Source organism: Squalius cephalus (genome assembly GCF_949319135.1).
Source record: "Squalius cephalus genome assembly, chromosome: 3".
In the NCBI taxonomy this organism is placed as follows: Eukaryota; Metazoa; Chordata; class Actinopteri; order Cypriniformes; family Leuciscidae; genus Squalius; species Squalius cephalus.
Window position 1 is genome coordinate 51,826,802 of NC_137124.1, and position 112,268 is coordinate 51,939,069.

The 112,268-nt window shown below is 37.7% G+C and overlaps 4 protein-coding genes and 1 long non-coding RNA gene across 6 annotated transcripts; 4 read left to right on the forward strand and 1 right to left on the reverse strand.

Moving 5' to 3' along the window:
- The first annotated feature begins 24,078 nt into the window (after positions 1 to 24,078).
- LOC307156164 lies at positions 24,079 to 26,888 on the forward strand. Its single transcript, XR_013820668.1, has 3 exons — positions 24,079 to 24,323; positions 26,016 to 26,069; positions 26,861 to 26,888. It is a non-coding gene; the product is annotated as an uncharacterized lncRNA (long non-coding RNA).
- A 15,122-nt stretch (positions 26,889 to 42,010) lies between these two features.
- On the forward strand, positions 42,011 to 59,639 carry acer2 (alkaline ceramidase 2). Its single transcript, XM_079866612.1, has 6 exons — positions 42,011 to 42,365; positions 42,522 to 42,636; positions 45,519 to 45,660; positions 45,786 to 45,923; positions 54,355 to 54,492; positions 55,751 to 59,639. The coding sequence occupies exons 1-6, from the start codon at positions 42,261 to 42,263 to the stop codon at positions 55,935 to 55,937; spliced, it is 825 nt and encodes a 274-aa protein (XP_079722738.1). The 5' UTR covers positions 42,011 to 42,260; the 3' UTR covers positions 55,938 to 59,639.
- A 3,550-nt stretch (positions 59,640 to 63,189) lies between these two features.
- On the reverse strand, positions 63,190 to 66,083 carry ppp1r15a (protein phosphatase 1, regulatory subunit 15A). The gene is made up of 3 exons (XM_079866613.1): positions 65,832 to 66,083; positions 64,675 to 65,490; positions 63,190 to 63,701 (listed from the first exon to the last, which is right to left on the reverse strand). The coding sequence occupies exons 2-3, from the start codon at positions 65,470 to 65,472 to the stop codon at positions 63,486 to 63,488; spliced, it is 1,014 nt and encodes a 337-aa protein (XP_079722739.1). The 5' UTR covers positions 65,473 to 65,490; positions 65,832 to 66,083; the 3' UTR covers positions 63,190 to 63,485.
- A 1,849-nt stretch (positions 66,084 to 67,932) lies between these two features.
- On the forward strand, positions 67,933 to 75,242 carry LOC307156141 (leucine-rich melanocyte differentiation-associated protein). The gene is made up of 5 exons (XM_079867361.1): positions 67,933 to 68,008; positions 71,173 to 71,424; positions 73,242 to 73,424; positions 73,523 to 73,600; positions 74,433 to 75,242. Exons 2-5 carry the CDS (start codon positions 71,207 to 71,209, stop codon positions 74,575 to 74,577), a joined length of 624 nt encoding a protein of 207 aa, XP_079723487.1. The 5' UTR covers positions 67,933 to 68,008; positions 71,173 to 71,206; the 3' UTR covers positions 74,578 to 75,242.
- Positions 75,243 to 76,942: 1,700 nt separating this feature from the next.
- aco1 (aconitase 1, soluble) lies at positions 76,943 to 102,687 on the forward strand. Of its 2 annotated transcripts, none has more exons than XM_079866267.1 (21): positions 76,943 to 77,042; positions 85,515 to 85,649; positions 85,982 to 86,150; positions 86,897 to 87,034; positions 88,168 to 88,237; positions 88,337 to 88,520; positions 90,192 to 90,331; positions 90,466 to 90,637; positions 91,771 to 91,871; positions 91,983 to 92,099; positions 93,285 to 93,444; positions 94,846 to 94,981; positions 95,074 to 95,158; positions 95,248 to 95,404; positions 95,512 to 95,636; positions 95,743 to 95,847; positions 96,404 to 96,546; positions 96,711 to 96,858; positions 97,582 to 97,704; positions 99,330 to 99,515; positions 100,877 to 102,687. In XM_079866267.1, the coding sequence occupies exons 2-21, from the start codon at positions 85,553 to 85,555 to the stop codon at positions 100,991 to 100,993; spliced, it is 2,673 nt and encodes an 890-aa protein (XP_079722393.1). In that variant the 5' UTR covers positions 76,943 to 77,042; positions 85,515 to 85,552; the 3' UTR covers positions 100,994 to 102,687. The 2 variants fall into 2 exon arrangements, with proteins under 2 accessions (XP_079722393.1, XP_079722394.1); XM_079866268.1 differs by lacking the exon at positions 76,943 to 77,042 and adding an exon at positions 84,538 to 84,616 and having other exon boundaries at positions 100,877 to 102,681.
- The last annotated feature ends 9,581 nt before the right edge of the window (positions 102,688 to 112,268 follow it).

Sequence of the window (112,268 nt, forward strand, 5' to 3'; positions counted from 1 at the left end):
TCAGGGTCACTCTGAGCAGGAATCAAGTGAGAGAATGAGCAAACCTATGAAGGAACACTTTTTATAAGTGTTTGAAAATGGGACATGGTGTAAGCGCTAGAATGCACTTTGATGTTTGGGGTGAGTTTGTCTTTAATTTTCTCCAAAACTATACAGTAAAATTATTTGAACATAAACACAGAAATAGTCAGGGTCACTCTGAACAGGAATCAAGTGACAGAATGAGCAAACCTATGAAAGAACACTTTTTATAAGTGTTTAAAATGGGACATGGTGTAAGTGCTAGAATCCACTTTGATGTTTGGGGTGAATTGGCCTTTAGTTTTCTCCAAAACTATACAGTAAAATTACATGAAAATAAATACAGTAATAGCCAGGGTCACTCTGAACAGGAATCAAATGACAGAATGAGCAAACCTATGAAGGAACACTTTTTATGAGTGTTTGAAAATGGGACATGGTGTAAGCGCTAGAATGCACTTTGATGATTGGGGTGAGTTTGTCTTTAATTTTCTCCAAAACTCTACAGTACAATTATTTGAAAATAAATACAGTAATAGTCAGGGTCACTCTGAACAGGAATCAAGTGACAGAATGAGCAAACCTATGATAGAACACTTTTTATAAGTGTTTAAAAAAATGGGACATGGTGTAAGTGCTAGAATGCACTTTGATGTTTGGGGTGAATTGGCCTTTAGTTTTCTCCAAAACTATACAGTAAAATTACATGAAAATAAATACAGTAATAGCCAGTGTCACTCTGAACAGAAATCAAGTGACAGAATGAGCAAACCTATGAAGGAACACTTTTTATGAGTGTTTGAAAATGGGACATGGTTTAAGTGCTAGAATGCACTTTGATGTTTGGGGTGAATTGGCCTTTAGTTTTCTCCAAAACTATACAGTAAAATTACATGAAAATAAATACAGTAATAGCCAGGGTCACTCTGAACAGGAATCAAATGAAAGAATGAGCAAACCTATGAAGGAACACTTTTTATGAGTGTTTGAAAATGGGACATGGTTTAAGTGCTAGAATGCACTTTGATGTTTGGGGTGAGTTTGTCTTTAATTTTCTCCAAAACTATACAGTAAAATTATTTGAAAATAAATACAGTAATAGTCAGGGTCACTCTGAACATGAATCAAGTGACAGAATGAGCAAACCTATGAAAGAATGCTTTTTATAAGTGTTTAAACAAATGGGACATGGTGTAATCGCTAGAATGCACTGATGATTGGGGTGTTTGTCTTTAATTTTCTCCAAAACTATACAGTAAAATTACTTATAAATAAATACAGTAATAGTCAAGGTCACTCTCAAAAGGAATCAAGTGACAGAATGAGCAAACCTATGAAGGAACACTTTTTATAAGGGTTTGAAAATGGGACATGGTGTAAATGCTAGAATGCACTTTGATGTTTGGGGTGAGTTTGTCTTTAATTTTCTCCAAAACTATACAGTAAAATTACTTATAAATAAATACAGTAATAGCCAGGGTCACTCTGAACAGGAATCAAATGAAAGAATGAGCAAACCTATGAAGGAACACTTTTTATAAGTGTTTGAAAATGGGACATGGTGCAAGCGCTTGAATGCACTTTGATGATTGGGGTGAGTTTGTCTTCATTTTCTCCAAAACTATACAGTAAAATTACTTATAAATAAATACAGTAATAGCCAGGGTCACTCTGAACAGGAATCAAATGAAAGAATGAGCAAACCTATGAAGGAACACTTTTTATAAGTGTTTGAAAATGGGACATGGTGTAAGTGCTAGAATGCACTTTGATGATGGAGGGAATTGGCCTTTTCTCCAAAAAATATACAGTAAAATGGCATGAAAATAAATACAGTAATAGACAGGTTCACTCATATGAGTGTTTGAAAATGGGACATTATGTAAGTGCTAGAACGTAAAATAAAATGGCAAAACTGTGACCTTTTATATATAAAATGCCTGTGTGTGTGTGTGTGTGTGTGTGTGTGTGTGTGTGTGTGTGTGTGTGTGTGTGTTGAGTATCATATTTAATACATCAGGTATGAATGTATATTTCATAGATCAGGTTTTTAGGCAATTCAATGGGAATTAACAGATTAAAAGGGACCAAAAGCCTGTTGTGTCATATTTGTCATTTACTTTAAAATGTAAGTAAATAAATAAATAAACAAACAAACAAACATTAATACATGATGTATAATAATTAATGAATACTTTATATACAAACATTAAAATCAGCAATAAAAATGCAAAACAATTAATGTATGATAATTAACATTAATAATTTAATTTACATAATTTAAATTAAATTTAATTCACATTAATTAATAAAGTATAATAATTAATGTATCGTATATTAAACATTAAAATTGACAATAAAAAATGAATGATATATAATAATTAACATTAATATGAACATGAATAAATTATGTAATAATTAATGTAAATCATATATAGGCCCACAATTATTAAAATAATAAAAAATAAACAAATATAAAAGTAATATCTTTAAAAAATCATGAAAATGTAAAAAAAAAAGAATGATGTATAATAATTAACATTAATATGAACATGAATTATGTAATAATTAATGTAAATCATATATAGGCCTACAAACATTAAAATAATGAAGATTAAACACAATTAAAAGTCGTATTTAATACAAAAATCATGAAATTTAATTATTTATGTCCTCATAAGATGGAAAATAGCAGAAAATGTGTCTTAAAATCAATTTTGGCCTCTTCCAGCACCCATACCGTAAGTACACAAATAGACGCGCATACTAAAAAAAATGTGCGGCTGGCTTGACCGTGTATTTTCAACGCGCGGCCCACTTGACTGCAGTGGTCCACTGGAGCCAGGAATTTCCTCAGACGCAGTGCTCGTGCACGTCCTCAATGAAGAGGAGCGCGCGCCGCGGGATTTTCAACAGAGTCTTTTCCTTTGAGTTGAAGTTGTCGGCTGAAGTTCGAAGACGAAACAATACTAAAAGACTTAAATAAAATAAAATATAAAGCCCCCTAAACGGGAGCCATTGATGGTCTCCCTGATGAGGAGGGTTCGAACAAGCAGGAACAAACAAGACGAAAGAAAATACCGAACTCAACTGAACGGAACGCGGAGTGTTCCGCTTTTCTAGGGTAGCGAAAAATTCCTCCTCCCTGGCGCTTGGGCCAATTGGAACGCGAAATTCCAGGCGGGAGAAATTTCCTTTGTCTCACTTAGGAGTTCGATTTGCATGTTTTATGACAGTCTTAGGATCATGCCATTTCTACTTTAAACAATTATAACTGCAGTAAAATGCATTTTATCATAATTTGGTACCCATATCTTTCCTACGGGTATATGGAGGTTCAATTCAAGACCACATTTGGTATGTTTAAACGCTACGGCATAGAAATGACTTCTTATTCTGTAAAATAAGCATTAAGAGTTCTACTAACAATCTAGGAATAAGATTAACCCAAAATGTGATGTACATTTACAAATGGAAATGAAAATTGGACTTTTAAAAAGATCCACATGGCATATCTATGATTGCAACAGGGTGCACATCTGAAACATTATTCCTTTAAGGTTTACAAGAATACAAAAACCCATCACAGAGAAGAACAATCGTGGAAAAGAGAAATTACATTCAGGTTTACATATTTCTTCAATGGTTATACCTATAGAAAATGTAGGATTTAAGTAGGGTTAAAGATTAACACTAACTCTGCTCCACTCCTAAAATGTCTGTTGCTGGGCATTCCATTAGGCAATAAAACACAGTTCAACACATGGGGGAAGGGATTGCCAGAGAATGTTAGTGAACCTTCTCTAACTAAAACACTATTGATTAAAGAATACATTTCAAAACCACACCTCTAGAAAATCATAATTATATGATCAAACAAATTACTAAAACATGCATACAGGAAGGTCAAACCCAAATCTGAGTTACATACATTAAAACTATATTTCTATAGGAGGATGTTTGTGTGTGTGTGTGTGTCTGTGTGTAGAAAGTTTCAAGTTTCGTTATCTCTCGGTGGTCCAGAGAGGGGAAAGGGGGGGTTCGAATGTCTCTGAGGTGAAATTAGTGTCGTAAAAGTCAATTGGTCGCCGACTAGCTGGAGCCAAAGCCTGATTTGCACTCACGAGTTCAAAGTGCACCAGCTTTTGTATTCAGGAAGAAATGTTTTTAGCAACACAGAGTATTTGAATTTGTTAATTCAAACCAACGACGAATGATTCGATAGCCAATGTTGTTACAAACACTACACAAATATTAATTTTATTTTTTAAATTTAGGCGATCAAGTAGCTAATCAGTGTCTGCTCGTAAGTTGTCCTATAACAGTTGCCCCCCCCCCACCCCCGACGGCGACGGTTATGTTACGAACTGTCGCATTTGACTCACGTCATAACCGTCATCACCAATTCTGAAACCGGCACACCCCTAGGTAGAAGCAATTTTTCTTTAGATTTTCTTAAAGAATAATTAATTAAATCTGGTCAGCGTTACATGATTATGTCTGTTCCTTCAACAGGACAGTGCAGGAGTGGACTGGTCACCCCCACAAAAAAAGCAGCGGATGGAAATCAAAGTCAACAGCCAACAGTCGGATCCAGGCAGCTTAGACCAAATTGACGATTTATGTAGCATATTTGCAAAATGTTGTGTAATTTCAGATATTACCATGCCTGACAACATCTCAAAGAGGCAAAAACAAATGATCCCTGAGCCTGAGATAGCGCCTGTGTGTTGCGCACAGGGAGCACCTGTTATTAACAAGATCTCAGAGAGGAGCACAGAAGCTTCTGTAAGTCCCTTATATCTCCTGTTTTTACTTATTTTAAAATGTATTCAAACAAGTAAACATTGCCTTTAACTATGCTACTATGTTTTCTAGGTCCTCAATTTAAAATCCTTTTATATTTCAAAATGATAAAAAAAAAAGATACGCCTTTAGATTTAGTCTAAGAAGCAGCCATTAAACCTGCCCTGCATTGCACGATGCAGTTTAAACGATGCAGTTGCACTTTAAACGAAATACTTTAATAATTTAATCTGGGATGCAAATCATATCCTTTTCAATTCAGACACCTCATATCGAAATGGTAGAAGCAATTTTTCTTTAGATTTTCTTAAAGAATCATTTATTAAATCTGGGATGCAAATCATATCCTTTTCAATTCAGACACCTCATATCGAAATGGTAGAAGCAATTTTTCTTTAGATTTTCTTAAAGAATCATTTATTAAATCTGGTCAGCGTTACATGATTATGTCTGTTCCTTCAACAGGACAGTGCAGGAGTGGACTGGTCACCCCCACAAAAAAAGCAGCGGATGGAAATCAAAGTCAACAGCCAACAGTTGGATCCAGGCAGCTTAGACCAAATTGACGATTTATGTAGCATGTTTGCAAAATGTTGTGTTATTTCAGATATAACCATGCCTGACAACATCTCAAAGAGGCAAAAACGTCTCCGGTTACTATCGTAATCTTGGTTCCCTGAGAGGCGGGAACGAGACATTACGTCAGCTATGACGTACTTTCATACCCTTCTCCACTTTCGCTGAAATCTTATGGGCTAACGCCAGCTGGGGACAGCTGGCCAATTGACGCGAAGCATGCAAATACTGACAGGTTAGTGGGCAGTATAAAATGCATGGGCACAAAAATTACATCAGAATCTCTTTCTTCACGCTATAAGTCTTATCTAAGTCATCGTGGAAGTTGCAATAGAGGACTACTCACCCCTGTTTTTCCTCTCCGCATCCGATGGCTGCTGCATTCCCTGATATGTGCGGGTCCCATTGACCCGCCCGACCTTCACCAGTTCTGTGTCACCTGCCTGGGCCTCGCTCACGCCGAGGCGGCACTCAAGGACGACACGTGCGCCCACTGCACCGAGCTGCCAGTGCGCACCCTCAGAGCCAGAAGAGAAGTGACTCGGGCAACAGCGGGGATGAGGCCCACTGCCGCCAGCGAGCCGCTGGTGGGCCCTCCCCCGCCCAAAGACGAGTATGACACTGTCAACTTTGCAGACGATAGCTTCCACCCCCCCACCCCCCCCCACGCGCCGTTGCGAACTTCGTCTCCTTCTGAGCTGGCGAGGAAGACGACTCCATGTCGCTCTCGGCGTCGGAAAAGGATTGGGCGTCTCAGTTGGACCGCCCCGACCAAGAGGGCCCTGCAGACCTCCCAGGAGGAGCTAGTCAGGGTCCTCGGCAAGGCCGTCACGGAGCTGGACCTCGCTTGGAACGCACCGGACGAGCCTGTGAAAAGTAAGTTGGACTCGTGGTTCCTCCAGTCGAGCCGCCGCCAGGCCGCATCGAAGAGAAGAACCCTGTTCTTTCCAGACGTGCATGAGCACTTGGTGAAGTCGTGGGCTGCACCCCAATCGGCGCGCACCCACTCTGCCACGCAGGCCATGTTCGCGCACGTGGACGGGACGGAAGCCCAGGGGTTTGTGCGCATGCCCCTCGTCGAGGAGACTGTTGCCGTCCACCTGTGCTCGTCTTCCTCTGCATTGGGTTCGGACCGCAGCCTGCCTTTCAAGCTGTGCAGGTTCACGGCCCACCAGGCGGACAAAGCTGGCCAATTGACGCGAAGCATGCAAATACTGAGCGGGCAGTATAAAATGCATGGACATGAAAATTACGTCAGAATCACGACTGAATGCTAGCACAGCTGATCAAACAGCAACCACGGCGGCTAACATAATGTCTCGTTCCCGCCTCTCAGGGAACCGAGGTTACGATAGTATCCGGAGACGTTCCCTTTCAAGGCGGTAACTCAACATTACGTCAGCTATGAATCCCACCGTGAGAGCAGTGAAGATAAGCCCAGAACGGGGTCAACCACACCCACACGTAAGCAAGACAGTTCTAGCCAATAGCCGCGTCGCTAAGAGTACTCGCATCTGATAGGCGGAACTAGACCAATGAGACATCTGCTCTGACCCTAAACAAAATTGCAATGTTAATGCAATGAACGCGAAGGCTATACTGAATAGGGCAGACACAGCACAATAAGCACTCAAGCACGAGAGTTAAACACAGAGTCGACGGCGTTTGCGGTGACAACTGCATAAACCTTATAAACCATAACACAGAGTTAGCAGCCATGGTAACTACTGTATAGCTGGTTATAACAGTTCACAACACATGAATAAAACTTAACTCACCGAAAGTACTTGTGACGCTACAGAGGGTACATCCAGCTTGTAAAACCTGGCGAATGTGTTCTGGGAAGACCAGCCAGCAGCAAGACATAAATCCTGGATAGACATAACTCTAGACCAGGCCCATGAGGAAGCAATTGCCCTCGTAGAATGAGCTCTGATGCTCTGACAATCTTTCCCCTGGCATTCGTAAGCCAACGCAATAGCTTCCACAATCCAGTGAGAAAGTCTCTGTTTTGAAACAGCACGTCCCTTATTACATCCACCAAAGCACACGAACAGCTGGTCCGACTGACGAAAGGCGGCCGAGCGATCCACATACATCCGCAAAGCCCTAACAGGGCAAACAGTGCTCTGAGCATCAGCGTCACGCGAAGCTGACGGCTCAGCAGATAAGGCGGGCAGGGAAACGACCTGTGCTCTAAATGGTGTATTGAGTGACTTCGGAACGTAACCTGGTCTCGTAAACCATTCTGTGCTGTAGAAAGTGCAAAACATCCGACACGGAACAGGTCCCCGGGTCAATACCGATGTCCTGGCACCATTTTGTGAAAACTCCCCACTTCAGAGCGTAGAGTCGCCTGGTAGAAGGCGCGTGCCTCCGTAAGTGTGCTCAGCACTTGTGAGTGCAGAGTGCCCCGCTCATTTAGGATCCCCGCAGCAGCCACACATGAAGGTTCCACAGCACGGGGCTGGGGTGCCATATCGTGCCGTTCGCCTGAGACAGCAGGTCCTTCCTGAGGGGGATTTGCCATGGGCGAGCCACCATTAACTCTCTCAGGTCCGCGAACCAGGGATGATTCGGCCAGCTCAGGGCCACGAGTATCACTGACGCTCTCTCCCCCCTGATTTTGCACAACACCATAGGCAGAATCTTCACCGGAGGGAACGCGTAAAGCCTGGCTTCCGGCCAACGCGATGTCAGAGCATCTCCCGGCAGCGGGGAGTGAGATAGCGAGAAGAATGTCTGACAGTGCGTGTTCTCGCTTGTGGCAAACAGATCCACTTCCGCCCTCCCGAATCAATCCCAAATCATTTGAACTGATCCTGGGTGAAGCCTCCACTCTCCTAGAGGAATCCCGTTCCTCGAAAGCATGTCCACTCCACGGTTCAGGATACCGAGGATGTGCACCACTCTTTTGGAGAGAAAGTGTCGGTCCGCCCACAACAGGAGACTCGCTGCCTGTTTGAATAGAGCTCTGGAGCGCACGCCACCCTGGCAATTTATGTACGAGACCACAGACGTGTTGTCGGTTCAAATCAGTACATGTTGCCGCTACAATTTCGACCGAAAGGCTTGTAGGGCTAAGGACACCGCTTCCAATTCCAAACAGTTTATGTGCCACCTTCTCTGTGACTCCGACCACAGGCCTGAGGCAGGTACGCCCAGACACACTGCTCCCCAGCCCGAAGTTGACGCGTTTGTCAAGACCACGGTGCGCTGCATTACTATACCCAAAGGAACTCCTGGGCTGAACATATCCGGTCTCAGAGTGCTGACGCAACTGTGAGTGACCGTAATGCGCTTGTGGCCCGAAGACCACGCCCTCGGCAGAACTCGAGTTTTCAGCCAAAACTGCAGCGGCCGCATATGCAGCAGACCCAGATGGCACACTGAAGAAGCTGCTGCCATCAGTCCCAGAAGCCTCTGAAATTCCCCCAGTGAAACAGACCTGCCCGGTCTGTTGATGGGCTTGCATCACCATTGAGTCCAAACATACTCCCAGATATGTTATAGTCCGACTCTGTAAAAACACGCTCTTCTGCATATTCACACGCAGTCCCAGCGTATCCAAATGGCGAAGCAGTGTTTCCACTTGACTGATTAGCAAATCTCTTGAGTGAGCTAAAATCAGCCAATCGTCCAGATAATTCAAGATGCGCATTCCGCTCGATCTGAGGGGAGAAAGCGCTGCGTCCACACACTTTGAAAAGGTGCGGGGGGCCAGGGCCAGGCCGAACGGAAGCACTGAATACTGATAAGCCGTGCCTTCGAAAGCAAATCTCAGGAAGCGCCTGTGGCGCGTCGCTATTTGACAATGAAAGTACGCGTATTTTAGATCCACTGAGGCGAATCAGTCCCCGGGCCGTATCTGTGCCAAGATCTGTTTCAGTGTTGTCATTCTGAACACGCGCTTGTGAAGTGCTCAGTTGATGGGTCTCAGGTCCAGAATCGGACGGAGTCCTCCATCCTTCTTTGGCACCACGAAGTTGCAGCTGTAAAACCCGCTCTCCTGCTCGCTCGGAGGGACACGCTCTATCGCTCCTTTCTCGAGCAGACTGAGAACTTCCTGTCTCAGAACGGGAAAGTTTTGGGGCAAAGTCAGTGACGGGACCATGCCATTGAAGCGGGGAGGTCTGCGTTTGAACTGGAGAGAATATCCGTGCTGAATTATTTCCAGTATCCACAATGAAAGACCTCCACTCGTCCAGGAAGTGACACCGTGGACGTGTTAGCTCTACGGCCACCGTAGCCACTGATGGCGTGTTTTGACCGGTGTGGTGAACAAATGAGTCCTATTGAAGAGATGAGTCCGAGCTTAGGACCCCATTAGAATGCCTGATCTAAATCTGTTCTCGCGACAAGTTGTAGCTAACGTGAGCTGTTTTAGTGTTATTATGTGGTAGCTTTATGTAGAATGCTAAATCCCGCTGCTATATGCAAGGTAAGATTAAATTAAATTGTGTATTGTATATGTAAATTGTATATATTCTATAGCTAATATCCACGGAGGAGAAAGTAAAATTTAAAAATACTAGTGTTATTGTGTCACGAAATGTAGTTTTAAGAGTTTCTCAGTCGAGAATGTAGTTGTTTGAAGCTCAAATATGTTGTTTAATTATAAATAAAAAGAACACACTAACAACGAGAAATGTTTAATTTCACAATCTATATGTAGCCATGTCAATAGGGGGCGCTGCTGAGGGTTATCTGCAGAGGGTGTAATTTCCCTTTAAATATGCCACTTCCTATGAGTGGAATGGTTGCAGTGCCTGAATTGTTTGGCATTGTCGCTTGAAGAACAAGCTCTGTTGATTTGTTTTAGACGTGTGGTCTAAATGCCATAATGCTGGTAAGGTTTGACTGGATGAGTGGTGGACACTGAGTTACCATTGCAGCACATTGCACAGAAGTTGCTTTACAGGCCCTTACGTTGGCTATGTTGAGCAGGATGAGCGATGGATACGAAAGACTCTTGTACTTCCTGTGGCTTTTGAAATCAGCCAAAAGGCAACTAAGAGTTTGATTTGCCTTGTGCAACTGATCACTGTTTTCCCTGCCTTTATTTTTATTTTATTTTTATTTATTTATTTTTTTTGTGTGTGATTTATTTGTTTGTTGGCCCAGACATTAATCGGTTTATATTTTGTGAATTAAAGCTAGGTCATTATTTACATGTTCCATTATTGTAACTAAGGGGGGAATTTGCTCACTTTGATTCACCAAGTGTAGTGTGGAAAGAGTTTTTGTGTGCATTAAGTTTGCTGTGTAGGAAATTTGATTTCTTTTGGGGTTATTGTATTTGTTTATTGGTTGTGTAAATTTTCTTTTTGATGTGTTGTTACCCTCCACAGTTACTTGTATTGCCATCCTGTGCTAGGTAAGTTTGGCCAGCTTTTGATTTGATCGTCACTTTTGCCTTAAGTTTATTCAGTTAATTGGATAGTCAAGTCAAGTCAAGTATATTTGTATAGCGCTTTTCACAATACAGATTGTATCAAAGCAGCTTCACAGTATTAAATTAAAATAATACAACAAGGTTTGTTTCTAGTGGAATTTATTGATTGATAAAATCAAATTAAATATCCCCAAAATATCCCCAACTGAGCAAGCCAAAGGCAACAGTGGCAAGGAACCGAAAAACTCCATCAAGTGACCTAATGGTGTCCTAAAACTCCATCAGGTGACCCAATGGAGAAAAAAAAACCTTGGGAGAACCCAGGCTCAGTCGGGGGCCAGTTCTCCTCTGGCGTTTATGAACTTGAGGCCGGATTGTAGCTTGAACTGTAAGATTAAAAATATTATATGAATGCCTGGCTGAAGAGATGCGACTTTAATCTAGTTTTAAACTGGGAGAGCGAGTCTGAGCAACGAACAGTATCAGGAAGGCTATTCCAGAGTTTTGGGGCTAAATGTGAAAATGCTCTCCCTCCTTTGGTGGTTCTGGATATCCTAGGTATGACCAAAAGCCTTGAATTTAGTGATCTTAAAGAGCGCGATGGATTATAGGGCGATAGAAGATCCGTTAAATAGACTGGAGCTAAGCCGTTTAGGGCTTTATAAGTCAGTAGCAATACCTTGTAATTAATACGGAACTTTATAGGTAACCAATGCAGTGATGATAAAATCGGTGTTATATGATCATATTTTCTTGATCTAGTAAGAACTCTAGCGGCGGCATTTTGGACTAACTGTAGCTTGTTTATTGAGGATGCAGGACAACCAGCTAATAAAGCATTACAGTAATCTAGTCTCAAGGTCATGAATGCATGAACTAACTTTTCTGCATCAGAAACTGATAGCATATTACGTAGCTTAGCAATGTTTCTAAGGTGGAAAAAGGCTGTTTTTGTAACATACGAAATATGATTTTCGAAAGACAGGTTGCAATCGAGTATAACACCCAGGTCTTTTACTGTAGAGGATAAAGTAACAGGACATCCTACGATGTTAAAGTTGTATTGTGAGAGGTTTTGTGGGCGGTTTTTTGAACCGATAAGTAATACCTCTGTTTTGTCTGGATTTAATAAAAGAAAATTACGCATCATCCAATCTTTTATATCTTTAACACACTCTGTCAATTTGGATAATTTAGCGTTTTCATCTGGCCGTGATGAAATATATATTTGAGTGTCATCAGCATAACAATGGAAACTAATTCCATGTTTCCTTATAATATTTCCAAGTGGCATCATATATACTGAGAATAATAGAGGGCCTAACACAGATCCCTGCGGCACTCCATAGTTTACTGGAGTTATGATCGATTTTTCTCCTTTTAAATAGACAAAATGGTAGCGGTCAGATAAGTATGATTTGCTTGTCCTTGAACACCAGTATAATTTTGTAGTCGATCTAAGAGTATTGTGTGATCTATAGTATCGAACGCAGCACTAAGATCAAGTAAAACTAGTATTGAGATACAGCCTTGGTCAGAAGCTAAAAGTAAATCATTTGTGATTTTAACGAGCGCAGTTTCAGTGCTATGGTGCGGCCTGAATCCAGACTGAAACTTCTCATAGATATCATTTTCTTGAAAGAAAACAACTGGGCAAGAAAGAGCCCAGTTGAGCGGACACCACTTTTTCTAATATTTTAGACATAAATGGAAGATTTGAAATGGGTCTATAATTTGCTTGGTTATTATGATCTAATTGTGGTTTCTTAATGAGTGGTTTTATAACTGCCAGTTTAAATGTTCTTGGAACATGACCTAAAGATAAAGACGAGTTAATAATATTAAGGAGAGGCTCTTCCACTACAGGTAACACTTCTTTCAGTAGTTTAGTTGGTATAGGATCTAATAAACATGTTGTTGTTTTAGATGAAGTGATAAGTTTATTTAACTCTTTTTGTTCTATAGTTGTAAAGCACTGTAATTGTTCTTGCGGGGTGATAATCCTCTGTTATTGCATCACAGTGTGGTACTCCAGCTGCACTGCAGAAAACCGCCGAGCTTTGACCCAGACCGTCAAAACTGCTCAGAGGATCATAGGAATCAAACTCCCGAACCTTGACATGATCTATGATAGTCGCCTACGAAAGCGAGCTAGCAACATCATCAAGGATTCAACTCATCCAGGACATAGTTTTTTTGCACCCCTCCCATCAGGGAAAAGATATAGAACACTCAGAACCCGTACAAACAGACTTAAGAACAGCTTTTTCCCCAGAGCTGTAGCCTGTGCCACCCCCCCAACACATAAATAGTTAACCCTTTCTCATGTTTGCTGCTAATGCACAAAAATACTCATTGGACATTAATGTTTGCACTAAATACAATATGTGTAATTACAATACACACATATTGTAAATAGGGTCATATTTTATTATTTACACACTCTATGGGACATTCATGTCTGTATTCAACCACTACTATACTGTAAATACTGTTACATTTCTATCCTTAATTTTATCTTGTTTATTTATTATACTAAGTGCCTTTTTAATTATTTATTTTTATACTTATACTTTATATTTTATACTTTTATTACATTTATTATGTTAATGTAGCTGCTTTCTTGTTTCATGGCTGCTGACCTCTGTGAGCTACCAAACAAATTTTGTTGTATAACTACAGGGTGGGCCATTTATATGGATACACCGTAATAACATGGGAATGGTTGGTGATATTAAAGTCCTGTTTGTGGACTTCTAAATGGCCACCATGGTCACCACCCATCTTGAGGAGTTTGCCCCCTCACATATACTAATGTGACACAAACAGGACTTTAATATCACCAACCATTCCCATGTTATTACGGTGTATCCATATAAATGGCCCACCCTGTACAATGACAATAAAGTTTCTCTCTCTAAATTGAGACTGAATTATAAGGCGCAATTGAAGATTGAACGTTTACAATTGTGGTTCTGATGCTTTCTATTTTCTCAGTGAAGAACTTCATGAAATCATTACTACTGAACTGTAACGGGATATTTTGTTCGGGTGACGTCTGTTTATTTGTTAGTCTAGCCACGGTGTTAAATAAAAACCTTGGATTATTTTGGTTATTTTCTATTAGTTTGCGGAGGTGCTCAGCCCTGGCTGCTTTTAGGGCCTTTTTATAATGTGACATACTGTCTTTCCACGCGATTCTAAAGACCTCTAAATTAGTTTGTTTCTATTTACGGTCTAAAATACGGGTTTCTCTCTTTAGAACATGCGTAGTATTGTTGTACCACGGTGCTTTACTTTTTTCTCTGACCTTTTTTAATTTAATGGGTGCAACAACATCCAATGTTCTAGAGAGAATGGTGCTCATAGTGCTAGTTAGTTCTTCTAGTTCATCTGTTTGTTTGGGTTCACTGAGCAGCTGAGACAGATCACATAAGCAATTTGAGAAATTATCTATGGTGGATGGAAGGATTGTTCTGCCTAGTTGATAACGCGGCGCCGCATGACATATTACAGCAGTACGTAATATGCAAGTTACCATGTAATGGTCAGTGACATCATCACTTTGTGGAATGATATCTATATCGGTTGGATCGGTTCCATGTGAAATAATTAAATCGAGTGTATGATTAAGACGATGAGTTGGTCCGGTGACGTTTTGCTTGACCCCAAATTAATTTAATAAATCTGTAAACGCAGCCCCTAACGCATCATTTGGATTATCTACGTGTATGTTAAAATCTCCAACAATGAATGCTTTATCGACATTGACTAATAGGTCTGACAGAAAATCTGCAAACTCTTTTAGGAAATCAGCGTAAGGCCCAGGCGGTCTATATACGGTAGCCAAGGCTAGAGATAATAGGGATGTTTTTCTAACATCTAAGAGCATAACATTTAGTACAAGTACTTCAAACGTAATAAACTTATAACCCGTTTTCTGAGTAACATTGAGAATATCTCTATAGATTGTTGCAACACCGCCGCCACAACCAATCAGACGGGGCTCATGCTTATAGGAGTATCCTGCTGGAGTAGACTCATTTAGACCGAAATAATCATTTGGTTTAAGCCAGGTTTCAGTAAGGCAAAGTACATCGAAGCTATTATCTTTGACTATTTCATTTACAATAACTGCCTTAGGTGTGAGTGATCTAATGTTTAGAAGACCTAGCTTTAGAAATTGTTTTTGTTTACTAATAGCAACATTTTCTGTTTTAATAACAATTAGATTTTTCCTAGATCCTGCAGTAGATTTATTATTTGATCTCACTAAACGAGGAATAGACACGGTTTCTATGCAATGTTCTACACTAGTATTTATATCAGTTAAATTGGTGCAGCAGAGACTATGATTTGGACTTTTGGTTACTAGTCAAAAGGTATTTAACATTTTGGAGATGTTATCCGACAGAAGATCTGCTCCGAATCTGCTTGGGTGTAAGCCATCAGCACGGAAAAGCCTAGGACGCTCCCAAAACAGATTCCAATTATTTACAAAGAGCAGTTTCTGCTCATTGCACCATGACATTAACCATTCATTTAGCGCAAATAATCTGCTGAACTTTTCATGCCCTAGTCGGTACGTGGGAAGCGGTCCTGACACTATGATCGTTGTTTCAGGCGATGTGCTGCGTACCGTATCGATCAGATTCCTAAAGTCTTTCTTCAGAACCTCCGTCTGGCGCAACGACATCACTCCCGCGTGCAGGACCACAGTTCCGACGCGCTCGTCACTGTTCAGAATCTCGGGAACGTGAGTAGCGATTTCAGAAACACGAGCACCAGGAAAGCAGTGACTGTGCACCTTACTTTTACCTAACGTAGCGTGTATGTGCCGAACGATGGAATCGCCGATGATCACAGCATCGCGTTCTGTTTCGCGAAGAGGGGAGAAGCGGTTTTGTGTGGATAACTCGAAAACCGGGAGGGTCGGAGAGAGTCTTGGTCTAGACCTGACTCGCGTCTTCCGCTGCGGAACCACCCAGGCTTCGTGGTGGCGTGTTGGAGCCGGAGTGAACAAGACCATGGCTGATCGCGACCTCGGCTCTCGGGACCGATGCTGAGAAGCGCACGGAGTAGACGAGGTCGGAGTCAGCGGGTTAGTAACGTTAATCACTGATTTGTGTGCATCGGCGCGTGATGTTTCAAGAGCTAAACGCCGGTCTATCAGCTCGGCTTGTCTCAATAAAAGGTTGTGGATCTGTTTCTCAACAGCTTCCAGTTCAGACTGCAGTGTGTGCAGCTCAAATGTGTCCTCACCTGCACCAAAAGGTAGACTACTTACATCTGATATATTCGCCATTTTAACAGATGGACAGTAAGTTAGCAACGAAGCTACCAGTGATGCTATCAATATTAATACTAATTTATGACTGAAGTCTTGGATATAATCCGTCTTTTTAGTGGTAAGGGTGTAGAGTAGACGCACGATAGGCGAAAAAAAAAAAAAATGTTTGTTTGTAAGAGTGTGGAGAAGACGCGTTCAGCCGTGATCCCCAGGAGTAACCTATAAGAGTATCCACGCGTTGGATAGCCTAGCGGGGAACCCCGTAGTGATTTGGGATCTCCTACCCAACCAAAAATTGTGTGGCGTAGTCAAGAGCAGTTACAAGCACCCCTATTGCCCCATCACATATAGCTTCGGTTAAATACTAGTATATGAAACATAAGTTAAAAATACATTAATGACTTGTTATAACGTAGTACAAATGTCTTCTATAATAAAGTGATTTTGTATGATTTGTAACCAGGCACTAAAGCGATTACCCATAAAACGTACTTTGAACCAATCGGATTGCTTGGGTCCTAAGCTCGGGCTCATCTCTTCAGTAGGACTCATTTGTTCACCACACCGGAGCCCCGTCCCCGCGAGGCTAGAAGCACTGGCGGGATGGCAGCTCGCGACGGGCATTGTGTGGTGTTGGCACTCTCACACCCTCGAGAGGCCATTATAATCATGGGTTGTGGCTCTGCGCTGCTCTGAGACAGGGCGAGTGACACAGTGTTGGGTGCAAGAGGAAGAAAAAGCTCTTTTTGTGAATGGATACATGTTTTTATTGTGGAACTCACACAAACAGCATTTAAACACACATAGCAATCGTCGCCCGTAGGAACATGGGGGACATGATGCATTTGAACATGGCGCTTGGGGCCGGGGCCTCCAGCGCACTCTCTCTTCCTCTTGATCGCTCCGTCAGGAAGACGGCTTGGTAGGCGAGGATGGCACGCTGGCTCTCTCGCAATGCGGGCTCCTCCTCCAACCCTGACGTTTCCTTCCATGCCATGACCACTGCTTGTTTCGGCTGAAACAAGCGTCCGGTTCAGGGCGGGGCGCCACATCGGGCTGTCTAGCCGGTCCTTGAGCCTGGTGAGGTGCCGAAGAAGAGCGGGACCTCGCAGATGACTGGAGTGAACGACGGGGCATCACGTGGCTCATCGCCTTTTGCGTCTCGGAAAAACGCTCCGTGACCGACTCCACGGCGTCACGAAAGAGGCCGGAGGGAGTGACTGGAGCGTTTAAGAGCGTCTTGCGTTCCGCGTCCTTCAGGTCAGCTAGGGTAAGCCATAACGTCTGATAACATCTGCGTCAGCTGCGCCGCTGTCGAGGGATTGAAGCAGTTTTGCCTGGAACACCTGGAGTATTGCTGGAAGCTATCGTCCGCAAAGTTGACAGCGTCAAACTCGTCTTTGGGCAGGGGACGGCATTGGCCTCATCCCCGCTGTTGCCCGAGCCACTTCTCTTCTGGCTCTGAGGGCGCGCACTGGCAGCTCGGTGCAGTGGGCGCACGTGTCATCCTTGAGTGCCGCCTCGGCGTGGGTGAGGCCCAGGCAGGTGACACAGAACTGGTGAAGGTCGGGCGGGTCAATGGGACCCGCACATATCTGGAATGCAGCAGCCATCGGATGCGGAGAGGAAAAACAGGGGTGAGTAGTCCTCTATTGCAACTTCCACGACAACATCATATTCCACGATGACTTAGATAAGACTTCTAGCATGAAGAAAGAGATTCTGACGTCATTTTCGCGCCCATGCATTTTATACTGGTTCGCGTCAATTGGACAGCTGTCCCCAGCTGGGATTAGCCCATAAGATTTCATCGAAAGTGGAGAAGGGAGGAGTTCCCATATACATCATGTTGAGTTACCGCCTTGAAAGGGAACAAAAGATCCCTGAGCCTGAGATAGCGCCTGTGTGTTGCGCACAGGGAGCACCTGTTATTAACAAGATCTCAGAGAGGAGCACAGAAGCTTCTGTAAGTCCCTTATATCTCTTGTTTTTACTTATTTTAAAATGTATTCAAACAAGTAAACATTGCCTTTAACTATGCTACTATGTTTTCTAGGTCCTCAATTTAAAATCCTTTTATATTTCAAAATGATAAAATAAAGATACGCCTTTAGATTTAGTCTAAAGCCCCTTTCACACAGCGCGATGATCTCGGCAAATTGCCGGGAAATTGCCAGAAAACCTTTTGTGTGAATGCAAACACGACCCGGGATTGATGCCGGCATCGTTGCCGGGTTGGGGAGTAGTAACATTGCCGTGTTCAGTCCCGGAACGCGCACTGTGTGAACAAAAGCCATAATAATGCCGTGTCGTAGTGATGACACTGAAGCCGGGATCGTTCGCCAGCTGTGAAACGGTACGTAATGCGCAAGTTTATGATCGAATCAGAGAAAAAAATGCACAAGCGAGGTTTCTCGAGAGAGAAATCGCAGCTCATAAGCAAACTTAAGACGCTGCTGAGACATTACTGAGTCACATCGATGTCACGTGTCTTTACCGGATTTTTATGGGTTGTGTGTGAACGCACTCTCTGATTCTGGAAAATCACTAGCAGTGTGAATGAACCAAAATCAAACGAACCCGGGTCAAATCCCGGGTCACTTTATCTGTGTATTTTCTGGAATCTCTGTGTGAAAGGGGCTTAAGAAGCAGCCATTAAACCTGCCCAGCATTGCACGATTATATCTGTTCTCTCAACAGGACAACGCAGGTCTGTGTCAGGCACCTCCACAAAAACTGTGTTTGGAACTGAGGCGCAACCAGCCCCTCAGATAACCACTTCACAACCGAACCCGGGAACTCCGAACAGACTTCAGTCCAGGTCCCAGCCGACCTGGAAAAGAGCATTGGTTAGACCCTCCTCCTCTCTCTCAATTTTACTAAGATTTAGAAACAAAATACTTTAATAATTTAATCTGGGATGCAAATCATATCCTTTTCAATTCAGACACCTCATATCGAAATGGTAGAAGCAATTTTTCTTTAGATTTTCTTTAAGAATCATTTATTAAATCTGGTCAGCGTTACATGATTATGTCTGTTCCTTCAACAGGACAGTGCAGGAGTGGACTGGTCACCCCACGAAAAAAGCAGCAGATGGAAATCAAAGTCAACAGCCAACAGTCGGATCCAGGCAGCTTAGACCAAATTGACGATTTATGTAGCATGTTTGCAAAATGTTGTGTAATTTCAAATATTTAATATTTATTTTGTAATTGTACATGCCTTATATGAATGCATGTACACTTAAAAAAGGTTTTTAAGCAGTAAGTCATCCAATTAATAATTTGTCTTTCAATTCATTTTACCATTATTTGTTTTATTTTTCAGGTAATATTTTTTTCGTTCAAAACATTGTTCAATATAAATATTTTTCATTAAGAGCTGAACTAAGAAATATTTGTTTCGACCAATGTACATTTTCAAGGTTACACACAGGCCAGCGCATGGGCATTTACACAAATCTCAACCAGTCACCAGACCGCTCTTCAAGTCTACGTTCCGTGGATCACTTTCCTGCACCAGAGAGAATCATTGGATGCATCGCAGATAAACTGAAGTAAGTGAAACAAACAACCATTTAAATGTGCTGCTGTATTAAGTAGCCTGTAAATTTTATGCCAGACATGTTGCTCTACTGACTTTCTCTAGTAGATAAGTACATGTAACGTTACGTTAGTTTGAAAATGTTAACTTGGTGTTAGCTAGCTTAGTTTGCACTAGGTAAGTTAACGTTAATATGTCGACGTTAATCAATTCCTGACCGATTGCAAAAGGGAACATAAGTTTACCCGTTGCTTATTTTGATTTTACATTGGTAACCCTGCTGAAAAAAACAATAGAAACCATTACAGAATTGCTAATGGTTTTAATGGTTATAAAGAGAACTGTATTGGTTTTAATGGAAACTGTAATGGTCCTAGTGGGTCTCTATTGGTAATTTACTTTCTTCTATTGGTGGCATGTTTTGTCTATTTGTCTGTATTGGTTTTAATGGAAACTGTAATGGTCCTAGTGGGTCTCTATATTGGTGATTTGCTTTCTTCTATTGGTGGCATGTTTTTTCTATTGGATACCATTAAGGACCAATAGAACACCTTTGGCAACTTATAGGTTACATGTTGGTATCTACTGGACACCATTATGAACCATTAAGTCTCCAACAAATTTAGTGTTTTCTTTGGTTTGATGATATTAATATATAATTTGTTTGTCACTGATTTCCTGGACTGATCCTATGTTTAAGTGACAACTTTCACAGTAGAACTGAAATTCTACTTTCTCACAACTGTTTATAAACACTCTGTTAAAAAGATACTTGGATCGAGGTACAACCTCTTGCCAAAACAATTTATTTATCAACTGCATTAAATCATGTAACTGGCAACCAGTTATTTTATGCTTTCCTCGTCAACATCAACACCTGGCCTCCCTGCTGAAAAATCGAGAAATCCAGCTAAAACCAAGCTAAAAAGCTGGTTGGCTGGTTTAAGATGGAAGTAGCTGGTTTTAGCTGGTCTCCCAGCCTGGCGTGTATGATCAAGCTCGTTTCCCAGCCTGGACAATTTGGTGGTCAGCTGGTTTTAGCTGGTCTCCCATTCTGGCCAAGCTGATGAACATCATATTATTATTATTATTATTTAGTATAATAATAATAATAATTCATACACACAAACAATAAGTTAATATAGATGAAGTTGATTATAATACACTAGTTAATTGGAACCCAGAATTTTTTTTTTTTTTTTTTGCCATTTAGTTATTCTTGTATTAGCTATTTATTAGCTATTCGTTAGTATTGTAACGCAAGGTATCATTAAATGTAAATTGAATTTTTCAAAAATAAAATAAAAAACTTTTAATAGGCTACTTCTTGCACATGAATGGGCCATAGAACTACACAATGAGTTTAAAATTCATGATTTAATATTAATGGTATTTTAAATGATGTTATGTTTTAATTCTAGACGTTTATTTAAATGCTGCGTGACTTTGAAGTGTTTTAATCCGCGTGCGCGTGAACATTCGAGTCGCATTCAAAGATTCAAACACTGGAGCGAGCGCGCTGCGCGAGAGCAGATGGAAACGAGGAAACGTCATCATCATCAACTGACAAACAGCAGAACTCCCGTCTCTCGCTGTTGTTTTCACTGCTTTCAGGTGAGTTTAGTCAACAAATTCACACAAATAATACATACAAACGTCCCTGACACCTTTATTGCGTGTAATTGACAAGCTTCCGTTGAATATTTACTTTATAGAATAAGAAATGGCTTTGTGTCTTCAAAAAAGTCCGTTAGCATCTCAACCATTTTCACTTAACGTTACGTTAAGCTAAGGCTAACTAACGTTATAGACTGGAGCTCTTGTTTATGAAAGTTTGGGGTTTTAACCACATCTTTGTGTACATAACAGTTTTTGATAGTTATTGAGCGTCAGCGTCAGTTCTGGCAGGCCAGGTAGTCAAGATGCTGCTAATGCTATTTGCTAACAACACTGTCCTGTCAGCTGATTTGCTCCAGCTGAGCTGCATTAGCTCGTTAACTCCCCTCGCTGCTCAATGGCCAAGCTCAAACAAGGCGCCCTATTTAAAGCACATTCAGTTTGATCATACATGCTTGCTGCTCGCTTCTGCTGATCTGTACGCTGGTAAAAAGCTGTTTAATTCCTTCATCTAGCTTGTTTCTCAGTCATCTCTTCATAGCGCTTACACTGTAGACTGTCAAAACAGTTCAAAGACAGATAATTCTAGGTAACAGCATGTTTTAGCAATTGCAGTCTTGAATAGTCATTTCAGTAATTAATCATTTTTACCATAATATAAATTGCTAAGTTAGGGTGGCTCAGACGACACCGTTTGAGACACTCAATTTCTGTTTTGGGGGGATAGCTCATCTAGTCAAATAACGTGAGCTTGCTGCTGCTGCTTCCCCTCATGCTGATAATGCTGTCCCTATATGCGGCTGCTATCTCCTCATACTGCTGCTGTCCCCTGACTTCTGCTAATTCATGAATGGTCAGGGGACTCATCTGATCAGAAACAGACTGCTGCTGCTGTCCCCTGATTCTGCTAACTCATGGGTGGTCAGGACTCATCTGATTATAACATATTGCAAATTATCCGTATATATTCGTAGATTAATAAGCATATAAATTGTTAAAATAAAATCATCCTCTGTTCTCAGAGGATTGCCAGGTGTGGTTTTGTTTGGGGGGATATTTTAGCTCTCACAGTCCTAAACTGTGAGCGTTCCCTATGCTGCTGCTGTCCTCTGACTCTCTGCTATTTCATGGTGCTCATGAAAGGTCAGAGGACTCCCTGAACAGAGCCATACCGCCAAATTTCAATTCAGGAACATCAACTTGTTTGCAATCTATTCAATAAAAATTCTTAAATTATTTTTATTGTCTGTGTGTTCTTGACTTAATGGACCTGACAGAAATTGAGCGTCAGCGTCAGTTCTGGCAGGCCAGGTAGTCAAGATGCTGCTAATGCTATTTGCTAACAACACTGTCCTGTCAGCTGATTTGCTCCAGCTGAGCTGCATTAGCTCGTTAACTCCCCTCGCTGCTCAATGGCCAAGCTCAAACAAGGCGCCCTATTTAAAGCACATTCAGTTTGATCATACATGCTTGCTGCTCGCTTCTGCTGCCCGCCACCTCCCCAGCTCCTCCTTATGCATAATGTGGCATTTGCTTTATGTCATTTTGCCTGCTCTGTTCACAGGGGGATATTTTAGCTCTCACAGTCCTAAACTGTGAGCGTTCCCTATGCTGCTGCTGTCCTCTGACTCTCTGCTATTTCATGGTGCTCATGAAAGGTCAGAGGACTCCCTGAACAGAGCCATACCGCCAAATTTCAATTCAGGAACATCAACTTGTTTGCAATCTATTCAATAAAAATTCTTAAATTATTTTTATTGTCTGTGTGTTCTTGACTTAATGGACCTGACAGAATTGTTTTGCTGGTCATTTGTCAATGGGTGATTGGAAGTAAGCTAATTTATTTAACCTAAAAGAATGCACTGTACTGTTAATCAGTGACGTCACTTACAAATAGTGATAAAAAAAGGTGATTTCAGGAGCAACAGAAAAAAAACCCTCTATTGATTAATCATGATACTAATTTCATATGCATTTATTTCACAATACATTATCTTAAGAATTATATATATATATATATATATATATATATATATATATATATATATATATATAATAAAATAAGTTCTGCTCTAGCTTGTAAATGTTCTATTGTAAATCCTATGTAACATTGTTGGCTCTGTGACAAATTGCATGTTATGTTCTAGATCAGTGGTTCCCAAACCTGTCCTGGAGGACCACCAACACTGCACGTTTTCTTTTTCTCCCTAGTCAAACACACCTGATGCAACTCATCAGCTCATTATCACATGGGTTAATGAGCTGATGAGTTGAATCAGGTGTGTTTGACTAGGGAGAAAAAGAAAACGTGCAGTGTTGGTGGTCCTCCAGGACAGGTTTGGGAACCACTGTTCTAGATCATCATGCTGAAGGCCTGCTGCACCCCCGTCCAAGAGAATCTCCTCGGCAACCATATGACTAGTAAGCAAAACCACCTCAAACATAGTGCACTACTGTTCAAAGGTTTGGGGTCTGTAAGATTTATGCTTTTGAAAGAAGTCTCACATTTTAAAATCATTAACCCCAGGTTTTTTCATTGAGATTGTCCTTGAGAAGCATGTAAGCTAAATAATCAGATAAATAATAGGCGACAAATATAATGTTATAATGGTTGTAGTTATAATAATTAATTTAACTATTATGATAACAGGATATCATGGTTATTGGTATATTTTATTTTATTTCTCTAGGTCTGGTTTGAATTATGTTGGCCAATGAGACAGACACCATACTGTCCAACTCAGGGTTATTTATTTTGTATGCATTTTTTTTTACTGATAAATACTGAAATTCTTTTTACTTTTAAATGCTAAATGTGGTTCAGGCACGCAAGTTATTTTTCACAGATATCGGGCCAGCTTATAAGTATGAGTATACTCATAGCTCATACTCTTAGCCTTTAAAATGTTTGAATTGATATCCTCAATGCAATATCAGGGGGTAAAGATATCATTAGAGTTCTTAAACTTATGGCTATGCTCTTGTTATCAGATGAGATACAATCCCTAGCGTTTGGCCCTGTATTCTTCAGGACAAGACCTTGATGCCATCCACACTCAGTAGATGAAGAAGGTGAGTTTCACAATAGCTGCCACTATCACAAATCAAGAGACTGAACACAACAGGCTTTCATCCATATGAACACACCCATATGTAGGCATGGGTACTGAAACAATACTAATACTTATATTCACTTAAACACAGTTTATGTCTTAAAGGTATAGTGGAGGATCTTTCCGAATTTTAGATAAGAACCGCCCTCTCCACTTTTTAAAAAAATGCACATGCGCAACACTCTGCTCCCGAGAGGGAACGGCTATTAAACGTGTGCGAGGTTCTCCTCGTGCACGCTCTGTTAACAAGTTGCTGTCGGCATCGCTCATACAACATTACTTTCCAAAAGAAGATTTGCACTTTTTCTCCAAATAGCATGCCAAACTTTACCTGTCGAGTAGAAACCTTGCGACTGAGGCATCAGTGGAAAGCCCAACCTGTGTTTTCAGTGCACGCCATCGTGTGAAACAATCTCCCAAAAACACTGGTCTTGTTTCTCTCTTCTGAGGCCTTTCTCTTCTTCTCATACACTTCGTACAAACTTTTTCTCTTGCGACCCTCAGACATTTTCAAACGACCCGGTGAAACGGCGAGCTGACCAGGAGCTATGAGGTTGTGAAACGAAGGTTTTTGCTCCTGTAGAAGCTATAAGTTAGTATGAAATCAACCTTGTTTTAAGAAAAACATGTTTTATCCGCGATCTTATGAAAAAAAACTACACTACCCACAATCCTAAGCATAGCAGCAACGTCTGCTGATTGGTCCAACTCGCTGTTACCATAGAAACGTTTACCTAACTGGCAAACGGCCCGCCGCTGTTGTTGTAGTTTACCGGGTTGCTCTGCGTCAGGACGTAGACAGCCATACCTCAGCTTTCACGCTTTTCCACTTGAGAGTTTTCATTTACCATCCGAACCACATCGTCATATGTGACTTCAGGCAGGTTGCGGAGAGATTTGGTCCAGCGGTATCTATCGGACTCCGCCATTGTAAAGAGCTAACCGGAAGAGCCGTATCCCTACTAAAAGACGTACTTCCGGTCTTCAATTTTTTCGTGATATAGGCCTATTGCAAGCATAGGTAAAAAAATGTAACAAAGATGTAAAATAAAAATATTCCACGTAAGTCTAATTTAGGTACAGAAATTGAGTAATCAACTGTAAAATAACATGGCATAGTCTTTACATAGCCTGACTTCACAGAGGCCTATACTGCAATATCACTACCACAGATAGGTATGAATGATAAAACAATATGTTCATGGCTTTAATGCATCACATAACATGCGTGTTTATCACAGTGTGTCAGGATGTGTGTGTCTTGCACCTGTTTTATGAGGACACCGTTTTATGAGGACATCATAAGTACATGTTCCTGATGTTTAACTTGACTAGAGAATCTCAGTGTGTTGTGTTAGTTTGACAGAATCCTGGTCTATGAGGACACTAGTTTTACCGGGACACACATAATGGAATATTAGGATCGATACTGATAACCCATAATTCACAGCTCATTGTGGCTAATACCAATATCGAAAACTATTTGTGCTTGTTAGATTAAATATAATATATTATATTAAATTAAATATAATCATTGAAGAAGTTGGTAAAAATAGCAACCTCTGTTGAAATTGGCTTTCAATAAGTAATACTAAAATTAGTATTTATTTGTCTTTTATATTTTTTATTTGCTCTTCTTTCCTTTTTTCAGATGATAACTGAGAATAATCAGATGAAACCTGAACAAGATAGAGCAACTCTAAAGGTATCTAAGAATTTTATAATATAAATGTCTTACTGTGTTTCCCAACGTTTTGATTGTTAACAGCCTAGTGTCTTATTCTAATTGAATGTATTGATAATTGAATATTTTGAAATGAAAGATGGAGCATAGGCCTACATTTAATAAAATTCAGGAAAAAATATCCTTTATAAAGGTAAAAAGGTTTTCCAACAGTGATGCAATGAAACATTGATAATTTAAGTTCTAAGGGAGTAAAGCCTCTGTTTAGGTTATTTAGGAAATGTAATTTTGCCAAAAGAAGAATTTCTTTTAATTTAAATAAATGTTAATTTTAAAGCAGCCTACTTCAGTGCGATATGTTAATGTAATAGTAATGTTTTCTTATAATATCTTTGTACTTTTACATTTCATCATATCATTGGGTAACTGTTGAGCAGCTTTTTTTGCTCGAGACCCAGCTTTCTTTCCCATTCAATAGTGCTGTGGCTCTGCAGTTTGATACTATTATGGGCGTCTGTTTTTAAGAGCAAAAACGCTAACTTGACTAAATTTCGGTGCATCCCTAACCTGAACTATGTTTTATAATTTAAAACCTACACCTGGAGAAGGTTAAATAACAGATGACTGTAATGCTATGAACATTACATGACTAGTGGACAAAGTTCACAGCTGGCAAGATCTTGAATCTGCTCAAAGTACGCCCAAAGATGTTGGATGAATATATTTAAAAATATAGTGTATGGATAATCTTATGCACTGGTAATGTGGTTTAAGAGGTACATTGTCCTAATGAATTCTCCTTCTTTTTGCAGGTCTAATCATTCAGCCCCAGTGAAGCCATACAATGTAAAAGAATAAATGTGAATCAAATAATAAAAACGTAATATTAATGTTTTGTGTCAGATGTTTATTTCCATATGGGTTGAGTAAAAAAAAACGGTCTTAATACTGTATATCATTTTTATTTCAGGTGCATGTTCTTCATTCTTTGCTAAACAAAACCTGAGCTGTAAGCTATTGAAAAGTTGGTGTGCAGCTTATATCAGTTGTGTATAATTGTAATAATAATTCAAATTAATTAATTAAAAACTATAATTAATGTCCTAATTATTAACAGCTAAATGCATTAAACCTACAAATCTTAACCAATACAAAAAACTGTAATGGAAACCATTAAATATGTGCAATTCAAGATCAATACAAATTTGTAATGAAACCATCAGAACCAATACAAAACTGTAATGGAAACCATTAAATATGTGCAATTCAAGATCAATACAAATTTGTAATGAAACCATCAGAACCAATACAAAACTGTAATGGAAGCCATTCAAATACATGACCAATACAAATTTGTAATGAAACCATCAGAACCAATACAAAACTGTAATGGAAACCATTAAAATACATGACCAATACAAATTTGTAATGAAACCATCAGAACCAATACAAAACTGTAATGGAAACCATTAAAATACATGACCAATACAAATTTGTAATGGAAACCCTTAAAACCAATAAATCCTAATGGAATATGGCCCAAAACACACTACGTAATGGACTCCACTTGGTAATGGTTTTAATGGTTAACGGCTAATGGTTTGTAATGGTTTTGTAGTGGAAACCATTAGCAATTCTGTAATGGTTTCTATTGTTTTTTTCAGCAGGGAATTAACGTGAACGTTTATTCATTAAACGTATCTCGAGTCAGCGTCATAAGAATAACGTTAAAACCGAAGAAGTTAACCTGATCAACAACAAACTTAAGTGAATGTAAGGTACATGTAAAGGGATTAATGTGATTAATGGTAACGTTAGCTAACAGTTGTGACTGGCGACACAAACCGGGACACTCAGGGGGGGGGGGGGGGGGGTTTGCATGATTTTCCAGCGCTGTTTTTCCTTTATATTTAACTGAAATTTTTAACTCTAAAAAAAAATTATCTTGCAAATAAGTGTATTGTGATTGTCAAAACATTTTAGTAACTAAACTGAATTGTATTAGGTTTAGTGACAACATGTTACAATGTTTATATGGTACAATTTCTGGTAAGATACGTTTTTTATTATTGCTTGAAACAAATTTCAGGATTTCAATTCAGTTCAATTCTTGTGATTTGATTTAATTGACTGATTTGGATAAATATTAGAAGATAGGCATTAATTTTTCTCAAGAAAAAAATCTCACCTAATGCTGTAAACATACAGAGAGCCTTATCAGCGGGTAAAATTATTTAAGGTTAAAATAACTTTATTTAACAAATTAAATATAATGCATTTTTTTATTATAATAACAACTTTATTTAATGATAAGTAAATATAATAAATATGTAATATAGTAGCCTATGTTTAGCAAAATACTCTCTATAGCTCTTTTTTTCTAGCTAACTAACGTGCTATAGCCTATTATGGTCATCAAATGGCTTTCCTGAGGTAAATGTTATGTGACAATTGTTCTCCAGCTGTTTTATTGACCCTTTCCGCGGTTGAAAAACACTGATTGATCGATATTATGTATGATGAATATACATTTCGGTAAGTTGTACGTTTTATTTTAACGTTGTTCATTCGTGTTTATTTACTATTAGCTAGAGGTGATCAGTTCACGTGCCGCTAGGGATCTTTCACGTCACATTTACAAACGCCAAAACGGTGTTTATTGTTTGAATTTCGTAATAAAATTGACAGAATCTGAGAGCTGAGATTTTTTTTATATCATAAGTAACCTGCTCTGACTAGTCTGTCGGTCTCCGTGTCCTCTTTGCTTCGCGATTTTTCAACCGGGACGGGTGGCAACCCTACGACACACACAATGGTCATTTATTTATGGCTAGTATGTATAGTAGTTGCTGCATTGGTGCCAATCGGTTGATGTTGGTTCTTGGTTGGTTTTCAAAAAAGTGTAGTAATAGCCAGAGGACACTGGGGGGCAGTAAAAAAAAAAAAAATTTCGTGGCGTTAAAGGACAAGTTCGGTATTTTACACATAAAGCCCTGTTTACAGATCGTTTCTGATGAAATAGAACGGTTAAGATTAAACTTTTGACAGATGCTGCTGTCGCGAGAATTTTAGGTTTATTTCGCTTCCCACCCCCCCTCAAGAATGGTAGTCTATGTGCACTGGAACAATCCTTCCTAAAACGCATTAAACTTTCATTTAAAAAGAGATGAAACTCACCGAGTGGTCAGGGGTGTTCACTGATATGCTCATACAAAAATCGCTGCAAAAGATGCTTTCCAACAGGTGTTTTACCATTCGTTGTAAAACTGTGGATCTATTTTTCCAAACGTCTCACACCCGTAGATTCTTCCGTTGAGAGCTTGAATAATAGACACTCCAGCCCAGTTGGTGGCGATAATGCGCATTTGCCAATTGCAAGCAAACCACTGGCATTTCACTGAATACACAGAAGAAGCAGAAGAAGAAGCGGCGGAGTAATACCGTACCTCACACAGCACATTCAATGCAAGTCAATGGAGTTGGACAAAAACTATGATAAAACCTGTTGGAAAGCATCTTTTGCAGCGATTTTTGTATGAGCATATCAGTGAACACCCCTGACCACTCGGTGAGTTTCATCTCTTTTTAAATGAAAGTTTTATGCGTTTTAGGAAGGATTGTTCCAGTGCACATAGACTACCATTCTTGAGGGGGGAGGGGAAAGCGAAATAAACCTAAAATTCTCGCGACAGCAGCATCTGTCAAAAGTTTAATCTTAACCGTTCTATTTCATCAGAAACGATCTGTAAACAGGGCTTTATGTGTAAAATACCGAACTTGTCCTTTAATAGTGTTGACACACTATTGAATCATATTGTAATGATTATTATATCAACTGGTAACGTATATTGTGATAAAGATTGTTGACCATAATGTCCGGCCCTACCCTCATGCCAAACCTTGACTCACTCACAGTAAATGAATGGATCGACTTAACCAGTTATATTAATTTGTACTATCTTGATGCAAGATACTGACACCGCTTCAAAGAGGGAGATTGCACTTCAATGTCTCATCCTTTACATGGGAGAAGCAGTGGAGGACCACATCAAATTTCCTGGTAAGACAAGATTACTTCAGAGATGTGAAAATGCTAGCTAAGGCTGTCCATTTCAAAATTAGACATCAGACTATGTTCAGATATGTCTGAAAACAGTCTGAAGGCTGATTTCAAATAGAGATACAATTCCTTTCTGCTAAAATCAGAGTCCCATGCGCTGGTAAGTTTATGCGACTTATATTTATGTTTCAACAACGAATTGGAGTAAAATGTATTATTTATCCTGTTGGTCAACTTTTAAGATCACTTGGTCTCAGTTTTCACTTTTATGCAGATGACACCCAGGTTTATATACATTCAAAACCTGATGTTAATGTGGCTGTGTCCTTTCTTTCTCTATGTATTTCTGAGATTAAAAAATGGATGTCTAGGAATTTTCTATGTCTAAACAGTGACAAGAGGTAATGCTCATTGGTTCACCACACCAGCTACGGAAGGCTGGGTTTCCAACTTTAAGTGTAGATGGTTCTACACTGCAATTTCAAACAAAATTAAAAAATTTGGAGGTGATATTTGATACTAATTTAACATTTGTTCCTCATGTTCAGAGCACTGTCAAGACATAATTTTTTCATCTAAAAAATATTGCCAGATTGCACCCTATGTTGTCACTCCCAGTGGCTGAAAAGTTAATTAACATCTTTGTATTCTCTCGCATTGATTACTGCAATGCTTTGCTGGCCGGGGTCTCAAAAGCTACCCTTAATAAATTACAATTGGTTCGAAAGTCTGCCACTCGAATCCTGTCTGGAAACAGGACAAGGGATCATATCACTCCTGTATTGGAATCTTTACTCTGGCTCCCTGTCAGACTCCGTGTTGATTTTAAAATCCTTATGCTTACTTATAAGGCTTTGCATGGACTGGCACCTCATTATCTCTCTGAGCTTTTAACCCCTTACACACCAGCACATGATCTCCGCTCCTCGGAAACTGGCCTTTTAATTGTTCCGCTTACTCGTTTAAAATCCATGGGTTATACTGTAGGGCTTTTTCTTCAATTGCTCCAAAATTTTGGAATTCCCTGCCAGCTGAGATTAGGCAAGCTAATACCTTTAGGGGCGGTTTCCCGGACAGGGTTTAAATTAAGACAGGAGTAGGCCTTAATCTAGAATAGTGATTAATTAAACTAATTAAACTAATTAATTAGACTAATTAAAAAATGGCTTTCTGTAACACAGATTAAGTACGGATTAGTTACACCTGGACTATGGAGTCCTGAACTAAAATAAACCAGATTAATTTAAAACCAACTGTGCTAATCTGAATTAGCATGATAGAGGTTGCCTATAAAACATGGAATGAACCAAGAAAAGCTTAAAATTGCATGGAACTGAGAAGAAAATCCAAGGAAACAATGGAATCAGAAAAAGACTGCAATCAAAAAAAAAATTTACTAAACAAGAGAAAATTATTTTAAGCAAGCTAAATAAACTGCACACACCAGCTATGGAATAAAAGAGAAGAAATGCTGGAAGTCTGTTCGTAATATACACTCACCTAAAGGATTATTATGAAAACACCTGTTCAATTTCTCATTAATGCAATTATCTAATCAACCAATCACATGGCAGTTGCTTCAATGCATTTAGGGGTGTGGTCCTGGTCAAGACAATCTCCTGAACTCCAAACTGAATGTCAGAATGGGAAAGAAAGGTGATTTAAGCAATTTTGAGCGCGGCATGGTTGTTGGTGCCAGACGGGCCAGTCTGAGTATTTCACAATCTGCTCAGTTACTGGGATTTTCACGCACAACCATTTCTAGGGTTTACAAAGAATGGTGCGAAAAGGGAAAAACATCCAGTATGCGGCAGTCCTGTGGGCGAAAATGCCTTGTTGATGCTAGAGGTCAGAGGAGAATGGGCCGACTGATTCAAGCTGATAGAAGAGCAACTTTGACTGAAATAACCACTCGTTACAACCGAGGTATGCAGCAAAGCATTTGTGAAGCCACAACACGCACAACCTTGAGGCGGATGGGCTACAACAGCAGAAGACCCCACCGGGTACCACTCATCTCCACTACAAATAGGAAAAAGAGGCTACAATTTGCACAAGCTCACCAAAATTGGACAGTTAAAGACTGGAAAAATGTTGCCTGGTCTGATGAGTCTCGATTTCTGTTGAGACGTTCAGATGGTAGAGTCAGAATTTGGCGTAAACAGAATGAGAACATGGATCCATCATGCCTTGTTACCACTGTGCAGGCTGGTGGTGGTGGTGTAATGGTGTGGGGGATGTTTTCTTGGCACACTTTAGGCCCCTTAGTGCCAATTGGGCATCGTTTAAATGCCACGGCCTACCTGAGCATTGTTTCTGACCATGTCCATCCCTTTATGACCACCATGTACCCATCCTCTGATGGCTACTTCCAGCAGGATAATGCACCATGTCACAAAGCTCGAATCATTTCAAATTGGTTTCTTGAACATGACAATGAGTTCACTGTACTAAAATGGCCCCCACAGTCACCAGATCTCAACCCAATAGAGCATCTTTGGGATGTGGTGGAATGGGAGCTTCGTGCCCTGGATGTGCATCCCACAAATCTCCATCAACTGCAAGATGCTATCCTATCAATATGGGCCAACATTTCTAAAGAATGCTTTCAGCACCTTGTTGAATCAATGCCACGTAGAATTAAGGCAGTTCTGAAGGCGAAAGGGGGTCAAACACAGTATTAGTATGGTGTTCCTAATAATCCTTTAGGTGAGTGTATATATGTGTGTGTGTGTGTGTGTGTGTGTGTGTGTATCCAAGTAATACACGTGTCCACTTTGAAACACAATGTTAATCTGAAGTTTAACCTGCCTCCTGGTAGGTTTAATTTAAGCCTCGATTTAGTCCTGGAGTAACTCTAGTCTTCCTCCAGGAAATCATCTTATTAAACTCTGGACTAAACTAAATCTATTTAAAGTAAAGCCTTGACCGAGAAAGCAGATTTCTGTTAATCTGGTTTAAAGGGCAATTTTAGTCTAGGATTAGGCTTAATCTCTGTTCAGGAAACCGCCCCATAGTGTTTTTAAATCATCCCTTCAAACTTATTTTTTTAGGGTAGCTTTTATATTTTTATATTATTATTAATCAGACTTTTGATAGTATGTTTTTATTTGGTATTTTATTTTCATTCTTTTCATTACCCAAGCTGCATCGATTCCATCGATCAGAGATGCACAAGCTGTACCCACAAACATTGGCATCATACTTGAGGGACGAGGTTCTGAGCGACTTGCTGTCTGTCGCAAATGCTGTTGCCATTCTCCTGGGCCTTCTTAATGCCTTCAATCTGGAATATCCCAAGACATTGAAACTGACATTTGAATATATCCAGAAAGTCATCATGGAGCTGGACCCAAAAGGCCTGACCAACAAAGTCAAGAGGCTCTATGACCAGCTCTACAATAAATCTTAATTCAGGGTTCCCACACATCCCAGTTTACTCCTGTCATGGTCAATAAACAGTGGATTAAAATGCAAGTAAAACTCAGTTTATTGAAATATAGTTGATGATAAAGTAGTGAGAGGTCAGAAGCAAGAGTCCAGGAACAATCGCCCTTGGTAGCGCAGGGACGCTGATGGACAACCCAGTCAGTCGCGATGGTGAAAGATGATGGGATACTGATGTGCTGGCTGCCAGGACTTGGGGACCCGAAGAACAAAAACTCTGTGGAAACATGCAGAGTGCAGAGGACAGGAATACTGGATACAGATGCAAACACGGTAGAAACGAGGACAGGCAGGAGACAAACACACCAGGAACATCCAACAACGATCTGACAAAGACAAGACGAACCTGTGAGTATAAATAGGCATTGCTGATCAGCTGCAGCTGCGCCGCTGATCAGATACAGGTGGAGCCGCTGATCAGCGGTACTGATCAGTGACCACGCCCACCCTCACACACAACAACACATAGCGAGAAAAGAGTCAGTGAATTCATGAACCGTGACAACTCCCGTAAATTGTCATGTTTGAGTGGCTGGCTATGGTTTGGCGTTCTACACAATGCTACGTGCTGCAGCGTTCTGAAAGCTGCCAGTTTACACCAATTAGACGAAATGGGACGGTGTATAGCAACAACTCTGTTTTCAACAATGTTTTTTTACAGTTGGATATCATTTGTAGCATCATAAAATACAATGAGGACAGAGATAGTGAGATACTTACTACAACTGCAGTGTTTCCCCTACAATGTATTAAGCAGCGGCGCAGCGCCGCCGCTGGATTTTCAGCGCCGCTGCAAAATCTTCACATGATCAGTATATCACAACATTCACTTACACACCTAAAAACACGTGAAACTTGGCGACCGGCGACGCTGCTAATGCGATGGCTCTGAATCCACTTGTTGACAAGAAAGGAGGAAAGAGCCACAAATGGAAATATTTTATGTCATGTTGCCATAAGGGGCCGTTCACATAGCGCGTTTTTTGCGTTTGCAAATTCGTTATTTCAAATGTGGGCGCGCGGCAAGCGCGCTCATAAGGGCCTGTTCACATATCGTGTCTTTTGCACGCTCAAGTTCGTTATTTCAAATGTAGGCGCGCGGTATGCGCGCTCATAATAGAAGCGACAAGGCGCGCTCGTTTTCTCAGGCGCGCCTCTGTTCATGGTTGCATAGCAATATGTGATGCTATGTGTGATATGTGATGCTCTTTTTTTTGTGCTTATGGTAAATCTTTGATTAATAAAAAGTTAAAAACGAACATCATGTAATAATATTTCACAATATTAGGCTACAAATACAAAAGAAATCCTGTTTCTGACCAGTTCAAGGTACGTGCTGCAATAATCATGCCTTCTGTTGATCGTATGTCAAATTTCTCAAAATGTCCATTTCTATCCACAAAACTTGCCAGAAGTCATGGTTTAAGGGGTTATTTGCAAAAAAAAAATCTTCCGAGGGTGCATGCCCCCGGACCCCCGAGCGCGGCTTGGTAACAACCTCCGGCACGTAACAGCACCGCTGCTGGAAAAATTTATAGGGGAAACACTGAACTGCATTTCTACTACTTCTCTTCGTTCCCTATGGGACATAAGGCTTCAATGAGCACTCCCCACTGCATTCGATCCCTGGCAGCATGTTGGGCCTCCCAGGTTTTCTTTTGCCAGGTGGTGTCCATCTTAGGGCGACTTTTGTGATGCTGTCCTGCTCCATCCTCAACACATGTCCTTGCCATCTCTGACGTCTGTGTGTAATCTCCTTGGTAATGCTTCGGCTTCCCGTTTTCTTGTACAGTTCATTGTTGGAGATCTTAATAGGCCAAAATATCTGGCATATTCGTCGGAGGCATCCATTATGGAACACTTTCATTCTCTTCCAGTTCCAGTTTTGATAACTCGCCAGCTCTCTGAGCCGTACAGCAGAACAGACTTTACATTGCAGTTATATAGGAGCATCTTCATTTTAAGGCTGTATTGTTTTGATCTCCATATAGAACGGAGTTGGGAGAAGGCAGCCTGAGCCTTTCCCAGCCTTGCTTTAATATCTTTAGATGCCCCGTTGTCCTTACTGATAAGACTGCCCAGATAGGTGAAATCTTCCACAAACTAAAGTGGTTCCTGATTAACAAGGATGGGTGCTGTGGGGATGGAGTTAACACACATCACTTGTGTTTTGGAGGTGTTAATACTGAGCCCAACTTGTCTGGCAAAGTTGTTCAGCCTATCAGTTTTAGCCTGTATGTTGTACTGGTTGGTTGATAGGAGAGCAAGATCGTCAGCGAAGTCAAGATCTTCCAGCTGGGAGAACAGAGTCCACTGGATGCCGTCTGGGTCTGTCTGCTATGGTGTTGGTTGTAATCCAGTCTATGGCGACCAGGAAGAGGATAGAGGAGATGATACACTCCAGACTGCACGGAAAACCTTTCAGAGAGGTAATTTCCCATAATGACACTATATTTAAAATGTTCATAGAATGTTTTTATGATTGAATGATCTTTGATGGTATTCCATAGGAGTGCAGTATCTTCCAGAGGGTTTTTTCGGTGAACACTGTCAAAGGCCTTCCTGAAGTCCTAGAAGTTGACGTAGAGGGGTGTATTCCATTCCAAGCACTGTTCTATGATGTTACGCAGAGCAAATATCTGGTCAATACATCCTCTTCCCTTCCTGAACCCTGCTTGCTCCTGTCTAATCCTGGTGTCAATGGCTGTCTCCATCCGGTTGAGAAGGACTCTGCAGAACACCTTGCTTGGGATAGACAGAATGTTGCCTTTCTTGGGGACTTTGACAATAAGACCTTTGGACCAGTTTTCAGGGATGGTGTTACGGTTCCAAATGTTTTGGAATAGGTCTGTCAGCACTCTTGTTGATGTTGGAATGTCGACCTTGTCGACCTTGAGCATCTCACCATGAATAGCATCTATGCCACATGTCTTGCCACTCTTCAGGGCTTGGATGGCAGCTTTAACCTCAGCAGAGTCAGGGGAGTTGGTGTTGATTTCCAGGATATCCTCTGTTGTTGTGATGTTGGCTGGTTGTTCAGGCTCTGGGAGGTTGAGTACTTCCTGGCAGTGTTGAACCCATCTGTCTGCTTGTTCACTCTCTGATGTACGTTGCCATTCTTGTCCCTAACATGGGTAGTTTGGTTTGTACATCTGCCGCAGAGTCACTTTTTGTGATTTTGCACACTGTGCCCAGGTTTCCATAGGCTGCATCTTTCTCAGCTTCACTTGCCAGGTGTTCAACAAAGACCCTTTTGTCTTTTCTAGCACTCCTCTTCACCTCTCTGTCCTTGTTTTTATAGGACATCTTGGTTTTCTTGAGGAGTCATTGGGACTTGGTGTTCAGCATCTTTGCCTTCTGCTGTTTCCTCTCTTCAACTTTCAGCCAAGTGTTAGCGGATATCCATTCTTTGGCCCCTTTCTGCTTGAAGCCCAGGACTTTTTGTGCTGTTTCATGGTTTTGATAGCTTTCCATTTGATGTTTATGGTGGGTTCTTCTTCCATTTCGGAGGAAGCCTCTGGCTTGCTGAAGCGGTTTCTGAGTTCCAACACAAACTCCTTGTTTTTCTTTGGGTACTGGCGTTTTAGTGGTCACTATGGTCCTTCCATCGGGTGACTGCCTTGTGAGTTTATGGATGTTTTTGTGTGGAAAGATGGTGCCGCCGATGACCAGGTTGTTGCTCATGCAGAAATCAACAAGGAAATAGCAGGGTTTTGGCCTTCTCCTTGGAGATAAAAATGGCTACACCATGTGTATGGGTGTTCTTGTGGCCAGAATGGAGGATGACCGACCCTTCATGCAGGACTTGACGACCGGAGCCGATCCAGTGACTCTCACTTATCCCCAAGATGTCCAGGTGGTACCTTTTCATCTCACTGAGGACTTGTGCTGTCTTGGTGGTCTCCAACATGGTTCGGACGTTCCATGCTCCAATGTGGATCTTGGTTTTAGGCCCTAGTAGGCCCTCTTTCGCAATCCTGACTTCCCTTCGGATTTCATCAGGGGTCTGACACTGAAATTGTAGATGTGTGGAAGTAATGTATAATAAGTTAATAAATATCAATTTAATGAAAATTATTTGTTTGTTTGTTTTTTAAATTAGATTTTGGACAAGATTAAATATTAAGTAATGTTCCTTAATTGGAAACATGTTTTATTAATTTTTGTTTGTTTAAAATAAATAATTTCTATTAACTTGTATTTTTAAAAATGAGAAATAATTGTATAATTCAATCTATATATATATATTTGATTGGAGAAAACAAATAATTTCTAATATATATTTCTTAAATGAAAATTTTTGTTTTGATTAAATCTATATATTTTTGTTTAGATCAAAAATAGAATTTCAATTAATTGACTTTCTTCAACAAGAAAAATATACTTTGTGTTTTTTTGTTGTTAAAAACATTGTTAAATATAAATATTTTTCATTAAGAGCTCAACTAAGAAATATTTGTTTCGACGAATGTAAAATTTCAAGGTTACACACAGGCCAGCGCATGGGCATTAAACACAAATCTCAACCAGTCACCAGACCACTCTTCAAGTCTACGTTCCGTGGATCACTTTCCTGCACCGGAGAGAATCATTGGATGCATCGCAGATAAACTGAAGTAAGTGAAACAAACAACCATTTAAATGTGCTGCTGTATTAAGTAGCCTGTAAATTTTGTGCCAGACATGTTGCTCTACTGACTTTCTCTAGTAGATAAGTACATGTACGTTAGTTTGAAAATGTTAACTTGGTGTTAGCTAGCTTAGTTTACACTAGGTAAGTTAACGTTAATATGTCGACGTTAATCGCAGCCGACAGCGAACAAACAGCGCTACAGAGCGCGTTTCGTCACTAACTTGAATGAGAAGCAGCAGAAAAAGACGCAGCAGAATACTCAGGTTGTCCCTGACTCTGCAAACGTGGAGAAAAACATGCTGTCTGAACGACGCCTCGGACATCGTAACGTTAGATATTTCCCCTTACCTAGCTGCTTTGATGCTCTTATCCACAGCTCTTATCTTATACTAACTAGCATGGAAACAAGCTATGGTAAAGTCAGTGAATAAAAGACTAACACAATGATGAACAAGTAAAAATAACAATCGCAATAACATGTGGTTTTACTGAATAATTAAGTAAATATAATTTAATATAAAATATAATATAAAGAAACCATTGCTTGACTTGCTACTCTCTGCTGACTCAGACGACAACATCTTCCGATCCTACGTCGGCCAGCCACTGTAGCTTCTCCTTCGAGTTTGCAAATGGAGGGTTAGGCCGTAAGTGACTGACTGTTTGCAATTCGCAAATCTCACCACTAGATGCCACTAAATATTACACATTGCACCTTTAATATAGGGTTTTTGTTTAGTTTTTTTTTTCGAATGCACTCTGTTATACTCTTATACATTTGATTTTGCTGCAGTAAATTTGCATCAATTTATGGTTATTTGTAAAGCAAAAAGGACTGTGAGAACACCATAAACAAAAAACAAAACAAAAAAAAAAACGATTAAGATTTTCAATTGATATCTTTTACCAGTCTGACATACCTATTATCAGGAAGTGGTGGTGCTATCAGTTAATTCAGACATTTCCTCTGACAAGGTATGATATTGATAACTATACTTTTGATTAAAACTAAAAAAAATAAAGCAGTGCATGCCTAAAAACACTCTAATGTTTGTCACTTCCCACAGTCAAGTCCCACAACCAGTTACCAAGGAACAAATACCACCGAATCCAGATGACATGGAAGTCACTCCATCCGAGTCGGATGTCATGGAGATCACCCCAACACCAGATATCTATGTATGTAGAGGGAATGTTTATGTATTGTGTGATTTGTTTATTTATGTATTTACCTTTCCTGTTTCATAAAAGTTTTTATGAGCAGCACTTCATTAATTACATTATTATTGGAATTCTTATATTGCACACAGGACTCAGCAGTGATGAGAAACATTCAGCTGGCCTGTGAGTGGGTGGAGGAGAACCAACACCACTTTACTGGGAAGATTGCTCTGCCAAAGATCTTAAGGATGAAGAAGGATGATGCCTTGTTGGCTATCACAATGTTGTGATACTTGAACTTGTTTGTAAACTCCATGCGTTATGAAGGTGAAGGGTGTGAAGAAGAAATTTGGGCTCCCTTCCTTTTCACTTTTCAAAGAGTAGAGGACATGGGAGTTTTCTTGCAGGAAGTACGAGACAGAAGAAATATCCGTGTGTCTTGTTTGCACAACCCTCACTTGTGAATCTACCAGTGGGGTACTATAATGTAAATAAATATTGATTGAGTTTTGTAAAATACCATTACAATTTTATGTGAAGTGTGTTCTTGAAATATATTCATAATATTTGTTATTTTATCTTATTATACCATTAAAATGTTGTGTGTAAAAAAGTGTTGTGTTCTTGGAATATATTTATGTTATTTTTATATCTTCTTATAACATTTTATCTAGATTTAAGATTCATTTTATGAAGATGTTTTACATTTTAGATGAACATTTAGCTAATTAAGGCTAATAGAAACAAATAAATCCAACTCAACACTTGTAGGAGAGTGGGGTATGTGACTATTAAATTACATTTATCTTCTCCCAAATGATTTTGAAATGGATGCCTCACTAATCTCAGAGCACATTTGTTATCTTGTTTTTCCTCTAGTGTGGGAAGTCACATGGCTGGTTTTAGACTACTGGACTGCTTGTTTCCATTTCATTAAAATAGCTTAATGCATAGCCTATCACATGAAGGTTGAGTCTATCCAAAATTACAGTAAATATTCCATTTAAATTTACAATACAACAAATGAGAGAGGAAGAGCAGGTATTGCATACTGTGCCCATGAGGTTAACATTATTACAATGCATTCCTATTTAACACATATAAATGTTCTTTGCTAATTACAGTGGAAAATATAAGCTCAATTTAAAAACACAAGCACCTATCAATTATAATGTCATAATAGTAGTATTGTATAAATATTAATAATTGATATCGTCCTTGAATATGTTATATTTCACTAGTATCAGCATTGGGAATGTTTGCGCAACTTGCATCATTAAGCCAGTAGGTGGCGACAAGTGACTGTCTTCATGAGTGAACAATAGAACCATTAAATGAACAGATTGGTCAAAAAACAAGTTGCTGAAACCATTCTTTGATGCTCATATAAATTGCTCATTTGCCTCTGGACACAGAAGTATTGCATTGGCATTTGATTGAAATGTAACATGCAAAATAACTATGCAAAATAATCCTTGAATCATTTCTAATTGAAGGCCATTCCCGTTTCGAATATGTGATCGTGTTTTGTCAACAATAATCATTTCCATTTTGTAGTGTGGATCATTCATTGCAGCATTTAAACCGATTCTCATGTTTAAGAATCTGACAAATAATGTATGCCACTGCTACTGTTTACACTGCTACACCTTAAAATGCACATGAAGCCCTAAAATTACTTTTTTTTAATATTATTTACCTTTAAATTACTAGATTTGATCAATAAATAATAAATAAATAGTAATTTAAGCACATTCCTCACATTGTTTCAACTTAAAATAAATAACTCACAATTTCATGCCTAACCCTTTTAATTCAGCTCAAAATATCTTACATTGGATGTCTTTGCAGAAAAAAATAATATAACATGATATTTTATGACTCTTGCCACTAGATGGCCTTATAGCTCTATTTGGAGCAAATGAGTAAGTTTTTCTTCAGTATGCATTCATATGCACAATGTAGACATTATATAAAATATTTTTTTTGGTAAAGTATATTTTGAATTTTTAGCATTTTTAGGTTTTTCTATGTGTACTGAAGCGTTCCTCGCATTCGATTAATTCCTATGAGGGTCAAATTGACCCGCGAGGAAAGGATTTAATTACTTTTTTAAATTTCAGCCACAAAACTTTTTGTGTATTCGTGCTTCAAGTGCGACAAAAGTCATATAGGGTGTTGGACCCCTCTGCTGAACACTCAATTAATAATGTAGGTGTCTTTTTTTCTTCAGCAGAACAATAAAGATTTTTAGCAGAAACCGTAGTCCTTGATGATTCATATAATGCAAGTCAATGGCTACCGTCACGTTGAGAGTCAAAAAAACATACAGGCAAAACAAAATTAAATAAATGTGGAAATAAATAAAAATGGAAATAAATAAATGTATAGCGTAAATAAATGAAAAAAAAATGTGAAAAAATACAATTATTCATAAATAAGGAGATAAAAGTATACACATTTTCTTATTTATTTATGTGTTTATTTAATTATTATTTCGGCAGCTTTGGCATTCCATAGAAGACCACACAATTACTTGAGCAGCTGGTGAAATGTGACTGAGAAATATTGTAAGTATTATTAAGCAAACTAAAATTAAAAGCGCTGATTTTTGTCCGAGTGCTGGAGTGCAGAGCAGACCGCTCTGCGCATGCGCGAATCACATGTTGCTCTGTTGTTATTGCTAGCGCTTGTACAGTCAGTGAAGGACAGAAAGCGGCACGCGCGCACACAGGCGAGCTGGATTAGACTCGGACTGGATCTGGCAGGATGACATGCTCAGATAAGAAGACTACACACGAGTCACTGATTAAAACAAACTGTCGCCGCATGCGTACGTTACAGCTGTCGACGGCGCTTTGTGTAAAGACATTCAGCCAGTGTCACGATCGCATCTAGTGCACGCGCAGAGATGGACGCGCATCTGTGGGATCAGCTCCAGGCTGGCAGCTCGGAGGTGGATTGGTGCGAAGGGAATTATCTCATATATCCTGGAATAGCGGAATTTTATAACACGGTACGTCGTTCTGCACTCTCTTTGTTTTGTTTCATGTGCCATATTGTGTCATTAACATATGAGCGGCTGGCAGTTCGAAGTCTATAAACTTTAGGACTGCTTTGCCTGTGACTTACATCAAATACGATGTTCAAACATGTTTCTGTCTCTTTTCAGATAAGCAACGTGCTGTTTTTCGTCTTGCCTCCAATCCTCATGTGTCTGTTTCGTCAGTACGCCACACATTTCAACAGTGGCATCTATCTTATATGGACTCTGCTGGTAGTTGTTGGTAAATTTCATCAATCATCATTATTTCCAGCTGTTAAGAGTGACCGTGACCTAAAGTAACTTCTTACACAAGTATGCCCGAGCTCAAGTTTTTCAGCATATAGGAGGTGGCAGTTAGTGAACTCGTTCTTTCTCCTTTTCTGGAATATTGCTAGTATTCAGGAAATAGCTGAGCAGTTCAGGAAGGGCTACTGAGGAAATACGTTATCTCAGTAAAATATTCAGTATTACAGCACAGTTATATATCCGTGGCATGCAGTGGTGTTCTGAAATGTCCTCAGTTAAAAAAAAAAAAAAAAATCAAATGTACATTTATGGCCCAGTTCAGTGCCGGTTCTAGACTTCTGGCGGCTCTAAGCAAAACTTTGTGACCTCCAACCCCTTAATCTGTTATTTCAGAGCAGTTTCACTGTCAACAAACAACAGTGAGTTGAGTTGAAATGTTCAGTAATACAATAAAAAAGAAGAAAATTACCCTACAAAAATAATAAGCTACTATACAGAAATTAAATAATCACATTTAACAAATAAAACACTGCATAGTCTTCACTGAATGAATTCAGTAACCATTTAAACACTATATTTTATTTGTGAACTTATGTTCAGCTGTTCAATAGTCAACTTATTTTCAACTCAGTCATCAAGCTTAGTAAACACTGGTCACTGTGGCTTAAAATTTATTTATTTAGAAAATGACAGATCGTTTCGCTAGATAAGACCCTTATTCCTCGGCTAGGATTGTGTAGAGCCCCTTGAAGCTGCATTGAAACTGCAATTTGGAAATTTTAATTCCGAAGTGAACTAATCCTTTAATTTCACCAAGCTTATTGCTCACTAAAACCTCCCACAGTCATCGTGTTTTCAAGCCATTTCAAGTCTGATTTTGGCATGTCATAAAGTCTGATTTTGACGTGAGCTGTTTACTCACTTTATAATTAGTCTTCCTCATTAACGCAATCAGTTTGTTTATTGAGACCGATTCACGAATGTGTAACATGCACGAAAACAAAAGGTGGGATTTACTGCATGAACCAATCATATCCAATCACAACCAGTCATATCCAATCATTTTTTGAAGTGGCACTGCCTCCCTTGCCTCCTCAGAGGAAACTTGCTCTGCTCTGGATAAGTGTGACACATTTTTGCCTGGTTTCACAGACAGGGTTTAGATTAAGCCAGGATTAGGCCTTAGTTCAATTAAGACATTTAAGTTGCTTTTATCAACGTACCCTAGAAAAAGCATTACTGGTGTGCATCTTGAGAACAAAACAATGACACTGACATTTTAAGATCTAAGTTGGTTTCAGTTAAAACAGCTCAAACATGCATTTTAGTCTGGGACTAGCTTAAGCCTTGTCTGTGAAACCAGGGGTACATTACCCAGGGTTAAAATGACCTCAACCCGGAGTTACAAAGGACATTAATCCTGTGTTAAGGACAGCATGAGTCGATCCCTTGTCATTGGAGCTTTTTGTTCATTTTACAGAAGGCCTCACAGACCACATTTCACTTGGTCTTCTGCAAGATGTGTTAATATTCACATGACCCGAGCGCTTCACAAGTCTGCATTTGTGAAGCGTAACATATTTTAAACAATGAAGCTCTATGTCCCTGTCAGTTTTAGGTTTACAAAAGCTTCCCTTCTCATACTAGTGTCACCCTGACTGCTTACTGACAACCAGAGCTGCAGTTTTATCAAGCTTCTTCCTCTTTACTTACTATTTGGGGCTGCTTTATATTCTGTCCTGTAACCACAAAGGTTAAGACAATCACTTGGGAAATTGGTCTGGGATTTGTGCAGGAGTGTGACTTGTTCCCAACAAACCGCTGGTGTATTTAAAGCTCGCTGGCAGTTCTGTCTGTGGAGCAGCATGGGAAAGAAGCCAGCTCAGCACAAACACTGCTCTGTACAAATGTCTTCAGAGTTTTTCCGCTCTAAAAGAAGCTGCTGACTTAATTAATCCGGGTGGGATTTTGAATCAAAGTCCTCCTTGCCGTCATATAATACAGTGAGTTTAGTCAAAGGATTAGACACAGACATAGCTGAATTCATTCAGGACAGACCTTTAGGTGATTCAGCGCTGTTCACGGCGATGGAGGCATGCTTTAAGAACACTTTGAAGACTTTTAAGTGGGATTTAATTGGCAAAATATTGTGTGCTTTTGGATAAATAGTGGCTGAAATACGAACATCTTCTAAGAATATAATTAAAATCAAGTCACATTGATTTATAGAGCGCTATACAATACAGATTGTTTTAAAACCGCTTCACATTAATAAGCGTGAAAAAAGAAGTACACTTATTTTGATGTGTTGACTAACATAGTAAAGCACATGGAGAGAGTATTTCAAAATTTACTAATACAGTATTTATAACCGTATTGTGTTATTTGAGATTACATTAAAGTTAATATATTTTAAATGCACTAAATTGCAACTTCATCATTACAAATACAAATACATGACACAAGTTTCAATAGATTTGACATTAAAGTATATTTTAGTTTGCCATAAATGCTTGTCAAGATAGTCAGCAGTACATTTTAACCATATTTCAAAGACAATAGAAGCAATTCTGAAAATAATATAAAGATCTACTTAGAGTGGTTAAAAAAAGCATTCTTAAGTTCAGCTAATTGCATTTAATATAAATGTAAGCTATAGTAACATGCATTTAACGGTCTGAAACATTATTATAATATACAGTATTATATATTTAAAATAAACATATCAGTAGTACTCCTATTAATAATATGCTAAAGTGTAGTTCTTTTCAAGAGAAGTCAATGAAACGCAGCGCTTTCCTCCAAAATGTAACATTATTTAATTAAATTCAAAACATTTGTTTGTTCGTAATGTACAATCATACGGCTGTTCTTTAGGTATTGGCTCCACTTATTTCCATGCTACGCTGAGCTTCCTGGGGCAGATGCTGGATGAACTGGCCATTCTGTGGGTGCTCATGTGTGCCATCGGCATGTGGTTTCCCAAGAGATACCTTCCCAGGATATTCCGTAAAGACAGGTGTGCTCTCATATCCACAAGCACACACATCTTGATCTAAATGTACTTGTAGATAGTGATTCTGTACTGCTTTTCTCTTGTTTCTCCATGTTTTATTCCTTTTGTCTTTCCCTGTTTGTCACTAGATCGAGGTTTAAGATGGTCATCGGCATTCTCTCAGGGATCACCACCTGTCTGGCCTTCATCAAGCCAGCGATAAACTCCATCTCTCTCATGACGCTGGGAATCCCGTGCACTGCTCTTCTCATCACTGAGCTAAAGAGGTCAGTGCGCTTGTTGAAACTCAGCATCAGTCCTCTAGTGCTTTCCATATTATCGCATTCCATATTTATTGCTGTGCATGTTCATTTCAAATCACAGTGACAGCTCTCTTTAAATAGCAACTATACTTGCCACTTGTTGGTTCAGAAGGAAAGGTTGTTAGTTTGTTGCTGTTTGCCTGCCATTCTCGGTCTGTCGTTGATGACGTATGACGTCTGCGTGAACAGGCTGCGCAGTGGTATGCAAACACACGTTGACTGATAGCAAACTATCATTAGGGCCCAAGCCCTGAAAGGGCGAAGGCCCTATTGTTTCCGTAAGGATTATTTTTTTTTTTTTTCTTCATTATTTTTTTTTTTGCCTTTTTGACACTTTTGGGGCCCTTAACATGCTCAAAAACTCTTGAAATTTTGCACACACGTCAGAACCCGCGGCCATCAGGGCCGGGCTGAAGCTGGTACCGGGGCGTGGCAGGGGGGCTCGACGGCGCCCCCTGGAATGGGGTCCGAAAACTTGGTCCATAAATCAAACACGCTTGCGTGTAATAATATGAAACTCAGTACACATATAGATCTCATCGGGCCGAACAACTTTCGTGCTCTAAGTTTTACAAAAGCCCAACAGGAAGTCGGTTATTATACGTTGTTTGGAAAACGCATACAATGGAATGTGAAATACTCCTCCTAGGGATTTCATCCGATCGACACCAAACTCGGTGAGAATAAAGTCAAGACATTGAGGATGAATTCTTGCGAACAGATTTTTGATATCTCGAACGGTTTGGCCGTGGCGAGGAAACTAATTTATGGCGAATAATGGGACACAGGAAGTGTGTTATAACTTCTGCATACATTAACTGATCTTGATGAAACTTCAGCAGTGTATTCGTTGTAAGAGGCCGATCACATGGATGTGACTATTGTGAGTCAAAGTTATAGCGCCACCAACTGGCAGCAGGAAGTGTGTCACTTTCAAAATGCTTTGAAGTCACCCTCTTACTTTTACCCGATTTGCTTCAAACTTTATGTGTATAATGTAAACACACGGCAGATGTAGACCTGTGAAAGGATTATTGATATCTTAGATACTGTTGCCGTGGCAACGCATCAAATTTTAATGTTCTTTTCGGATGCGTTTGAGACTCTTAGCATGCTTGAAATTGGATGAAACTCGACAGACACATAACACTTATTAGCCAGTAGACATGTGAAAAGTTTCAGAAACGGGCGTGGCAGGGGGGCTCAACAGCGCCCTCTTGAACAGGGTCTGAAAACTTGGTCCATATATCAAACACGCTTGCATGAATTAATATGAAACTCGGTACACATATAGATTTCATCGGGCTGAACAACTTTCCCTCTGTCAAGTTTCACGCCAGCCCAACAGGAAGTCGGCTATTATGGGTTGTTTGGAAAACGCTTGCTGTGGAATGTGATGTACTCCTCCTAGAGAATTCATTCAATCACCTCCAAACTCAGTGAGCATGAAGTCAAGACATTGAGAATGCTAAATTGCGGACGGATTTTTGATATCTCGAACGGTTTGGCCGTGGCGAGGAAACAAATTTATGGCGAGAAAAGAGAGGAGACGAAGTGTTATAACTTCTGCATACATTAACTGATCTTTATGAAACTTTAGCAGTGTGTTCGTGGTAAGAGGCAGATCAGATGGATGTAACTATCGTGAGTCAAAGTTATAGCGCCACCAACTGGCAGCAGGAAGTGTGTCACTTTCAACATGCGTTTGACAAAAGTGGGTGGGTTAGTTTTACCAACAGTTACAAAAATCAGTATATATATTGGTCTCACCGAGCCGGACAACTTTCTAATTTACAGTTATTAGCTCAGAGCAAAAGGAAGTCAGATATTTTGGTTTGAATGTGGATTTTTTGGATATTTCAGACTCTGAGTTTTTAGCTACTCTTCCTAACTGGTTTATTTTATTCACACCAAACTTTTTCAAAATGATAAAGATACATTAAAGATGCTAAATTGTGAACGGATATTAAACATCTCAAACGGTTTTGCTATAGTGAGGGACTAAAGTAAAGTAACACTTAAAGCCTCATCTTCTAAAAATGTAATTAAACACCATTTATTTCTATATAAAAGTATAAAAATATCACAACTAAACCCATTTTATTCTTTTTTTTTTCAATTTAATAAATATTTATAAGTTTAAAAATAGTAATTGTACTATTTAGTCCCATAAAAGTCAAGTCATACATAGGGCTATACTGCCCTCTTATGTTCAAAATCAGGTAGGCCTATTGTATCTACTTAAAAATATACTAGGTATGTGACGGTGAGAATATTTTACCACCGGTTAATCGACGTGTGACACCGCTGGGGGCTTTTGAATCGCCAACTTAAAAACGAAAGTAAAATATGTTCGTCCACACTGACATTGATAGTGGTTGAGCGAGCGTTTCAAATTAATTCCTATGGAAGTAGGAATTAACTGAAAAACGTTCACTCTGTTCTGCTCGTTCCTCGCCGTGGATGCGCACCGTTATGAATGCCCGTGCAGCCATGAGCATTTTAGTTTCATTTTAAAATTAGCGCCTTTCGGGGGTTGATTGCTTGAAATTATTTTACAAAAGCACAATGTTGTGTTTTATTGCGACTGTACACAAATATAAGTTAACACTTTGCAGTTTGAATGTCGTCCTGTATAATGACGGAGTATGTTTTTATGTGTCCACTGTTCCATCGCGCCCACGCCACACACACACACGCACACACACACACACACACACACACACACGGTTTACTATCTTTGTGGGGACTCTCCATAGACTTAATGGTTTTTATACTTTACAAACTGTATATTTTATCTCCTCACACTAACCCTACCCCTAAACCTACCCATCACAGAAAACTTTCTGCATTTTTACATATCCCAAAAAACTCATTCTGTATGATTTATAAGCTTGTTTACCCATGGGGACCTCTATTTAGGTCCCCACTGTGACACGAGTCCCCATGAGTCTGTGTGAATTCAGGTTGAAGTCCCCACCGGGATAGAAAAACATGAACACACATATACACACACACACACACACATTCCAGCATTGCAATCTTGACATCGCAGCCTGATCATTATAGCCTTAATAAAATATAATAATAAAATAGTCAACCTAACATATAAAAATTACACTGCTCTAAATAGTCAGTAGAACAATTCGTACATTCACAGTAAGCACCGCTCCACTGTGATGTTTCCAAGCACATTTTTGCGCATGTGAAGAGGATGATTTTTTCCATCAATATTGGAACACGAGTGAAGAACAAAGCCTATAATAAAGAATAGTTTAGCATCCAAATACATGGCAAATGTTGAAACATTTTGATTCTAATGAGAGGGTTACGTGAACCCAACACTGCTTACTTTCATTTTTATTTTTACATTAAATTTAAAGGATTTGGTGTGGAATATTTTGAGTGTATCGTAAAATCAGAATAAGGTAAGTCAAGTAATATTTTCTGTCTTTTATATATTTATATATGTGTGTATATATATATATATATATATATATATACTGTATATATATATATATATATATATATATATATATATATATATATATATATATATATATATATATATATATATATATAAATATAGCTGCGAGCAGCGATGAAGGGCCAAAGCCGGCGGTACCGCCACCCCGGTGCCTTTAGGTAAAGGCACCGGGGTTGCGGTGCCACCGGCTTGGGCCCGTAATCGCTGCTCGCAGCTATATTTATATATATTTTCATTTGGACCCGATGCAATGATTAAACGAACATTTTATGGTCCTACGCCTTCCACAGATTATAAAAATCTATAAAAATTATTTTAGACTGCTTAACATAGCGATTGCTAGAATCACCTATTGCACATTTAAAGTAAAACTTTTCATTTGACTTTATTAAGAAATGCTCTTTTTAAAAGTGTACTTAAGTGTGTTAAGAGACATAGTTAATAAAGTGTACTCGCGTTAAATAAATTTAGGTGGCCTTTTATTTAATTAATAGTATAGTATCTGCAAGTACAGGTTTTTTTATATATATAATTTTAAGGTTTCAATTACACTACAAGTGCACATTCAATAGAGTTAAGCACACTTTTTTTCACAATGAGTGAAAGAGGCCTGACTTATGATTTGCACCTGGAAGACCATAAAACAGTAAAAAAATACATTAAACGAGGGACCCATCTTGATGGTGAGCCACTCACATTTTCCTCAGAACATCCAAAATGTAGTTTATTAAAGGGATAGTTCACCCCAAAATGAAAATTCTGTCATCATTTACTCACCCTCAGTTTGTTCCAAACCTGTTTAAATTTCTTTGTTCTGCTAAACACAAAAGAAGATATTTTGAAGACAGTTTGTACCCAGGCTGCTTTGGGGCACCATTGACTACCATAGTAGAAAAAAAAAAAATTGTAAGTCAATGGTGCCCCAGAACTGTACAGTTTTTCCACATTCTTCTAAATATCTTCCTTTGTGTTCAACAGAACAAGGAAATTTATACAGGTTTGGAACAACATGAGGGTGAGTAAATGATTACAGAATTTTCATTTTTGGGTGAACGATCTCTTTAAGTTAAGTTTCAAACTGTCTATTGACCTTTGAACAAAAGTTCAACTAAACAGACAGTGTGGTCATCCTAAAACACAACACCACACTGATACTTTGTTCTTAAAGAGAGTCAGTGTGAAATTTGTACTTTAGCACACATGCTTGAAATCGTCTGGCCTCAGGAAACCCTGTCCAGATATGCATAGAGTTCATTTGCTTTGCTCTGTAGATGAAGAAACAGGCTTATCAGCGGCTTCCTGAAAATGAGATGCACTGCTGTGGTTTTCCTGATAGTGTGTCTCTCTGAGTTCAGACCGGTTAGATGTAGCTTTATCTTACAGCAAACCATGCATGAGTTTGTAGTTTTAGTTAGGCTATGTACAACAGATCACCGTGTGCTTATACATTAGGAACTAACGCATGACAACTTTCCTCTATTTACAAGAATTAAAACTGAATTTTGTTAAATGTTTCTCAGATATATATGTACAATATATATGTGTGTGTGTACAGTATATGTATACTGTACATTAGGGTATGTTTAATTTCTACCGTTCCTGTCTCCTAAAGATCTTGGACTTTGTGTCTCAGTTCCATTGTATCTATCGCTGTTTGTTTTGGCCCTAGTCGTCATGTGTCCTCCTGCTTAATGGACAGTCATAAATTAAAAGGATGCAAAATTCTTTCTAAGGTCAAGATTGTGTTATTAATATCCAGAAAATGTTGTAAAACAAATACAGGAAGTACAACAACAGGGCGTTTTTCATGCAGTAATGGTCTGACATGGAATACTTGATTATCATTTTAACTGTAGTGTGTTATTCGATATTACATTTTAACTAAATATATTGCGACACTTTATTTTAAGGTGATGTAGTTACACATGACTGCATGTACTTACTATAGTAGTAACAGTAAATGATGCATAATTAAAGATAACTAACCCTAAACCAAACCCTAACCATAACTCTATAGTAAGTACATGTAATTCATTAATATTACTCAGTACTTATGAGTAAGTACAATGTTACTACATCACCTTAAAATAAAGTGCAACCTTTAAAGGTACTAAATTGCAACTTCATAGTTACAAGTGTGTGATTTACAAATATTTAAATACATGGCATTCAAGTTTCAATAGAAATGACTTTAAAGTATATTTGTTTTTAGATGCTTGTTAGTACATTCTGCAGTACACTTTAACAATATTTCAAAGACAATAGAAGTAATTATAAAATTATATATAAAGATATGCCTAAGTCCTACTTAAATATGTCTAAAAGCACTCTAATTGCATTTAATATAAATTTAAACTATATTGCACTCAAAGTGTCCGAAATCACTCTATTCAGTTCACACGTAAGTATATGATTTCCGTAATAAGTACCCTTTTTTTAAAAAGCATGCTGAAGTGTACTTCAAGGCTTTGTTTTTCAGTTTGTCTGAGTTACAGTTTGCACTTCCTGTCTCTTTAACTCTCTCTCTCTCTCTCTCTCTCTCTCTCTCTCTCTCTCTCTCTCTCTCTCTCTCTCTCTCTCTCTGCTAGCACACCACCTCACACCACCCCTGCTAGCGCTCTATTTTCATTCTCAACACAGTGCCTTCTGCATTGTTTTCATCACTCAAAAAACATTTTTATTATAGAGCTCTTTTTAAAAATGATTTTTTTCACTGGCCACTGCACTGATCATTTACAATTCAAGTATTTATTAATATTTTGAAGTTTTAAATTTAATTTAAGTTTAAGTAATTTTGTAATTTGCTAGTAAATTTTAAATATTTCTGTTTAGCTTTATTTTTATTACAGTAAGTTGCCATGGAACATTTTAGTTTAAAGGTACTCTATGTAACTTTTTAGCCTGCATGCATTTTGTGAAAGTACATTGTTTTGGTTGTGCTTTGGCTCTGCGCGACTGTGCGGATGATTGTGGTTCTTTCTCATAACTAAAAAAAGAGAGAGAAATTATCATACTTCTCAAATCCAACATTCACCTCAAGGCTAAAGAGATATAACCAGTTTAGATGGAAAGGATCTCAAGCTTACTAGCTGAAGATTTTAATGTAGCTACACCCATTAATAAACAGAACTTCCTTGAAAATAAATTCCAGCACAGCGCTACAACAACGCATATTTAAATGACCCTTCACAATAGATAATGCTTTACAATGAGCTCTGTAATGCCGGGTTCAGACTACACAATATTTTGGTCTGTTATGATAGTCACTGTCAATTCATGCGATTTTGAATCCTAAATTCATGTTGTGTCGTGGACAAGAAACATGTCAGACTACACGTTGCTTCCCGACCAATCATCGCTTGCCGTCTTTGACTACGTTTGTGATGTCATTGAGAAGGCGGAACTAGCGTCTGACTTACGGAAACAAGAACCTAAACAAACTGGCTACCGAAGCAGTGTTGAATGCAACTTGCACTGACAAATTAAAAATATGTCACTGCCATTGTTTTGTCTCGAGATGCACATCAGTAATGTTTTTTTTCTTTTTCTAAGGCACGTTTATAAAAGCTACTTAAATGTCCTAATTGAACCAAGGCCTAATTCTGGCTTAAAAGGCCATAATCTTTCACATTAAACCACTCTTTGGCAATTGCTACTATTAAAACACTGGGAGAGGGAATGAGATAAGCGGCAAAGTCAGCATGCTATGATCAACAAAATGTGGAAAAGATTAAAGAACAGCATACACATGTCAAGAGATGTACAGCATACACACGTCAAAGTGACAACGTTTCTCTATTTACAGATATGACTAGACTAAGGGTGGAAATCACCAGAGGCTCATGATACTATTATCATGATACTATATTATCACGATACTTAATCCACGGTATGATGTTATTGCAATTTCAAACATTTTGTGATATGCTGAGTATTGTGATCATATATAGCAATATATTACGATTTATTATCTGATTTATAACTGCAAACTTTGTCCACATATATTTTTATCTAATACGATAAAGTTATCCATGCCCTTTGTCCCTTCCTTGTTCAATATCCGTCTCTTCCTCGTTTACTTTCGTCAATTCAAATAGTTTTAGTTTTAATAAACAATAACAACACTTCCACGTCTGTCTTAATTATGGCTGTGCAAGAAACATTCATCTGTTAGTCGCCATGTTTGTTTACCGTTATAAGAAGAGAGATTTGGTTGGTTGTGTTTGGGCAGGACTGGGAAAAATCGTGACTTAAGATCACTCTCGAATGAAACAACATCATTTACAGTTATTTAATGTCAAGCAAACAGGCTGTTGGCCATTTTATCCAATGCTAAATCAGATGTACTAGATATAATCGTGAGTGCAATCACTTATAAAAGTAATAGTACACATCTTCCAAAAGCTGCACAATTTGACTGGTTGTGTGGCACATTATATTAGTATCATTGAGTTGCTATTTTCTATTTATATAGGGATTTTTTTCTATTTATTTGAATTTATATCTATTATATCTATTTTATTTCAGTTAACTTTTATTTTATTTCAAGTTAAAAATGGTTTTAGTAATAAGACTTTACAATAAGAATTCATTTGTTGTTAACATTAATTAACTACTTAGTTAACTAATGAAAACTACTTCTAAAGCATGTATTAATCTTAGTTTAAACATTTACTAATACATTATTAAAATCAAAAGTTGTATCTGTTAATATTATTTAATGGACCTGAGCTAACATGAACTAACAATGAATAGTTGTATTTTTATTAACTAATGTTAAGAAAGATGAATAGATACTGTAACATGTATTGCTCATACTATAATAACCCTGTTGTTGAAGGAAGTTTAAGTATGAACAGTAGCACCTGTTAATCAAACACATCCTGCTTGTGTTTATAATGTCTGTAGGTGCGACAACCTGCGTGTGTTCAAGCTGGGTCTGCTCTCGGGTCTGTGGTGGACTCTCGCACTCGTGTGCTGGATTAGTGATCGCATTTTCTGTGAGATGTGGTCATCTGTCAACTTCCCATATCTTCACTGTGCCTGGTAAGTGCACTTGTCACATCATATATAGCACCTAGTGTGCATGCTCAGTGTGCTGCACATACAAGTAAGCCACCGTGAGCATTGTCAGCACATTGCAACATTGCTTTACTCTATGTACTTTTCCTGTAGAGCAGGGTTTCCCAAACTGGTGTTCGTGAGTGAAGTGAGGGGGGTTATGAAATCACAAAAGTGAAAAATTAAAATGAATAAATGAATTTTAAAAAATGCATGTCATATGACCATTAAGAAAGATTTGAGAACCGTGAATGTGTCGTTGAATTATTAAAGTATTAACTCAAAATTTAAATCTTTTTAGTAAAGTTACATTTAGTATACGTCAAAGGGGTTCAGATCAAAAAAAAGTTAGTAAATGTTAATTACCAATCCAGTTGAACATGAATGCAGTTTAGGGTTATTATATTACTAAAATTAAAACTAGAACTGAAACCATGAAAAACATTTTCATTACTGTAACTGAAATAAAAAAATATATAAAAAAAATTTTCAACTAGTTGCCAAGGCGACCTTATTCATTTAGTTGAACTTGATGCACTAAAACAACACATTAAAACTGAAATAAAAAATTATACAGACATATTTTTTAAAACCAAAAAATATTAAGAATGTCAAAACAGAATGACCAAAACATCAACCAAAATGAAAACAGAAAATACAAAAATGAAAACATTCAAAAAAATTATAGAATTATAATATTTTTTATATATTACATAATTAATATAAAATAAAATTGTCTAAATGATATTAAAATAACACTGATGTACTCGGCTATGTAATAAATGTAATACAGAATACCTTATTCAACTTTTAGTTTTTTTCCCAAAGTTTCTATTTTTGTACTTAACATTTTCCACTTACATTTAAACGGATACACTGTAAAAAATATAATTTTTAAATAAAAGATTGTAAGAATGCATTTTACAAGAAAATACGTTTCAGTCTTTCTACTTCAAAATTTCATATTTAATTCAATGTTTTACTTGCATTTTCTTTGTAATTATTACTGAAGTTTCTGAGTGAAAACTGTAAATTCTACACCACTTTTTTTCCCAGCTTAGTTCACCCAAAAGTGAAGATTCTGAAATGTTTGTAAACTGAAAACGTTATGTCTCATATAACTGTACAGATTTGTGGGCTGAGATCCATTGTAAAAAAAAAAACAAGTAAATTAATATTATTTGATTGTTGTTATAATATATAATTTGCTGTACATTTCTCCCCTTTATGCATCCGTTTATAGGCATATCCTCATCTGCTTGGCGTCCTACCTGGGATGTGTTTGTTTTGCTTATTTTGACGCGGCGTCTGAGGCTCCAGAGCAGGGCCCCGTTGTCAAATTCTGGCCCAGCGAGAAATGGGCTTTTATCGGGGTGCCATACGTCACTCTTCTCTGTGTGCACAGGAAGCCCTCTATTAAGGTGACTTAACCTGTGCTTCCTAAGGTGTCCGACTACACTTCAATGCACTTTGTTATAGACATTCACACAAAGGAGAATCTTGTTTTTGCATGTGGATTTGTAAGGTTTTGTTTTTGGGGGAAGATTCAGAGTATTTAGTGTCTTAACAGCACAAATAGAGCTTTAAGTTTACTTTGGGATACATTCTGAGTGATCCAGGATTTCATTTTATAACTATACATGGTGTTATACTACCTGTCTAAAGTTTGGAATAATTAAATATTGTTTTAATGTTTTTGAAAGAAGTCTCTTCTGCTCACAAAGGGTGCATTTATGTGATAACTGAAATAACTGTTTGAATATATTTTACAATGTAATTTATTCCTGTGATGCAAAGCTGAATTTTCAGTGTCACATGATCCTTCATCATTCTAATATGCTGATTTGATGCTCAAGAAACATTTCTTATTATAATCAATGTTGAAACCAGTTTTTGCTGCTTAAAGTCCAACTGAAATCAAAATTGACCCTATTTACTTTGTTAGCGCATATTACTATTCTTGTGGTGAACAATTAATCCTTGCAAGTTAATACACAGAAAAAAATTGTTTGCCGTCGTAATCTTTAATCAAAGTCTGAAAAGTTACTTCCGGTCTGGAATGGCTGATGTAGGTTTGACGGCTTGGGTTGAAAATGCTTAACCGCTCCCCTCAAACCGTTAGTCTGCTATGAGCAGAGATGGAGAGGAGGAGCGCTAGAGTAAAACCCCGCCCTCTGTTCAATATTCCGATTCACTGGGAAATACGTCACAACACTGGAGAAAAGTCGTTTGCAACTTCCGGTTCACGCGGACTTTAAAAGTTTGGGGGGTTATTAGTAAGGTAAAAAAAAACTTTTATTCAGCAAGGATGCATTAAATTGATCAAAAGTGACAAAGTCATTTATAATGTTACAAAAGTGTATTTTTGGTTAAATAACAGCAGCCTTGGAGCAGAAGAGACTTCTTTCAAAAACATTTAAAAAAACTTGATTCTTCCGAACTTTTAGCCTGTAGTTTATGTAAGAAATAAGATGGGGATTTTTAAAACAGATGTGCACACTAGCAATTGAGGCTGAAATTAAATATGATAATAGTAATGTTTTTTGTACATTAACATTGCTAAAATCTTATTTAAACTTCACCTATAAGGCAGCACAGCCATAGATTAATATTATATAACTATGTTAACACAAAGCATGTTTTTTCTCAGTACTTCTGCTAGTTACATTTTTTGACATAAGTGTATACATTTAAAATGAAAAGGTGCACTAAGTGTTTTTTCTTTGTTTTACTGGCTGATATGACAATGGTCTTGGACTTTATACTGAATCTGACATCTAGAGGTGTGGATGGAAAAGAAAAAGTTTTCAGGTTCTGATGTCAATTCTGAAATTCTCTATTCACAAAATTGTTTTCAATAACATTCATTTATTAACAATTCATTTATTTCTATTCAGGAGGAGGTTTTATTTTTTACCGTTGTATTATTCAGCTGGTCATGTGATCCTGCAACCTGCATTATTAACAGCTTTACTAAGCCACTGACAAGACTGGAGTCTTTATCTCATGGTACATCATTTTAAACATATTTGCCAAACGAGCTAATAATACATTTAGGTTTAAAACTTTTAAGTGGAAAAAAATGACTTAGTGCACCTTTATTATGAATTGCTGTAGGACACACAATCATCTTCACCAACAGTCAGAGTTAATACAGGAAAAGGCCTGATACCTCTATGCTGAGTTTATGAAGTTAATGTTTAACGCAGTGTAAACTGGATGTTTTTATCTAGATATTTTAAGCTATGTTGCACTACTGTGAAAATGAATGGAGTGTATTGGACAGAGGACTTTAAAACTGCATGAAAATAGTTTGGTGAACTAAATGTAAAGGAATGTTCTCTTGAGAATGAAAGTTTGTCCTTTACTGAATGTTTTCAGATAGAAATGTATATATTTATATATAGCCTATTGTTAGTATTGCCTTCTCATAGACAAACGTTAATTTGACCTTTTATTTCCTCACTTAGTCTAACCTTACATTTCTGTACAAAGGCCTTTGCAGTTTGTATCTTTATCTGTCAAAGAACAAATTGCCATTGATCGATGGATCATGAATTTGTACTGCAAAATAGAGTGGTGCAGGTCCATAGGCTTTTGGATTATTGCAAAAAACAAGCTTTGTGATCAACAAAACATGTGACTATCATAAACTTTTGTTGATCAAGATAATTATCACAGATGAATACAACTTTAATGAATTTTGAAGCCTAAATGCAGTTTCCAGAAGTTAAAAGCTAAAGGAGGCTATAAACGAACTACAACACGGTCGCTCGACTTCAACGTCACCATCACTAAGCTTCCGACAACTCTTTCAGTATTTATCTAAAAACATTTTCCCAGAACGTTTGCATAAGAGTAGTTTATAAAAGCACAATTATAAGCATACCGATGCTGTAAAAGCAGATTGATCTTAGCTTTTCAGCGTTATGTTGTTTAATCACCTCGACAGCCTCTGTAGTCGCATTTAGCCACTTGTTAGCAACCACCTTTTTCAAGACGCATAACAGCTTAAAAGAATCACGAGTAGCGTAGTACAGATTTTATGTTGTAGAATAAAAAATGAAAGTGTCTTGAGCTCGTGTTCACCACAGACCTTATTTCAGCCATTTAACCAAAACCCCATTCAAAAAACCCGTTGACTTCGGAACGATGGAACCGGAAGTGCTAAAATGCTAACTCGCTTCCATGTTTTGGAACAGCACCACTCTATATAATCTAATTAAATAAGGGGTTTCCAATCCTGCTCCGGGAGGGCCACTGTCCTGCTGAGTTTAGCTCCAACCCCAATTAAACACACCTGGACCAGCTGATCAAGATCTTACTAGGCATACTAGAAACAGAGATGGTTTTATTATTGGAAGATACGAGGCTCTACCATTGGAGAAAGCGTAACGGCTAACTTGGATCACATGTGCCTTGATAACCAATCACATTACAGCCTTGACGTCATTGAATTCCAGGCAACAGTCAATCACTGTTTGCAGATACCATAGAAATGAATGAGAAATGCCGTGAACTGAATCATACCTGTCGTGCAATTGTCCGTAACTTCTCTTATAAAACAGCATTTTTTTTTTTCAGTGTAAACTCTAAAAATATATAAATCGTAAACATTGTTCAACAGCAAATATATTTAAGAATAGCCAATGTGCTGTCGACTCTATTGCTTATTGTTATTAAATAAGCTATTTCCTCACGAAAGCATCTTATTCAGCGTAGTGAAGCCTCTCCTCCATTGTCAACAACGGCCTCTTGTTCTTCCCTGCCTACCGCAGTATTAGCAGGCGTTGCGCTTTTTTCGGCTAAGGTTGCAGGCTTGCCTTCAATTGAATTGCTAGAAACATCCTGGCATGTGTGTTGAGGCACGTTGGAGCTAAACTCTGCAGGACCCGTGGCCCTCCAGGAGCAGATTGGACCCCTGATCTAAATGATTTATTGAAGGATGAAATGCCAAAAACACAGTATGCAATAAAAACACAAATTCAGTTGTGGTTTATACACAATTGACACGTTCTATGACTTCTTGCTGCTTTCTTCCAATGCCACAAAATTGCATCAATATTAAGAGAAACTGAACAGTTTCTTAATGTTTTTGCCACTTATCCAGGGTTTTTTCAAGGAGCAGCAGAGAGATTTTGTATTTTTGTGTAACTTTCTGCTCAAGCAATGCACAATATGTACTGTAAGCCATTCAATGGCTATAACTTGTGTGATTATATATGTGTGTGTGTCTGTCACCCGGACCCAGACGCAACCCAGGGACCAAGTATACAAAGACTATTTATTTTTGCGATAACCAATTAATAATTTTGTAACTACCACTGATTCATGATTTTGTAACCAAATGAGTTTGTATTTTTACACTGATTTAATAAAAACATGCTGCAAATTAACACGTTTGAACAGTGCATGTCTTAATATGTTCATGCTGAAACAAGCAACCTAACCTTATGCACATTCCCTTCTAAAAACACTTTCTAACATGGACATGTACTGACCCTTTGAATAATGTGCCAGCTTATTTTTGAGTAGAAGTATAAAAAGTAATGTTTTACAATATTGAGCTACTCCCTAAAAAAGTAACTTTGCCTTACTAAGTTACTTTTTATGGAAAGTAATGCATTGCATTACATTTTCTCACCTGGGCTGGGCTTGATTTGTTTTATAATAACAAAAAAAGTTCTGTTTATGGCAAATGTAAAGACCCTTTCACACCAAGGGTGCTTTTCAATACTCAAATATATGTTTCCTCGCTCCTCTGTCCTCCAGCCCGTGACCCTGAAACCAATTAAATTCAGCCATCTTGAAGGACATCTCAGTTCTTTTGCACCACGAGGAATGAGGAGCGAGAAAGCTTCCTGAGGAGTGAAACATACAGTACCTCACGAAAGTGACTACACCCCTCACATTTCAGCAAACATTTTAGTATATCTTCTCAAGGGACAACAGTATAGAAATGAAACTTGGATATGTTTTTGAGTAGTCAGTGTGCTGCTTGTATAGCAATATATATTGACTGTCCTCTGAAAATAACTCAACATACAGCCATTATTGTCAAAATAGCTGGCAACAAAAGTGAGTACACCCTAAGTGATAATAGCTGTACGTCGTTTAACCATGCAAAGCCACATGTCCTATTCATCATGTTCATGTTTTTGTCTGCTTGACAGGACCATACAAATTTGTGTATCTTGTATTAGAGCAGTTAAAATTTGTGCTTTGAGTACAATTCTCTCATACTGACCACTGGATGTTCAATATGGCACCTCATGGCAAAGAACTCTCTAAGGATTTGAGAATTAGACTTGTTGCTCTCCACAAAGTTGACCTAGGCTATAAGAAGATTGGTAACACCCTGATACTGAGTTACAGTACAGGCCAGGGTCATACAGAGGTTTTCCAAGATGGGTTCCACTTGGAACAGGCCTCGCAAGGGTCGATCAAAGAAGTTGAGTCCTCGTGCTGTGCGTCAGGTTCAGAAGCTGGCTTCAAAAAACAGACGCATGATCGTGCCAGCATTGCTTCAGAGGTTGCAGAAGCAGAAGGTCAGCTTGTCAGTGCTCAGACCATACGCCACACACTGCAACAAGTCGGTTTGCATGGCCGTCGTCCCAGAAGGACGCCTGTCTGAAGCTGGCTCACAAGAAAGCCGGCAAACAGTTTGCTGAAAGCAACCTGTCCAAGAGCATGAATTACTGGAACCATGTCCTGTGGTCTGATGAGACTAAGATGAACTTGTTTGGCTCAGATGGTGTCCAGAATGTGTGGCGATGCCCTGGTAAGGAGTACCAAGAAAATTGTGTCTTGCCTACAGTCAAGCCTGGTGGTGGTAGCATCATGGTCTGGGGCTGCATGAGTTCTGCTGGTACTGGGAGCTGCCCTTTATTGAGGGAAACATGGATTCCAACATGTACTGTGACATTCAGAAGCAGAACATGATGCCCTCGGCATGATAACGACTCCAAACACACCGCCAAGATGACAACTGCCTTGCTGAGGAAGGTGAAGGTGATGGAGTGGCCAAGTATTTCTCCAGACTTGAACCCTATTGAGCACCTGTGGGGCGTCCTCAGGCGGAAAGTGGAGAAGTGCCACGTGTCTAACATCCATCAGCTACATGATGTCATTATGGAGGAGCAACAACCTGTGCAGCTCTGGTGAACTCCATGCCTAGGAGGATTAAGGCAGTGCTAGATAACAATGGTGCTCACACAAAAAATTTACACTGTTTTGACATGTTCACTTAGGGTGTACTCGCTTTTGTTGCCAGCTATTTTGACAATAATGGCTGTATGTTGAGTTATTTTCAGAGGACAGTGAATATATACTGCTATCGAAGCAGCACATTGACTACTCTAAAATCTATCCAAGTTTCATTTCTATAGTATTGTCCCTTGAGAAGATATACTAAAATGTTTGCTGAAATGTGAGGGGTGTAGTCACTTTTGTGAGATACTGTAGGTGTATCTGTCCCTCGCATACTTAGGGTGTGGAGTTAAGACGCCAGGAATGCACAAAGGCTCAGGATGAAGGAAATGCAAACTCATGCCTGTACAGTAGAGGGAGCATCTCAAATAAACCTTTCAGCTCTGTTGCATTTTGAATCGCAGAAGAATAGGACGCAGGAGAAGAAACTTCAAGGCTGCGTCCGATATCGCATACTTATTAATAATTACTTCACAACAGCTAAAAAGTATGTTCTATATACATATGTGTTTGAATGTAATCTGGACCTACCAGCGTCAGTTACCTCGCTTCACTGCCATTCATAAATCCTCTCCCGTGGCCTCATGGGATAGTAAAGTGTCGATCATATGCACACTTCAGGATCTCGCCAGAAGTAGTAGGTCATCCGGGTACTTTTTGCCAACTCTTTTATGAATTCCATACTTGTTTTTTAACACACTGTTTTTCGCCCACTAGGGAAGTATGCGATTTCTGATGCAGCCTCTTACTTCAGCAATAAAACCAAAAAATGAAACAAAAATGTGATGCCATTTTTGTTTATTAGTATGGTTGAATTGGATTATTGAAGTTCAGCAGCAAAAACATTAGTTAATAATTTATTTGTTATTTAAAATATTTAATTACAGGTTTGTGTAATATTCTGAGTTTGCATTTCAATACAAAATCTGTTTTTGTGCAAGTGAGATGAGTAAATGCATGCTCACATTAGTCTAGAACTGCAATAACATGCTTACAATAACATGTTTACACAGCGCACACAACGCCTCTGCACTTACTCACAATTTTTCTCGACATGGGGACGGGGGAGAGGTGTCAGTCAATAGATGGGAAAAAGTAAATTACTTTTGTACTTGCTTGAAAAAGTAACTTGGTAACTTTGTAAAAGTAACTTAAAGTAATCTGATTACATAACTCACATTACTTGTAATGCATTACCCAAACACTGTTGATACTATGGTGGAAAGGTGACATTGTGAATGGCTGCATGAAATGTTTCTATATTTGTAATAGACTGACATTTTCTAGCAGTGACATCAGTGTAACATTCTGCTTCTCAGCAAAAAAAAACCTTGTGTGTTATATTTGTAGTAGTTCAAGTTCATGAACATTTTATTTGTCAAATTCATGCAAATGTGGATTTGAAATATTTAAGTATTGAAAAAAAAAAAAAACCTATGCATAGAAAAAAAATTCAACTCACAAACAACAGGATAAATGTTGGAAAAGTTTAATATTTTTCAACTGCTACTCTATAAAATATTCAGTGTGTAAAGAATTACAGTGTTTTGTAGAACAACACAATTATACATGTGCAAATATATGAATATAAAATATTATATAAAATGAAACCACAAAAAATTTAATTCACCACAATATTGAAAAAATATAAATAACACAGTAAAAAAACAACAACAACATTCAGTGTTCGGAGATAAAGCACCAAAAATCACAGCATATTTCAAACATCTACTGCTACGTTATGTTAAAAAATACATCAAGCTGGAGTATTACGACAATGTTTTTCTCTGAAGTCTCTCCCACACGCTGGCTCTGTGTTCAGGTGTCAGGCAGGGTTTAATAACATTCTCAATGTTCTCCACCCTTCTTCTGAAACGCTCTCGGTCTCTGGCCATCTGCAGCCAACAAGAGCCGTCCCGTGCCTCCCTGCTAGCAAAACTCCAAGCCACCAGGGGGTGTACAGTCACCTCATCACTGAAACACACCTGAAATAAAACAAAAGACAAAAGCATGTTAACCTTTTTTTTTTTTTTAAGCATGTTAACCTTAAGCCTAGTTAGTCATGCAGCACGAGTCACATGTCACATGACATCCTGACTTACAGGAACTGGTTTGACTACTAGCTGCCGTCAGCTGTTGTCATGGAAGAGGGATGATTTAGTGTTTTCAGCCTTCTTATAGCAACCAATATATGAATCCCTGTTTGTTGACTTTTTCTTAAGGGCATTTTATGTCCGGCATCTTCTTATCTTGCATAACTTCTGCTTTCTTTTAAAATTATCTATAATTTAGAATACCATAAATACAGGTTAATTATTATCTTATTACTGCTCATTTATTAAATGAACACTGTTGTGTATAACAATATTCCTGTATCCGCTTCCAGGTTGTGGAACCAACTTCCAGTCAAAATTCGGGAAGCACAGCCTCTTTGGATTTTTAAAACACATTTTAAAAACTTTTTTTAAGTTGGCTTATAGTTAATTGTGGTAATCATCACTGGTTTCTTGTTTTGTTTGTTTTTAATCCACCTATGGATATGATTTATTTATTACTTTTGTTGATTTAATCTGTATTTTTTTTTTTTTTTTACTTTCCACTGTGAAGCACTTTAAGAAGCTCCTTTAAAGGCGCTATAGAAACTAAAGAAAAAAAAGTTATTTTATTCATTTAAAAGTTTGTTTCCATTGGTGTTATGGTTAATTAAAACTTAAAAACTGCTTTTGTTAGCTGAAATAAAATAAAATATTCAATGAAAAACTTAAAAAAATTTTTTTAGCTTGGCAACTAACTGAAATAAAAACAAGTCTAAAGTTTAACTATTACTATTAAACTAAAACTAACTAAAAATAAATCAAAGCTAAATATAAAAAAAACTGAAAGCACATACAATTACTAAAAATAATTCAACATATGAATAAATACTATAAATAACACCGGTTTCCATGAAATGTTTACCTTCTTCCCTCCCTCCTTTGAGTTTGGTTTTGGATGACACTCTTCTGGCCTTGTAGCTGGTGTAGGTTGAGCTTTATTCTGTGAGCTCAGAGTTAGTTGGTTCTGCTTAGTGTTTGTTCTGGAGCCGGTGGACGAGCAGAAGCTCAGAGGGTTGTAGGGGTCATTGCAGTTGAGGAAGGATTCCCAAAGCTCAAGGCTCTCAGCTGATGCCTCAGAGTCATCATCATCATCATCTGACCATTCAGAATCCACATCCTGTGGCTCACAGTCTTCCTCTTCATTGTCCTCATCATCTTCTTCCTCATCAGTTTCTTCATCAGACTCCCATTCTGAGAGTCTGGCTTCATCATCTTCCTCTTCATCCGAATCAATCACTGAGGATTCCCGCTCAACAGCAGGCTCGATCAACTCATCCTCATCATCTGACTTCATAACAACCTTCATCTCTGGATCCTGCCCATCCCAGATTTCCCTCTCCAGGGCCTCCACACCTCTCTTCTTCAACTCGCCGGTCATGGTCATGTTTTTTCCCACACAAACGAAGAAAAACATCTTGGAGCAGAAAAGCTTTGCTACACTCGTACAGCAGTTCATAACTCTTTGGATGACCTGCCACAGATGGAGTCTGATCTTCATGATGGACGTTTTGCGATTATAATTAAGATGTAGATCTTCATGCGTTCCAGGTTTACTGGACGAAAGCTCAGGACTCATCTTGGATTGCATGAATAGAGCTTCCTGAGGTAGACGGCACTGATATGGCAGTGGACGATGTGGGAAAATGGTGAATGGTGCCATAATCACACTCAACTCAATCTGTAAAAAAAATTAAATAAAAAAAACACCATAAAACAATCAATATTTTTAATTATATAAATGTTAAAACCAGTGAAAGATTTCTCAGTCCTCAAAAGGGTGTTTTTTGCATTGTTGCTACAACATACAGTACTTATGACACACCAATGTGACACAGCCTGCCTTTTACTGCGTGCTGTCTAATACATAACAATAAAGAAATACCCATAATACCATGGAAAAATGATAAACCATTGTAAATATGTTTAACTAAATTACTTCATTTATTGTAGGCTACATCGAATAAAATATTTTCATTTTCTAACATCACGAGCGTTAATAGACATCTACAAGGTTCTTACCTTTGTGAGTTTGTCAGCCTGTCGCTTGGCAATCGCTCCAGCGAAGATTTGGTTCTCCAATGTTCAATGTACTAACGTACCCTAAAACACGGTTTGAGCAATACGACGACTTCAATTTAAACATAAACTCCATGTTCGCTTTGTTCATCAACATCTCGCGCTTGGTTCGTATTTCATGTATGTCATTATTCTTTGCCGTAAATAGAAATGCTGCTGTGAGTGACGGCGAGTGTTTATATAAACCGTGATGACGTTGTCACGCGGAGGCGGGACTTGCGACTGCTGGGAAATCACGTAGCCCACGTTTCGTTACGTTTCGAGAAACTCCTGTGGTGGGCGGGGCTTGGCCAGCAGCGTCTGGTTGAGACTGGATTGCATCATACCCTAATAAGGAAAGTGAAGTCCAGAACAAAACAGTCTGGAGGGTGAAACTGTAAACAAAAACATCTATATCAAGGGGACTTTCTTTAGGGGATGACATTATGATTTTAAAGTAAAATGGAAATGGAAATGGGAAACACCAAAGAAGCCTGCATGGGGTCCATAAACTAACCCTTAATTTTCTTTTATATCGTAAAATGTATTGATAAGCATATAGAGGTAGTAAAACAGATGAGCCACATGATGCGTCAAAGTAACTCAGTGGCCTGTGACTAACAGTACACAGTGCCATATACACACAGACACACACAATAGAATAAAAATGCAATAAACATTAACTCAGCAACATAAAATGTAAGCTAGCATAAAAACATCCTATAATATGGGATACACAACTCATGAAAAAAATAAGAAACAAATAGGGGCTTTTGAAAACAGCTTTTGCACTCTAAATTATAGCCTAATGTGAATTTTTACATGACTAAAATATATATTTTTTTTTTTTTTTGCAAAAGCATATATTATCTTGTTGGGCATAATATAGATTTCAAATGAAAATGATATAACAATTAATACACTAAAAAATTAAACCGTGATTTTTACGGTAAAAAAACAGCAGCTGTGGTTGTCAGTAGCCTACTTTACCGTCAAAAATACGGTAGCAACGTTATTGGTTTTACAGACTTAACTTAAAATTTACAATAATAAACCGTAATTCATTATCTGTTATATTGTGAATTTATCGTCCTATTGAAGTATTAATAGCTGTTTTGTACCATTGTAATACACTGATAACCAACAATCACAGCAGTGATGAGAGTCACATGATCAATCAAAGCTCATCACAAGAAGCAGCTCTTACACAAGCAATGTAATACTAATATAATAGAAGCTGCACAGTCTCATTCACACAAACATTAAACACCATCATGGTAACACACATGAAATTTTAAAAATGCAATAAACATTAATTTAACAACATTAAATGTAACATAAAACCCTAATGCACATAACTGATTAGAACAAACTAGAAAACTATGAAGAAACATAGTTCTTTTAACAAAAATAGATCAAATGTGAAGTGTCACGCAGGGAATTGTGGGAATGTCAATTTACGTTTTTTCACTGTAAATTATACAATGAGTTGTTCTTTTTCACTTTCAAAAACTGTAAATGTAACGGTATTTTACAGTAAAATTACATTAAATGTACTATTAGATCTATCACAGTTATTTACCGTAGGCTATATAGTACGGAAACTTTCTGTTAACCAATTAACAGTTTTTCACTGTAGCATTTTTACCGTTAAAATCACGATAATTCTTTACAGTGTACTTTTTACAAAAAAACAAACAATTTACAGTATTTAACAATACATCGCCATATATTATTTCATAGACTAATATTATTCTGCCAACTTTCTCTCCTAAAACCTGGCACTATCAGATATTTATGATCTGTGCTGTTTCAGATCCATCTAACTGTTTGTAAAAAAAAAAATCCTTGCAGCTCAAACTGTTCAAGAATTAATTCTCAGGAGGCCATGCTACACAAATCATTCATTGTGAAAAGAGTCAGCTATGAGTTAAAAACTGGCACTGTTTTTAGCATCAGCTGCTTCATAAAAGCTGATGACCTATTTTAGACACTTTTGTGACGTTCATGTGAACCCCATAAGGAAAGGGTTAACAGGCAATGTGATTATCCCATCTTGTGATCCCATTTCCAGCCATGAAAGAAGGTATTTTATTTGTGCAGGACGTATCTCACCACTCACTGGAGAGCTGCTAACCCCGGTAAGTGTTAAGATTCTGACTATAGGAATTCCAAATGCGGGATTCTTGTGACTGTATGAAAAAATGTTACTTACCACTCTTTATTGGCATCTCTGGTTCCATGCAGAACCTTTAACATCCATGGAATCTTTCTGTTCCACAAAAGGTTCTTTATAGTGGAAAAAGGTTCTTTACATTTTTTTCAAATGTTCTTTACAAGAAAAAAAAAATCTTTTAAAAACTGTTCACTGAATGGTTCTTTGGGGAACCCAAAATTGTTCTTTTATGGCATCACTGAAAAAAAAAAAATCCTTTTTGAAGTAAATATCACAGGGGTGATTGAAATGACTGCACTTTTTTCTGTAATCCTATATCTTCTTCACAATTGTGGTTGATTCTTAGTAACATAAGGATTTTTGCATCTGTTTTGTGCATGGGGAAATTCTGATGAATGATGTTAGTTTCTGATAATAATATAAAAAATTAAAAAAACTGTAAAAAAATTGCTCCAGATTTTAAGAGCAACTTCACATTCAAATACCATTTAATGTCATTGGTGTTTTCTATGATTAATGAACTTTATTTGGTCATCATGTTGGCCGCTGAATCTTTCCATTTGATTCTATGCATCTAATCATGGATTTGATAGGATTTATTTTTTTATATTTGATGGTGACCTCACATTACATTGCTTTAATTTTCTGGATAATTTCTTTGTTAGAATGTGAATTCACATTTCATATACCCTTTTAATAGCTGATTCTTAGCTAATAATAGCCTATTTGGTTTAGGCAGAATAACTCCATTTTTATAGACCTATTCATGCTATGTCTGGCAGTATTCAGAAAATATTTTGACATTTTTGAGCAAATGAACAATGCAAAACATAACACTGAGATATGATATGTCATCCAGTCTCTAGTCTCATTCACTATAAAACAACTGTTACTTAGAAGAAATTGCTAGTAACTTTCAGTAATAACAAATGAATGGCAAGTACACTCTTAAATAATTCCTAAAGGGGGGTTTCACAGTGATGCAATAGAAGAACCATTTTTGGTTCCCAAAAATTCTTAAAAAAAGAAAAGTTCTTTGTGTGAAGAACATTTTAATGCAAGTGTAATTTTAACTTGGATGCAAGTTTTAGTGCAAGCTCAGGGGGACCGTGCTTTTGTGGCAACTCCTAAACTGTCCGTTAGACAAGCCTTTTCACTGTCTGGTTTTAAAACCCACCTTTTCTCCTTGGCTTTTGACACCTGACATTGACATTTTGTTTATTTATTTTACTTATGTTTATTTTTCATATGTTTTATGTTTCTTGATTTGTTTTATCTGTAGTATATGCTTTACATAAAGTATGTATTTTATGTTTTTTTGTTGTTTATTTGTCCGTACAGCTCTGTACAGTACTGTCAACTTTTTGACCAAAACGGTTGTTTTAAAGTGCTTTATAAATCAAGTTTGATTTGATTTGAATGATCTAAAGGACCTTTTTCCAGTAGAACCTTAAGTGTCCATAGATCTTAAAGTTCTTCATGGAATTCCCAGAGATGCCAAAAAAGACCTTTATTTTCAAGAGCGTAAAACATCAAATTTGGAAATAGAAAGACTTTAACAGTATGTTCTTATAAAATGCACAGTAACTACTCCAATAATCTTTATTTACATTTACAACTTTTTTACAGCGTGGTTACAGCAAATGTGCTGAGACTTTTTGGCAAAAACTACCAAATATCTAACTAAAAATAACTGAAACCTTAACTCTTTCCCCGCCAAACACGGAATTTTCCGGGTTTCTGTGTTTTCACTGTTATACGGTAGGGGGCGCTATGACACATCTCCTGAAAGAGTACTAAATCTCCTGCTCAAAACACATGCAAAGAAGACGCAGAAACAAGGGCTGCGTTCCAGTCCACTTTTAGACACACACTTGCAAACTTCCCTAAGCACTTCCCCTCTGGGGAATCCCTGCCGCCATTTTGAAGTGCATTAAGTGGACAGGGGAAGTTTATATGGACAGACCCTCGCTCCCTTGATTTTGAGTACTTCATATACATTTCGGGCAGCTGCATATACCACAATGCAACACGATTGTGATGTCAACGCATATTGTGTTTAATTTACCCCACCACAAACAAATCTATAGTAATTATTAAAAAATAATAATAATAATAATTAAACAACTCTACACACCTACACGTAGAATGCGGCATTAAACAATTTTGTAAGGGAAAATGTAAATAATAAATCAACCCCATAGTGGATTTCAAGTGATCAAGGGCTTAGCACGTTCCAATTCAGCTTATTGCAAAGGTTCCGCCAGTAGTGGGCACTCATGCAACGTAAGCAATGACGTACATCCGAGTGAACGAGATGGAGGGAAGTTAGCGAGTGAAGGGCATGACAATTTTGGACTGGAACACAGCCAAGCTATTTCATAGTCATATGCATATGTAAAATAACGCGATCATCCAACACTATCTCACGACCAATTCGTACGAATTCGTACGAATGATAAAAAGTTGGCTAATTCGTACGAATTCGTACGACCTCACTCGTACGACCTCACTCGTACGAATTTGTACGATTTGTCTAAACCCACGTGATGGGTAGGTTTAGGGGCGGGGTCAGGGGTAGGTAATTCGTATGAATTCATACGAATTGGGCAATTCGTAAAATATGTACGATTTTGCAAAAATCAATGCAAAAGTGAGGTCGTATGAATTCGTACGAATTAGCCACCTCGTAGAATTTGTACATTTTCCCGTGAGATCAGGTTGGATCATCAACATCAAACAGCATATCAAATTTGCCTAATGTTGCTGAATGAAATGTCGACCCAGGACGAGCTATAGGACTGTGAAGCATTAGGGGTGTTGATGTAGGCCTACTCGTTTTACTCCATCTGTGTTAGATCATTTTTCTGTGTCCGCTCCATTCTTTGAAAAAAAACTTGATTTTCTCAGCTTTTTGCTCAAAATGTTGCTTTTTTAAATGAAACATAGATATATTCAAGTGTTGATTTAAAAAAAATGCATGAAGCTAAAAGCTATCTTTTTTTAATATATTGCATGTTCGGATGTTCATACAACAAAATATTCTGGGGGCCATTTATTTTAAAATGGCACCTTTTTTAAAAACGCTGGCGGCGATAGAGTTAACATTCACAAAACATATTTTTACAGAGTTAAGAGGTCGATCAGCTCATTATGTGTCCTGATGCCGTGGTGGTGGGATGCCGACCGTATTGAAGAGTGTGAGAGCAGTGACATGGAGACCGGGCCCCGGCCCCCGAGCCCTGCTGGTCCTGCTGTGGTGTTGGGTCCCCAGAGGCTCTCTTTTGCCTACCAGGACCTCTTGGAGATTCCCTATGACACCATTCTTCAGCATCAGGACACTCTGGAGGTTCTGGACCTCAGTTACAACTTGCTGGATGAGTATCCTTTTGGGAATCAGATGTCTTGGTCATATGTTCAAAATGTTACTAACATTATAAGGTTTTCTTAACTATGGATAACTATGGTAACTATGGTTACAAGGACATAGAGCTTTTTTTTTTACACAGATTGCAAAAATTGGAATATTAACTGTAAAGCTTGGCATGAAATGGCATTTTTTTTAAATGGAACATTTTGTTGCATTTTCAAACAAAATCAAAAAAAAAAGTTAGCATTTTTGTTGAGTATATTTGATAAATCAGGCTTTTACGGTTCATCTGATATAGTGAGAATATGGAGCTCATACTCGAGGAGGAAACAAACAGCTTCATTTTATTCAGAGGCCCAAAATGTAAAAATTTATAATTTAGTGCAGTTGCCGATATTTATTTGGCCAAAAAGATAAAAGTCTGATTTATGTAAAAAAAAAAGTTGCTACCTTAAATTTTTAAGTACACTCAACTTATGTTTATGTCATTTCAACTTAAATTACATTAAACAGACTTTTTTAGTTCAATCTAATATAACATAAAAAAGTTAAAAATTGCTTAATTTATTTTGATGAGTTAAGCAATGTAAAAACATATGTTGTCATAACTTATTGATCATATCATTTTTTTTACAGTGTGATGTAAATAAATGAGATCATTATAGTGTAGATATCAGTTGTCACTCTATATCACCCAATAATAGGCCTATGTTTTAGGAAGATGATATTTAAATGCTTAGTTTTACGATTAAGCTTTTCTATAGGCTAATGCAACACAATACAATGAAGATTGAGATATGAACAAATAAAGTTCCTCAAAAGCCTGATCATATTTAGGCCAATACTCACATTGTAACATGATTTTTCAACAAAAAAGAAGAAGAAAAAAAGAAAAGAATGATGCATATATGATCAACAAGTAAACCTAAGTTGCCTCTGTCCATAAATGTCCGTAAATGAAATATTTACTTTAAAATCAGTAAGCCTGAAATCACGAGCTGAAAGGGAGATGTTTTTTTTTTTTTTACGATTAGGCCAAAAGGCATTTTATTTGCTTAATAATAATAATAATAATAATTCGTTACATTTATATAGCGCTTTTTCTGAGACCTCAAAGCGCTTTACATAGAAGGGGGGAATCTCCTCAACCACCACCAATGTGCAGCATCCACCTGGATGATGCGACGGCAGCCATATTGCGCCAGAACGCCCACCACACACCAGCTTACTGGTGGAGAGGAGACAGTGATGAAGCCAATCAGTATATGGGGATGATTAGGAGGCCATGATGGACAGGGGCCAAGGGGCAAATTTGGCCAGGATGCCGGGGTTACACCCCTACTCTTTTTCGAAGGACATCCTGGGATTTTTAATGACCACAGAGAGTCAGGACCTCGGTTTAACGTCTCATCCGAAGGACGGATAAGACTTTTTTATACTTAAAAAAGTATAAACTATCAATCAAAGGACAGAAGGCATGTAGAAGATTGTGAACAACAGGTGTTTCAGCAAAGTTTTGATCACATTGATAAATTAGAGGCCTTAGAAATTTGTGTTTCAAATATGATACAGGGTTAAAAACAGATCTCCATAGAACCTCTTCATTGCACAAAAGGTTCTAATAGCAAAAAAATGTACTTCGGATGATTAAAACGGATGATTAAAATGTTCACTGAAAGGTTCTTTGAGGAACCAAAAATTGTTCTTCTATCTATGGCATTGCTGCAAAAAAAACCCGTTTGGAACCTTTATTATTTTAGTAGAAAGGCTTTTAAACAAGAACACACGCAAGCTTATCATGTGATTGCCCTTAACCGAGCTGCTGACGGAACCCTGCTCTTTTGGGGGGTCTGGAGAAGCTCAGCACACTCATCCTGGACTGCAACAACTACAACGCACATGTCAAATTCCCCTACATGCCCAGCCTCACCACCTTGTGGATCAACAAGAACAAAATCAGCAACCTGCCCATTATTGTGGAAGAGATCTCCTGCAAGTTCCCAAATATCAAGTGAGTTCACCCATTCACCCAAGAACATGCTCAGTAGACATGATCATGTTTTCTTTACACGTGACTTCCAGTTATTGACCTGTTTGGTTTCATTGTAGAATTCTTAGTATGATGAACAATGAAGCAGCACCCAGCTACTTTAATGGAGGCAGTCGGACGCAGTATATCGATTACAGGTAAGCGTGAGAAGAACCCAGGTATGAAATCTGATCTGATCAGCCTGTACTTTTTGGTCTGTTTTTAGAACTTCAAAAGAAGTGCACCTTAGCATACTTTAAAAAAAGAATAGTTATTACAGAAATAATAAAAAAGATATTTAAGTGTGAATGTTTTCAGACAAGTAGGATTTAATTACATCTTTATATGTAATTTCATAATTCTGTTTGAAGTTAAAGCGTACTGCTGAATATACTGACAAGCATCTATGGTCAACTATAATATACTTTAATGTCATTTTATTAAAACTTGCATTAAGTATATTTGTAATTACACATTTGTAATAATGAAGTTCCAATTAGTAGATTTAAAATATTAAAACTTTAAATGTAATATTAAATAACACACTACAGTTAAAACGATAATCAAGTACTTTACATGTGCTTTAGTATTTTAGTCAGTACGTCAAAATAAGTGTACTTCTTTACAGCATGACAAAAGATTATTATTAACATATTTAATGTACATTAAAGGGAAACTTTTAATTTGACAGTATGAAGTGCTCTTTTTAAGAAACAGTCATGAAAGTGTACTATCTTTAAGCATACTTCAAGTTTTTGATCATATATTTTAATATTTGAAGTATACTACAAGTGAACATTCTAGACAATTAAGCAGACTTATTTTTCACAAGGGTATACTACCATCTAGTGGTCATGTTTTGCTAAAGCAGATTTCAGTGCAATAACTAACCAAGCTGTGCTGTAGTATTTGTGCCACCAATCTGATTCTGATTCAATCTAATACATAGAGTCCATACTAACTACTAATACGTATATCTCTCTATGACAGGCAGTATGTGATCAGTCAGATATCCAGTCTGGAGGTGCTGGATGACACAGAGGTACAGGTAAAAGAGCGGGAACTGGCCCGAAAGACCTACAGGATGCAGAGAATCAAAGAAGGCCGCAGCAGGAGGAAGGAGCTTCATCGCTAACAGAGAATTGTTCATCATTTCACACGCTTTTCCCGAGATGTATGCCAAGACACTTAGTACTATCCCACAACAATCCAAGCGTTCATTCCAGACTTCATGAGCTTCAAAGCTTGTTGACAGGAAGTGAATTTACTCATGCACCAGATCATATTTCAACTTGGATTTGAAGAATGAAATGGCATTGGAAATATTTTTACTGCTTTTTTTTCCTTTTTAAAACAATGATTTGAACAACAATAATGATCTGCATAACAATGAGGAGTTTTTAAATAAATACTGCATGTAAAACAATTCAAATCAAACTTACTTAAATATTTAAAGTAACTGCCACACACTTTTTATCTAGAGAAATCTTTTAATAGTATAGACTACTAAAACACAAATTTGATTGAATGAGACACATTCAAAGCCACTGTAAATACGGCACACGATTTGAATTCTGTATTATTGTTACAAGCTTATGGTTAGCCTACATGGAAGAATAGAATCTAACTATTAAACTATTAAAGTCAACACAAATTCTTGATTTGTTTTGTTTGTTATGGAAGAATATTCCGTTTCATGCTGACTTTAATGTGACATGTTTTAAAGCAACCGCAAACAGCTTATGTTTAGGATTAATGAACTATGCACGGAGGAATAAAATGTAACAGGCCTAAATTATCAATTGTAGCCTATCTTCATTTGTTGTTGACACTATTTTATAACAGCAATATGCCCTAATCCAATTATATAGGTGCAATCTAGCTTATTGCTTTGATATCACTGCTGCTAAAGCAGATTATTGATAGCAAATAAAAATTACACGAAGGCTCTTGTGAAAAAACAAGTCAGGTTGGCAAAATAATTGCAGCCACCAATTTCGCCAACAGCCATTCTGATAACCGCTCCGTAGAAACCAAAACATGTGCTATATTTATCTCTGTTGTGATGTTTTAGCATCTTCATGTACAGTATGTTCTTAAAAACAATCAGATTACAGTTCCCTCCCCTCATATAGGCCTAATGCACTGCGGGAAGATTTGTTACTGATCATGTTAACAGACCTCAAATTATTTTTGTAGCTATCGAATTCATGCACATCTCCCAGACCACTAAATTATGTAAGTGTGAAAAACTAATGTTAAACACGTGCTTTGTGGTGGTTATTATAGAAGCAATGAACTAAATATGACCTTTAGCACACATTCATAACAGAGCTAAGAAACAGGGCAGAACCGCTGAATCATTACCGTAATACACAGAATAAATACACACAATTGTTGAATGTCTTTAATGACAAAAATTATAGTGTAGAAATGTAAACGTATTTTATGGCCAACCATCTGTTTATAACTAAATGCTATCTTTTTTATTTTTTATTATTAGTAAGAAGTCAGTTTTCCATTTCACTTGTACAACGACGTAAAAAATCAAGAATTTTGAGAATAAAGTAATACAATTTTAAAATTAAGTAAAAATTATTAGAATAAAGCAACACACTGATGATGGCTTAGGCTGAAACGCGTCTGTGTGGACATGGTATAAATACATATATGAGATTTGACTAGAGAGTGCGGTTTTTCATCTTTATTTAATAAAGCAACACGAGAATAAAATCTTAGCAACATGAGAATAAAGTCGTAATATATTGAGAATAAAATAGTATTGTGAGATTAAAATCTTAAAATTTCGAAAATAATGTCAAAATTACAATAACAAAGTCATATGAGAGAATAAAGTCGAGAATAATAAAGTCATAATATTTTAAGAATGAAGTAAAAATTATGAGAAAGTCGTAGCATTGTGAGAATAAAGTCAAAATTACAAATACAAGATTAAAGTCATATTAATAAAGTTGCATTATAGTGAGATTAAGTCAAATTTTTGTGAACAAAGTCGTTGCAATAAGAATAAAGCATTTTATTTCTTTATTATAAAGACTTTTTCTCAGAATTTTGATTGTTTTTTGCACAAAATATAATTTTATTCTCATATATATTTTGTTTTTGTTTTAACATAGCACTAAAAATGCTAATGGATACTGATATCCAAGCGGTAATATCCATTGGTATTAACAAATTGAAAAAAGAAACTTTAGTGATTGTTTTTTATTACTGTACTATTATTTAGTGATTATTTAATATGACAAGTTTAAAAAAGGTAGCCAAGTATAGTGAGATACGAAATATTTAGGAATAACTATTAAGTCACTTGCTACAAATAATTAAAATAAATAGGCTAGTTCGTAGAAAAGCTAGTAAAATAGATTCTAGCTAGTTTTAGGAATAAATGTTCAAACAGCTCGTCACAGATATTAATATTATGTAAATCAACAGGTCTTTAATTGTGTAGATGCAGTATGTGTAGTTAAGCGATGCAGCTCATTTAGAGTAATTACGGTAAAAGCATCAACGGCGGCTCTAGAGTTAAAGAGGCCGAACATCCATTGACAGCAGGACTCAAATCTACTGTAACTCTACGAGGTAAGCTGATTGATCAAACTGTTATTATACAGAGAAATCGTGCTCTATGAGCATAACTGCATGCAACATCTACTTCTCGTCTGCATGTCTCATGTCATTGCTTTCGGAGTTTGAGTTCATAGTGTTTGTACTGTTGTCTGTCGTAATAACAGTGCTGTTGCATAATAAAAGGATGCAATTGGAGTTATTAGCACGAGGATCATGGCAGCTTGAATGTGTGTATGTTAGACCGAGATCGAGTAGGGGATATTTCCTGTTTTGGCTCTTACTTGGATGAGTTAACATTAGCTAACCGGCTATATTCACGTTGACAATGAAATAATTGATATTGCACATGCTAATAGAGTAACCTTAGTTGCAAAATTGGTGCAAATGTAGGTTACACTTGTACATTAATTTTCTTTTCTTTTACGTGTTATGTCAGTCAAAGGCAGAAAACGTGGACTAGCTTTCAGTAAATCATTCTCTAAACAAGTTCCTGGAAGACAGGGAAACACATGAGCCTCCTTTCATAGTCCAGAGTCTAATACACACAACCATAGAAAATGGCATTTGGTCACAAGACTGGGTGGGAATGTACAGATATTACCTCAGATTATGTTTCCTTGAGCCTGTTATGCTTGGCACCAAGTCTCACACTATGAGATGTCAGATAGTGATTCATTGATTGAAGTAACTAAATAAAAGCGGGTTTCTGGTGATTTTGCGTTCAGATAGCCTATGTTTTATTCTTGTTATCCCACCTTTCTAAATCACAGAAACATAATAAAATACTACAGAGGAATTAGGCTACATTTCTTATGACGTGAACTTGGCCAAGTCTAACGGTTTAAATCAGGCGTTTCCAAAACAGGGGCCACAAGGAAGTAATGGGGGCCTGTGGATAAAATAATGAAAAATAAATAAATACATCTTATATATATATAATAGACATATTTATAATATAAAATTTTCACTGTATAAATTGGGTCTTTAAACAAGCAACTATATAGGTGCCTTTTAAATTTTAGGATGGGTGTTCCTCACATGAGAATGTTCATATTCAGAGGTGTGTGCCATCTAAAAGATTGAAAACCCTCGGTTTTAATCATGATAATCGCTTCTATCATTTGTTGTTAATCTACCTCCCCCCTCGGGTTGGCTGAAGAGTTTAGTGGCTCACCCTGTTTAGTTGGTTGTGTCTTTTTGTCTTCTGTTTGATATGTTGCACAATTCTGCTGCCATTATAGTAGGAAAAACCCACTTTACTTGCTGCACAGCTTGTCCTCATTGCTCGCTCATATCCCAGGAGTTAAACTTGTTAACATGATAACGTGAAGCAGCATTCTAGGATAAAGCATGTTGGCCTCCTATGGGCTCTTTTGCCCTCATTTTTCCTCTAAGGTTTAAATCTCTTTGAAATCTTTGGATTTTGAACTGCTGCTTTTTGTTATAGTATAAATTACTGCAAAATCATAAATAGTTAAGTAAGGGATCATGTAGGCTACATCCAGCCGGTTGTTATCTCAGAATAAACCCTTACAGGATGATTAGGTCTTGCATCACCCTGAAGGGGTTTATTCTGCGATAACAACCAGTGTACATTATCCAGCTTACTACACGGCTACTTGCCACATAAGTAAATAATTAGACATGAAATAGGCTATTGATCTGAGTCTAAATATTTTATTAGCTCTTTAAATGCAAAGCTTCCACAGAGAAAACAGTTGCTAGCAAGCTGAAAGTTCAAACTAGCATTTAAGGGATACGGTTCAATCATACCACTTATTACACGGTATTTCACCACATATTTTTATAGGGATATATTTTTATACATATAATTATAGGGATAAGAGATATTGGTTTGAGATTAAACTGTTTTAAATCGTACACAGCAAAATCCCCAGTGTTAAATCAACACCTACAGTGTCAAATTTAACACCAGCAAAGTGTCTATATGTGTCCACACTACACAGTGTTACATTTACACTTTTGAAAGTGTTAATTTTTTAACACTAATTTTCTGTTAATTCAACACTGTATATTGTTAAAAGTTAGCACTATTCAACACTTAACATTGTTGTTTTTACACCACACTAGTGTTAGTGTTAAATTACAGTGTTATTGAGTAATACTTTTAATTTTACACCAACACCAGTGTAGTGTGAATACAACAACATTAAGTGTTAAAATACTATACTGTTCAGCAATAACATTATTGAGTGTCAATACCAATAGGCTACCTCTAGAGCTGCTTCCAATCCTACTAAAGACAAATGGCAGAAAATGGCACAAACACACTTTATTAAGGTACACAGCAAAAAAGCCAGTGTACATTTAACTCAAATTGAGTCAAATTTAACACTCCCGAAATGTATAAATGACTCCGTCCATTTTGGAGTTAATATAATGCTTTTGAAAGTGTGAAATATATACATTACTCATGGAGTACATTTTGTTAAAATGTATTCCGTGAGTAATGTGCATATTTCACACTTTCAAAAGTGTTATTTTAACTCCAAAATGGAGGGAGTCATTTATACATTTTGGGAGTGTTAAATGCTTTTTAACAAAAGGAATCTTTCCAGAAATAAAAGCAAAGTATTTAACCTATTGATAACATTGAATGCACATCAAAACAATCCAGAAAGTTAAAATGTAACCTTAGTCTGGGATCATAGTAGAATTCTGTTCATTGTAAAGTAAACAAAAAGGCAAAATGCAAACAATTGTTTTAACAAACTAGTTTTTATTAACAAACAAGTCCCTTTACATCATAGGTTAACTTAAAATAAATGAAAGCAAAATATAGGCATTTCTGTCAGAATGTGAAAGCTGCTCATCAAATGGTCTGTATCTTTGTAATACTTCAAGTCCTGTAAATGTCAGTGAATATAAGTCCTGTGTCAGTGAAGTTGAGTCAATACCTTCGACTTTGCAACAGTACAGCAACAACATTCAACAGATGAAGAACAGTCGAAGGATATGAGTGGATCAGTTGTGTTCAATTGCTAACAGTACAGTTCAGTGCATAGTTGTTTCACAGAGCAGGAAAGGCTGTGCAGATCCAACTTTCTCAAAATCCTGTAGTGCTGGTTCCCTAGACAACACAAAACCAGACCAATTACAATTAATACTTTGTGTTCAATTATCTTAAACTTTCGTGACTCAAACAATAAACTATTTTGGTTAGATTAAAGGAGAAGTTCACTTTTAAAAAAACTTTTGCTGATAATTTACTCACCCCCATGTCATCCAAGATGTCCATGTCTTTCTTTCTTAAGTCGAAAAGAAATTAAGGTTTTTGATGAAAACATTCCAGGATTTCCCCCCATATTATGGACTTCAATGGGACCCAAACGGTTCAAGAGTTTTACAGATTCAGTGTAGTGTTATACATGCCCTGTTATACATTCATAAAGATGACACTTACATCACCAGCATCACTGTAGTGTGTTATAAATCCTCAAAAGGTAATATACAGGGGGGGAACCACTTTTTCTGGGCCTCCAGGTTATACTGTTCCCCCTGTGTTCTCAGTGGAAGAGTCTGATCTGTGGATGACAGTGTTTACACGTAAAAGAAGACAATTAAATGCATCACCAGCATCACTGTAGTGTGTTATAAATCCTCAAAAGGTAATATACAGGGGGGGAACCACTTTTTCTGGGCCTCCTGGTTATACTGTTCCCCCTGTGTTCTCAGTGGAAGAGACTGATCTGTGGATGACAGTGTTTACACGTAAAAGAAGACACTTAAATGCATCACCAGCATCACTGTAGTGTGTTATAAATCCTCAAAAGGTAATATACAGGGGGGGAACCACTTTTTCTGGGCCTCCTGGTTATACTGTTCCCCCTGTGTTCTCAGTGGAAGAGACTGATCTGTGGATGACAGTGTTTACATGTAAAAGAAGACAATTAAATGCATCACCAGCATCACTGTAGTGTGTTATAAATCCTCAAAAGGTAATATACAGGGGGGGAACCACTTTTTCTGGGCCTCCGGGTAGACAAAACGTAACCTAGGCCTATCATAAAATATCGTAAATGAAAATAACAACACAGTACTTATTGTGCAGTGCAATATAGTTTATTTATGTGTGCAGCAAAACTGACAAAACGACACAAACACGATGTAGGCTACATTAAAACACACAGTAATAATAATAATAATAATAACAATAATAAAAAGAACTTGAAATTAACAAATACGATGTACATTAAAACATCTGAAAACAATACATTCTATACTTTAAAACCTACATGTAACCGCAAATTATCTAGTAAACAACGTAAACTGTACATTACTGTGATGGAGAGTAGGTAAATGTATATAACTGCGATGGAGAGTAAATAGTAAAACACACAAATGCACAATATATCCGCTGAACGAAGCTTGCGCGGAATTATGAGGTCATGATTTTCGTCTTGATGTTGCGCACGCGCGGCGCGCTGAGGGGAAACAGGGGAACCGAATTCTCCGGAACACCGGATGTAATTAATTACACTCTCTCGGTGTAAATTTAATAACTCTACATATTTTCACCAGCCAGAGAGTGCGGTTTACACTAGCAGTGTTAATCCCTTGAAATTCAACACCAGAAAATTAAAGGAGCTGTATGTAAGATTGTGGCCAAAACTGGTACTGCAATCACTTTCAAATTACTGTATAGAGCGGTGTATCCCCTCCCCCTCCCCCCTGACTTGAGGTTGCCAGATAAGCTGCAGGATCCAGCAGGAACGTAGGCTGCAGTTTGTAGCTGCAGCTGTGGTAACTAGAGCAGAGCTGGCAACCCGGTTGCAGAAACACTACTGACTTCATGATTGGTAGATAGATGGAGGGCGGCGCTTCAGGCCAAAACACAAGATGACAACATCAACATCAGTTGAGGGCTGCAACTTCACTTTTTAAATGACAATATCCTGGCCGGACTACTGTTGTCAGTGATATAAGTATTTAAAATGAACATGATTTCTTAATGTCTAGTGACATATCAGGGCCATTTTATGATTAATTGAAATACATTTCTTACATACAGCTCCTTTAACTCTTTACTCTAAAAGTCCTTAACACCAGGATTTCAACACTGGAGATTTTGCTGTGTACCTGTAATCTTATTACAGTGAAAACAGTCTTCGCAAAATGGCGGCAGCTGCATTTGAACGAAACAAGAGAGAGCGAGTCCGCGAAACCGGATGACATAATTAAATAACTGTACACAAAATATTGATTTGAGTTTTAATATTTTATTAGCTCACCAAACGCAAAACTTCCGTTCCTAGCGAGCGTAAAGCGCCAACTTCTTTAACTCGGCTGAGCCTGTGCTATCTGTTTTTACTGGTTGTTATCTGGAATAACATACCGCTGGATGGCTTGATTGACCAATCAGTATTCCACAGAGCCTAGTAATAAAGGTGGATATTCAATGGTTGTCTTTTTTCATTGAATCCAAATGATATTGCCTCATAATTTTTTTTACATCTAGAGTATTTTTTTAATTAAACATGGACCGATATACACTGATTAGCCAAAACATTATGACCAGTCACAGGTGAAGCGAATATTGTTTATCATCTCTTAAAAATGCCACATATTCTGGTCTGGGTAGATTAGATGGTAAGCAAACAAGCAATCGACTTTGACAAGGGCCAAATTGTTGACAAGGCGACTGGGTCAGAATATCTCTTAAACGGCAGGGCTTACGGGTTGCTCCCTGTCAGCAGTGGTGAAAATTGACCATCAGTGGTCCGAGGAGGGACAAACCACAAACCGGCGACAGGGTGTTGGGCGCTTGGCTCATTGATGCACGAGGGCAACGAAGACTACCCCGTCTGGTCCGAGCAAAAAGAAGGTCTACTGTGGCACAAGTCACTCATAATGAATGATGGTTTTGGGAGGAATGTGTCCCAACACACAGTACATCAAACTCTGCTGCATGTGGGGCTGCATAGAGGAGACCAATCAGAGTGTCTGATGACCCCAGTCCACCGTTGAAAGCACCTACAATGGGCACACGAGCGTCTGAACTGGACCTTGGACCAGTGGAAGAAGGTCGCCTGGTCAGATGGTCCCATTTCCTTTTACATCACGATTCACGTGTATGTGTAAGCCGTTTATCTGGGGAAGTGATGGCACCAGGATGCACTGTGGGACGACAACAAACGAGGGAGTGAGGGTTCAAGGGAGTGTGATGCTCTTGACAATGGGAAACCCTGGGTCCGGCCATTCACATGGACGTAAATTTGACATGTGCCGCCTACCTAAAAATTGCTGCAGGTATACCCCTAAATGACAATGGTGTTCCCTGGTGGAAGTGGTCTCTTTCAGCAGAATAATGCACCCTGCCATACTGCAGTCATTGTTCAGGAATGGTTTGAGGAACATCCGCTCATCTCTAATATGTGTCTGTGTATGTAGAATCTCAGAGTTGTTATCTTAGAATTGAAGTATTTCCAACAAGACATATCTCCATATTCTGTCTGAAATATCAGCAATGCAATGTCAAATTTGTTATCACATTTTTTATGACATAGCATAGTTCACCCAATAATGAAAATTCATGTCATCAAATACTCCGCCTCATGCTGTTCTAAACCCATAAGAGTTTTGTTCATCTTTGAAAAAAACATGAAGATCATTTTAATAAAACTTGATAGATTTTGCCTTTGCAAGTTCACACAACCAAAACTTTGATGCTTCAAAATGTTCATAAAGGCATTGTAAACAAATTCCTCATGATTCAAGTGGTTTAATTCCAGTCTTCTGAAGGGACATGATCGCATTTCTGTATATGAAGAACTAATTTAATTTAGACTTTTATTCACATATAAACATTACTGTATGTAGAGCACATCAAATAATTGAACTATCCCATTCAGAGGTTAAATATAGTAATTTTATGTAGAAACACAGTTAGGTTAGACTGCCACACAGCAATCGTGATTCATGACCTATGAGCGGACATGATGACTTGGATAAAAATGGATGGATTGAAACATTAGGAAATTGCAATGAGGAAAGAGAGTTGGCTTTTCTTTGGACTATTGTGAAGGCTGGTTTAATGTCATGGCCTGATCACTCACCTGATGCATCACTCCACAACCAGCCCAAAACATTTCCAAATCTCTAGACTCATATGAGTTTCTTTTGACTGTTGTGTGGAATCCAAGACAAATACCATACAGTTCATTATCTGTGACAGTTTTGGAGAGGGCCATGTTTATCTCATTGCATAAAACTGATCTCACTTATCTCTGTAAGATCAAGCAGATATCAAGGCTGTGATGTAAACTGAAGATTGGTCAACACGCAGCTTCTGTATAAACTAGTCTGTGTGAAGGCAGTGATAAAGTTTTGCCTCCTTGATCTCTTATGCTGTGTGCTGGCAGCTGGTGTCGTTCCGGCTGTCACGTACCAACCTCTTAATTCTGGGAAGCTCTCAAGCCTTTGGTGTTGAATAGAGGCGGATAAAGTGCCAGATCTTCCATTTGCACTTGAACTGAACTGGAGATTTACTGTTTTGGAGATTTGACTGGATTTTCTGTTTTGGAGATTTTACTGGAATTATATTGCCTTTCAGAACAGGACTAAAGGTCTATTTAAAATAGTTTTTCATTTAATAGTGAACTGCAAGTGCTGGTCAGTGGTCAGCCTTCTTAAACTCTCTTAAACCGTTGCGACAAAGAAGTACACTTTAGCAAACTTTTAAAAAGAGTACTTATAACTTAAGAAAATACTTTTAAATAATGTACGCCAGTGTGAGCTGAATGTAGTTTTCAAATGCTTAATCGCATATTAATTGCAATTAAATAATATTGTGTTATATTGGGCTATATTGAAATGTATATTTAATGCAATTAACTGATCCTTAGAGTGCTTTTTTTGACACACTTAAGTTGGGCTTAAGTACATCTTTATATGTAATTTCATAATTACTTCTATTGTCTTTGAAAAACACTTAAAGTGATTGCCGATTGTAGTGACAAGCATTTGTGGTAAACTAAAATATACTCTAATGTCATATCTATTTAACTTTTGTCATATATTTGTATAAGTACACATGGTAATGTTATAATTTAGTACATTCGAAATATATTAACTTGAAATATTGAAAACCGCTACAATTCAATGTATAATCAAGTAATGTTACATGTGCTTTAGTATGAATTATTTGAAATGTACTGTAAAACTTTTCACATGATGACAGTGCACTTGAAGTGTGTTAAGAAACCGTAATGAAAGTGTGCTCCCTTTAAGTACACTTAAGTGGCCTTTTATTTAATCAATCTATTATCTGGGTATACAGTTTAAAACAAATACTTTTAATATTTAAAGTTCTCTACAAATTTACATACAGTTTAGTGCACTTCTTTTTCAAAAGGGAATGTATGCATAATACCATACTTTGATGTTATTACCATTGTATCATGTCTAAAAATGTTTTAATTAGTAAATGAGTTACTTACATTGTTTTATTCTTCTCAATATTAGGGTTCAAGAGTGTGCAGTAAGGAAGCGTGTTTTTAGTTATGACGAACCCTTATGCACACACTATCGAGCCTCTGGACCCCCAGAAGCCTGACCACAAGTTTTTCAACCTTAAAAAACTTAAAGACCCCAGATATGGTAAGACATTTTACACATTTTATGTTTGCCTAGTTGAATTGTCTAACCCAGGGTTGTCCAATCCTGCTCCTGGAGGGCCAACGTCCTGCAGACCAACCAGCTCTAACACACTTGCCTGGAAGTATCTAGTGAGTCTGAAGACATAATGAGTGCTTAATAAGAGTTGAAGCTAAACTCTGCAGGACAGTGGCCCTCCAGGAGCTGGGTTGAACACCCCTGGTCTAACCATTCAAGTAATGAAAGTTACATCAGCTGTCCTGCATTCAGGGTTATTATGAATTTTGTGATGACTGCAGACATGACTGTGTCCTTCTCTGTACCTTTCTTTGAAGACCAACTTCCCTTCTCCATCCGTGTGCTGTTGGAGTCAGCAGTGAGGAACTGCGATGGGTTCCTGGTGAAGGAGGAGGATGTGGAGAAAATCCTCAACTGGAAGGTGACGCAGAGTCAGACTGTGGAGGTGCCTTTCAGACCGGCCCGCGTCATCTTGCAAGACTTCACGTAGGTTTTAACCCTATATAGCCTACTGTGTCATATTTGATACGTAAATTTGTAAGACATATCTGCGGGACACTTTTAGCATGTTAGCCAGGGTTCAAAGCGTCAAATGCGAGTAAAACTTGAAAACAGTGTTAATGTGATATGACTTAGTGCGATCATCATATCGCAACGGTTGTGATGTATTAAATAAATATATTGTCTGATGCGCTGCATGTTTCAGAGTAAAGCACTGTGTTCATTTTCAGTTTGGATTCACAGTAAAATGTGTTCGAGTCGCTTATAATTTGAATTTGGGATTGCGATGTGCGCCAACCCATCTTCCCAAATTCAAAATGAGAATTGTTTATAAATTTGTTGTCAACAAAAAGAAGAGATAAGGTCTTCCTGTGGTTTCCCGCCAAAATAAAAGCTTGATGGTTTATTGTTTGAAATAGGTTTTCCTTGTTTTTTGTATTTAGCTGATCACATGCATGCCTGGAATTTCTTCGTAATATTTGGCCATGTAAATATCAGCAACAGCTCCAAATTGCATATTATGCAATCATACACAATAAAGTGAGCTTCATATTCTCACTATATCAGTAATAAACACCTGTTGTAAAAAATATGCTCAACAAAAAACACATATGCAAATTAAGAAATAATTTTTTGTCTAAAAAGGTTCCATAAACTTACACGTTTCATATTTTCGCAGCTTTCTATCTGTCTGTTACATATTTGTCTCATTGTTTATTCACTGTGCACAGGGGGGTTCCTGCAGTGGTCGACTTTGCAGCCATGCGTGACGCAGTGAAAAAATTACAGGGCGACCCTGAGAAGATTAATCCAGTTTGTCCGGCAGACCTTGTCATAGATCATTCCATTCAGGTTGACTTCAACAGGAAGTAGGTTCATTTGACAGAAATGTAAAATTGCTTTTTATGTCTCTCTCTATCTGTCGATATTTCAGAATAGCCTCTGTTTAATGTCTGTTTTCATGTGCAGAGTTCTCATGAGGAAATGTTTTAAATAGGTTCATGTTGTATTACAGGGTTTATTTAAAAGTATTTACCTTCGCCAACTGAGTATTTATTTAATCTAGAGCACAGAGAGTGTGTATGCTTTGTGTTTAAGTGCTTAATTATAGACAGTGAGCATGAGAAAATGCCACTGTAAACCCTTGTGCAAAAAACTTACTATTCATGGGTACTTTTAAAATAAGTTTGTTTTGTGTTTTCAGACACTTAATTGCATGTTAAAGGTTAGATTTATATTTAATGGACTTAGCTGAGCTTATTTTAACCCACTTAAGTAGGACTTAAATACATCTCTATATGTAATTTCATAATTACTTCTATTATCTTTGAAAAATGGTTAAAGTGTGCTGCTGAATGTACTGGCAAGCATTTATGGTAAGCTAAAATATACTTTATTTTGTTTATTTATTATTATTTTACTGTAATTTATTTATATATATTTGTAATTATACATGTGTAATGATGAAGTTGCAATTTAGTACATTTTAAATATATTAACTTAAATGTAAAATTGAATTTTGCCCTACAGTTAAATTATAATCAAGTATGTTACTGTACATGTGCTTTAGTATGTTAGTCTGTCTTTTATTTTTTTATTAATTTTTGGGCTCCGTCCTTGTGAGCTCCTAAATGTCTCTGTCACAACTAAAAATGAAAATTTAAACCTAATTGTCATTTGGAGCTCTTGTCTTGGGATTTGCAGTCTGTGATAAGTGAATGATAATTTAAAAGGATAATTCACCCTAAAATTCTGTCATCGTTTAATCACCCTCGTGTTGTTCTCAAAAAGAAGATATTTTTGAGAAATGTCTGTTTGGTTACCAGCATTCTTCAAAATATCTTCTTTTTGTGTTCTGCAGACAAAAAGAAAGTCATACAGGTTTGGAACGACACGAGGGTGAGTAAATGATGACAGAATTTTCATTTTTGGGTGAACTATCACCATAACTACTCAGTTCAACAGTTCATTACGTTTAAGTATACATTTTCCATATTTTAAGGTCTGACAGCGTTCAGAAAAACCAAGACCTTGAATTTGAAAGGAACAAGGAACGATTCGAGTTTTTAAAGGTAATTTTCCGCCTCTGTATTTGAAATGTTTTGATATTGTTTGTCTCTTCAAGATATGAAGATGATGATTGCTTGTGAACTAATTGTATTGGTTCACAGTGGGGTTCTAAAGCATTCCGGAACATGCGGATCATTCCTCCGGGTTCAGGAATAGTCCATCAGGTCAATCTGGAGTACCTGGCCAGGGTTGTGTTTGACCAGGATGGTTTCTTCTACCCGGACAGTCTGGTGGGAACGGACTCGCACACAACCATGATTGACGGGTTGGGAGTGCTGGGCTGGGGTGAGTGAAACTCATCGAGAATCACCAGTAGTTTCATTATTTTAAGTCATTTACAGTTATCGTTCTTGGTATGAACGGGCCTTAATTTATAATTATGAGATTAAAAAGTCATAATTATTAGATAAAAAGTTTAATTGGTCATAATTATGACTCATGTATAAAATGTCAAAATTATTTCATAATTATGACTTATGCATAAAATGTCAAAATTGTCATAATTATGACTTGTGTATTATTAGTTTTTAGTTTAGTTTTACCTTTATTGTCATTGCATGGTATACAACGAAATTTGATATCTCTCATAGAAAACAAACTGTATTCATCCATATTACCCACATATACCAACACACATAAAAACAATAAGTTAAAACAATAAAAACAATAAAAATAGCTTAAAGCGTCCGTTCAAAATTATTGAAGCAGCTGTGGGGGGATAGAGGGGGGATACAAAATGTATAATGTATATGACTTACATTTTACATGTATTCTATTATTTATTACTTGCACAAAATGTTGAAATTATCAGATACAAAGTCATTATTGTCATATTTTCAACTTTTTATCTCATAATTATAACTTTTATTATTTTGTAATTTATAATTTATGATTTTGACATTTTATGTGTCATAATACAGAAGTAATAATTATGACAATTTCAACTTTCATGTAATAATTTTGACTAAGTATCTCATAATTTTGACATTTTATGTACAGGTGGTATTACACAAGTCATAATTCTGACACAATTTCAGCTTTTTATCTCATAATTAGAGCTTAGTACCTCAACATTTTGACATTTTATGTATGTCACAAAACAGAATTATTACAATTTCAACTTTTGTCTCATAATAATTATGCCTTAGTGTCATAATTGTGACTTGTATATTTGTGACAAAATTATGAGATACGAAGGCATAATAATGAGACAAAAAGTTGAAATTGTCATATTTATTCTGTATTATTATGACATACACAAAATGTCAAAATTATGAGATCCAAAGGCATAATTATGATACAAAAAGTTTAAATTGTGTCATAATTATGACTTGTATTTTATGACACATAAAATGTCAAAAAATTATGAGATACTATTTCAGCTTTTTATCATATAATTATGACTTATATAACATGAAAATTATACATCATAATCATAATATACTTATAATAATCATAATATATATAATCATAATTGTCACAATTTTGACCTCTTATCTCATAATTATGACTTAGTATCTTATTTTGACATTTTACGTGTCAGTACAGAAATAATAATTATGACAATTTCAACTTTCATGTAATTTGACTTAGTATATCATAATTTTGACATTTTATGTATGTCAATACACAAGTAATCATAATTTTGACACAATTTCGACCTATTATCTCATAATTCCATTTTATATAAAAGTTAATGTATATTTAATTAAAAAATCATAATTATGACATCATTTTTACTTTCATGTCATAATTATCACTTATGGCATCATTTTGACTAATGTCATAATTACGACTTTGTATCTCATAATCCCGACTTTTGTAATATTTTTTAAGGCAAAAAGAAAGTTAAATTTGTGTATTAGTGTTGGGCTGGTAATTAAAGAGAAAGAAATGATAAATTCAGTAATAAACACAATGTTCTGCTGAGATGTAACCTCAGATCTTTCGGAGCAGGTGTGGGAGGAATTGAAGCAGAGGCGGTCATGTTGGGTCAACCCATCAGCATGGTGCTGCCAGAGGTCATTGGCTACAAACTAAAGGGGACACCCAACAAATTTATCACCTCCACTGACATAGTGCTGACTGTCACCAAGGTATGGAAGTCTTGCCATATCTGATTTTATGGTGGCTTTGGTTTGAAAATATTGGAAACGTTAAAAATATTCTCCGTACTAGAAGAACTTAATGGATAAGTTGCTTTGTTTTATCATATTCTTTATCTTCCCAGCATTTGCGGCAAGTTGGTGTGGTTGGAAAATTTGTGGAGTTCTTTGGCCCTGGTGTTGCCCAGCTGTCTATCGCTGACCGTGCCACCATCGCCAACATGTGCCCTGAGTATGGAGCCACCGCTGCCTTCTTCCCTGTAGACCCCATCAGCATTCAATATCTGACGCAGACGGGTACGTTAACCTGTCCCTGATCAGTTTTCAAGTACACTTAAGCATACTTTAAAAAACAAAAGCAAAACTGGTAACGCTTTAGTTTAGGGTCCAGTTCTCACTATTAACTAGTTGCTTATTAGCATGCATATTACTAGGATATTGGCTTTTTATTAGAACTTATAAAGCACATATTAATGCCTTATTCTGCATGACCATATTCTACATCTATTAATCCTACCCAATTCCTAAATTTAACAACTACCTTACTAACTATTAATAAGCAGTGATCAGGAGTTTATTGAGGCAAAAGTCGTAATTAATAGTTAGTTAATAGTGAGAATTGGAACCTAAACTAAAATGTTACCAAATAACTGCTTTCGGACACTTGAATGCATGTTAACTTCAAATAAATGAAAATATATTATAGTTTACATTTATATTAAATGCAATTGGCTGAACATTAGAGGTTTTTTGACCCACTTAAGTACATATTTATCTGTAATTTCATAATTACTTCTATTGTCTTTTATATATGGTTAAAGTGTACTGCTGAATATACTGACGAGCATATATGGTATACTCAAATATATTTGAATGTAATTTCTATTGAAACTTGTATCTCGTGTTTAAATATATTTGCAATTATACATTTGTGGTGATGAAATTACAATTTAATACATATGTAATACACAAAATATATGCTTAAATGTACTATCGAATAACACACTGCCATTATTTTACATGTGCTTAAACTATTATGTTAGTCAAAACAGCAAAATAAGTGTACTTTAAAGCATGACTAGATTTTTAAAATATAATTTAAAATGTACTTAACAGTACATTTTTTTGACATTTGACATTATTATAAAGTGCAGTTTCTTAACACTGTGAAAGTGTACTCTCTTTAAGTACACTTAAGTGACCTTTTATTTATTTTTTTATTAATATTATAAACAGTAGTATAGTTAACTTTTTAGAAATACTTTTAAGATTTGAAGTGCATATTCAGTACAATTAAGCACACTTCTTTTTCACAAGGGGAACCTACATTCTCCTGTGGTCAGTAAGGTGGAATTACTTTACTGGATATCAGAAGGTTGGAAACTGGACTCTCATTGTTTGTGTGTGTTTTATACATATTTGTCTTTAAGGGAGGGACATGGAGAATCTAAGTTACATAGAAAAGTATCTGAGAGCGGTGGGCATGTTCAGAGACTACAGCAACACTTCTCAAGATCCACAGTTCACTCAGGTATCTAAACCCAACACAAATGTGTGATTCACTGATATGTTTGCACTAGTCACTGCTGTCTGCACCACTTTCTGCTAAATGTATGTGTGTCTCTCATTTTTTCCCATCCAGGTTGTTGAGTTGGATCTCAGTACGGTTGTCCCCTGCTGCAGTGGTCCTAAACGGCCACATGACAAAGTGGCTGTATCAGACATGAAGCAGGACTTTGAAACGTGTTTAGCGGCCAAGGTACATGTCACAGTAATACCTGGAAAACACACAGGACACACATTCCCTTTGATTCTCGAGATAATACAGTATTCTGTTTCCTCATGGATCCCCCAAAAGTAATCTCTCTACACACTTTTTGAGGTCTTTCCCAGTTTTGTGCTTTTGAAAAAGCAACAGACAGTTCAGCTCCACAGCCAAAACTGAAAATGAAATAGAGTGAGGCTTGTTCAATCATAATATATTGTGTATGAAAAACTAATCATTTTAAAGAGTAAATGACCACTGTGCTAAACTAAAAGCTTAGCAATCCCACGAAATTACATGATGAGCAGAAATCGAATTCCTGTGAAAGCCTATTTCTGCTGGTAAGTCATTTATGACATTAGGCATAACTGACATTAAATGAAATTGACATAAAAAGCTACAACTGTCATAAAAAGAAATTGGCATAAGTTGAAATTGCCAAAAAGTAATTATTACATAAATTCATAATTGACATAAAAAACAATGATATCATAATTTCAACTTCATAATTTTTTTTTTTTTTTTGGTGCTAGTTTTTCGACTATTGTAATAATTAAGACTTTTTGTCATGATTTCAGTTTAAGTTAAAACTGACATAAAAAACTATTTTGACATGAGTCGAAATTAACATAAATAGTTGAGATTATCACTCATAATTATTGCACAAATAGTTAAATAGTTGAAACTTTATTGCAAAAAGTTGGAAAAATTATTACACGAGTCAAATTTGACAAAAAACAGTTGACATCAATTGTTTGTCAATTTCAACTTAAATGATGAGATAAAGTCACAACTGACAAAGTTGAAATTGTGATTTATTACATAACTATTATATACTTTTATTTTTCCTCATAATTAAGAGAGTATATCATTTCAACATTTTTATTATTTTAATTAATTTAATTTTGTTCCCCTTTATTTATGTTAATAATTAATTTAGATTGAATTTTTTTCAAAAAAATGTTTTTCCTCATGTGGTGGAAGTGGGTTTCATACATTCCTGTATTGACATTTTTCCTTAGCCTAAAGATGATCTCAAAGCTAATATATGGACATAACAGTCATAAAATCCATAAACATCAGATTTTAATTTCCTTAAAGCAGTGCTGAAGCAACCATTCATGTCTAGAGAAATATTCCTGCACACCTTTATCATCCATTATCGTCTGTTGTCTACAGCAAGGCTTTAAAGGATTCCAGGTGGCTCCCAAGCGCCATGATGTTCGAGTACCATTCCAGTTTAACGGTGCAGAGTATTCACTCTCTCACGGATCTGTGGTCATCGCAGCCATTACCAGCTGTACCAACACCAGTAACCCCTCAGTCATGCTGGGAGCAGGTACATGTCTGCACACAGGGGTCATTTACACCAAAGTATAATTCATCCACTCATCCTCGAGGCACTTCAAGCATTGTTTTCCCCTCCTTTTTAACACAAACGAATGGTTAGCAGGCTGCTATTTTCCATATTTTAAATATATGAAAATGCATTGAAAAAACCATAAACGCACCATAAAAGTAGTCCATATGACTCTCTAGAATCGTTCTAATGATATCATTTTAATGTTTGTTTGAACTGTCCCTTTAAGGACAGATTTTAAAGGGTTCGTTCACCCAGAAATGAAAATTCTGTCATTTATTTCTCGCCCTCATGTCGTTCCTAACCCGTAAGACTTTCGTTCATCTTCGGAACACAAATGGAGATCTTTTTAATAAATTTGAGAGCTTTCAGTCCCTCCATTGACAGCTACGCAACTACCACTTTTATGAAAAAGTCATCATAAAAGTAATTGGAACGGTCAAAGCCGGTCCATGAACACTCGACAGCAAGTGGACTGAGCGTCTGCAACCGTAGTTCGACACATCTATGAATATCTATATCTGCAATAGACTTCAGCTGGCGTTTTTGCTAAACTAACACAATACAACAAGACGAAGGCGCTAGCTTAGACTGAGTAAACCCAGCCTGATCTGCCGGCGATTTGATTTCGCCCTGCAGCTCAGGCTGGAAACATGTACATTTATCTCTGCTGCTTCCTTTACAAATTTGCGGGAACCAATCACAAACTGGCTTATCCACCTGACGCACTATTGGCGGGTTTAATCCAATCCAATTCCAGAGCCGTTATGGCTCTGTCCAATTCCTTTTAACCTCTCGACGATGCTCAATGGCTTCTTTTTAGCAAAGAAATCGCTCGAGTGGGTGTAAATACCATTAACTTTCATGTTTTTTTTGCACAACCTGCAAAAATCGTTCGATTCCATTGCTGCTTCTGCAAACCGCTGATCAACACGTTTGGTCGCTCTGCAAAGTACTTCACCCGGATCGTTGGTCTGATTGGTTGAAGGACTATCCAATTGCGTACAGTGTCATTTGAACTATGCCCGTTGATCATGCCTCTTGTGCAGTAGAAAATACATAGCAGACTCCCCAGACCAATGTTCAATCTTAAAAGATTGAGCTTAGTCTGGTGATAGCCAGGCTAGCGCTAGCTAATACACCATTAAAAACTTACCATAGTAAAAATTAATTAATTAAGAGTAACAATGAGTTAATAGATATAAAAATACAAACCAAAGGTTATCCCATTTCTTTTGGAATTTTAATGTTGGCAGATTCACAACCAGAAACTGCACAATGTTGTGGTATCATTGATTCCACTGAGAACCACTGACTTTATAAATATGCTCAATGTATTTTTGTCTATAGTAATGTAATGCTTCTCTTTATTTCCGTCAGGTCTCTTGGCTCAGAAGGCTGTGCAGTGTGGTCTCAGTGTCAAGCCGTACATAAAGACCAGTCTGTCTCCAGGGAGTGGAGTGGTCACCTACTACCTTAAAGAGAGTGGAGTCATGGAATTCCTCACTCAGTTAGGGTGAGAAACCATCAAAATATGAGGACAGCGTAACTACACAATATGCTTACAAAATCTTTAACAAATTTGTAATAAAATGTATCTGTCTTTAGTTTTGAGGTTGTTGGTTATGGCTGCATGACCTGCATTGGAAACAGTGGACCCCTTCCAGAGCAGGTTGTAGAGGCGATTACTCAGGTAAACATTCATTTTATAATGTTTTTGGATAATGTTATAATATTTAGAAAAAAAAAATTAATTATTTTTTTTTTTTTTTTATGTCACAGGGTGATTTGGTTGCTGCTGGTGTCCTGTCTGGAAACAGAAACTTTGAGGGTCGTGTCCATCCCAACACACGTGCCAATTACTTGGCCTCTCCTCCGCTGGTCATTGCCTATGCTATCGCAGGCACAGTGAGGATAGATTTTGAAAAAGAGCCTTTAGGTAAGTAATATTTACCAGGTATTAATCTCATTATTTTACATTACAATGCTTGGTTCTCCCTAAAGAGCATCAAAAGCAACAATGTTTCTTGGCCTGTCTTAATCCAGCTGTGAACTCTAAGGGAAAAGAGATTTTCCTAAGGGACATCTGGCCCACACGAAAGGAAATCCAGGTGGTGGAGAGACAGTTTGTCATTCCTGCCATGTTTAAGGAGGTCTATGAGAAAATTGAGGTACTTTTAAATTATTAACTCGTCTGTCATAAATCAAAACAATGTCCAGATACAAAAAGTAAATGTAATAGATTGAACTGTAGTGTTTGTCTATTTTCATATTCAGAAAGTGAATAAACGCTGGAACTCCCTGGAAGCCTCCTCTGACAAACTGTACAACTGGAATTCCAGTTCCACTTACATAAAATCCCCACCTTTCTTTGATGGACTGGTATTGTTTTTTTTATATGTATTCAGTGTCATAACTGTACCATTATGAAAAAGAAGTGCACTTTAGCCTACTTTTAAAAAGAGTTCTTATTTAAAAAATATACTTAAGTGCAAACTGAATGTAATGGTTTCAGACATTTAATGTTAATAAAATGTATTATAGTTTAAATTTAGATTAAATACAATTAGCTAAACTTCTCTTAAAGGAGCAGTATTTTGAAATATAAAATTTCAGCTGACAAAAAAAAAAAAAAAGACATATTTGTACATCTTGTGAAAATGAATGTGTACCAATTTTTGTGAAAATCAGCCACAAGGTGGCGCACATGAACTTTGAAGTAAAATAATTAATTTGGAATTATTGTGTTAAGAAACTTTGGTACTGTATGCAAGTGTACTCTCTTTAAGTACACTTAAGTAACCACTTATTTTATTCAATTTATATATATAATTATTATTTTTTTAATACCACTAGTGCACATTCAATACAATGAAACTTTGACAAGGGTAGGCAAGAACTGTAAACATATATTGCTTTGCTGCTATTACAATTTTAGACCCGGGATCTCCAGACACCAAAGCCCATAACAGATGCATATGTACTGCTGAATTTGGGAGATTCTGTGACCACAGACCACATCTCGCCTGCTGGTAACATTGCACGCAACAGCCCTGCTGCACGCTACCTAACTAGCCATGGGTAAGACTTTTAGTATCTTCAAGAATTCAAGCTGTTACATGACTGTCTCTCTGTAGTCTGGTATACATTGTTTTAGCAAAAAAAGTTGTAGGCCTACATTGTCATTAAATTTGACATATGACTCGGAACACTGTGGGTAATGAAATATTCCTTTCCTTTGCTAGACTCACTGCAAGAGAGTTTAACTCGTACGGTTCTCGTCGAGGAAACGACGCAGTCATGGCTCGAGGCACATTTGCCAACATCCGCCTTTTTAACAAGTTTATAAACAAGCAAGCTCCAAGCACCACTTATCTTCCTACAGGAGAGACGGTAGGAGACTGTATTTTTTTCATATATACACATATACATATACACACACACAGGGCTTGACGTTAACACCCGCCAGATGTGGGTGGATTTCAGCAGTGGTGTGTATCGCAATCACTCCTATTAGCCACTTTGGCGGGTTGAATTTTATATAATATACATTTTTCAATTGTAGTCTTTTAAAAAGGCATCTGAAATAATAAACTAAGTGCAATGTAGTGTTGTCAAAAATATAGATTTTTTTGATACATATTGATACTGAAATATCTGAAACGCTTCCAATACTCATTTTCTGCCGAATAGATACAGGATATCAGCTGCGCTTTCTTGTTTTCTCATCTCTCTGACAGAGAGTTGACACACAAACCCGCCTCCACTCACTCACTCGTTTCATTTGATCCAAGTGTATTGGCTATATAAACCAGCCTAGTATACCGGCTGCCAAATTATTAGATAATACTAAAAATATCTATATGGAAGTTTTTCCCCATGGTATCGATGTCAAAATTGTGGCCAGTGAAAATGCTGAGTGGCGAGTAACTTTGGAAAACCACTAGCCACTGTGGCTGGTGAGCAAAAAGTTAATGTCAAGCTAATTATTATACTAATAATCCATTAGATTATTATACTATAAACCCATGTTATTTTTTAACACATTTTTCCATACCAGAGAAATGTTCACATTTGACAATTGTAATAAAATACTGTTTTTTTGTTTTTTCACAGATGGATGTGTTTGATGCTGCAGAAAAATATCAGCAGGCTGGTCATCCTCTCTTGATTCTGGCAGGCAAAGAGTATGGATCAGGAAGCTCTAGAGATTGGGCTGCTAAAGGGCCCTTCCTCCTGGTAAGGTTTATAGTTAATGATGGTGACTTGGACACGATGATCAATGTCTGTCTGGAAACTACATGTATGGGATAAAATATTTTTCCAGTACATCTTGTGCCAATGCAGTTTTATTTATTGCAGTCTCAATCAATTTGAATCTTGTCTTAAGGTGATGTCCCTTGTTAAAAAGAAGTGGACTTATTTGAATTGAATGTGCACTTGTAGTGTATTTCAAATATTAAGTATATATATAAAAAAAACTGTACTTGCAGATGATATTATATAAATCAAATAAAAGGCCACTTAAGTGTACTTAAAGAGAGAACACTTTCATGACTGTTTCTAAACACGCTTAAGTACACTTCTAAAAATTGCACTTTGTAATAATGTAAAATTAAAAGTTTTACTTTAAAGTACATTTTAATAATCATACATCATTATTTTTTTAATAATCTTCTGTCATGCTTTAAAGAAATACATTTATTTTGATGTGTTGACTAAAGCACATGTGAAGTACTTGAATATATTTCTAACTGAAGTGTTATTCGTTATTATATTTTGAAATGTACTAAATTGCAACTTCGTTATTACAAATATGTTTAAATATATGCCATACAAGTTTCAATAGAAATTAAATACATTTCATTTTAACATAAATGCTTGTTAGTACATTCAGCAGTACACTTTAACCATACTTTAAAGACAACAGAAGTAATTATAAAATTACATATAAAGATTTATTTAAGTCCTACTTAAGTGTCCAATAACATTTTATTCAGTGTGTACTTAAGTGTGTGTTTTTAAAGTATATTATGATTACTAATTTTAAAATTAAGTGTACTTCTTTTTTTCATAAGTGGTTGCTTACCCATTATTATTTTTTGTATGTATACTTTGAATGCGTCTTCTTTACTCTTGGCTCTGTTTACACCTGTTATTAAGATGCGATCGGATCACAAGTGGACGAAGCTAAATACAGGTGTAAACGGCGTCAGCACGAGCTTGTTCACTTTCGCCCACTTCCAGAGGTAGTATATGACCGGATTCGTAGTGTAGATGCTCATCTGATCGAATGCGTTCGAACAGCCACAAAACACCGCCTACTCTCCGCCTACTGACTTAATGGGTAAACATTATTTGAAGTGCACTAGCCAGACGGGATTAAAACTTTGTCGGCTGAAGAGTTTGGTTTAAAGACAAAAATGTTCCAAGCACAATGTTCTCTCACCATTCCTGATTTCTAACACACACTCACAGCATTTGCTGTGGTCTTGCTGCTATGAGAACAGAAACGAAAGCTGCTGCTCTCCATGTGTTTTTCTGTCGTCTTTTTGCGCAAGCTCATTTTGTTCATTAGATCAAAAGTTCTGAAAAAGCCCATTAACCACCCATAGACCCTCCCATCGAAGAAATCAGGACAGAAGTGGTTGAAAGTGGACAAAAGACATGGATTAAAATACCAGGTGTAAACAGGAATGTGTCTCACTTGTCCACTCGTGATCCGATCGACTAAAACGCATCTTAATACCAGGTGTAAACAGGGCCTTTGATAGTTAAACAGTCAGTTTCTGGATAAAACAAAAAAGGGTGTAGTGTGCAACCCTCTCAGTGAAACTGCTACTGCTATTGATTTTCTCCCTTAGGGCATCAAAGCTGTACTAGCAGAGAGTTACGAGCGGATTCATCGCAGTAATCTGGTGGGCATGGGCATCATTCCTCTTGAGTACCTGCCGGGTGACAGCGCTGAAAGCCTCGGGCTCACTGGCCGCGAGCGATACACTGTGATGATTCCCCCACAGCTCACTCCCAGAATGACTGTGGACATCAAGGTAGAGATTATGATTCCACCACAAACCCTGCCTTAAATCAGCAGCTCTCAACTGCTTTCTCTTCAGGAACTCACATTTTACATCATGTGGCCACACAACACAGTACCAAAAGTATACAGCACTAAACAAAAATGTCCTTAAAATCAAGAGCCCCTATTATGCTTTTTTTGGATATTATATTTCATGTAGTTTGTAATGTAAAAGGTCTGCAAAGTTTCAAAGATCAAAGTCCCAAAAGAAAGAACCAGTTTTTAACTGCATGAAATTAGTCGTCAGTAATTCGTCCTATACTTTCTGCACGAACCTACGTAGGTATGTAACAAATTTGCATAATGCCCATCTATGGTCTGTATTGGCTGTCTGTGAACCACGTCTACTTTTACCTGCTCTCAAACACTGTAGTTGTAGCTGAGACTGGAAGAGTTTTCGTGTTGTCGACATGTTGAGAAGATGCTGTTTTCAGTGCTGCAAAAGCATATCCACTCATCCAAAGGATGAGATTGATACTGTAAAACCGACACCATCATTACTGTTCGTATCACTGTGTGTATCAAATGTTATGGAAGCCTCCGGAGCTGAAATTCAGATATGGTAATGAGCGGTTTGTTTTCGGCACACACAGTAAGTGGTAGACCAATCACAACAGACTGGACCTTCTGACCAATCAGAGCAGAGTAGACCGCACTTGATCCAGTAATACTAACACTTTGTCTTCTATTCTATAAAAAAAAACCAAAAAAACAACAACAACATGTACTGCGTTAGACTAAACTGACGAGGGTCATAGCACTTGCATATTGTTGTCCTACTGTCACTTTAACTGCTTATATTGTTCTCATTTGTAAGTGGTGTCTTCTAAATGTAAATGTAAATGTAAATGTAGACCAATCACAACAGACTGAGCCGTATGACCAATCAGAATAGATTAGGCAAATCACAACAGACTGGACCATCTGACCAATCAGAACAGAGTAGACTCCTGGAAATTAGGGGTTTAGAGACCAGAAAAACTATTATTTCATGTAAAAAAATATATATATTTTTTTACATTAAAAATGTAATTATTGAAATTTATTTTCTTTCTTGAAATAAATCTGAAATAAAATATAAATGTTGCCTTGGCAAATAAATTACTAAAACTAAAACTGAAAAACTAAATAAAAAATAAAGCTATAGAAATATAAAAAAAGAATAAAAAAGACAAAAGCACATAACAAAAGTACTAAAATTAAATTTATATGAAAACTGAAAATATAAAAATATACGCTATGTACTACAATTGTATGTAAACAATGCTAAAATAAAAAATTTTCTCCCTGTTCCATATGATTAAATGTGGTGTGTTTCGTTCATCTCTGCAGCTGGACACAGGGAAAACATTTCAGGCTAAGATGAGGTTTGACACAGATGTGGAGCTCACTTACTTCCATCATGGTGGCATCCTCAACTACATGATTCGCAAGATGTCTGAAAATTAAGACGGAAAGGACACCCTCTTCAGGACATTCCACTCTAAACGCACATATCCACCATCTACATGTTTTGTCCTGACAGTGTTTCTGTTTTTTCCTTAAGAACCAATTAATGTGTTTACTTTTAAGTGTACTGAAATGTTTGCTGTCAACATCAAAATAGTTTGCATAATGTTGTGTGATACGTTTAATTCTCTTCAGTATCTCTGAAAGGTGCTGTTTTTGATTCTGATGTTGTGCAGATGATGACTTTATTGGTTTGGTGGAGGCTCAGTGGGATTGAAGGGGAAGTATGAAAGCATTAGATGTTGTCAATGAGATGTTAGATGTCTATCTCTGCACTGCCAAACTGAAGTCGCATTCTCGCTTTTCTGTTTAGATGATATCAAAGTATAAATTAATATCTTATAATCTTATTAATTACTGTACTTAAACTGAACTTTGACACAATTTCTTTACAGGTTATCTGCTTATATAATGTGTGCTTTTTGTTAATTCTAATAGTTAAAAATTGTACACAATGATTATGATTACCATGATTCCGTTTCGTTGTTGAATGTTTTTCTTTCAGAAGTCACATAATGGTTATGCATTACCTATACATTACCTTTTAGACTGACATACTGAAGAAAATTTGGACTTAAAGCCTTTATGTATAATACATTATAAAGGTATTCAAATTGTACATTATAATGCATTATATCTTTTCAGAAATCATTGTTACCAAAGTTAAAATGCATTATAATATTTGCAGATTCCTTGTTACATCTGAAATTGGTTTATTGTCATGTGTTTTAATGCATTATACTTTCTGAAGGTGTAACAATGAATAGATAAGTATTATAACTCATTGCAATTACTCGTGATAAGGTGCATCACAAGGCATAATTAATGCATCAAAATACTTTTATAATGCATAATATGAAGGCTTTAAATTTGTTGCTCTCTGCAAACAAATATTGCATCAGATAAATTCATTTAACAACTGTTGAATATGAGCTCACCTATCATACTCTACATTTGAAAGTGCCTATTTTTCAGATTGTGTGTATAATCACTTGAATCACTTGTGCACCTTTTATTCCGGTCTTTATTTCTTGTGTCGTGCATTCCGGTGCAAAGTGACTAAAAACAAAATCCATCCGAAGTCGATTTCACAACTTTCTTGCTGCTCGTCTGTAAAATGTATTGACGATGTGCTTGGAATCAGATGCGGGTTTACTAAATGTGAGACAGACCTTATTCAGATCAGTGCCAGGTAGTATAAAAGCGAGGCACTTGCCGTGTTTTCAATGGCATCCGCTATAAAAAGCTGTATATAAAGCTCATACACGTATAATTTTCCACAGCTCATATTGTCTGAGTTTTTTGTCTACTGAAATTTCTTGGAAATATATATATTTTTTGTAGTGTTTCATCAGCAGAACAATCCACTAAAGAGATGTAGGCTACGTCTATCCCTCACAGCCTCGCTTTTTTTCCCGTTAAAAATCAAAGATGGCGCTGCTGTGAATAAGGTCTTCTACTCAACATTCTCTCTATAGAGGTTTTGTAGTTTCAAGCCCAGACTGCCACAGTTTTGCTCCAATGCTTCAGCTGTCAAATTGATTGACCTTTATTTTAATAACAGAACATTTACATGTAGTTTTTGTGGAAACTGGCTTTATGAAAATAAACCATTAATGAAATACTTCAAATTCATCTGTGTTCCTTTACAGTATGTGCAACATTAAGATCTTTCTAACACTGTAGTAGCTATGGGTCTCATGATTTTAGTTTTGGAATGACTCACACCAATTAGCCTACCTCGAATTTATCGAAAATCAATATGCTAAAGTTCTAACGCCTCGTTTCATTTTGAAAGCTGCATCATCTGGAGGTCGCACTCACATTTGTCGGCCAACACACTGCTTCATTTCAGTAAACTGACCACTAAATTCCAAAGTCATTAAGAAATTACAATACTTTACTTTTCACTAGGAATAATACTCAATTTTATACTGTTCTGAAATAAGACATACGTCCTCTGAAGAACGCATCTTCGAAATGAGAGATAAGAAAATGCATAGGCCAAATAATAGACTTATATTAATAACATAATAATTGTTAGACGGCAACCGGGGCGGTATGGGCTAGCACCCCTAGCCGCAGCCTCTGTGAAGAGGAACCTAAAGCTAGCTACGGAAAAATTAAATGAACAATACCCCCAGGGGAGCCCGAGAGGAGGGGAGAAAGAGAACCCCAGTCGGACGGACCTAAGGTTATCAACCAACAGCAATGGAAAAATGACTATGAATGCGGTATGTCTGTGGAGAAAGATTTGCAAAAATGTGAGAGGCTTGAAGATCCATCAGTCACAGATGAAATGTTTGGAGCAACAGCAAGTACCACAATGCACAGGCCTAGTGTCTGGTGAGTCAGAGGAGGAGCAGGGCCCGGAAGCACCCCATAGAGCCCAGAGCCTCCAGGTGGTACAAACTGTCCCCCCAGTCATGCATCCCGAAAAAAGGAGGATCAGGTGGCCTCAAGCATGTAAAACAGCCGAGTGGTAGATGTTTGATGAGGATGTGGATAAGATGCTGGAAGCAACGGCCAAAGGTGATGCGGAGAGGAGGCTGCAAACTATGACGACCATCATAGTGAGCATGGCGGTCGAGAGGTTTGGTGTGGAGGAGGTGAGAGGAGTAACAAAGCTGTATACAAAAAAAACAGAGGGCAGTCAAAATCCATAACATCAGAATAGAGCTGAAAACCCTAAAGAAGCAATACAAGGAAGCTGGTGAAGAGGAGCGTGGGCCACTGGCAGAGCTACGCTGCATCTTAAGGAAGAAGCTTGTTACCTTGCGCAGAGCCGAGCTACACAGGAAGCGGCGAAGGGAGTGGGCTAGGAGGAGAGCAGCCTTCATTAGAAACCCATTCGAGTTCACCAAGCAGCTCCTTGGGCAAAAGAAAGGTGGACGCCTAGTCTCTTCTAAGGGGGAAATCGACCAACACCTTTCAGATACCTTTAGCGACCCCTCCAGAGAACAAGATTTGGGGCCGTGTGATGCCTTGATAACACCACCAGAACCTGTAGAGGCATTCGACCTGAGGGAGACACTCCAGAAAGAAGTACAGGAAGTGGTAAGGAAGGCAAGGTCTAGGTCTGCACCAGGACCAAGCGGAACATCGTACAAGGTGTACAAGTACTGCCCCAAGCTGCTACAACGGCTGTGGAGGATCCTAAGAGTAATCTGGAGGAAAGGAAAAACTCTAAAACAGTGGCAATGTGCAGAGGGAGTGTGGATCCCAAAAGAAGAAAACACCAAGACCATTAGCCAATTTAGAATCATCTCGCTTTTAAGTGTTGAAGGAAAGATTTTCTTCTGCGTAGTTGCGAAGCAGTTGGCAGAGTTCTTCCTCAAAAATGGATACATAGACACTTCTGTGCAGAAAGGTGGCATACCAGGTGTTCCAGACTGCCTAGAGCACACGGGCGTGGTTACACAGCTCCTCAGAGAAGCAAAGGAGAATAGGGGTGATCTGGTGGTGCTGTGGTTAGACCTGGCCAATGCCTATGGCTCTATGCCCCACAAACTGGTACAGGCGGCTCTGGAGAGGCACCATGTTCCTGCCATAGAGAGAGGGTTACAGTGACTTCAAGCTGAGAGTCTCATCTGGGTCAACTACATCAGAGTGGCACAGGCTGGAGGTGGAAATCACAGGCTGCACCATTTCAGTGATCCTGTTTGCTCTGGCAATGATGTTGGTGAAATGTTGGTGAAATCTGCTGAACCGGAGTGCAGAGGGCCCAAATCCAAGACTGGAACGTGGCAACCACCAATCCGTGCTTTTATGGATGACCTCACAGTGACAACGGAGTCAGTGCCTGGAGCCAGATAGATCCTGAAGGGCCTGGAGAGGGTGATTGAATGGGCCAAATCCAGATCTGTAGTGCTAAAGAAGGGCAGGATGGTGGAGAAGTTTCGTTTTATCGTCTCAGGAACTCAAATCCCGACACTGACTGAAAAACCAGTAAAAAGCCTGGGAAAGATCTTCGACAGCAGCCTCAGAGATACAACATTCATCAAAAACACCTGCGAGGAGCTGGAGAGGTGGCTGACGAATGTCGATAAAACTGGGCTCCCTGGAAAATTTAAGGCATGGGTGTACCAACATGGGATTCTGCCAAGGATACTGGGGCCTCTGCTTCTGTACGAGTTTCCGATTTCCACCATCTCAGAACTAGAAAGGAGAGTCAGCCGCTATCTAAGAAGATGGCTGGGATTTCCGAGGAGCTTAAGCAGCATCGCCCTTTATGGAAACACCTGCAAGTTGCAGCTCCCGTTAAAATCCATCGAAGAGGAGTTCAAGGTCTTGCGTGCAAGAGAGGTGCTGCAGCTCCGTGAGTCTAGGGACCCCAAAGTCTCTGGGGCTGGGGTAGAGGTCAAGACGGGCAGGAAATGGAGGGCAGAGGCGGCAGTAGACCAGGCAGAGTCACAGCTGCGTCATAGTGTACAAGTGGGAGCAGTGGCCAGAGGAAGGGCTGGGCTAGGAACCTTTCAAGGGCCCCGGTTCGACAAGGCTCGGGGGAAGGAGTGGAGGCAGCTAAATCAAAGCGAGGTGAGGGCGAGGGCCAAGCAAACCATCAGCTTCATCAGGGCCGGAGAGAAGCCAGAAAGATCTTCCAGGATAACATCAGGGCTTCTGAACACTGCACAGGATGGGCAGCTGAAAGTGGATTTGGGCAAACAGCTTAAGTTCCCCCAGCATGTCGTCGTGACCACCCTGAGACCTGACATTGTCTTGGTATCTGAGGCAACAAAGAACCTGGTCATGCTGGAGCTCACTGTGCCATGGGAAGATTGTATGGAGGAAGCCTTTGAGAGAAAGAGGGAGAAATATGATGGCCTCGTCAGTGACTGCCACAACCAAGGCTGGAAGGCAATGTGCTTACCTGTGGAGGTGGGGTGCAGAGGATTTGCAGGGAAGTCCCTCTACGGAGCCTACACTGCACTCGGCATCACAGGGGAGAGAAGGAGAAGGGCTATTAGCAATAGCACAGAGTAGTGTTGTCACGATACTAGAATTTCTAACTTCGATACGATACCTTGAAAAATATCGATATTCGATACCATGGAGAAAAAAACTGCCACAATATTAAGGGGGTATTTTTTTTATTTAACAAGTCTAGAACATGACAATGAGGTATATTTTACTTGTTCAAAAGCATACGTTACTTATTTAAACGCAAACGTGCGTGCATCACACGCGAAAACAATGCTCACTGGATCGACATCAAGTCAAGTCACGTCACCTTGATTTATATACTGCTTTTAACAATACAGATTGTGTCAAAGCACTTAACAGGATCAAATTGGAGGATAGAGTGTCAGTAACGTATAATAATAAGATGAAACATTCAATTTTCAGTTAAAGGCATTTCATTATTGAATTCAGAGATGTCATTGTCTAGCTCAGTTTAGTTTAATTAGTATCTGTGTAATCCAAATCATGATAATCGCTAATAAAGACAAATTGCAGCATTAAATAATAATTTTTTGAATAAAGTTAAATAAGCACAAGTTAATTTACATTTGACCACAGTTAAAATATTTACTTGTCTAAGATTCCTCAGTAAGATTAACTTAAAGAATTACGGTGAAAAAACGAGACAACACACAATACTAGGCCATCTTGGTTAATATTTCAGAAATGTTAAAATGAGAAGAGTTACCAACCTCTCGATTATTTATATAGATCCGGGTGTCGGTCTTAAAACGCGAGGTGCACAGCACTTCATCAACAAGCAGTGCGCTGCGGTTTTTATGTTGCTAGGCAACCACTTAAACAGCTGTCCTGTCAGTCAAGTAAACGTCAAATCAGCCTTTTATTAAGGAACATGGAATATTAAATGCGAACAACTTTTCATTACAATGATATTGCAATAAAACAACCACACCGGGTCATTTTTTGACCCACTTATGCATCTATGCGTTAATGTGGTAACGTCTTGTAGCTTTTTAACTAGCACCATTGGATTCCCTGACCCTGAAAATGTGTGTTTAGCAGTTAAAATCAACATTCCAGCTTATTCAGAAGCCGAGATATTACAAATTAAAGGTCCCGTTCTGCGTGATCCCATGTTTCAAACTTTAGTTAGTGTGTAATGTTGCTGTTAGAGCATAAATAATATCTGTAAAATTATAAAGCTCAAAGTTCAATGCCAAGCGAGATATTTTATTTAACAGAAGTTGACTACAAAAAACGGCTCGATTGGACTACATCCCTCTACTTCCTTCTTTAATGATGTCACTAGAACCGTTTCTTGACTAACCTCCGCCCACAGGAATGCTCCCTCAACTCTACTGGCTACTTGCGCACTTCTTATAACTTAGGCTACTGTGTTTACTCAGCTCTTACGGTGATTTTCTGAAGTAAAACTGACGCTTCATCTTTTGTGTGATGTACAATAAACTTTATTAAACTCATCAGTACATGTTTGATCATCATTCAGACAGCAGACTTGTAGGCTATTAATAAATAATGGATACATAGCCTACAAGCAGATGACAAATACGTTATAATAACCGTAATTAAACTACTAAACTGTTTCATCTCTATACAGCACTCTGACTCTGTAGGCATTATTGTCCGACTCGAAATGAACGCCGTTACTGAGAGTTTCTGATATTATCATCATTCCGTGAGATGAATTTTTCCTGACAGACTGAGCGCGAGCTCATGAAGCTCCGCCCCCTGTGTCGTCCAGCAGCAGCTCATTTGCATTTAAAGGGCACACACTGAAACAGCTCGTTTTTCTGAGCCCCAAAAAATGTCAATTTAAACATGCTGTAAAAAATTATCTGTTGGGTATTTTGAGCTCAAACTTCACATACACTCTGGGGACATCAGAGACTTATTTTACATCTTGTGAAAAGGGGCATATAACGGGACCTTTAAAGTTTTACGGCGGCCATTTTTTAAAAATTCAATATGGCCGCCACATAGACATCTGGTCAAATGCAAACATTGATTTTCTGACTCCTTATACAATAACCTTTCCAAAAATGTATAGTTTAGCAAATCCCCACAAAAATATATAGTGAACCTGACTATTTGACATGCTTGCAGAGAAATACCAAAACAAAGTTACTGGGTTTCACTTTTCACGTTTTCAGGTTTGGTAGATGCACAGGGGACCCGATTATAGCACTTAAAAACGGAAAAAGTCAGATTTTCATAATATGTTCCCTTTAATTTTCTCATAATATAAATTGCAGCAGCATCTCTTTTCTCACAGTGTCTGAATTGGTTTGATCAAGGATTTTTCTAAGGCTAGGATTTTTCTAAGGCTGGAACTTTTCTATCAATAGAGTTGCACGATTCTGGATAAATTGAGAATCACAATTTTTTGTGTGTGTAAAATGAAGATCACCATTCTCAAAAAAAAAAAAAAACATTAGATAACTACACTAAAAAATCATGCCATCTAGAGTTTCTGACAAAATGTTCATTGCTTTTGTCCATTTAAAAATATATTAATTTGAACTAAATAAAAAATCATTTTAATGGAATCAATGTTTCATTTATAAAGACTTCGTTATTGGATGAATCAGCGTTTGTGAATAAATCTTTAAAATGAACGATTCAATGACAAACTCTCGTTTTTAAAGATCAATAACGTGTTTATACCCAACTATAAACTGTTATCCCAGTATACTTTTATCCCCTGTTATTTAAATGATTGTAACACATAAAGATAATGTGTGGTTGAAAAGACTGTGTGAAGCTGCTTACTGTAGCCTACATTTACATGGCAGCTGCTCTCTTCAGGGGTCTCATTTATAAAACTTTGCGTAGGATCCGTAGGTGTGCGCCCGAAAGCTAAAAATGACGGACGCAAAATAATATTCAGACTTATAAAACCGTGCGTAAGCAAGAACCTGAGCTGAATTCCCTTTATAAATCCCAGTCAGCGGAAGATTGTGCGCACATGCGTCTCCTCCCCGAAATAACCATATATGGAGCTTACAACGCCTACTTTTACTCTGCATATCATTTTCATATGCATATTCATCCACGTGATAACATGTTTAATGGTACAAGACATTTGGAAAATATGAGATACAGATGTGCCATCACATTACATTGCTAAAAATAATTTAGGTGCCTATCCTTGCCTTGTTTTTTAATAATAAATCAAAATAATATAAAATACATTTCAGAGAAAGTTTTTCTCAATCTTATCCACTGGCCAAATAGTATTTTTAATTTCTTTATATTTTTAATGGAAACGGATAGGCCTTATTGTGCATTACTGATCATTATTTGCGCGAAAATATTTCCTCAGACCATATCATGTGCTAACTGCTAAGCAGTCCTTGTCGAGTTAAAACATTAAAACACAGCATGCCACAGGAAAAGTGTTCAAAAGCATCGCATCCACTATAAATATTGATATTTATTATAATATAAAAAATGTTGTAACTTCTTGGTAATGATTTAATTTAATTTAAGTGCTTAACTCAATTAATGAGAATGGCATATTTAATATAATTGTGTATATCAGATGTAGCCTAAAGCATATTTTAAATCATTATTTTATTTATTTAAACTGTTATTGTGAACATGCACTGTATTTATGATTAGGACTCATAATGAAGATTTAAAGTGGTTTTCCTTCATCTGCCGTCAGTCACTCAGCTCACCATCGGTGTCGCCAAACTGCTCTGTCTCCAAAATGTTCGTACGCATGGGTCAGAGTTTGTGTACAGGTGCGCAAATTTTCACGTCAAGTTTGTTTTTATAAATCACAACTTATGCGTCGGAAGTGGCGTACGCCTCTTTCAGGGCCTGTTTTGTGCGTACGCAACGTTTATAAACGAGGCTCCTGATCAGCGGCTGCGCGAACACAGATCTGAAAACGTGACAGCCGACAATCTCATTATAGTTATAGTTTACTCTGTCAATACTGACACATTGTGGTCACTTTAAGTAGTACGCAAGGGGGTAATGTTTCAGAAAAAACTGAAGCTTCCCTGGGGGCCACCACTGATTAGCAGACCATCACCTGCTGTTAGTATTCCATTGACTCCCATTCATTTTGACGTCACTTTGACAGCGAATAACTTTACATCTGAGGCGTTTAAAGACTCAATTTGTCCATTATTTATTTCTAAAGAAACATGAAAATACTGTGTCCATTTCTTTTACTGTCTATGGTAGTACGTCACCTTTAATAATATATCAGCCATTTTGGATTTTAGAGCTCATGGTGCAGAGTATAGAGGTGCATCCACGTCCATCCTTCTTGTTTTGCTCTTGAAACGGCACAATCTGTAAGTTTAAAAGACTAATCTAAGCGGTAAAATACGATTAAATGTATTTGCATGTGACATGTTAAATGTAGCCGAGGCACGTAGGTAATTGAGATGCTTGATTGTTCTTCTTAACACAGCTATCTTCTAAGTTATGTAAGGGTGATTTATGTGCATCTTAAATATTTTTTTGATTTATGTGAACTGAATGTAACAGTTTAAGAGATATTTTTAAAATATCATTGTTCATTTGTGTTACAGTTTCACAAATTGGGCTTCAGTAAAGAAAGTTTGACCCTGACATCTGTCTACAACTTTAACTAAGCCTTTGTTAAGCTCGCTGCAAAAGCAAACATAAGCTGAAGGCAGAAGATTAACCAAAGGCCCTAAAGTCTTTGCCTTGTCTCTTTTGTCTTTATTCTTTATTTTGAACAAATAAAAATATAGAAACACAATAAGTGTGTTGCAACATACCCTAGGAAAAAACAATATCTATAAATATGATAACATTTTTATTTACCTCATGACGGCCGACACTCTCATTCATTAACATGGGCAGCGACAAAATATGCGCTGTTCATAAACCATGACAAATACCTTTAGTGTTTTTAAATCATCCCTTCAAACTTATTTTTTTTAGGGTAGCTTTTATATGATTGCCATATTATTATTATTATTATTATTATTTACCAGACTTTTGATAATAATAATATTTTGATAATTTCCCAGTTCTTTTTAGGATTCAGATCAAAGTTTTATTGTTTGTTTTTTAAGGCACTTAATCTGCTGACCCCAACCTATATCACTGACCTTGTACAACCGTACTCAGTTCAAAGGTCACTGAGATCCTCAAACAAAGGGCTCCTGCTTGTGCTGCGCTCACGGCTCAAACAGAGGGGTGATAGAGCTTTTGCAGTTGCTGCTCCACATCTGTGGAACCAGCTCCCCCTGGATATTAGATCTGCCCCCTCCATTTCTGCCTTTGAATCCAGGCTAATGCCCTCCTGCTGATCAGGGCGGGTGAGGAGGATGTTGTGAACAACGGTGTCGAAGGCGGCACTAAGATCCAATAATATCAGGATGGCATTATCACCTGAATCTAGTGTGAGAAGAAGATCATTGGTTACTTTGAGCAGGGCTGTTTCAGTGCTATGAAGGGGTCTGAAACCTGACTGAAAAGGTTCTAGTATGTTGTGAGTGGTCAGAACGGGAATCAACTGTGACAGAACAGCTTTTTCCAGAACTTTAGAAATAAAAGGAAGCTTAGAAATGGGGCGGTAGTTTTTTAGGCATTTGGCATCGAGGTTGTGTTTTTTAAGCAAGGGTTGGATGCAAGCTGGATGCAAGGCATGCATTTAAAATGATCTGAATGGAGGGGCCAACTGCATCAAAAACATCCTTTATAATAGAGGAGGGAATAGCATCATGGGATGATGTAGTAGGTTTCATATGCGATACTAAGTCCCTCAATTCAGTGAGAGAGATGGGCTGAAATTGGTTAAAACCATAGACTGTAAAAAAATACAAACACCTATAAATCATAAATCAGGCAGAATAACAGATGAGGTGGGGGTAAACAATGATCTAATGTTCTCAATTTTGTTAGTAAAAAACTTGAGAAGTTTCTCACAGGTATCAGAGGATACATCAACGATTGGGGAATTTGGGGGGTTGACAACAGAGTTTATAGTACTAAATAAAATGTTGGGTCTGTTTGAGTGTTTACTGATCAAATCAGAGAGGTACTTTGCTCTGGCTTTTTTTGCTGCTGCCTGGAAGGAAGCTATTGCAGATTTAAAATGTTTACATTTTTGTAAGGAAACACTGCCATGTGTGGCTTTGTTTTGAACTATTTTCCTTGGTGAAATAGAGCAAAAACAGATCTGCAGTTAAAGTGACAGCAGCCTAATAAACCTGCTGCTGTCTGTCATCAAGGATAATCAAAGAACAAAAGAAAAAGAGAAAATCCCTCACTGCCCTTG

Bases quoted from the DNA above. Each gene is read 5' to 3' on its own strand.
- acer2 (XM_079866612.1), top strand. From the start codon at position 42,261: ATGGACGCGCATCTGTGGGATCAGCTCCAGGCTGGCAGCTCGGAGGTG. The intron at 42,366-42,521 runs GTACGTCGTTCT...GTCTCTTTTCAG, and splicing joins TAGCGGAATTTTATAACACG to ATAAGCAACGTGCTGTTTTT. The intron at 54,493-55,750 runs GTAAGTGCACTT...ATCCGTTTATAG, and splicing joins CCATATCTTCACTGTGCCTG to GCATATCCTCATCTGCTTGG.
- LOC307156141 (XM_079867361.1), top strand. From the start codon at position 71,207: ATGCCGTGGTGGTGGGATGCCGACCGTATTGAAGAGTGTGAGAGCAGT. The intron at 71,425-73,241 runs GTATCCTTTTGG...GAGCTGCTGACG, and splicing joins AGTTACAACTTGCTGGATGA to GAACCCTGCTCTTTTGGGGG. The intron at 73,601-74,432 runs GTAAGCGTGAGA...TCTCTATGACAG, and splicing joins ACGCAGTATATCGATTACAG to GCAGTATGTGATCAGTCAGA.
- aco1 (XM_079866267.1), top strand. From the start codon at position 85,553: ATGACGAACCCTTATGCACACACTATCGAGCCTCTGGACCCCCAGAAG. The intron at 91,872-91,982 runs GTATCTAAACCC...TTTCCCATCCAG, and splicing joins AAGATCCACAGTTCACTCAG to GTTGTTGAGTTGGATCTCAG. The intron at 95,405-95,511 runs GTAAGTAATATT...GTCTTAATCCAG, and splicing joins TTTTGAAAAAGAGCCTTTAG to CTGTGAACTCTAAGGGAAAA.
- ppp1r15a (XM_079866613.1), bottom strand. From the start codon at position 65,472: ATGGCACCATTCACCATTTTCCCACATCGTCCACTGCCATATCAGTGC. The intron at 63,702-64,674 runs GTAAACATTTCA...GTTTTATTTCAG, and splicing joins CAAAGGAGGGAGGGAAGAAG to GTGTGTTTCAGTGATGAGGT.